At 32.8% G+C, this 144179-nt stretch overlaps 3 protein-coding genes across 12 annotated transcripts in view; all 3 read right to left on the bottom strand.

Annotated features, from left to right (window-relative positions):
- LOC143047056 (inward rectifier potassium channel 2-like) overlaps positions 1-135 on the bottom strand; it is a 1222-nt gene extending 1087 nt beyond the window's left edge. Inside the window, exon 1 of the mRNA XM_076220036.1 lies at positions 1-135. This exon is cut by the window's left edge and continues 1087 nt beyond it. Coding sequence (XP_076076151.1) covers positions 1-82 — 82 coding nt within the window. The 5' untranslated portion in view covers positions 83-135.
- Positions 136-29468: 29333 nt separating this feature from the next.
- LOC143046023 (G protein-activated inward rectifier potassium channel 3-like) lies at positions 29469-116768 on the bottom strand. Of its 9 annotated transcripts, none has more exons than XM_076218966.1 (7): positions 116597-116768; positions 107346-107397; positions 104961-105047; positions 82172-82256; positions 61986-62087; positions 34087-35634; positions 29469-33306 (listed from the first exon to the last, which is right to left on the bottom strand). In XM_076218966.1, exons 5-6 carry the CDS (start codon positions 62031-62033, stop codon positions 34102-34104), a joined length of 1581 nt encoding a protein of 526 aa, XP_076075081.1. In that variant the 5' UTR covers positions 62034-62087; positions 82172-82256; positions 104961-105047; positions 107346-107397; positions 116597-116768; the 3' UTR covers positions 29469-33306; positions 34087-34101. The 9 variants fall into 9 exon arrangements, with proteins under 9 accessions (XP_076075081.1, XP_076075082.1, XP_076075085.1 ...); XM_076218967.1 differs by having other exon boundaries at positions 104961-105044; XM_076218970.1 differs by lacking the exons at positions 82172-82256; positions 104961-105047; positions 107346-107397; positions 116597-116768 and adding exons at positions 49463-49606; positions 49943-50027.
- A 6484-nt stretch (positions 116769-123252) lies between these two features.
- On the bottom strand, positions 123253-139025 carry LOC143046022 (dual oxidase maturation factor 1-like). 2 transcript variants are annotated; one of them, XM_076218964.1, is made up of 11 exons: positions 138929-139025; positions 136864-137061; positions 135961-136018; positions 135184-135321; positions 128777-128869; positions 128041-128194; positions 126212-126426; positions 125841-125963; positions 125204-125349; positions 124591-124730; positions 123253-123794 (listed from the first exon to the last, which is right to left on the bottom strand). In XM_076218964.1, exons 2-11 carry the CDS (start codon positions 137041-137043, stop codon positions 123755-123757), a joined length of 1287 nt encoding a protein of 428 aa, XP_076075079.1. In that variant the 5' UTR covers positions 137044-137061; positions 138929-139025; the 3' UTR covers positions 123253-123754. The 2 variants fall into 2 exon arrangements, with proteins under 2 accessions (XP_076075079.1, XP_076075078.1); XM_076218963.1 differs by lacking the exon at positions 138929-139025 and adding an exon at positions 138430-138572.
- Positions 139026-144179: the final 5154 nt, after the last annotated feature.

Below are 144179 nucleotides of genomic sequence, written 5' to 3'. Positions count from 1 at the left end.
TTTCACTAACTACAGTCATAATTTCAAATTTTCTCGGTGTTTTTCTTCCAGGTATAGTGCGACAAGGAGTAGACGTGCGCATCACAACAGTATAATACACGCACTTTGACTTGTAGTGTCATTTATTTTATGATTAATTACTATCCATGTATGTACTTGTATACAATTTACCTTAGACAGACAAACATGTTAGTTGGTCATCATTGGTTTTATCGAACAGTGTTACAATGAAACGTTTTATTGTATATTTTTATGAGTACTGTCAAATTGCAATCAAAAGAAGATTAGAAAATAATTAAATTCCAATACAACCTTTATAATAAAAACATTTTGGTAAACATTTTGGGAGGACTCCTTACATATTTGTTAATCATTATTTTCATTATTGTGATCATTATCATTACCACCATCATCATTGTTTTAATTATTCCGATTAGATTCTACTCAAATCATTTGTATTTGAAGCACCTAAACAAAATTAATAATAATTTAAATTACATGTTCATGTTTGTATCGTGCTTTAATTACTTGTTCTTGTATACAAGACATATGCAGTCTGTTCCTATTGTATCCTACAGTTACACCAAAACCATTGCACCCAAAATATTTAACTATAAACAAGCATTACAGGACTTTGATTTAGAACAATACCTAACTAAACCTCTGACATGTGACTGTTCCAACTCGCCTTACAATTACAGCCCCTCTGGCCATGTTATTACTGGGGATCTAAACATAATTCAACATGAAAATCTCCGAAAGGTGATTTCTCGTGGTCCTAAGTTTAGAGAACCCCAACACATCAATTGGAACCATAACTTCAAAATAATTATGGATTCCATTGAGAACTACGCCAGAGCATGGGCTAAGCGAGAAGAAGTTCAACTGGACACTTTGTCAGAATGGGTCAAAACAATCAGGTCTCTGATAAAACGTCGCATTCATAAGTTGAAAAACTGTGTGAATGATCGACCTAAGTCCATTTTCAGTGACAAAGAGGCTGTGAAATGTCTATCATCTCTTCAAGATAAGTATGTTGTTGTGCCTGCGGACAAAGCTTCAAATAATATTGTCTTTGTATGTAAATCGTATAACTACGAGTGTCTTATAAAAGAATTAGGAATAAATGAACACTCAGGTAATCCCACATACAAAAACATATCATTTGACAAGGATGAGATTTTGGCGAATCATAAGTCCTTCATGGCTTCTATGAACATTGCATTGAACAACAAATCGGAGGACTTACCTTGTTTGTATTGGATACCTAAACTTCACAAAATTCCGTACAAACAACGGTACATTGCCGGCTCATCTGCTTGTTCTACTAAAGAATTGTCCATTACATTGACTAAAATTCTGTCCGCAGTTAAAGAGGGTCTTCAGATATACTGTGAAACTGTTTACTCACGTAGTGGTATTAACCATATGTGGATTCTGAAAAACTTTAAAGAACTTCTGGATAATTTTAAATCTCGGTCTTTTTCTGAAATTAGTTCTATTAAAACTTTTGATTTTTCAACCTTGTATACAACCATTCCCCATGTGAAATTGAAAACCCGTCTAAAAGAAATAATTCACAATGCTTTTCATCATAAAAATGGTAGTATACGCTATAAATTTATCACTTTGGGATACCACAAGGCATATTTTGTTAATAAGGAACAAAAGGGTAAAACATACTACACAGAGGAACAAGTGATCAGTATGCTGGAGTTTCTTATTGACAACATATTTGTTGAATTTGGAGGTAGACTTTTTCAACAAATTGTCGGCATTCCTATGGGAACGAACTGTGCGCCTCTCCTTGCCGACCTCTTCTTATTTTCATATGAATCGGAGTTCCTTCAGACACTTGTCAAAAACAAGAAGATCAAAGAAGCCAGGTTATTTAATTTCACTTTCAGATATATTGATGATGTTCTTTCCATTAACAATCCGAACTTTTCTGATTGGATTCCATTAATATACCCACCAGAACTAGAAATTAAAGAGACCACAGACACGGCTTCCTCTGCCTCATTTTTAGACTTATACCTCGAATTTGACATACACAGTCATCTCAGTACCAGAATCTATGACAAACGAGACGATTTTAATTTTGAAATTAACAATTTCCCCCACCTTAGTAGTAATATACCAACTTCACCTGCATATGGAATATACATTTCCCAACTTATAAGGTATTCAAGAGCTTGCAGCTCCTATTCAGACTTTGTAAAACGTCTCCAGTGTCTGAGCAGAAAATTGATGAACCAGGGATATGTCAAAGAACGTCTCGTCCTTTTTCTAAAAAAGTTCATCGGAAGATACCCAGAACTTGTTGATAAATATTCCGTATCAACTTCACAAATAATACAAGATGGTCTTGAAGTATAGATTTTGCGTACTGACGTTTGTTATCATCTTAATTACGTATTATAGTATTCTTTTATATGTCTTTTTTAGATATTCATTTGAAGTGACTCTGTGGTTATGTAAAACCACATACTTTGAACGGCAAAATTATTTCATTTATTGATATTACTTTTACTTAAGGATCTTGACATACTATGAATGACAAAACTATTTTATTCAATAAGACTACTTTTTCTGTTTAGTCTGTTTTTTATGATATACATTTGACGTGAAACTGTACTTATGTATCCCGTCATACTTTGAACCACACCAATGTTTTATTTATTATTATTACTTTTACTGTTAAATCTGGTTTTTGTTATATCTACTTTACGTGAGTCTGCATTTATGTATGCCGTCATACGACAAAATTATTTTTATGTCTACCTGTGCGAATTTCAAACGCGCAATTTTACACCAGTAATGAAAACCTTCTATCATTTATGGGTAGACTTTACATAGATAAATTCAGCCGTATTTGACGTGAAACTGTACTTATGTATCCCGTCATACTTTGAACCACACCATTATTTTATTTATTATTTTTACTGTAAGTCTGTTTTTTGTTATATCTACTTTACGTGAGTCTGCATTTATGTATGCCGTCATACGACAAAATTATTTTTATGTCTACCTGTGCAAATTTCAAACGCGCAATTTTACACCAGTAATGAAAACCTTCTTTCATTTATGGGTAGACTTTACATAGATAAATTCAGCCGTATAGGAAAAGCAAAATGAGAATGTTGAATTTGATGTATGCCTTTTTGTGCTACTTTGTTACATTTGTTGTTTATGTAGTGATATTAAGATGATAACACAATATTGACTGTTGTACCCCTATTTTTGACATTTTTACTCTTTGAGTATGTTTGTTTTGTTCATGCATCGTTGACAATGTAATGGAATTTGATGCGACTGTCATACAAGTGAGAGGTTTAGCTAGCTATAAAACCAGGTTCAATCCACCATTTTCTACATTAGAAAATGCCTGTACCAAGTCAGGAATATGACAGTTGTTATCCATTCGTTTGATGTGCTTGGACTTTTGATTTTTGATTTTCCTTTTTGAATTTTCCTCGGAGTTCAGTATTTTTGTGTTTTTACTTTTTTTTATGCACAGAATTTTAAACAACGTTTGTATTTTCGGATTGATCAATAATATGATAACTCAACGCTGTAAACAAATTATAGAAATAACTATTAAATATTAACGTCGTATCTTTAGTTTTATTCGTGATAATTTGTGGACTCACTGTTGTATGCCTTTTCGTCTTCTTTTCTTTTGGTCATGGTTTCCTATCATTTTGACATCTTGGATTTCTATTGTCCCCATGGTGGGTTTTTCTTTGTGTATTAATCTATACATCTGTCAAAAAGTAAACAAAAGTTCAAAAGTCTACTGACAAATGGGTGTCAATGATTATGTTGGAATTATTGAGTTTGAAAATGTTGTTATTGCCTCGCCGGATGAATCTATCGTGCCATCATTGTTGTCAATGTGTATCATTGGAAAACAACGGTTACGAAAGGGGTGACGTTGGCTCACCCTGTTAAATCACCCCATGCATCTCTTATTTGATTACAATTAAATTGCATGGACAGCTTTGAAAATTTTATCAAGGTCGTTAAAAACTTCAATCATCAAAATTTTGTATTTTTTTTTTGCTTGCGTCACATCGTTACACATATGAATGACTTTATCGAGATGGACAAAATGAACATCGGGAAACGTTAAAATTCGACCCTTAAGAATGATAAGGACTATGGGTAATCTCATTGTTCGAACACCGGAAATAACGTTACGTCTGATATTGGTGAACATGGGTGAACGTTTTTTACTGTCACAAGGTTTTGATGTACGCTTTTGATAATATTACATATAATGCATTAGATTCTGAAAAGGCGAAATTCGTATATACAACAAAGATAAAATAATAGTCGAAATCCAAATTGAATATCAATGATTAATGTTTGTTTTTTTCGGTACATTTTAGAGTACATGAGCTAAAATCAGGAATTCTTGGAATATGATATGTACGATGTACAATTTGTTTACTTGTAAACGCTCTTTCAGAATACATAAATATTGTAAAACATTATCGTTGATAATTTTTTTATACATTTGAACATCAACCTCAAGTTAGGGGACGACCATTTGATATTCTGGGGGGGGAGGGGGGGGGGCAGGAGGATTTGTTTTTGATCGGTTATTTATTTTTGTAAACTAAGAGGACAGGTTATTCATTTTCTGCACTATTGAAGCAAGATTTTTCATTTTCATTAAAGCAAGGGACTGATTATTCATTTTCACAACCATATTTTTGATATTCGAAAACATGCAATTTTTTAAATGATTTGTTTATTATAAATAATACATATAGTATAGTCAAGTCATTATGTACCATTTAATTAGATTAAACATCCCCCTCTGCAGAAATGAATCTTTTAAATTCCCAACTGCATATACATGTATTACATAGGCCTACATACATAGTATTGAAGTTTAGTGATAAGTAGGAACTTTTAAATGTATTGGCAAACATACTACGCCGAGCGGAGCGAGGCAAAATTTTTTTTGAAGGGTTTTGGAGCCACTGAAGGCCCAAGAAGCTATAGAACAAATGATGCAAAATCATGCTTTCTGGGTGTTCCGAAGACTCTTTCATAATCTGAAAATGAAGTTTTGTTTTAATAATTTTTTGACAATATTTTGGTCTCAAAGCAAAATGTATAAATTCAGTGCAAGACTGAAGTTTCTAGGGACAACATCAAAAGATCAATGTGCATGATAAAGCAAAAATGGAATTCACATAGTTAGGCCTGTGGCTGCTGTTTTTTTTAAACTCATGATCAAGTTCATAACAAAATTACTGGATTACAAAAGGAATGCAACACTAACAGAATACAGAAGGGCAATCAATGAACAAAAGACAAATAAATAAGAAACATTGATCCCGAAAAATCAGGGCTATAAGTCTGAGGGAAAACAGAACTTTCTTCTTGTAAGGCCGTGAACACAATTTGATATAGAGACAAGCGTTTGGTTTTGAAATTTCCTACATGTAGTTACGGCCCTGTTAAAATAAAGGTGAGGTAAGGTTTCCTGAGACAATATACCTCAAGTTAAATGAAACCAATTTTCAGACATTTCAAGTATATTTAAATAATATTTATACTTTTGTTATTAAAAAATTTGGGAAGTGTTTCCCGATTTTTTTTGGGAAAAAAGATGAATTTATGAAGAATCTGGTGCCATCTCATACTTTCGATTAGACCTGCTGAGTTATTTATTTTCTATACATTGCAAGTCAGGTAATTTATTTTCAAACTACCACAGAACAAACCATTTATTTTTGTGATTATCGAGGCTGAGTTATCTATTTTTAAAATCCTCCTGCCCCCCCCCCCCCCAGAATATCAAATGGTCGTCCCCTTATCACAGTATAGTCTTAGATAATCCTCTCCCAACTATAAATAAATATGTTTAAACTAAATAAGCTTTATGTATAAATATATAAAGACATGCAACAACGAAATTTAATAATTATAAATTTATACTGAAAAAAGTACACACAATTTCCCAAAACAGTACAGCCCTACGTTACAATGTTAATTCACCGAACACTAAACTATACAAATCCATAAGGAAGAAATTAATAGTATTGTTAGCTTAAATTAAGTGTCATATATCAACGATATCCACATATATAAACAAGAATAAACTTGATAAATGAAAATAATTGTTTAGCCTAACTTTGATAAATGAACACCATATAATGACACAGCCATAAATTTGAATAAAAACTCCTTATTATGATTACTGCTTGATAGGTCATTAAAGTCATGAGAACATCATGAGAAGACATGGTATAGGAAGAAGGGATGGAAATGGAGAAAAACCTCCATGCTAATTGTCAAAGGAACAACTTAGTCATTACTGGCACACTCTTTCCACATAAAGACAAGCACAAAATAACATGGATATCATCAAACAAACAAAAACAAAAAATCAAATAGACCAAATCCTGGTTACTAGACAACACAGAACTTCAATACTAGAATCAAAGGCAATAAAAGGAACAGACATTAGCAGCGATCACGAACTCCTCAAATGCAAATTAAGAAAATAACTTAAGCAATACAAAATAGTATCAGTAAGAGATTCGATACCACCGAACAACAACGTCAAGAAGAAAGAAATGCATTTTCAATTGAGCCAAAGAACAAGCTCCAACTCTTAGACGAACTATAGAAACATTCTTAGAAGGAATAACAAAATACTATAAATAAACAGCAATTAATACCTTAGGTTTCAAAGAACGTGGACATAAGCCCTAGATCTCAAATGAGTCATGGACACTTGTAGATGAGAGAAGACAACTAAAGGAAAAAACTAAACAGTAGATCAGAACGAGTCAAGAACAGTTTAAATGCCATGTATAGTGACAAAGACAAGGAGGTGAAGAAAAGTATGAGAAATGACAAAAGGCAATGGACAAACAACTTAATTGAAGAAGCAGGAAAAGCAGCAAGCAATGGTATGAAGAAAACAGTATATAAAGTTATAAGAACAATTTGCATCATTCAAAGAATACAATAAGGAATAGATGAAGAGATAAGACAAGAACCATTTGGCTTCAGAAGGGGAAAAACTACCGAACAACGTTTCACTTTAAGAAACATCATAGAAAAATGTTCTGAATAAAAAACTCCCTTGTATATCAACTTTGTAGACTTTGAAAAGGCATGTGTCATGATTCCACTCACAGGGAAAGCTATGGTCCATCTTAAAAGCTTACTACATGCCAGACAAACTCATCACAGTTATAAAACTCTTTTATGATTCATTTGAGTGTGCAGTCATAGACAAAGGAATACAATCGTAATGGTTTAAAGTAGTGTTGTCAACGGTTAACCGTTTGAACAACCGAATACCAAAAACGCTAACCGGTTAACCGGACTTTTTAAAAAATTCTAACTGATTTGATAAAAATGTATATCAAAATCATTGAATATAAAAAAGAAGATGTGGTATGATTGCCAATGAGACAACTGTCCACAAGAGACCAAAATGACGTACGGCCTTCAACAATGAGCAAAGCCCGCTATAAAAGGCCCCGATAGGACAATGTAAAACAATTTAAACGAGAAAACTGACGGCCTTCTTTATATAAAACAAAATAATGAAGAAAAAAAATATGTAACACATAAACAAACGGTAACCACTGAATTACAGGCTCCTGACTTGGGACAGACACATACATAAATAATGTGGCGGAGTTAAACATGTTAGCGGGATCCCAACCCTCCCCTTAACCTATGACAGTGGTATAACAGTACAACATGAGAACGAACTATACAAATCAGTTGAAAAAGGCTTAACTCATCAGATGGACAAAATGTAATTGGACGTGGCCGGGTACTTGTACATCCCGACAACAAAAAGACACTAGGAACAGATCTGAGAGTACTCGCAGTTATCTGACAGCTAGTTCAAAGCCACTAACAACGTATAAAAAAATCATGCATCTAAGACTAAAATAGTTATGTTTTATTTAAAAATTGTCGTCGTGGTAATTAATTTGACAGATCAATTGTCCAGTATATTGATTGCTATTTTTAATCCAAAAAACATTATATTAATTAGAATTTGTCTCTCAGCTCGGGGAAAGATCTTAAGGAAACATAATTAGTATATATGTTTTTTTAACAGTAACTTTAAATAAGTAAAACGATTAAATTTTACGATTTACTTCATTAGTTCATTTTTGATTTAATATTGTGTTGACCTATATCTGAATGTGCAATCTTCGTCGTGTTGGTGTTCGAACAATGAGATTATCCATAGTCCTTATCATTCTAAAGAGGCTTTGTCTTACTTTAAACGAATGCTAACTCAAAAATGCAAACCAATGTGAATGGAATCAATGTATACTTGACAGTACTAGTAACATGCTTAACCATTTCAAATTGAAACACTCCACATTATTTTCGGAGAATATGAGAATAAGAGAAAATGTAAGAATCATTGGTTTCAGACATATTCAATTCTACTAGATCAAGAAGATTTTTTTTTTGATTTTTTAATCTGAAGTTAGTGAAAACGCCGTAGTATCCTCACAGACAATACTCATAATGTCAAAGGACAAACTTCAATTCATAGTATTATAAAAACGTAAATTTTTGACTTGGATGGAAAGTTGTCTCATTGACACTCATAACACATCTTCTTAAATCTATGTGTATGATACTATAAATAAGGCCTTCAAACATTAAACTACCGGTTAACCGGCTAATCGGTCGAACGATTATCAAAGTAACTGGTTAGGCCAAAGTGTACGATTTGACAAAACTATAGTTTAAAGTAAATACAGGAGTAAAACAAGATGTCTGGTTTCTTATTTCTGTTAGCCATTGCCTATGTCATGAAGCAAACAATTAAAGATAACAAAACAGGAATTAGAAGGAAATTTACCACCAAACTAGAAGACCTAAATTTTGCTGACGACCTAGCACGTCTATTTTCCAAATTACAACATATACAACTGGAAACAAGTAAACTTCAAGAAAGTGCAGGCAAAATAGGACTAAATATATAAAACACCTCTCAGACAAAAGTAATGCAGATGAGCACCACAGATAAAAACCCGGTGAAGTTAAACGAGAAAAATTTAGAGGATGTTGACACCTTCACTTACCTAGGAGGAAAAGTTACAATAGAAGGTGATTGTGACAATGACATGCACAACAGGGTGAAGAACACTAAAGGCCAATTCATCAGGTTAAGAAAAATATGGAGACCATCAGTACTTTCATTTAAAACATAGTTCAGATTATTCAACAGCTTAGTTGTATCAGTCCTACTGTATGGATGTGAAACTTGGAAAACAACTGAACAAGACAAGAAGAAATTCAACACCTTCCGAAATAGATGTCGGAGGCAGATACTGAAAAAAGATGGCCCGATACTATATCAAACAAAAACCTCCACATAAGAGCTGGTACAAAGACGCTAAGTGATGACATAGAAGACGGCGTTGGAGATGGATGGGCCATTTCTTAGGATGGATACCAACAGTATATGTTTAGTTTCATGGAAACCAGAGGGAAAAGGAAAAATTGGACGTCCCAAAACCACATAGAGACGAACTGCAGAGACAGAACGAACAACACTTAGATTGATCAGCTGGGCTACAGCAAGAACAGCAACTAAAGACCGTGTGAAATGAAAAAAATGTATCAGGGCCTTAAATGCCGACTAACATGAAGATGATAGGTGAGGTGAGGTGAGGTGATAGTAATTTATGACAGCATAAATAATTGAAATATTTAAGCAAACCATTTGAACGGAAACTAATCCCGTGGTCATTTCGAATAGTAAAAGTCCATATTTACAAAGAGAAACAACATCTTACTTTAAAACCCAAATTCAATGGTGGTGTGCAAAATCACTAACTTCTACACAAGGGTTAAGATGGCTTCAGAAAAATCTTAAAGAGACAATACAGCGTTTACATAACGTCTCAGCATACATCTGGCTAGGGATCCGTGATCTAACCCACTAGAACAAGTCTTTAGGATCAATGACAAAATCAGAGAATTGAATACACTTCTTAATAGTAGACCAAACCTCAATGCCGATTTACAATGCTCAACTGTTAAAAGCTTTTAAAAATGATTTAGGATTAGAGACCAATATAACTGAACGCTACATTAGGACGATTTTTATGTAGGGTTTGGCTGCGAAAATGTACCACAGGAATGAAAGCTGACTGCTGGTAAACTATTTGATCGTTTTCAGTGCGATTGTGAGATTTCCCACTACGACCATGAAAATAGAACTATTTTGTGAATATCCTGGCTCATTTTTAAATTAGGTATCACGATGTCACGTTCTATGACGACTAGGGAGCTCTCCAAAGCACTTTTTTGTCTTTTGTCTACAAACTCTATAGCAGATTGTATCACTAATAGACAAATAGCTCTAGATAAATAGCATGCCAACTGTCACCGTGAACAAATTAAATATGAAATGAAAGCCAGTAAAATTTGTGTGATAATATATAGTACGGCGGCAGATAAGATAGCAAAATTATCAATTCTAGACAAAGGAATTTAGTGATCCTTATATTATCAAAGCACAAACTGGGATAGACAAAATAGATCATTGCTACAAAGTCTTCCATTAAATAAACGATGGTATTCATGGTAATCAGTTTAATTTCCCTGCAAACTGCTTCACATTTACAAATGGAAATCGTGTATATATATTTTCCAATGAAATACCAAGAGAACTATGCAATATTCTTGAATTAAATCTCAAAACATAAGATGTGATCAATCAAAATAATTCAACTCAGTTGAGCAAAACACATGAAAACAGAGAATAATAATTCAAGAACAAGCACACGTGAACAACAAGCTCTAACTGATAATGACTCGCACGTGTAGCAGTCAGAAGCAACAATTGCAAAATCTGGGCATCCATTTGAATACAATGATAACAACACAAACTGCATAATAGATACTAATATAACATTAAACGTGAACATTTACAATTCATGAATATGCCCTATACGAGAAGCAGATGTAACCGTTGAATGTATTGCATTTGACTCTTTGGTTCCATTTCAAATGTGCCAATAAACTTTCATCAGCCATTGACAATATATACAAAAAAATATTTCCACAGCGCACAGTGTAATGAAAAATGACATTTTAACAATAGCCCTAATGACACTACACCAAAGCATGTAGACAACAATGTGCTAAACTATTATATCCAAGATTATGATAGATAAAACGAAATATCAATAAAAAAGTATATCAAAGAGAGAACTGAGACAATTCTTAGTCTAGAAAATAAAAGTCTATAACTAAATAAAGGCAACAGTAATCGATTGAGAGCAAACAAACTAAAAAGAGTGATTGAAACTATGCAGAACACGTCACTAATTATGAACAACAATACAGAAACTCCAAACAAAATATAAGGGGAAGCAACTCTAGCAAGTACAATTGACAAATCAATATACCTAATCAGCAAAGCAGCAACTGTGGTACTTGTCACATTCACACGTGCAACGTTCGACTAGACAACAATCTTGCAACCACCAACAAGAGCTAATGGAACAATGTATACGCTCTCTTGGAAATCATATAAGCCTTAGCATTCTTTAAATCTACATATCTCAGTACAATCGAGAATAACAAATCATCAGCCAATCCCGATACCTTTTACTCAATTTCCATTATTTCATGGACAATATGCATATATAAATCAAATGGGATACGCTACTCATTTTTCGAATAATTTCTATGGAGGACATATGTATCAACAAGGTATTCCGCAAGATTGCTGTTCAATGCAAAACAACCGTTACTATCTAAATACTGGAGGAATGCCACATTTTAGAACATGGCCAAATCATGGTATAATTGTATCAAGACATCATATAACTCCACAAATGCCAACAACATTATCCACCTATATATCAATATGAACAACCGCCTTCACAACAAACAAGGTCTAGCCATTCAAGCAATCAACAAAGGCAATCTACATCAACTTTGCAACAAACACGACATTGTGGTTAACCTCTCCTATAAACAAAACAGTCATCCTATGAACAATAGGACCAGTACCACCAATATAAATCAAGTAAGAACTACTGGACAAGATGGTAGAACATTACAAGTATATAACAACACAAGCAACAACAAACTACTAATATAAACCATACAATTAGTACAAATGAGCCAAACATACAGCATTGTATTCAAACTGGTTAATTTGAAATATTAGACCATATTTCATACACACAACCAAAAGGCCCGGATATACAGGAAGAACAAATTGAAAACACATTAGTTCAAATGCTTCATTTACGGCAAGTCGGTCTCAAGTAAAAAAACTACCAACCATTACGACCCGACACGAAGAAATGATATACTTGTAGTCGGGATTAGACGAGCGATCATATAAGTTTGAAATTTTTGGCTTCTTTTTCATCCGATTACAAAATTCTATGCATTCAAGACAACTTTTTATTGGAATCCGTTAAACACTTTTTCTCTGAAATATTACCAAATTTTGACAACTTCACACGCTGCCACGACTCTAACGACCCATTAGACGGACCAACATTTCCAAAGGGCCGATCAGTAGTCTCTATTTCAGAACAATCTCATGGAGTGGGAATGTTAAGAAATTAGAAGATGGAAAATAACTGTAGCATTTACTCTATCCCAAACTACAATCGTGCATACTTACCATCAAACGGCAAAAACTCGTCATATGAATACTCTAAATATCTAGAAATAGTCTATGATATAATACAAAACTATCAGCATATCTATGAAATAATTGTCGGCGGGGATCTCGATTGGTCCTTATTACAATCAAGATTAAACAAGCATGATAAACTATTGAAAAACTTAATGATAGGTTACGAATAAACAATGACCTTCTTTCACCATTCTGAATCATCCTCCAAAATCTACTTCAATCTACTTAGTAATTTATCAATATACAAATAATACAAAGTTTGGAACCGTACAGCTACAAATAGTTCAGCTCATGTGCCAGTAGAAACAAACACTACAGTAAAAATCCGAAATGGAGAAAACATCGGAAGAAACTACTATGGGATTAAATAGACACTCAAAGTTATCAGAAGGACTCCTTATATGTTTATCATGTAATATTGTAGGCATTATGACTGGCTTAGAAGGTAAATCTCGCGGTCAGAATTTTGTGATACCTGACTAGTTGTCTGTCTTAGTTCATACCCGTAGCCAGGGGGGTTCGGACGACCCCCCCCCCCTTGAAATCAAATAAGCACTGTTAAAGTCAACGTTTTGTTCAAATTGTGACTGTTAAAGTCGAGTTCATGAGTCCAACGACCCCCCCCCCCCCCCCTGGAAATTCCTGGCTACGTGCCTGTAGTTTATTAAGTAAATATATTGAATAAACTTAAGTAAATATATTGAATAAACTTCATTAACCAAACCTTATATAGAATATGATCCAATGAAGTTACAAGGGAAAATGGAAAGCAACACCAACTTTTCGAAAAAGAGAGATGAAAGATACTAACGGGTTATTTAAACTTATAAGTCGAAAATAAACTGCCAACGCCATGGCTAAAAAGGAAAAGTCCAACAGACAAATAATAGTACACTAACACACAACATAGAAAAAAAAAGCTGGAGGTGCTCCCGAAATGTAAACAGATCAAGAAAAAGAGGAAGATATGTATTACGAAATAAAAACTGTGTAACGGATATTCCTTAACAGTTAACAGACTTGTGATGGCGTTTGTTATACCTTCGAAGGGATTATTGCAACCACTTGGAAGTTCCGAACTCTTTTTTTTTTTTTTTTAATTTATCATATTTTATTGAAATCTGTACATTTGTTAGTTTAAAAACATCAAGTACCGGTACCTTATCCCGGCCTCTTTAACATTAGTAAATAGCATATTTATACAGCTGTTAGTTTTTGTTAGTATTTATAGTCGCCGTCACTTAAAATTGGCACCATGTTTTTTGCTAAATTTTTCTTAAATATCGACCGCGTTTACTAAAGATCATGTTTTTCAATTAGCGGAATAAAAATCCTGTCCAAATATCCACTACTGTCCTACCTTTTATTGTGTTTGCACTGTATAATCCTGACCTTCACATAATCCAAGATAATTTTGTATGGTGGAATCCGACATTGTTATTATCGGAAGTGTTGCCGTGGAGTTCCACGTGCTCTCCATTTTCTTGTGTCTCTCGGAGCTTTTCGTCATCTTTACGTAAAAAAGCGCGGGAAATTGTATCATCAATGACAATGATATTACTGGAGAGTAACGAATGTTATGGAATAAGGGATCCTCATAGAAACCAAGATGGCGGTTTTACAATGTAAATAATCTTGAAAAATGTGAAGGTCAGGATTATACAGTGCAAACACAATAAAAGGTAGGACAGTAGTGGATATTTGGACAGGATTTTTATTCCACTAATTGAAAAACATGATCTTTAGTAAACGCGGTCGATATTTAAGAAAATTTTGACAAAAAACATGGTGCCAATTTTACGTGACGGCGACTATACATACAATTTTCCATACTTGAAAAAATTATATACCATATCAGTAATATCAAAAAATGAAGTTTACCATTAAGAATTTCAAACATAATTATCTAATATAACAAATGCACAGGTTATGAAAATATATAATGTGGGTAGTTAAAGTAGTAAAATTTAAAGATATATAAGATATATATTTTAAGTATGTCTGTAGATTATTTTGAATTCAAAATTATGAAAAGAAGAAAAAATAACCAAAAAACAAAAAGAAAGAAAGAAAAAAAGAAAAAACCCAACAAAAACAACAAAAGAAAGAAAGAAAAAAAGGAAAAAAACCAACAAAAACAACAAAAGAAAGAATCAAAATTATAGATAATTGAAAGATAAATATTAAATTTAAAGGAAGTTAAAAGTTTTTTGTTTGTTTTTGGTTCTTTATTTGCAGAGATGAATTATGTAGTTCTTTCTCATGTAATAGACAATATATCATAATATGACAATTTTCTTTCTACTAATTTATGTACACATATACTATGTAAAAAAAATATCTGATCATTTATCGAAAAGAATAGCAAAAGCATTCCAACTTTTGTAAAAATATCTACTCTTTTATTTTTAACGGCAATTATTTTTTCAGTGCTGTATAAAGATTTTAATTTACTTTGCACTGCCTGCATTGTCAAAGCTTTCTTAAAATATTTGCAGTTGAAAATATATAGTTTTATCTGCATGTATATCAAATTTGCAGCATTCCCCCTAAATGATTTTGTAATATCCCCAAATAAAAAATATTTTAAGGTAAATGGAACACTTATACCATTTGACAAAAACAATGAGTCAATTTCATCAATGAATGTTTGAACAATCTCACAATTCCAAAATAAATGTACAATAGTTTCTACTTCTTCTTGACAAAAAATACAATTTGGGTTGTCAATGACATTAATTTTATTCAAAAACTTATTTGTACCTAAAATATGCTGATTTATTCTATATTGCAACCACTGTAGTTTGGTATTTTTTGTGACTTTAAAAGGTAATTTGAAAATTAATTTCCATTCATCTTCATCTACTTTTACAATTTGATCCCATTTTTTCTGACCCGTTGAAACTATATTATTTTTAATTAATAGTGAATACATGTCTTTTGTTCCCCTTGAGCTTTTAAAAAAAATCTTGGCAAATGAAGGAATAAAAGGGGCGACTAGTTTATAATTATCAAAAACATAGCCTTTTCTTGCATTCTTTACAGCCGAAATTATGCTGTTATATTTCATAACATTTCTATCAATTTGAAATGTTTCTTCTAACTGTTCCAAACTGAGAATATTTCCAGCATCTGATACAATGTCATTAATGAAAAATATACCTTTATTAAACCAGTTTTTTAAAATACAGGTTTATTTTCTATTTTTATACAAGTATTCATCCACAGTGGGCTTGACAAAAAATATTCCCACATATTCTTTTCTTCTTTATCAACAATAATGTCCCATGCATGGAATACGTCCTGCCAAAATTTATTTTTCATCTTTACTTTAATGTTTGACAAATAACCATTTCCAAACTTAAATAATTTTTCTTGATTTATTATGGAAAATAAAACATTTTTCCATTTATTATTAGATTGAAAAAGTTTTCTAACCCATGTAGATTTCAGTACTATGATGAAGGAATTAAGATTGGTCATTTTCAATCCACCTTCACTGTAATCCTTTTGTAACAGCTCCTTCTTGACTCTATGAACAGGTGAATTCCATATAAATGTAAAAATAAGCTCATTAATCTTTTTCACAATTTCTTGATTTGGGTTTGGCAATGTAATTATGAGGTGATTAAGGACAGGTAAAATCAGAGTTTTTACAACTGTAATTTTCCCAATTACTGTAAGATTTCTTTTTGACCATATTTTGATTAGATTTTTTATCTGCAAAACTCTCTCATTATAATTGATGTTAATAATTTTATCAAGATCTACGTCAAAATTAATACCCAATAACTTAAAAGATGTTGCACCCCAGGATAAATTTCTGTTTGGACAAAGTTTGTCACTACAGTATCTTTTACTCCCAATCCAAACTACCTGTGTTTTAGAAAAGTTTATATTTAGCCCCGAGAGGTTTGCATACCAATCTAATTCATTTAAAGTTTGATTTAAGGACTGTTCACTTCCATCTAAAATAAGTGAAGTATCATCTGCAAACTGTGATAACTTATGTTCTATCCTAGTCACAGTTATGCCAGTAATATTTTTATTCCCCCGTATTCTAATTGCCAAAATTTCTGCACAAAGTATAAAAAGGTAGGGTGATAAGGGATCCCCTTGTCTACAGCCACGTCCTATTTGAAAAAAGTCTGAACGATTTCCTCCCTGAATGACTGCAGATGAGATATTATTATAAAATACTTTAACCCAGTTGATAATAGATTCACCAAAATTAAAAAATTGCAATACTGACAACAAAAAGTCCCAAGATAGAGAATCAAATGCTTTTTCAAAATCAATTAAAAGCAATAAACCTGGAATGTTATGTTCTTCTGTATATTGTAAAAGATCATAAATCAATCTGATGTTATCCCCAATAAAACGCCCACTAATAAAGCCAGTTTGATCTAAATCAATCAGTTTGTCTAAAACTTTTTTAAATCTACTAGCAACAACCCCTGAACCAATTTTGTATACAGTATTAAGCAAGGAGATAGGTCTCCAATTTTTTAGTAAATGCCTTGGTTTATTGTCTTTTGGTAAGCATGTAATGATTCCCTGTCTTTGAGTCACTGATAAATGTCCCAAATTTGACCCATAATTTAAAGATTTAACAACAAAAGATTTCAAATCCTTCCAGAAAAACTTTTAAAAATCTGTTGAAAAACCATCTGACCCTGGTGATTTATTATTATTCATTTTCTGTAAAGTAATGCTAGCTTCATTAATAGTTATCTCCCCTTCTAAATTCAACTGTTCATCCACAGATAATTTATTAAAATTTAAATCTTTCAAATCTCTTTCTAAATCACTCAGTTTACACCCATTGCCAATAGTATCCTTATTTTTGTATAAATTTTCATAAAAGTATTTTGTCTCCTTTAAAATATCAAATTGGTTTGTAATAATTTTCCCATCATCTTTTTCGACTTTGGGAATTATTTTGCTTGTAAAATTTTTTGATTCAAGACCGCAAAAATACTTTGTAGGTTTTTCACCTTCTTCAATCCACTGCACTCTAGAGCGTATAAATTTACCTCTAATCTTTTCTTTTCTTATACTTTCTAATTCTTGTTTTTTAATTTCTAAGCTATGTAATAAATTTTCTTCCAGTTTAGCTTCTAATATTTCAATATCACATAATAGATCTTTTTCCTTTTTATCCCTTTGTTTTTTTTTATAGCTTGAATAAGATATGGTTTTACCTCTAATTTCTAACAACAAAGTTTCAAGAAACAACTGACTATTTACTGTAAAATGGAGATCATCATTACTAATCTCATGTATATTATCAAAATTATAAACCAATGCACCATACTGTTTTTTAACATCTAAAATCTTATCTTTAACAATATTTATGTATTCAATATCATAAAGTAATGAATTATTGAATTTCCATAGTCCTTTACCTCGAACAAAAGGATTAAATTCGAATTCTAAAACTACCATGGAATGATCTGAACGATAACTAAGTTCAATTTTACAGTTTCTTAAATTTGTCACCTTACAGTCTGGAATAAGAAAAAAATCAAGACGTGCTTGTTTGAATGGTGATTTTTTTCTCCAAGTGTATCTGTTAAGATCAGGAAACAGTTCCCTGAAGGGGTCCACAAGGGACCAGTGATCTATAATTTCTAGAACTTTATCTCTGGCATTGGGATTATTAACATGTAAATAATTACAGTAATCAATACATGGATCTAATACTAAATTAAAGTCACCACAAAGTATGTAACTTTCATTTCCAAAATCTTCAATAACATTCATAATCTGATCATAAAAACCAGGACTGTCTACATTAGGTCCATATAATGACACAAGTGTAAGTTTCTGTTTATCTATTATAACATCTAATGCTAAGTAATTGCCATTCAAGTCTTTTTTTTCTTTAAGCACTTTAAATTCAAAATTATTATTAAACATGATTGATACTCCTCGTGAATTTGAGGAAAAAGAAGAGAAAAACAATCAAAACCCCACATGGATCTGACAGCATTCTCAATTTCAGTAGTAAAATGCGTATCTTTTAAGCAGTAAATATTAAAAATTTTTGTTTTCAGTAAATTAAACACTTCTTTTCTTTTTGCACTATCTCGCAAACCCTGACAATTTACTGTTAAAAGTTTCAGAGACCCATATTGAGGTAAATACATTTACACTATACATGTACATACATGTATCGATATTCACATAATATTGAGAACACATATTCATCAGGCAAACAAACAAATGTTTTTGAAAACTATTATCTTTAAGTAATTGTTGAAAAACTGAATAAAAACATAAATATAAAACTAAGATAACTCGCATCGTTTTATACTTGAAGTATAGTACAATTTTTGCAAATTCTAGAGTTCTTATTTCCTTTTTTTGTTAAATTTATCCAATTTTTCTCATATTACAACTGAAAATTGTCAGAAATATTTTTTCCACAAATGTTAACGCCCATCGTCATACATCCCAAACTTTATCTGTTCCCCACATTCTGTTCTACCATACACACCACAATTAAAGTACCAAACCTGTTCAAAATGATTGCTCTTCTCTAGCCTATGAATAAGCTCCATATTTCTTTGTGTGACATCATCAACAAATTTCACTTTCCCATTCAATTGCTTCCTAACACGCATCACACTTCTCTTCACATCACTATTAAAGAAGCGAACAATAAGTGGACTTGGCTCATGTACAGCTGGTAACCTATGTATTGCCACAACATCCCTCTCTTCTAAACTAACATCCAGATCCTTTTTTACCATTTCAATGAAATCCTTGCGAAGGTTTTGTCTCTCTCTCCTTGGAAAGTTAAACACCTTGATATTGTTTTTTCTGGAATATTGTTCGTTATAGTTGCTGCTCAAATTGGCTATCTTGGCAACTTTTGCTGTTTCTGCTAGGTCTGTCTTAATAGGGGTTATATGAGAGGACATTGCATCAAGTCTCTTTTTCAGGTGCTCATTTTCAATAGATAAGGCCTCTGCTTTCTCTTCCATCTCTTTTTCAATTTTAGTAATTTTATCATTTAACTTTTTTTCCAGTGATGACTCAAACTTACTGAACAATTTCTTTACAATTCCAGTAACAAGATTTTCTAAGTCTGAAATCTTGACAAGATCTTTTGTGACGTCAATCAAGTGCTCTTTTGTAGTTACATCCCTCAAGCTAAATTTTATTTCATCAAGGTCTTTTTGAAAGTTAATAAGACCTGATAAATCCAGACTAGTGTTTGAGTCATTAGAAACTTCAGAGTGAGTTCTTTTTGCTTTAGGTTCTTTTTCATCTTTGTTGTCCTTTTTAGCTGCCAATAAAGTCTGAACACTCCTTACTGTTTTACTATGTGTAGGTTTAGTGGAAGTTTTATTTAAAGTATTACTGCCTCCAGGCATAATGACCAATAGGTGTGAGTATTAATCTAAAGTTGAAATTCTTTTTCCTTTATATATATAATATATAATAAAGTCTTTAAGGAAAAGTCATTAATTTCACAATTTTAACATGTATAAATCCATCTTCAGATAAATCATTCCAATATGAATCACAAAATCACAAAAATTTGTACATCCACACTTGATTAACAAAGAATTTTGCAAAAATTGCAAGAGCTGTCTTTTACAGTGTTAACAGCTCGGCGGCCATCTTAATCTTTTCCGAACTCTTGGTTTAATAACCTCGTTGTCAGAAGCAATCATCTATCAAGGAAAAAATTATAGGAAATACAAGACCTTGAAAATCGTATAAACTTGGAGATATATACTCCGTATGTATTCGCTGCTGGCATTACGCTTTATAGAAATGGAAAGTTCACAATTGGGAAGATGAAATAATATCTTTTGTCGAAAAGTCTTGTATTCAACCGACTCTCATTGTCAATTTCTAGATGTAAATCTAGATACGAGACAGACTTAACTGTATCTATTGTATACCTTATCTAAGGTTCTATGGTATACCCAATTTTGAATTATTCAGTAGAGAACATCATTCATATTGCGGAAAGTAAACAAAGCTGGACCAACTCTTTCAATCTGTCTTTTAGTTTGGAATGATGAATACTTGTGTAAAGTGTAATAGGTCAAGTTTGTACATTTCAATTAGCCTGACCATTCTATTGTTTCAATGAAATGAAAGTCCGGATTATAGAGAAAATATATAATTCAACAAATGACCCCATATTGAGTACACCATATGGTTTACAAAGAGAAAACTTTTGAATAAGAGAGCTGGGAACAGCCATTCCCTATGGATGCAATGACAAGATGGTGTAGGTATTTTGTTTAGTCCCAGGTGTAGTACTGTCAATACATTACAATTATTTAATATTTCTGCTCGACGAAATAGAAGTCATGGTCACAGAAAATATATACCACCCACTATGCACACCGTGACAATTGATAGTCTGTTAACGTATGTTCAAAAACCTTTAGGAATCCATCATATCAGAACTAAATTATACTCCATTCCATTGTCAAAACTTTTTTTTACTATTCCAAGAGGCCCAAATACTTTCGTTACTGATTCTCGTTCTGTTTTGTATAGATTAGTTGCAATAACCATGGACATTGCCAACCATAGACTATTCAAACCAGTATCGACTACATCCAAAACTTAGGAAAAACGTATTTTTTTTTAAGGTAGAATTTGCCAATAAAGGTTTAGATGCTGTAAATATTAGCAATATTTTCCATCAGAAATCTGTACAAAAAAATGTACCTAATTACTTCAAAAATAAAGCTACGACTGTTATTTCTTATACTTACACCAAGTCTATTGCATCCAAGATTTTCAACGACAAGAGGGTTTTAGAGGCCTTAACCCTCAAAGATGTGAAATCCAAGCCTCCGGATTGCTCATGTGCATCGTCACAATACAATTATAGTCCAGCTGGTCATGTTATTACTGGTGACCTTGGCATCGTTACCAATGAACAACTAAAAGAGCCAAGGGATCAAAATATAGAATTCCCCAGCCTTACATCTGCATACTACTGTTGCCTTTATTTGTATCCTGTCCTGTAGACAACACATATAACCAAGGATTTATCAAAAAAAGCAAAATCACAAAAATACTGAACTCCGTTCAAAATGGTAAATACCTAATCAAATGGCAGAATCAAAAGCTCAAACACACCAAACGAATGGATAACAACTGTCATATTCCTGACTTGGTACAGGCATTTTCTTATGTAGAAAATGGTGGATTTAACTTGGTTTTAAAGCTAGCTACACCTCTCACTTTTATGACTGTCGCATCAAATTCGAATATATTGACAACGATGTGATAACAAAACAATCAGACACAATAGGCATAAATGTCACATTTAGGGGTAAAACAGCAACACGAACCCCGCCAAAAACTTGGAGTGATCTCATGTGCTCTGGAAGGGTAAGCAGATTCTGCTGCTCCACATGTGGCACCCGTCGCGTTGCTCGTGTTATTTCAATGCCGGTAAATAGTCCGATATCATCTGTGAAACGGATATTCCACAAAGGTCAACCAACTCGTGATGGTGTCTTTTTTTTTAACTAATATTTCCAAACTAAAATACAAATTGAAAGAGTTGGTATTGCTTTGTTTCATAAAAAAGAATGGCCAACGTAGATACAAGTTTCTTGTCTTAGGGAGGGATAAATCCTACTTTGTAAAGGGCCACTCTGATTCAAACAAAAAATTCTCTGAAACTGATATTATCAAGATACTTGATTTCTTGATTGACAACATATTTGTTACGTTCGGAGGACGTGTTTTTCAACAGACTGTCGGCATTCCAATGGGAACAAACTGTGCCCCTCTACTTGCCGACTTTTTCTTTATCATTATGAGGCTGACTTCATACAGGAGCTTCTTTGGAAGAAAGATATGAAGTTAGCAATATCCTTTAACTCTACATTCCGCGTTATAGATGATGTTCTTTCACTAAATAATTCAAAATTTGGTGACTATGTGGAACGCATCTATCATATCGAGCTAGAGATAAAGGATACTACAGATACAGTTAAGTCGGCCTCATATCTTGACTTACATCTAGAAATTGACAATGAGAGTCGGTTGAAAACAAAACTTTACGACAAAAGAGATGATTTCAGCTTTCCAATTGTGAACTTTCCATTTCTAAGTAGCAACATTCCAGCAGCACCTGCATACGGGGTGTATATCTCCCAATTAATACGATATTCCCGTGCTTGCATTTTCTATCATGATTTTCTTGATAGAGGGTTGCTGCTCACGAGGAAGCTATTAAACCAAGAGTTCCAAATGGTGAAGTTGAAATCATCCCTTCGTAAATTTTACGGACGCCATCACGAGTTGGTTGGCCGTTATGGAATAACCGTTTTACAAATGATATCGGATATGTTCCTTACGTCGTAACTACAATCCCCTTTCCTTTCATGAATGTGACCCACCGAATTAGACTATTTACCGGATTTGTTATCAAATAAGCATAACGACGGGTGCCACATGTGGAGCCTGATCTGCTTACTCTTCCAGAGCACCTGAGATCAACCCTAGTTTTTTGGTGGGGTTCGTGTTATTTATTCCTTAGTTATCTATGTTGTGTCATGTGTGTTGTTGTTAGTTTGTCTTTCTCATTTTTAGCCATGGCGATGTCAGTTTGTTTTAGATTTATGAGTTTGACTGTCCCTTTGGTATCTTTCGTCCCTCTTGTCTAATGCAACTAAAATTTTCAATTACGTTTTGCAAGATCTTAATATTGACGACTTCAAGTCTAAACCTCCTGATGGCACTTGTGCTCGTTCCCAATTCACATATAATCCGACTGGCCGCGTTATTACCAGTGATTGCAACATTATCAATAACACTTCCCTGCGAAATGTGTTATCGAAAGGACCGAAATATCGTGAGCATAAATCCATCAATTGAAAATACAACTTCAAAATATTGATGGATTCAGTCGAGGATTATGCCAGGCAACGGGCTAGGAACGAGAAGGGAGACGTAGACACTCTTTCCGAATGGATTAAGGCTGTGAGGTCGTTGATACAAATCAGAATTAAGAAACTGAATGAGTCTATCAATGCCCATGCTACGTCAATCGTTAAATACCCAAATAATTCAAAACACTTATCCTACTTCCATGACAAATATGTTGTTGTCCCCGCAGATAAAGCCCCAAACAATATTGTTTTTGTATGTAAAACTTATTAACAGCTTGATAAACGAATTAGGTATTGACAATTCACTTGGAAACTCAACATATACCCTGACGACATTTACTAAAGAGGAAATCCTGAATAATCATGGATCTGATCTATGTTCCTTTGGAATTTCAACCAAAGATGAAGAACTGGATCTTCCATCACTGTATTGGATACCTAAACTACATAAGTGTCCTTACAAACAACGGTATATTGCTGTGTCTTCCAAGTGTTCCATGAAACCTCTTTCTAAATTATTAACATCTGTTTTATCAGAGTCAAAGCCGGGCTTCAAAGTTATTGTGAAACTGCCTATTCTAGAGGTGGCGTGAATCAGATGTGAATACTAAAAAATTCCAAAGATCTTTTAGAGTACATACAATCTAACTCTCTTTCAACTTGCAATAGTATTAAAACATTTGACTTTTCTACACTTTACATAAGTATTCAACATTCCAAACTAAAAGACAAATTGAAAGAGTTGGTATTGTTTTGTTTTATAAAAAATATGACCAACGTAGATACAAGTATCTTGTCTTAGGGAGGGATAAATCCTGCTTTGTAAAGGATCACTCTGATTACAACAAAAAATTCTCTATAACTGACATTATCAAGAGGATTGATTTATTGATTGACAACATATTTGTTACGTTCGGAGGACAGGGTTTTCAACAGACTATCGGCATTCCAATGGGAACCAATTGTGACCCTCTTCTTGCCGACTTGATTCTTTATTATCATGAGGCTGACCATACAGAACTAGGGCCTCGGTTGTGAGTTCGAACCCCGCTCGTGCGGGTGCACTCGACTCCAATCTTAATTGACTAGGATTGTCAGTTTTCCTATCGAAGGTCGGTGGTTTTCTCCTGGCACTCTGGCTTCCTCCACCAATAAAAACTGGCCGCCACGAAATAGCCTAAATGCAGTGCTTAAAAGTGGCGTTAAAACACCAAAAATCAAAATCATACAGGAATTTCTTAGGAAAAAAGATAAAAGGTTAGCAATATCCATGAACTTTACTTTCCGCTATATAGATGATGTTCTCTCACTAAATAATTCAAAATTTGGTGACTATGTTGAACGCATTTATCCTATCGAACTATAGATAAAGGATACAACGGATACAGTTATGTCGGTCTCATACTTGACTTACATCTAGAAATTGATAAGAAGGGTCGGTTGAAAACAACACTTTACGACAAAAGAGATGATTTCAGCTTTCAAATTGTGAACTTTCCATTTCTTAGTAGCAACATGCCAGCAGCACCTACGTACGGAGTATATATCTCGCAATTGATACGATTTTTCCGTGCTTGATTTCAACTTTACCATTTGGAACTCTTGGTTTTATAGCTTTCTATAGTGAGCAGCGACCCTCTATCAAGGAAATCATGATAGGAAATACAAGCACGGGAATATCGTATCAATTGGGAGATTTATACTCCGTACGCAGGAGCTGCTGGAATGTTACTACATAAAAATGGAAAGGTCACAATTGGGAAGCTAAAATCATCTCTCTCTTTTGTCTTAAAGTGTTTTTTCAACCAACTCTCATTGTCAATTTCTAGATGCAAGTCAAGATATGAGGCAGACTTAACAGTATCTGTTGTATTCTTTATCTCTCTAAATAAAGGCAACAGTCGTACAAGTAAAATCACAAAAATACTCCGAGAAAAATTCAAAACGGAAAGTACCCAACTCAAATTGCAAAATCAAAAGATAAAACACATCAAACGAAAGGATAACAACTGTAATATTCCTACCCTGGTATATGCATTCCTTATGTAGAAAATGGTGGATTGAACCTGTTTTACTCCAAGCAGGTTTATTTTTTAAAATAGCTGAATTCAAAACTTATTTCGTTACTTGACTGTTCTTTATGTTCACTCATTCAATTGTCATAGCTAGACTGGTCAACAGGGTCATGTGAACTGTTGCCATCGCCTTGCGTCTGTTTTGTTTTCCGTAAAATTTATTTAAAAATCTTCACCTCTGACATTGCTCAATTTGTTGTTCTGTTGAATTCCTCTTATATTTGAATTGTTTCCCTCGGTTTTAGTTTGTAACTCGTCAGGTTGCTCATATTAGTATCTAGTGATAAGTCAATTCTGTAGATCACAATCGGGAAAAGAGGACTAGATTATGGTACAACAATCGGAACATCTAGTCGGTCATCTGTGAAACAGATATCCATAACCCATGATGGTGTCCGTGAAATTTTCAATTTACCCACCTGTAACTCTTGGCTTAATAGCTTCCTCGTTATCAAGGAAATCATGACAGAAAATGCAAACATTGTGATACGTTTCAACTGGGAGACATATACTCCATATGCAGTCACTGATGGAATGATGCTACATAGAAATGGAAAGTTCACAATAAGGGAAGCTCAAATCATCTCTTTTGTAGTAGTCTTGTTCTCAACCGACCCTCATGATCAATTTTTTAGATCTAGTCAAGATTTGAGTCTGGATCGGATGAATTCAGTCACTTAACATTTTGTAGATCTTGTACCAGTGGTGTTAACCCGATGTGGATTCTCAAAAATTCGAAATATCTACTGCTTAATCTTCGATCACAATCTAAAGACTTTTGATGTTTCTACGCTATACACTACTATTCCCCATGCTCAGTTGAAAGATCGACTTCACCATCTCATAAAACAGAGCTTTTTCTATAAAAATGGGAATCGTAGATACAAATTTCTGGTTTTGGGTTACATTAATTCATATTTTGTGAAGAATCACACTGAATCTTCAAGAAAATATACTGAAGATGATATTATCAAAATGTTGGACTTTTTGATCGACAATATATTTGTTGAGTTTGGAGGATTTATATTTCAACAGACAGTCGGTATTCCAATGGGTACTAATTGTGCACCCCTACTGGCCGATTTGTTTTTGTACTCGTATGAAGCAGAATTCATTCAGAACCTTCTAAAAGACAAAAAGAAAAAACACCTTGCGAAATTCTTTAATTTTACTTTCTGATATATTGATGATGTTCTATCATTGAATAACCCATATTTCAGCCAATACTTACATCTCATATATCCCAGCGAACTTGAAATTAAGGATACTACTGATACTAGAAGGACTGCTTCATACCTTGATCTTTTCCTCAATATTGACGCAGATGGACGACTCCACACGAAAATCTATGATAAACGGGACGATTTCAACTTCCCAATTATCAATTTCCCATTTCTCAGCAGTAACATCCCCTCTGACCCTTCCTATGGTGTTTACATATCACAATTGATACGTTATTCTCGTGCATGTTCACACTATACGGACTTCATATACAGAAGTGTGCTCCTTACACAGAAACTGCTTCAACAAAGTTATGAGGAGGACAGATTAAAATTGACACTCCGTAAATTTTATGGACACCATCACGAATTAGTTGATCCATATGATGTGTCTTTGACCAAACTAGCTAAGGACATTTTTACCACATGGTAGATTGTGGTTTGTCATTACGTCGTCTTATCTTTTAATTACCGAACGTGACTTATTCCCGATTGTGACTGTTTTGCTGTGTGAATTCGCATTACTATAAGACGTGTTACGGTACTTATCTATCCCAAATTCGTGTATTTAGTTTGATGTTACATTTGTAATTTTCATCGGATTTTGTCAAATTGGTTGACATCTTTTCTATTAAATTCATGTATTATGGTAAAGAAAATTAATCACCGCCTTCATTTATTAGTTTTGATTTTGTTCAACGTAATCTGTACGATTTTTATGTTTGAAGTTAGATTCAAAACAAACCGGACATATATATAACATAGTTAATTGCTATTGATTAGTATTGCAATGTGCATTGTGTTTAAATGTATTATCAGTATTTAGTTATATTATAATCTTAATTCAATCCTATTTCTATCTTATTTTTTAGAAATAATTTTTCAAATATGACGTCATATTTGTGCTGTTTCAGAAATTCAAATGTCTGCATGACGTAATATTGTACCTTTTCAACACTTAGTATGTGACGACATGGTTATGACTTTTTGGTTCAGGCCTGGTTTGTCACTGAGTCGTTGTGTCTATTTTCTGTGTTGGTCTTCAATGCATTATGCATTATGGTTTTGTTTTCTGTAATTAATAACGTCAGTTTGATCATGTAAATCTTTTATATTCATTTGATAAAATTTACTGTTTGCAATAGCATAAATTGTTCTATATAATAAGGATGTTCTTATCGCAAGCAAAAAACCCTTGCCGTATTTGGCACAACCTTTTTCAACTTTTGATCCTCAGAGCTGTACAACTTTGTCCCCCCCTTTTTTTGACTTTCGAACTTTTATATCTGGGCGTCACTGGTAAGTCTTGTTTGGACGAGGCACGTTTTTGACGTAATGAATTTTAAACCTGATGCCTTTTGTTATCTATTATTCATGTGTTTCTATGCCTAATACGTTCTGCTATTTATTTGTATTGTAGTCCTGTATTATTATGTTGTCATTTTAATGTTATATTTAACAATGCCATCAAAGTGCGAGGTTTGGCATGCCACAAAACCAGGTTCAACCCACCATTTTTTTCTTTAAAAATGTCCTGTACCAAGTCAGGAAAATGGCCATTGTTATATCATAGTTCGTTTCTGTGTGTGTAACATTTTTACGTTGTGTTTCCGTTGTGTCGTTTGTTTTCTCCTATATTTGAGTGTGAATTCACATTACTATAAAACGTGTCACGGTACTTTTCTATCCCAAATTCATGTATTTGGTTTTGATGTTATCTTGGTTATTCTCATCGGATGTTGTCTAATGCTTAGTCCGTTGCTGTGTGTGTTACTTTTTAATGTTGTGTCATTGTTCTCCTCTAATATTTAATGCGGTTCCCTCAGTTTTAGTTTGTTACCCTGATTTTGTTTTTTGTCCATAGATTTATGAGTTTTGAACAGCGGTATACTACTGTTGCCTTTATTTGTATTGCTAACCATTGCTGTTTACGTTACTGTCCGTCAATGTTAGCTTTCAGCAATCATCATTTACATGTATGGCCAATAATTCTTAATACTGACGATTTCCATCATGTTGACATTTTTATAGACCATGTATTGCTTATGATTTTGTTGACTGCATATTTAATTCTATTTAGTATAGTGTTCAGGTTCATAAAAAAATACGCTAAATGGTTGTTTTCATTTCTGTATATGCTTTCAAGAAAATAGGCAAAGGGCAATTTTTCTTACAAGGAGTCAATTGATGAGTTCAGTCATCTTGTCATTTTAAATCTAGACATTCTTTTTAGCCTTGTCAATATAATTAAAAATATATAAGACAATTATTTGCATTTTACCCTTATGGTCTATATCTAGCCATGATTGTCGTGTTGGTTGACAGATGCAATCATCAGTCACAATTAAATTAAGATTCTCAAAAGATGATTGAGGATAACTTTGGTTCCCAAGGATTATAGAGGATAGATAAGCCTGGTTCTAAATAATGGTAGAGGATCAGTTTGGTTCCAATTAGATGAGTGGTTTAAGAGAGGTTTTTTTTTTTAATTTTACCGACACCAGAATTTAAGTATTTGCAAAGGACCAGTGAAGATGAAAAGTAGTTTCACCCATAAATCAGTCTTTTTGAAACATATTGGACAATAAATAACAAGTTTCTTTTGGTAAAAAATGATTTTATTTACTCAAAATAATATATAATATTAATGAAACTTAACACACAAATTATGCATGATAGTGAAAAGATGCAAAAATTAAATATGTAAATGGTAAAAATAGTAAACAGTATAAAATGTTCATAACTGTAGCAACATCATGTAGCACCATTCCCAAATCATCACAAAATGTTACATTCATACAGAAAAATGGTGTCATGATCAACACAATATAATGTATAAATTATGAATGATATGGACTGCCTACTAAATCATCTAAGGTTTTGTTTCTATCTATCTTATTCAACACTATTGAATGAAGTGCAATCTCGATTTTAAATATGTGCAATTTCAAATTTTATCTCAGACAAAAGTAATTCAATGGCCCCTGAATTCCAATTAACTATTTAGCATTGCGAACAAATTTTGATACAAAAAATGCCCCTTCTTCAAATACAATATTTAACCTCTGAGTTAAAAAAAAATCAATTGTTAATTTCTGAATTGAACTGCTGTTTCCAATTAAAACTAATATTTTTAATGAAAGACACAATTCAGCATCTCAATCAATATACATAGTTAATATCCTAATATGTTTAAGTAAATACATTTAATGACATTAAAGTAAACATGAATTCAACTAGAAGGATCTGCCGAACTACATACAAAGTGAAATTAAATATATCTGTCATTTTTATCACATAATGAGAGCCTTTTTATGTTCTCCTCTTTAAAATACCTCCTTTTTCCTATAAAAATAGTTGCTTTAATCTATGGGAAAAGGCTTAAAGAAGTTTTTCTCCAGTGAAATCAAATTATAAAAGACATTAGCTACAATGAAGGTATTATATAAATATTACTAAGAAAATAAATTGTCTTTCAACAATCTTTAGACAGTAATCCCGTTCTATTTACTTTTACAGTTAAAACAGGATTTATCTTGTGTCCACAAACTTCCATGCAAAGTTGCATTCAAATTGAAATTATGTGTCAAAACAGTATATTAATGAATAACTTTTTTATCTTCAGCTTGAAAAATGTGTTTCAAATTAGGGAATAAGTAACATCTATCAGTATTTTTGTTATGTTTCAAGATAACCCCTAAATAGTTTGCAAAATTTCACAGTGCTTGTATTTGAACATAATTACTAGACCATTATTAGAAACAGCTATATAAATATCAATATGCTACTATTATCACCCATCCTCCTGGTAATAACCTTTTCTGTTGACCTTTTTTTTGTATAATTCACTTGAAGATTCAAAGAGTGAGGTTGTCAAAACAATACCCGAAGTCTCAGTCATCCTTTTCTGAGACCTTAAAAATCCTCAACTAAGATCTCTCACACTTTTAGTGCAGACAATTTTCTAGTCCTACAATCTCTTTAAAATCTGTGTACCTTCAATAACTAAAACCTCCCTACCTTCTATAAGTAAATCTCTCTACCTTCTATAACTAAAATATTTTACATATCACATTTCATTCTGAGATTCATAGACAGACATTGAGATTCAGAACTTTTCATACAAGTATCAAACTCAGTAAAATTATGTACAAATTTCACATATTTAGCAAAATTTAACAATAAACCAAAAAGCTATACAGCAATTCAACCTTTGACATATGTAAAGGCAATGAACAATGAATAGGCAATTGATCACTTAGACCATAGTGACCTGTTGCTCCTTTAATTTACCCAATTCAGTTAAACAATCTTAAAGAACAATCTTGTGTGTCGACATACATGTACTTAAAGCTTACAATTTTATAAAATAAATCACCACCTTTTCCAGCCAGTTTTCAATATTTCAAATATGACTGGGGGTATTATTTTATATTTTCAACCAAAAATTTAATTACAAATTTACTAATATATGTCCCATATTTATAAAATGAACTATCAATTTTATACCAAGTAGTGGTTAAGGGGAAATAACTCTATAATCATTACAATACGCAGTTTTAGTCTTGATAAACAAGTGAATCCATTTACAGATGCTGTTTGTCATACAGATTGTGCAAAATAACAGCACACTTCATAAATTTGAAAATCTTTAATATACTAAATTCAATAAGTAGTTAACAAAGTTTTCAAATATATATAATTCATAAATAAATGTGTTTGTAAATTGTTATGCATACCTACTAAAAAAAACAAACAAGAATTTTCATTCCTGTTCTTTTTTTAAATCATTTATGTGTCTGACATATAAAACCTTGCATTATATTGAAAGGCATGAAAAATTAAATGTAAGCTATAGCTTCTCCTTAAAATTCCTTTCCACAAAGAAATGAATAACATGCAAATAGATGGTTTACAAACATGTCAACTAGCCTGGGTTGTATAATAACATTACATACCATTCATATCAAATCTGACATATTCATTTCAACCCTTTATAACATAAACAATATTTTATAGTGTTATTTAAAGAATGGTGTGACAGGTCTTATTTTATGTATCAATGAGGATATGAGACGTCTATAAAAAAAACCTCTAAATATCTGATGGTCTTGTAAACACTTTTTATGACCATTTTCAATGTGTATTTTTAAAAAATAAATAGTAGTTATAAGAACCAACTTTTTTCAGTATAGTGTTGCTTTAAAAAATTATCATACTTTCAATACTTTTTAGCAGGAATTACATTGTTGATGATTTAATTTATTTATTTTCACGGAACATTTAAAAATAAGTTTGGGATACATGTACTAACAGCATAAAACATTCAAATGAAATCATATCACAGCAATGCTATGTACAATGTGTAAATATGTCATATTACAATGTACAATGAGTTAATATGTCAACATATAGTAGGCCAATCATTTAACCACTTTAAATTTCAGGTCATTAAAATAAAATATTCAGTTTAAAATCATTTTAAATAATTGTGTTTCAGAACATTCATGCAACTCAATAATATGTATCTGCAATTTGGCTAAATAAAATTATATTTTAAAATCTATAAAGTATAGCTTGGTTATCTACCCCTTTCCAAAAACAAAAGGGCTTTTTCAATTAATTTTCTTAAAGGCTTCAGATTTGCTTTATTTTGAAGAATATAATCAAATATAAGCTTTATTGATATGATCTCTTTTAACTTTTGGAATTTAATTATCTTCATTGCTTTTCTCTTTAGTAGTATTAGCCGAAAGAAGAGACAAAGTAATGGATATTAGCCCCATCAGCTTCAAACTTTAACAATTGTTATCCAATACAGTTTTCCTATTCTGTGAGTTACAAATATAAAAAGTATACAGAAGCCTTGGATGATTTGCAACAGACAAATAATATGTAATGAACAGCCTGAGATTATGTAGTCTTGTTTGTACTGAGGTAGAACTGACCATCAGTAAATGTCTTTATTGTAATATCAGTAATCATTATAGCCTTGGCAAATATTACTTTTTATTTGGGGGAAAGGGACTATAAAAGTAACCTTTGTATGGTCAGTAGTTTGAACTAATTTGCCTATTGTAATTTATGAGGCTGTAATAATATACCCTGGTAATGATATTTAAAGAATTCAGATCATTTTTATTTTATATTGAAAATTTTTTTTTATTTTATATTGAAAAAAAGACCTGTGTATAGCCAACAAAATTGTTGAGGCTGTAAAGGTTCAACATTAACACTGAAATACTAATACTGACGAAAAAGAAATGATGACAAAAGTCTTCCATCAAAATTTGTACAATAATTTACAGTTAAAAAAATCACTAGTAATATAATACAAATTACAATTAAAAAGGTTTTGTTCTGGAAAATCACAAACAACTGACAACTGTTTAAAAATTTTCAGCAACCCTGGAATGATGTTCTGTTTTGGATGTCTGAAAAGAAAAAAAGAAATATTGGATTACCTCCCTTTAGATGTAAAACATATTTAAAAGTATACATCACAATACTAACTTAGAATGCTACTTAGTTCAATAGTCAGTAATATCAATGATCAGGACATAGAAAAATAATTGATGGTTTCCCCTAACCCAACCGGGTCATTTCTTTACATCCAAGTCATTTAATTTTCTGTAAAAAAAAAAAAAAAAAAAATTAAAAAAAATGGTTTTTTTTTGTGTTTTTTTTAAAATGATTAATGCATGTACCCTAACTCAGAAGTAAAGATTTAAAATTCTTTTTAAAGAATGTTTGTTTAAATTAAAAAAAAATTTTGACTCACTTTCAGGTTCATAGAAAAATAAAACTTTCATTTTAAAAGTAGACTTTTCTCTACTTTATGAATTATTCTCTATAGGAACTCATTGTCCAACTGAGATATAATATCAAACTTATGAAAATAGATGACAAAAGTTGTATGACTGTTTAACATCCAGTGGTAAATTTAATGTATACATGTAGAGTTTGTACTCGAAGACTTTTAAATGTTAATACAACAGGAATATAAACTCTGCTTTGTACTTAACCAATATACTGAGCCACATTTTTAATGTGCTAGTTCACAGACTGAAGGAAGATATTATAAATGTAATCTTTTTGCCACTTTAAAATATTTATGTAGTAGAACACTTTCTGATTGATAATAGGTGCAATAAGTTGCCCTGGTATTTGTTTACTAATCAGACCACTTGACTTTCATACCTAATATAACATACCTAATGTATAATGTTTCATAATAATGTTTCTGATTCATTGGTTTGTCGACTTTGAACAGAACTTTCTTGTGAAATCAAATCATCTTCATCATAATCAAAGTCAGTTTGTGCATAACCATGTCTTTTTATCACATAGGGACTTGGAAACTTATCATGTTTTGTTGATCCCACAGAGGTCACCTCTTCATCATCATCAATGGCCAGATTCTGATGACCTCTATCACTCATTTCTGATAATTCCTTTGCACTATACTGTGGAGTGTCCATTGGCAAGGTATTGTGAAATCTTGAAAAGTCTATTTGATATTGACCATTCTCCTTTTGAAAGGTTACTAATCTTTCAAACCTATGTCCCCATAAAATTTCTCCAGGGAGATAAGAACTCCTTGCTTGTGTTGTCATTCCAGTAGATTCCACAATCCCCTCGAGTATTACAATAAGCTCAAACTGTTCTCTATGTAAATCCTCTGGGGCCATCTCCCAAAAAGGACTTTGTTCATTGATTTTATGGACAAGAATAACTGGCCATACAAGAAAGAGTCGGTCTCTCCCCTCATCATATCCTAAATCAACATCAAACTGGTATAATGGTAAAACTTCACCTTCTTTAGTTATTTTTCTTTTTATCACAACTGCTCTGACATGAGCTTCAACTAAATGAGATTTTCTCATATCACCGACACGTATCAATAAACAAAGATCTCCATCTTGTTTGCATATACAAGCATTTTTACTAAACATTAATGTTTCAGCACGCTTTTTAGGCCGTGATAGTTTAGCGAAAACAATTCCTGTCATCATTGCCTGACAAATAACACCGAAACACGATTGAATCATCATGACTGTAATGGCTTCTGGACATTCTTCTGTTGTGTGACGAGCACCATATCCAATAGTATGTTGGGTTTCTATAGAGAACAGTAATGCAGACGTAAATGAATACATTTCCTTGACACAAGGTTTCCAGTTTTTATTGCTACTGTTTTCTAAATCCCCATGTGAAAAACTTATAAGCCACCATATGACAGCAAACATTAACCAACTAAGTATGAAAGCTAGAGCAAACAACAGCAAGTTATATCTCCATTTAATGTCGACTAGCGTTGTGAAAATATCAGCTAAATATCGCCGTCTACGTTTTCTTATATTTGTTTGTGTAATATTTACTTCACCATTTTTGTAAACAAGTCTTCGACGCATTCGTTTAGAATAATGACGATCAGCCCTCCTATGAATCACTGGGCCTGGTTTTTGTGGCAAGCTCTGAGCCATAAACTCTGTAAATGATTCCTGAGAGCCTATTTTTGTCTCCATGTTTTCATTTTCCATCATATCAGCATCATCTGAAGTAGACGGTAGCCGCCCGTTAGGTGGCCCCTCTGCAAAAGGAGTATCCATGATCACGGTTTCAATCAACTTAAGAATGCTGGCCAAAGCCTTAGCTATGCCAAAATCTTCTTTTCTTGTAATTTGATCCACTTTGATAGGTATCCACACACTTCGGTTGTGGAACGGGGTTACAGCAGGGTGGGAGAAGGAACATATAAGCTGAAAAAAGAAAAAAAAGTCAATTAAAATACATGAAATTCATGAAAATTCATTTAGGTAATACCATACAAAATTATTGATTTTGCATATACAAATATAAACTGCAGTATTAAAAGTGCACCATTAAAATTCTCTTGACTAATTTACATATTAGTATACAATCTTATGACAATGACACTCACTTAATCTTATGGAAAATTTCCAAAGTATCACACTTAAATTCTCTGCACGACAACCGTTCTTTCCCTAATAATTGATAGCATGAAGATGCTTAACTATTTTAAAATCTCAAGCTGATTGTATAATATTTGTTTTGTAATCATTTCGCAATAGCTTGTAGGTGTTTGAAAACAGCATCTCGTACATCATGAGTAGCAATTTAATGGATACAACAGTTATGTGGATAAACTGAAATGCAGTTTAAAGCTTCATATTTATTGGGATGAAATACTTCATTAGAATATAACAACTTCATAACTAACTAGCCTTAGGATGCAATATCTAATGTTTTCCAAATTGGATTTACTTTACCAGTGTCAGTGCAATTATATCAATATTGATAAATTATGGAGACACTGAGAATCAGAATTGCACAATTATAAAAGCATAACTTGACACACTTAAATTTCAGGTCTACGCCATGCAAAACTTGAATAGTAAAAGAAGTTAAAGTATTGAACTTGGGTCAAAAATAATGAAAAATTTATGTGTTAAATTTGGGTCCAGGTCTAATGAAACATGTCAGAAGAAGCTGTACTTCTGTTAATTAATACATATACAAATTGTGTCAGCGGATCAAGTATTATTTTAAGGTACAGAAAGGTGCTGTTGACTGATTTATCACTGAAAACGTCTGGACTACCAATAGTTCTACTCAAGGACAAAAGCATCTCTCATATGATATGTATATCAAGGAGAACCCCATTCCTATCCAAGATAAGTCCCTTGACAAGTGACATAATTTCATTCATCTAGGAATTCTGCTCACAATTCCTTAGATCTGTTTATCACTGCAGAACTTAACCAGAATGACAAGCAGTTAGTCATACTACCTCAACATTTGTAGGCTAAAGGAACTTTAATTTTGGTTTTCAAATTTAGACATCATAGTTGATCATAGTTATAAGGTTTCTTGGTTTTTATAAATAACAATTTCAAGCCAGTGAATAAAAATCTAGACCTTGTGTACAATGGTAAAACGTTCTATAATATAAACTATACAATGGTAAAACGTTCTACAATATAAACTATAACTTTTTGCAAAGATTTTTAAATACTTTAAAATATATTGAACAGATTTTCCAAATGACTAGGAATGAGTGTGAATTTAAATTTCAATATCTGTATCTAGATCTGAAGACATGACAATTTCTATTAGTCTCAAGTATACCTTTGGCAATATGACATTAATATTCCATTGTTTCAAATGGATTCTGGTTAACCAAACAAATATTACATTTCCATAGGTTCAAGATAGCACTTCTTTTTGGAAATCAGTTAATGAGGGTGATCAATGCCTTATTGAGGTTTTCAAACACTTTGTATTAAGGTTTTCAAACACGTCCCCCCCCCCCCCCCCCCAATATATATATATTATATCAATATGGCTATTTAACAGGAAATGTTAATACAAACAGTTATAGTCATGGAGGACTATAGAACAAAGAACATAGAATACATAGTCTTGACAGGTTTAATGACTTGATGACCATTCAAATATTCTGGGACAGATTACAACAAACACAGGGAGATTTTTAACATCAGAATTGAGTAAAATACTACTCAGAGATAAACAATTAAACTATTTCATCCTATAGATATAGAAAGATGTGGTATGAGTGCCAATGAGACAACTCTCCATCCAAGTAACAATTTATAAAAGTAAACCATTTAAGGTCAAGATAGCCTTCAAAACAGAGCCTTGGCTCACACTGAACAGCAAGCTATAAAAGGTCCCAAAAATTAATAGCATAAAAAGATTATGGTAAGCATAAAATCAACAGTATTCATGAGAAGAAAATCAACCTTTTTGGTTGTTTAGAGGTACGTGACCGAAATGATAGTTACATTCCCTCTTTTTCCCATCCTTGTCCTCAGGGGGGTTAAATCCCAATTTAAAATTTCAAAACAATCATTTAGCTAAAAAGTCATTATAACATTAATGAAATAACCAATCCCATGACAATCTGTCAGGATGGGCAAGGTTAAACATCGTGGTCGATAATGATAACAGGAAAAAACAGACACTATTTAACTATGATAACAGTTATTATCTGGTTTTGAAACACATATTTTTTTTTACTGATAAAATTTTAAATCACCATTTAATTACTACCTATACCCCCAGGGATCCCTCTGGAAGTTTATTACAAATGGTGGTAAGATTTGAATTTGTTTAATTTGAAACACTATATTTCTTACTCCCTTTAATACATATAATTCATCAATTACTAACCCTATAAAAAATCATATAATGTCCAAAACTAGTCCATTGATCGATTGATTGTTGGTTGCTTAATGTCCAGTGGCAAATATTTCATGCATGTTCAGGACAAGAACAAGTTTGCTCCCCCCCCCCCCCCCCCCCCCCCACAAAAAAAAAAATAAAATCCTTGCCTACCTACCCAACCCTACAAGGCATGGCTAGACAACATCAAACAAGGATTTGGTTAACTGTGGCTTTAGTATATCATTAGTTATTGCCCTTATGAAGCATCTATTTAGTATACCAATGGTAATTGCCCTCTAAGAAAATAACTAGTATATTAATGGTTATTATCTTTATGAACCACGTAACCTGTATACCAAATTTTATTTAATGAATGGCTATTATTTAATTTGATTTTATTGAACCATAAAACTAATTTTTGACTCTTCACATTGAATAATCCGCGAAGCGAAGCGGATTATGTAAAATGTGAAGAGTCAAAAATTAGTTTTATGATTCAATAAAATCAAAATAAATTATTGCCATTCATTATGAATAAATTTCTATCAAAAATAAGGCTCAAAGAACTTTTTATATTATTTATATCAACAATAACAACGTACACACATGTTGGCGTATGAATACACAACGTCAGAGTGGGCGTGTCGCCATCAAAATTGACAACATTGAAAATAAAACTAATAATTTTAACCAATCAGAAGACAGTAAAAACACCAAATTTATTTATTGCCTTTAAGAAGCAAGTAATAAGTATACCAATGGTTATTGCCCTTTTGAAGCCTATTTTGAATTGTCAGTTTGAGTTATTAGAAACCAAAATCTATTGTCCTCATGAACCAAATAATGTTATAAGTCGGTGTATTATAGACAATAATATTGTCCTATTAAAGTTGTTTGTGAATCAGATAATTAGTATACTAGGTAACCAAAAAATAAAATTCTTTAACATCCTCATAAAATAGGTTAATTTTGGGTATAACAGGTAACCAGTATACTTAGGTCTCTTTTATCTCTGTGAATCAGGCTAATGGTATAATTTTTGTTTGCTTACTGTCCAGTGGCAAATATTCTATGCTTATTTAGGAAACAACTTATTAAACCATCAATCAACAAAGCAACAAATTTACAAAGATGGTGGTTCTTTGAAAACCATGAGAGTAATATATCATATTATTTTAGGTCTTCTAATAGTACAAATTTGTGTATGGGCCTTATAATGGTAGAACCTGGTGAATACAACACAGATCATATCCATATGAACAAGGTAAACAATCAGAGAATAGATCAGTGTCCTAATGAATTCAGTAAATATCAGAATACAGATCCTTTCCTTATGAACCAGGTAAATATCAGATTGCAGATCCTGTCCATATGAATCAGGTATATATCAGAGTACATATCATGTCCTTATGAACCAGGTAAATATCAGAATACAGATCCTGTCCTTATGAACCAGGTAAATATCAGATTACAGATCCTGTTCTTATGAACTAGGTAAATATCAGATAACAGATCATGTCCATATGAACCAGGTAAATATCAGATAACTGATCTTGTCCATATGAACCAGGTAAATATCAGATTACAGAGTCTGTCCTTATGAACCAGGTAAATATCAGAGTACAGATCTTGTTTTATGAACCAGGTAAATATCAGAGTACAGATCCTGTTCTTATGAACCAGAAAAATATCAGAGTACAGATTCTGTCCTTATGAACCAGGTATATATCAGAGTACAGATCCTGTTCTTATGAACCAGGTAAATATCAGATTACAGATCCTTTCCTTATGAACCAGGTAAATATCAGAATACAGATCCTGTCCATATGAATCAGGTATATATCAGAGTACATATCATGTCCATATGAACCAGGTAAATATCGATCAGATTACAGAGTCTGTCCTTATGAACCAGGTAAATATCAAAGTACAGATCCTGTTTTTATGAACCAGGTAAATAACAGAGTACAGATCCTGTTCTTATGAACCAGGTAAATATCAGAGTACAGATCCTGTTTTTATGAACCAGGTAAATAACAGAGTACAGATCCTGTTCTTATGAACAAGGTAAATATCAGAGTTGAGATCCTGTCCTTAAGAAACGGATAAATGTCAGAGAACAGATCCTGTCATTATGAATCAGGTAATTATCAGAGTTCAGATCCCGACCTTATGAACCAGGTAAATATCAGAGTTCAGATCCCGACCTTATGAATCAGGTAAATATCAGAGTTCAGATCCTGACCTTATGAACCAGGTAAATATCAGATTTTCTAATCAACCAACATCAAACATCATTTAACTGGATCAACATTATATTAGTCTCTAAAGGGTAGTAATTTGCTTTGGGATTCAGTGATAATTATTAATAATTATAGCATATAGAAAGCAAACATTGTGACAAAAAAAATACAACTATATAGTTGTTTACTCTTTTTTCTTCTCTTGTTTAGTTAGACATGTTTTTTAGTTAATCATATTTAACCCATTAATTGCAAATTTTATAAAGGAAGTGATCAATCATCAGACAGTTCATATTTTACACTATGCCTTTAATAATTACAATTTCTTTCAGTACAAATCAACAATTAACAATAATCAAGATATAATCAGCCCTGTGATGAATGGAGTTACACTGGGTAAATCTTTATTTACCACATTGGCACATAAAAATATCATTTGATTAAAAGCATAACTTCCTAGGTTGTACGAAAAAGTTCAAGGGTATGAGTCAAAAAGGAATAGAAAACTTCACTTTTTACTCAAGAGATTAGCACTGAATAACATGTAAACATGTATTTTAACCCCAACAAGTTGGTAGTAACTAAAAATAGCAATTTTTAATCAAATTTCATAATTTGTTACTCCTACATCAAAGATAAAATATTTATAAAATAAATAACAATTCTGAAGTAGTGAAAAGCATGAAATTGTCTCCTTTCTTCTCTTTATTAACATAGTTAATTCCTACTACAAAATATGCATTAAACTTTTGTGTAGAAATTGTTATCACTATCATCATTGTTTGATATCATACTAATGATACTTGTAGTTCTCCTTATTTACTTATCTAATGAACATCAGTTGATCAATATAGACAAGGACCGTGGGCTGATCATTATATTGTATTATCAAGTCATCAATATAAAAGCAGATAATTTTGAAAAAGATTTAAATATTTTTCAATATAAAATGGCTTCGAAATCATAATTTTAGTCATAAATATTAAATTTTTTTTTATTTTACTCTCAATAGAATAGATTAGACCAAATGCCTGAACTGTTTGAGAAGTGTTTTTATGTTTTTTGCATATAACTCTGTACACACACCAGAAATCTTGTTTTAAACTTGTTTGTAAGTTATACTTAAATATTAAAAATTTCCATGTAGTTTCCTATTTGTCGTTGAAGAGTCCCTGTATCATCAATACGATTCACAGAATCTTTGTAAAACTAAACCCTGTTGTTATGTTTGAAAACAGTTTTTAATTTTTTTTTGCCACATACTGCAATATTATCTCCCCTTTAACATGTACGACCTGCATTATATCCCTCTAAGCACCTCCTCAGTAAGTGTTCTGCAAAGGTGTTAATTTTCAAAAATATTCAACCAAATGTTTAGTTGGACTTATGTTTGAAAACAGTTTTTAATTTTTTTTGCCACATACAGCAATATTATCTCCCCTTTAACATGTAGGACCTGCATTATATTACTCTAAGCACCTCCTCAGGAAGTGTTCTGCAAAGGTGTCAATTTTCAAAAATATTCAACCAAATGTTTAGTTGGACTTATGCCTTGACAGAAAGAGACAGACATTTGGACAGGACTATTTCATAATTAAACCCAAAACACTAAAGTTTGCAGGGGTTTTAAAAACTGTTCTTGAAATTCACCTGAATGGTTGTTTTTTTTTTATATATAAATGATACAATGCAGAATGAACATTAAATCAATAAAAAACTTAAACAAATAAAAATAAAATTATCGGGTGGGAGGTTGAGATGTGTGAGTGAAATGGTAGGGGGTGAGGATTATTATGGTTATCAATTTCATGCAGCATTATCATCTGGATTTTTTTTACAAAAAATTGCCCACGCATCAGGTGTATGGACACCTCCTAGGTTGATAAATGTTAACAACACAAGAATATGTTTTGTACAAACAGACAAAGCTCTTTCTTAGTGATTTCTTCTGCAAACATATGTATTTAAACATAGTGAAATGTCAACCTTATATTATCCCTGAGTAGGTGTTCTACACAAAGAAATAAATCTATAGTCTGTAACACTAAGGCGTACAACTGGTGACAGCTGGTATATGGAAAATAAGTCAGCAGATGTAATATGGAGAAGAAAAAAAATATTCATAAAATTCTCATTAAGTTTTGGAAATTATCAAAAATTTCATTTGTACCATAATAACTTAAAACATATTTTCTTACAAAAAAAAACCAAATTTTATAGTCACACTTAACTGATCTTTTTTATTTTATTTTTCAGTTGACTGCAGCTCAAAGGGTATATGTATGGTTAAACTTTTAAAATCAATTAGCCCACTGAAATCTTTAACTCTAATAACATTTAATGTTTGCAAAAAAAGAATTATGTGTTACATTCAAATTAATTTATATTTGGTCAATAACTAATAAATAGACTGTGTGCTTCCCATCCAGATCAAATCACAGATAGGTACTGCCTCTCCACTAAGCTTGCACCATAAACCCAGTAAGAGCAAAGTCTGGTCATTAAGTAATGAAATAATGTAAAACTAGATGTGTCAAAGCGACACGAATGGCCCCGTCCCAATATCTGAAAGCGTTCAGAAAAAAAGTCTGTATAACTGTGATTTTCAACAATTTATCAAAGTCCAAAGCCCCTAATTTCAGCAAAAATTAGTGGAAACCAGATTGCATTAAAATAGATCATAGATTCAAATTGCTAGGTTGGGCAGAATGTTTCTTATACAATACTATATCACAAACATTTAAATATTTAAAATTTTGTTCAGCCTGGCCAAAATTGTTTCCATTACCGCAAATGCACATGACTTGTAATAGAATGCATGCATTTTGATTTTCATATTTTAATAAGATAAAGGAATAATAATTAACACATGTCTTTAAGTAAGCTGGTTAGTGCTATTTTCCTTAGCTCTGAGAGTGATAGAACTCTGAGCAAATGTTTGCATATGTATTTACTTAAACTTCCGTATCAACGCAAATTAAATATTTACATGTTTACTTCAAAAGACAACTTATAATATACTCACTATGCATTATGCAGATTAACATCTTTTTAAAATTCAGCAGAACAACATGATGAAGTTCTCAATCACAACATACAATTTGATACCGCCTGTCCTTCACATTTATTTAACCCACATAAAAGAATTTTTATTTACCTTCCACAACCTATTATAAAATCATTTAAATCTAAATATGTACTGGTTTAATACACATAAAAAACAGGAACTGAGTAAAATCGTAGTGAATTATTATTGATCTGAATAAACATGTCTTACCATGTGATTACCAAATATTATCCCCCCTTTCCTGATCCTAATCCCTTTTGATATGTAATTAACAGAAAGTAACAGTATATGTAATTAGTCTATTACTGAAAAGTTTATTTAACCTGACACCACTATAGTAGCTTCAGAATTAACTAAGGATTTATATGATAGTTGTATACATGTTTTCAATCAGTTTTTAAGAAGATTTCAAATCTTTACAAAATTTAAGCTACATATACATCATTCATATTTATAAATACCATACATATAACAATAACAACAATACATAATTTCAAGTGGGTTACACAATAACAATAATACATAATTTCAAGAGGGTTACACAATAACAATAATACTTAATTTCAAGAGGGTTACACAGATTGTGATACAACTTCTCTTCCCTGATGACCCCAAATAAGAACATATATGAAATGTATACATGAACATGGCATACGATTGTGGGAAAAAAAGTATAATATTTATAATCTTCATCTGTACTACAAGATTTTGTTTATTGAAGAAAGCATTAGATTAGACATTATTTTTGAGACAAATATATGTAAAAAAAAAATGTGATAGTTTATCATGCAGTTTAATTGCTTAAATAATATATTTTAGTGGGTTGAAGAATAATGTTGAGGATACTTGATGTCATGTATTTGCCAAAGTTTCCACTCAAGTATATTATATGTACCTTGTTGAAAATTTAAATTCATGGTTTGCCTCATCCACAAAAAATGGAACGATGTACCCAACAAATAATAATGAATCCCCAATAAGGACTGATATCATTACAGTAGATATCTTTTGTAATTATCAGATTCTGTTTAAAGCCTCTAACTTTTACAACCCGTACAGAAATTGCTAACAAAAGCACATAAGTTTCACATGTGAAGCACACGAGATGCAAGTAAGAATTGTATGCAAATCAGGTTGCTCATATGTGCAGTTTGGTAGTTCATATGTGTCTACAAAAATCTAACATAATGCTCACATGTGCAATTCAAACCTCAGGTGAGTTTTTATCATCCATGTTAGTTTTATGTTAGTTTTGTACTTTGAAAAGTTTTTCCATTCTTCTAACCATTCAAAACTAACCTACATCATTGCTCATATGAGCTTTTTCAAAATGACATGCCCAGTCATGTACTTCCTGTAAATTCAAATTCATGAAAAGCATGCAATAAATGGAGGTAGATGGATATGGAAAATGTTAAGTCCTATATTGTGCTATTTGAAGAAAGGCATTGTTGAAATCTGATAAAACCAGTGTGGCTGTGGTTAATTATTTGTAAGTTATATCATTTCTATTTCATTATTTTCATTTTTGTGTCAGATTTTGAAATATATTACAATTCTAAGTCCTTTATGGGAATATATATCCAGGTTGCTTCAAAATAAGTACTACATGTATAAAGATTTTTCCTTTTAAAACTTTTTGAAATACAGTACTTATTAATCAAAGACATTCATTGTGTACTAAACTTGCAAGTCCCTCTATTAGTTTTATAATGTCAGTATCAGTCAGAATTGGTAGCTACGACGTAACCATACAGATACAGAATGTATATGTTATGTTTTTAGTCATGATCATGATTATTGTTTAAATAAAAAAAGAAAGAAAATCATATGAAAATCATAATTAACTGACAATAATTAAAGAATAACTCTTTTAACATGATGTATCAGTTATTTTATTTTCAACTGAATTATTTAAGATTTTCATTTAAATTTATAAAAATATTCCTTTTTTAAAGCAGCCATTTTGTTTTGGTCAACTATAATATTCACATGTGCAATATGTGAGCAACTGCTCATATGAGCAATCTAATAAAATGCACATGTGAAACAAAAGCCTATATGAGCAGTTGCACGTGAGGTTTTTAGCATGCAAATTAGGTTAGTTTCATATGTGCAATTTTTTTGCTCACAAAATGCTCACCTAATTTGCATGTTAAAAAACTTGTGTGCAATCATGTTAGTTTCTAACGTGAGCATCTTATGTGCAACTTATGTGCAACATGTTAGCACTTTTTGGTAAGGGAACTACTGAATACTATACAACAATAAGTAATTAGAGATATAATATAACCATTATTGAACAATTTTCTGCAGTCTAGATTTAGAAATTTCTTAATTTTCAATAGTTGATGAAGCCCAGAGCAAAATCAATTTGGTTTGTCAAGGTAAGGGGAAGGAAAATTTAAATGGCTAAGAGACATGTAGTAGCAAGGGGAAACAAAACTGGGTCAATCTCCATACTTAATTAGGTAAACACAAAAATACCTATTATTTAAATGTTGGAGATCCTATTCCATATTTGGGTGTTTACAAATAACGTAATATATATATTTTAAGCAGGTATGTTGTGCAGGTATGTTGTGCAGGCATTGTCGCTATACATCACATTATATGAATAACTTATTAATTTAAATTCATTGAAAATAGATTGATTGTTTGGTTAATGCTTTATGCTGCATCAGCACAAAAATAAATATAGAAATAGATGCTCAATAGAACATGTGTTGCTCACCTAATTAAAGGTGCCAAAAAGTTTTTGTTTTACTCCTGAATACTACATATGTACTAGAGAAGCAGTAAATACAACCTTCAATCTTTTATGGTAATATTCTTTACAAAGCACAAACATGTCAGTATTCACCTCAAAAGCTAACAAAACCTTTAAACAGACTTATTACGAAGGGATATAGTTACGAAACTGTTGTCAGGTCATTAAAGATTGCATCTTTTGGCTTTAATATTGATTCACTTATAGGGTCTTTGCATCAGAATCAAACACATTTATTCTAAAACCAGTTGTTGGCATGACACGGGTTATGTTCTTCTCATATATTTCATAATGGTATTATACTAAACCCCTAACAGGAGGGATTGTTTCCTGATATTCAAATGATGAAGACATAATCTTTCAATCAGTTTAATTGAGGGATGGAGCTCACATGTCAGTAACTGCTAGTAATCTGTTGTTATATATGTATTATTATCAATTTGTTTATTTCTTTTTTGTTTCATATTCTGACATCTGACTCGGACTTCTTTTAAACTGAGTTTTGTTGTGTGTTTGTTTTATCTGCATTGGCTAGAGGTATAGGGGAGGGTTAAGATCTCAAAAAACATGTTTAACCCGCCACAATTTTGCACCTGTCCCAAGTCAGGAGCCTCTGGCCTTTGTTATATTCTTGTATGATTTTTAATTTTAGTTTCTTGTGTATTATTCGGAGTTTAGTATGACGTTTATTATCACTGAATAAGTATACATATTTGTTTAGGGGCAAGCTGAAGGACGCCTACACTGTAGACCCATGAGTGGCCTTCGGCTGTTGTCTGGTCTATGATCAGTTTGTTGTTGGTTTGACACATTCCCAGCTATTTCCATTCTCAATTGTTTCAAGTCTGTGGTCGACCAAGCTGACCATGGAACCAAGGACCTTGCACACTGGAGGTGAGCATGCTTCCACAAGATCACTAAGGCAGTTGAATGTAATTGACACCAGGGCAACATGCCCTAAGGAATTGTAAATATTTTTATTTTTTTATTTCTGTGAAGGCGTAGTATGGATGATAACAAAAACCACTAATGTTACAATAGATTTTTTATCTTCATATTTTTAGCACATTACATTGGATAATATGATCTAATATTGGACAACTACAATCAGATTACAATGCATAAACATAATAAAAGTTGTGAAAATGTTATTGGATCAATAAAATCACAATGATCCAACAATTTAGTCTTATCTGTAATTAAACAGAAACTGTCTGGTCACTTTGATGTAATGTCATTGATTTTGACGCCAATCACTGTACTATTGTACCAATACCAATTATAGGTTCTGCTGAGCTAACAATACTGTTTTACAAAACAGGAAATAAAACTGATGATTTGTTAATCAACGCTAGAAACGAAGGACTTCCATAGAATGTAATTTCATATCTTAGAGTTTTTCTCTCCTTCACATACCAATAGTAAGACTTTTTATAAGTGTGATCAGAAGAATTCAAAATATCTATGGTCATAAGTGATTACATTCCACCTTATGTTGTCAACATATATTTGTCCCAACTTACAAAAGAGCCCCACAGATTCTATACCCTTTAAGTTGTAAGGAACAAATACTGTGGACACTTAAATAAGATTGCTGATCAAATGACATAACTCACAGTCATGACAACTAATAGCATGGATCAGTGAACTATCAAATGAGGTCATGGTCAGATAAACAATGTCAAACTCAAACATCAAGTAATAACATGGATCAGTGAACATTAATGTCAGAAACACATATCAAATGATTCTATGTCAGAAACATATAAATATCCTCAAATTATTCTGTACACCAAAAAATTCGACATGCTTCTGTTAATCATTGAGAAAACTGGCCTAATCACTTTAACTGAACCATCACAATCAGGTCATGGACAATTGAACCCTATCAGAGAGACACCTTACAATACAATGAACCCTGGTTTGGATGGATCAAATATAGAAAACCTATAACTTCTAATAAATAAGAACTTTACAGTATATATGAACCATGAGATGAGATCAAAGTCAATTCATGTTAACCCGTTATGACAATATTTACACCTTCCAACAGTTGTATAGACAAAATATGGTTGACCTGTAAACAAAGTAACTGAAAAGTTCACATCATAATTGAGGTTAGGAACAACTTACAAACGCCAGTTGGAAACTTAAGACCAGACCATAAGGCATCTGTTTACAAGATATGGGTTAATCTGCTCCGCTCACTTCTCATATGTATATACATTTTTAGCTTTTTTCCCACTTTAATAGCATGTTTAGAATAAGTCACAATTTCATATTATTGAAATGTTAATATTTTTTCACATGCAAGATGTTTCCAGAGTAACAGAAATATACTTGGTACCAATTTACAGTGAAAAAAAAACTCTCTATGGAACATGACAAATACTCAGAACTGGTCCCAAATCTATTGTTTATTTACTTTTTACATCAATGATGTTTATGAAGATTACTTTTCTATAAGACACAATCAAGTCATCATAACTATTATGAACATGTTTTTGGTTTAATAGATAAGAAAACAAATGTTCTATTTGAGTGAAAAGTTTAATAAAGGTTTAGGTAGTGAATACATGTTATATAATTAAAAAAAAATGTAAGTGCAAAGTGGCAAAAAAAGACCAGGAAATCCTAAATATGAATATTTTCATTTGCCTGACAATGTAACAGAGTCATGAAGCGGACTGACATCCACAAAGTGCATAAAAAAAATTCTTAGTGCAAAGGGCGATCACTCTGGAAATTGTCACCTGACCAGTATGCCCTAGGTACTACATGTATTTGGCATATTTTCACGGAAGGATCTTTACAAAGTACTTATTTTCAAGAATATATCTGATGAAAAGAGCTTAACCATTATGTCAGATTGTCCACAAGTATATCAAATTGTATCGAATTTGATAAACTCAAGGGGCATAATTTGAGAAATACTCTAATGGTGAAGAAAAATCTTATTGCTGTTGTGTTGAATAGTTATCATAATGATAAGTTTTCAAATTCTGGACCTAATTGGATAAAAAAACTTATGACAGACTACAAGAATAACACTGCAACTTTATTTGCAGGGATTTAAAAAATTGCAAATCTGTTGAATGATGTCAAAAATAAATCTTTTTTTGTGTTTTCCTTGACATATGAATGCTTACCTGGGACAGCAGAGGAATCTGTGTTTTCTTGGACAGCTAGGTCAAATGTCAAGATCAAACTAAATCATGACCTCTACCCAAATCTCATTATGCTAGAACATGTATTTGCATTGCTTAATTTTGTGTTTTCTTTGACATACAAATGCTTACCTGGGGCAGCGTTGGAATCTATTTTTGTATTGTCTTGGACAGCCAGGCCAAGAGTTCATAGACCAGGACTTCGACCCAAATCTCTTTTTGCCAGTCCCTGTGTTTGTATTGCCTAATATTGGTTAAGATGAGCTTATCTAGTAGCTGCAATATCAAGATGAAACTTCATCAATGAATACATCAACATGTCCCTAATACTATTACTCATCAATGAATACATCAACATGTCCCTAATACTATTACTCATCAATGAATACATCAACATGTCCCTAATACTATTACTCATCAATGAATACATCAACATGTCCCTAATACTATTACTCATCAAATCTATTTTATGAATTTTATGTTTTTTGCAATACATAATGCATATGGGAAATTGTTCCAAAAATATGAGATACAAACATTAAAAAACCATTGGGGAAGTGCTTAAAACTGCTTCAAGTAATTAGAAAATAACAAAATTAGCAACAAGGATACCTGTTCTGTATAAGCCGTTAATTGGATAATACACTAACAACTTTTAATCAATAGTGAACTGAACTCTCTCATAATTAAATGTCCCCTGCAAAGATATTAAATAACTTAATTACTCCTTAGATGTTCACAACAAAAAGGTGTGCCATTCTCATGAATTTGTATACAAAAATAAGGGACAAACAAGCAATTTCAGAGAATTGATGTGTGATTTATTCAAGATTAAAAGGCAGTGGAATGTATTAATAAAAGATCTAAAAAGCCACAAGTCAGTCAGTGTTCAACTAATGGAAATTATTTTAAAATACTTTATAGCTGTCTTCATGATCAGACATATTAAGATGACTCAGCAATAAAAACGAGGTCCACAGAGATTGTTGTCTTCACTTAACAAAACAAAAAGAGTATTTGATAAAAAAAATTATTACAGCCGATTGCAATGAATGTGTTGCTAAAGTTAATATGTTTAGTTGGCTTGCTTGCTAGCTGAACAGTGAAGTCATTATTAGGTAAGGTATACTACCCTCCTTTGAAGAAGCCTAGTCCTACAGACAGATAGATTGATTATCTGTCGGACTAGTCTGCTCTTAAAGGAGGGTAGTTTACCTAACCTAACAATGACTTCACAATTCAGCTAGCAAGGAAGCTAACCAAAGATATTACCTTTGCCTACACACTCACTGAAATCGACTGTAAAAGAATATAACTTGTATCCAAAGAGTATGAATTTTATGACAAAAATGTTTGTCTCCAGCTGGACTTGAACCCAGGACCTCTGAGTTACAAGGTAGTGTGTATACCGACTGAGCTAAAGAAGTACTTCATTAGCTCAACCTCTTATGGCTGACTAAGTATCTACCACATTAACTAAGCGAAACAATCCCTTCACACAATACATCTGTTGACCTATTTTGGTTATTAAAAAAATCGCTATGCAAGGTCTGCAACTGTTTGAAAATTGAGTTGATATAACTCTTCACAATAGACCAATATTCATCTTTAATTTTCTCATCCACATATACCGATAATACCCAACAAATTCTTTTCATACATGTGGATTAATATTCATAAGAAAATCCATAAAAATTAGATTTCTTGTATATTCTATGGATCCTGTATGTTATATATAATAACTTACATAAAATCAATTTCTTTTGTATAAAACCTCCTCAAATGATTCTAATGGATTTTCTTTACAACTAGCACAGTGTTTTAGTTAGAGGAGTCAACTTTTGAAAAATGAGAACAATTGATAGAAATGACCCTTTAGGTCAGGTAATCTGATGATAAATAACATTATACCAACTGATGACATTGGCTTAACTGGCCTAGGGGTCAATTGTGTTATAAACTGTTCAATAATTGGTTTATCAAAAAGAGACATATTTATTCTAAGTGAAAATATCAGATCATTATTAATTCCCTGAAGAAATTCAGAACATTTAACTTTACTGGCATCAGCAATATCAAAGTCAGATACATTGATCTGCAAACATGTTATCAGTAATCCTCTTTGGTTGGGCAACACATAAATATTCTAAGGATGAGAAAATTCAACTGTCACTTATTCTAAATGGAAAAGACTCATTTTTTAAGTGTGGCCATGTACAGGGAGATTAATCAGACATGCAAAGAGACTTGCCTAATATCAAGCTTCAAATATTTCAGTCATATTCAGGACCAAAACAAATTAAATAAATGAAGAAAGACCCACTTGTAAATTTACATCAAATCCTAAATATTTTCAAACAAAAAGAAGTTTGTAGGGTAGGCCAAGGGAAGTAATATCACCCACGAAAGGTTCACCTGTAGACTTCACACTATTATAGCGAAAGTCCTCATAAATTTCTTGAATGCAGAAAGAACTCTTTATACAGTGTACGTTAGAAATAATGTCACCTTTCAAACTGGAAAGGCCTTGGTATTTATACAACCCAGACAGCACCTCAGCTTAGGTCTAACTCAGTTGGACAGAAAAGGTTCAGGTGACACTATTTCTATATTCTATTGGTGCAAAAAATAAATAGCTGATAGTCAAAGAAATGGAAAAAAGTACCAAATTATATTCTTTTCTCAGCTTAGAATTGGCAAAAAGTACCAAATTATGTTCTTTTCTTAGCTAAGAAATGGCAAAAAGTACCAAATTATGTTCTTTTCTCAGATTTACAACAAACTCTTGCAACAATGAGTAGACATGTGTCTCTAATTTTGTCAGTAATTATAAGACAATTAGCAACAGTTAAGCTCATCATCATTTACTAAGGAAAGCAAATCATAACATGGGTAATATCTGGCATCTACCATAATTTTTTGAATGAGTTTCAGTTTTCTTCCTTCCTGCTTTTTCATTGATACCTACCTTCATTCACATCTATATAATGTTTTGAGTACCAGTAGATGTTTTTCCAGATCATAATCCAAAACATTTAAAACAAACAATATTGCACCCTGTCCATAAACTGAAATGTTTCTTTTTATCAATACAGGTATACCCAAGGAGCACAACTACGATTACAAAAATCTATTTGCACAGATTTTCAAATATATCTGCAATAATTTGCTGATATAAATACAAAAATTTCATTACACTCCAATTCAGAGATGGAAGAGATCTTACATAGATGACTTTTTATATTATTTTAATTTCTTTTGCATACAAATCTCCCAAAATATTAGTAAGTCCTTATTTTTCAAACACATAAGCAAATTTGACATAAATTCCATTGAACATTTTGCTAGAAATGTTGGCACAAATACTCACTATGTAGATTTATATTCATTGCTATCTAAGGGCATAACTCTCCCCAAATTAATTTTGATCAGCAGCCATATCTAGTCTGAGATTGAGATGATGGTTGATAACCCAAGTTTTATCACAAGAGTGCACACGCTGAAATGTCTCGCCTTCTATACTAATCATTGATATTATGTTGATAGTCCTAAGTATAAAGCTAAGCTTTAATACAACTGTCACATAAACTTATAGTCGCCGTCAGCTGAAATTCGTAGCGGTTATCGGTAAAAATAATCTAAACTATCAATCGCGTTCACTCGAGATATAATTTTTCACATTCCATTCATAAATCGCAAAAAGAAAAACCACTACTGACCTACCTTTTAAGTGATCTCACTGTAATAATCCTGACCTTCACTTTTTCATAGACAATTTTGAATGGTGGAATCAGCCATTGTTTTTTACTGGAAGTGTTTCCGTTGAGTTCAATTTCATAAAATTTGCATAAAGCGCGGGAAACCTTATATCTATATCTCGAGTGAACGCGATTGATAGTTTAAATTATTTTTACCGATAACCGCTACGAATTTCAGCAGACGGCGACTATAACATTAACCAGATAACTAAACAAAGACCAATGAACCTTGAAAATGAGGTCAAGGTCAGATGAACCATGCCAGGCAGACATGTACAGCTAACAATGCTTCTATACAACATATATAGTTGACCTATTACTTATAGTTTAAGAAAAATAGACCAAAACACAAAAACTTAACACTGTGCAATGAACCGTGAAAATGAGGTCACGGTCAAATAAAACCTGCGCGACTAACATAAAGATCATAAAATATATCCATACACCAAATATAGATGACCTATGGCATATAGTATAAGATAAAAAGACCAAAACTCAAAAACTTAACTTTGACCACTGAACCATAAAAATGAGGTCAAGGTCACATGACATCTGCCCGCTAGATAGGTACACCTTACAATCATTCCATACAACAAATATAGTAGACCTATTGCATATAGTATGAGAAAAACAGACCAAAACACAAAAATTTAACTATAACCACTGAACCATAAAAATGAGGTCAAGGTCAGATGACACCTGCCAGTTGGACATGTACACCTTACAGTCCTTCCATACACAGAATATACTTGCCCTATTGCTTGTAGTATCTGAGATATGGACTTGACCACCAAAACTTAACCTTGTTCACTGATCCATGAAATGAGGTCGAGGTCAAGTGAAAACTGTCTGACAGACATGAGGACCTTTCAAGGTACGCACATATCAAATATAGTTATCCTATTACTTATAATAAGAGAGAATTCAACATTACAAAAAATCTGAACTTTTTTTTCAAGTGGTCACTGAACCATGAAAATGAGGTCAAGGACATTGGACATGTGAGTGACGGAAACTTCTTAACATGAGGCATCTATATACAAAGTATGAAGCATCCAGGTCTTCCACCTTCTAAAATATAAAGCTTTTAAGAAGTTAGCTAACACCGCCGCCGCCGGATCACAATCCCTATGTCGAGCTTTCTGCAACAAAAGTTGCAGGCTCGACAAAAATCTGGCATTAGAGCACTTACAGGACTGACATACATCTTTTTCATAACTGTTGTCCATGGAGCACCCAGGAACAATACATTACTTATTGTACCACATAGCTCCATTTGTTGAAACATTTTGCCTAAATATCTGGTTGTGGTCAGCAGCTGTTGACACAAAATTTCAATAATAACTCTCTGCTATTGGTTCAGGAGTTTCAGAAAAAAAAACGTACTTTCCAAAAAGATTATGAAGTAGTTCTCACAAGAGAGTCTTTTGTATTTGGTTAAAATTAGAAAAAAATGTAACAAGTTAGAAGCTTTTAAAATGGAAAAATAAACTTGTAATCATCTTGTAAATTTAAGCTCCAAAAGAGGTTATCCCTCTGAAATCATACTATTTATGAGAAAAGTTAATCTTCTTGTATCCAGCCAACAAGTCGACAAAAGAGGTTCGATGCACTCACCAAGTTTGGATTCTTCTACAAGTCCATCAAACTGAATTCCTTTTTGCCAAAAAAAAAAAAATCAAACCTCCAATCATGTCAGAAAATCACTAATCCTTGTCAATTAATTAATATCTCCTTTATGAAAAGTTAATTAATTTCTACAGTAACACCATAATTTAGTTTTAGTTACAGTATCAATGTCATAGCCAATCAATAATAAAAAACATATGGTGACCAACTTATAACCTACTGGTACCTCATTCGTTTGCTGGCAAGGTAACAGCTTTGGATAAACAATTATACAATAAAGAAATCACCTCTCTTGTTACAGCTGATGGTAGAAGTGACATATAGCTTATATGAATGTAAGCTATGTGCCAATATGTAACAAGAAATAGTACTAACATCAACAACAGCAAAATATACACAAGATTGGCACCATATAACAACTTCCTTGTTATCTTTCAGTAATTTTCTAAATAGGTTGTATGAACCAATAATTTTGATCACAGATATTTCTGATCTATCTGAGGCTAATGCACAGAAACAAATTGATAGAAATGGAACAGAATGAGAATTACTTTTGATTTTGGAGAAAAAATGCATAACCACAATATAACAAGACATTTTTGGTAAAGTCACAAAAACTGACCTAATCCATAAAAAAACTTAAATTGCTTTTCTGAAAGTGTACTAAGTTTCTAGTTGATTAGACTTCAACTTTTTCAGCAACTACCTTGACCAAAAACTTTAACCTGATGAATGACAGACGGAAGAACAAGTGAACAAACAGACAGACGAAAGATCAGATGCACAGACCAGAAAACATAATGCCCCTCTATTATCTTAGGTGGGGCATAAAAATATAGGCTTCTCACCTCCATCCTTTTAGTACATTAGTTCTTCCATCTTTGATCATTGACCTCATACTGATGTAAACCAAATTATTTATTACATTTATACTATGAAGAAATCCTGATCTTTGGATTTGCTGGATCATTGTCATAGCTTTTCTATAAATATATCACTTAACTGTAATGGAACATATCAACTGGGTATTAAAAGCTTTTTGGCTTAATATCAATTCATTTTATTAGCCTGTTATCAATTCATAAATCCAAGAAAAATCTAAATTCCCAGAAGAGAGACAAAGACAATCCATTATCAACTATGAAGTTTTCTGGGAAATTTTCCTATAAACTAACAATTGTTTGTCTTGTATTGTTTCCCTGATAGATAAATGGTTTAGGGAAATGCTGATTTAAGTTCTGATTGACATAAATACCTGAATAATCATTTAATTTCAGAACTTTATTTGTTCAGAATACATTTCCCATTCTTAAAAAAAAATGAAATTTTTTTTTTTATATCATCTCCCTTGAAAAGATTGCATAATTTTAACTGCAATACTATATAAATATGCCATATATTCCAATAAAGTGTTGTACTATTAAGAATTTATTTTTTTTATACTTGCACATTAATAGTACATTACAATTCTAAGGAAAAGTATTGATTTTAATATTTCTGTGGTTAAAGAACTGAAATAAATCCTTTGCTCCATACTGAAATCGCATGAATCACGGTGCAATTCATTTGAAATGCACATGAAATTTTTCTTTTGCATTAATGAACGAAACTTAGAGTTGTAATATTATTAATTTCTTTCCTCTTCAATCAATTTTTCTCGAGAATGCAGACTAAAACATTGATTATGTCTCATCTGAGGTGATCCACAGATACTTTAAGGATGGAATATATACTTAATAACTTCAAAAACATTGTCCAAGGACAGGTTGAATTACTTAATACTAAATCAAATGTCAAATATCAACACATTACAAGGCCTCGTTGGATGAGTGGTCTAAGTTAATCTCTTAATAACTCCAAAAACATTGTCCAAGGACCGGTTGAATTACTTTATACAAAATCAAATGTCAAAACACAATACAGGGCGGTCAGGGCCTCGTTGGCAGATTGGTCTACTTTATTTAGTTTTAACTTCTATATCGCTAGCCTATCAACACATTACATGGCTTCATTGGCAGAGTGGTCTACTTTAAGTTATTCAATTTCTGTATCACAAGCATGTCAAGACTGAGGTTGTGAGTTCAAACCCTGCACAAGACAGGTGCGTTTGACTCCAATGACTTATTGACAAGGATGGCCAGTTTTCCTTTCAAAGGCCTTGGATCTCTCTAGGCAATTTGGCTTCAACCACCAATAAAAATTAGCTACGACAAAATAGACAATAGTGCTGAAAAAGTGTTAAAACACCTAATATCAATCTATCACTCAAGCAAATTCGATCAGCACATTACCTTTAAAACATGCAGCTGGGAAAAAAAACCCAGCATGAGACTGGAAAAGAACAGTTGAAGGTGAAATGAAAACCCAAAGGAATCATCTGGGGCTAGATAGAAAAGACAACACAGGAAAGAGAGGAGTGGTAAGATCTATTTGCCTCAAGGCATAACAAGGAAATATATGGTTGGTAAGCAGTGAAGGACCCATAACAAGGAATATATGGTTGGTAAGCAGTGAAGGACCCACAACAAGGAATATATGGTTGGTAAGCAGTGAAGGACCCACAACAAGGAATATATGGTTGGTAAGCAGTGAAGGACCCATAACAAGGAATATATGGTTGGTAAGCAGTGAAGGACCCATAACAAGGAATATATGGTTGGAAGCAGTGAAGGACCCATAACAAGGAATATATGGTTGGTAAGCAGTAAAGGACCCATAACAAGGAATATATGGTTGGTAAGCAGTGAAGGACCCATAACAAAGAATATATGGTTGGTAAGCAGTGAAGGACCCATTAATTTAATAAGGCAGGGCCAAATGACTGTCTAAGAGGGGGCCTGCTCCAGTAATGCTTCAGTGATTCCTTAAATTATCAACCAAATTTGTCCCACAAAAGAGAGGGCCTGGGTTCTCTGGATAATCCTCTGAATCTGCCTATGGTAAGGTATTTATAAGACTGATTATGTCAACTAGTGCCAATACAGTGGATGTTTGAAAATGGTTTCAACTTCTAATGTAAATTAATTTTTGTTTTCTATTTAGCTATCTTTCTGTCCTCTCAGTATAACAAACAAACTGATTTCAATAAAGTTGAACATCAATGCTGTCAACCCTTCAGCTGTAAACCAAGTTGTAAAGAAAACTTGAAAACAACCTTCTTTTTGATGTTAACCTCATATGAAGGCAATAATTGTACAAGGTCTCAATCAAACTGATATTGCTGAAAGTTATTGAAGGCTTAAATCTAAAAATTGTTCCTGATTTATCTCTATCTACTTAAAAGATATTGTAGATTAATCCGTTAATGCATGTACCATCTGTTGGCTGTTATACATTCTCAAACCATTTCATAATGTGTCTTGATCAGGTTTTACTACATGTAATAAGAAATAAAGTAATAGATGAATAAAATATCAATTATTATAATTGGAAAAGTTACATATTATATTAACACAAATCTAGTTATCTGAGAAAAACTGTGGGCTTCAGTCATTATGCGACAGGTTTTCAATTGTTTTATATTATATATAGTCAGGGAAGTTGAATAGGTTTGCAAAAGTAATCATTACAACAATGTCCATAGCTCAACTTTTTTTATCCAATGAAACATTGACCTTTACAGTACAAACTGATTGACCTTGACAATAGCCTTGAGAATTACAGCACTGTAGATTCCTGGCTGGAGTACTCAATTAATATAACAGAAACAAACACATTGTTACCAAAGAAACACTACAAAATGAATCACAAGATGTAAACACAAAAAATGCTACATATTTTGATTTGTTCTTTTCTTTCATTTTAAATATGTAGCATTTTTTTTTGGTTTATGTTGGAATACCTGATGTATTCAGATATATCCTTAAACTCATATCTACTCAGCCTTACACTAAAATCCCTTTGCTTGACTTTTTTTCAGGAATTTAAATAACAAGCAGATAATTATAATCTTCAATATTCTTTGAAACAACTTTTCCTATAAATACTAATTACGTCTTAAATAAACAAGTGTTATTATATGTATATTTCCTTACATAATTCATGCTACTGAAATTGAACAGGCCATTTAGTGATTGAAATTTAAAGTCACCTATATGAATTCAAAATGCTGTATGTATATAAAGATTCACTTTCTATTTGTCAAAACCAAGGCACAGACACTGAAACATACTATCTATTCAAGAGAACCAAAGATTTTTTGATAATTTGTATTGAATGGATTGTAGCTACTATTTTCAGTAAAAGATATTTTCGATAGATGTATGCCAATTGTTTGCATTTATTCCTACCCACTATCCATGTGAAATTTTCTACAATATGTGGGTCTCAAAACTTATATGAAAAAAATGCGATTGATTGTTGGTTGCTTTCCGCCGCATTAGCACAACAAAGCTATATCGCGGAGAGAGCTAATTCGTGAAAAATACGAAATTTAAAAACAAAAACAAAAACATAAACATAAAATGTGTTTCCTTGGACCATATGAATTTGGGAATTTTGAAATCTTATAATAGAGGATCCTGTCTAATTAATATCTAAGTATATTAGTATCTAAATCTTTTAGAATTTAAGAGATAAAATTGACATGTTTTGTTTTTATTATACAAAAAATTTATTATCATATTGAATTTCAGCAAAAGGGTAAACTGGAAGTAACTTTTCACCATATTCGACAGAACCCATTGGACATTCAATGTCATGAACTTAATAATTAAGTATACAAGAGTGCACACGCTGAAATGTCTCGCCTTCTTTACTAATCATTGATATTATGTTGATAGTCCTAAATATAAAGCTTTATTTCAACTGTCACATAAGCTTAACATTAACCAAGAAAACTAAACATTGATTAATGAACAATATTAAAATGAGGTTAAAGTCAGATGGACCATGCCAGACAGACATGAATAGCTAACAATTCTTCCATACAACAAATGTACTGCTTATAGATTAAAAAACCCAGATCAAAACACAAAAAGTTAACACTGAGCAATGAACCGTGGAAAGGAGGTCAAGGTCAAATAAAACTTGTGCGAATGACATATAGATCATAAAATATCTCCATACATCAAATATAGTTGACCTATTGCTTATAGAATTAGAAAAAAAGACCAAAACTCAAAAACTTATAATATGGCTTTGACCACTGAACCATGAAAATGAGGTCAAGGTCAGATGACATCTGCCAGTTGGACAGGTACACCTTACAATCATTCCATACACCACATATAGTAAACTATTGGATACAGTATAAGAAAAACTGACCAAAACACAAAAACTTAACTATAACCACTGAACCATAAAAATGAGGTCAAGGTCTGATGACATCTGCCAGTTGGACAGGTACACCTTACAATCATTCCATACATCACATTTAGTAAACCTATTGGATACAGTATAAGAAAAAAAGACCAAAACACAAAAACTTAACTATAACCACTGAACCATGAAAATGAGGTCAAGGTCAGATGACACCTGCCAGTTGGACATGTACACCTTACAGTCCTTCCATACACCGAATATACAAGACCTTTTGCTTATAGTATCTGAGTTATGGACTTGACCACCAAAACTTAACCTTGTTCACTGATCCATGAAATGAGGTCGAGGTCAAGTGAAAACTGTCTGACGTGCATGAGGACCTTGCAAGGTACGCACATACCAAATATAGTTATTCTATTACTTATAATAAGAGAGAATTTAACATTACAAAAAATCGTAACTTTTTTTTCAAGTAGTCACTGAACCATGAAAATGAGGTCAAGGTCATTGGACATGTGACTGACGGAAACTTCGTAACATGAGGTATCTATATACAAAGTATGAAGCATCAAGGTCCTACACCTTCTAAAATATGAAGCTTTTAAGAAGTGAGCTAACGCCGCCGCCGCCACTGCCGCCGCCGGATCACTATCCCTATGTCCAGCTTTCTGCAACTAAAGTTGCAGGTTCCACAATAAAACCAGGTTTAACCCATTATTTCTTCCCAAAATGACGGCTCCAAGTCAGGAATATGGTAGTTGTTCTTCACTTGCTCTGTTGATTGATAGCATTTAATTTTGTCATTTTTACAGACTTTCTATTTTTGAATTTCCTTGGAGTTTGTCATTTTTACTATACTTCTTTATTGATTGATGTTCTAGAGTGAATGTTATACTCCACATTGGTGTTTCAAAGGACTTACGTAATAATATGCTGATATCAGTCGATATCGGTAGACTTTTTTTTACATAACCACGGAAATTTTCCATATCAAATATTCAATGTAAATTGCACTGATGCATTATTGAAAAGTTAATGTAGCTTCATACTATATTGTCAAATCAAATACTGGAATAATGAACTCAAAAGACGGATCACAAAATTGTCCTGATAGGATGAAAATAATTCAATCCTCCAAAAACTTATACAACTGAAACAATAAACAACTTGAGCACATTCTGGTACTTAATAACAAAAATCTTTACCTCAGGTAAAAATAAGGCAATGGCCGCTGTAAAAGGATTATGAACTTAAAATAAGATACAAATAAGCAGTAAATTCATGAATAAAAATATGTCACAGAAGTTGGAAAAATCACACTATTGATTGGGCTTATATTTGTCCAAATTGGACGAGAACCAAAATTCTATGCACCATGCTATAAAAGTCCATTTGACACATTATAGATTAGCTATAAAATGCAACTACAAATCTGAGGATAAAAGAGTGACAGCCATATAAAAAAAACTAGTTTGCATTTTTTTTTCTGAAAAAAAAGTCTAATAACAATCTTCAATGTCTATAACATTGTGTAAGAGATAAACAAGGCTTGAGTATTTAAAAAAAAGGCAATCATGTCATCAGAATGGAGAATATCATTTCAGCTTTTTGCCTGCTGTTAAATTGTATTATTTTTTAATTTTTTTATTTTAACACAATTAAATCTGACATTTCAAAATCAACACAATAATATCAATTATTCTTTTTTTACAAAAAATCGTAATGAACTTCAGTTCACCTTTTTACAGTATTTTGTTGCTCTCTTATTTTAAAGCTAAAATAATATAAAATACATTAAGCATCACTTAACCTTATAGATAATTACATTGTTATTCTAATCTGACATTTATACAGCATTATGCTAAGGTACTTACATACTCATCAAAGATTGTTTCAAATCCAATTATTACAAATTACATGGAAACATTTCCAGCATTTAAATAACAGATATATTGAAAATATTCCAAGGAATATTCCAAGTACCTGCTGATATAATTAAAATTTACCTGATTTTCGATGCAACAATTATGAATTAAATAATCCTCATTTTTCATGTGGTCAGCAAAAGCTCCTTAATTTCACCTGCTTCATAGTTTTCAAAAAGATCACTGAAATATAAAAGCATGTTGACAATAGAACATGTGTTGAGAATCAATATATGGAAGAAACATGACAAATCCTGGCTACTGATGCTACTACTGTGTTACACACGGCATAGTGGAAATTATTGGCTTGTTACATCAGCGATGGTTTAAATTCACTCATAATTTGTGTCAATTAATAACAATTATAGATTTTGGTTGTGAGTAGCCAACTTGTTCAATTATTAAAATAATATTTCCACCAATTACCAATTTTACCTGACAGGTATTATACAATTTAATTGTTCTTTTGATTCTAATTACTCAAGATCTGTTGAAAGTTGTTACATCTATCATATATTCTTATTTAAGCATAATAATTATAACCATGATTTTTTGTGTTAATTCAGAATGTATATATTTCTTGTAATTTTCCAGAATGCAAGTTGTTTTGCAACCAGAAGATATTTTACCTTATAACACGTACTGTTAAGTTGTTATACAAACCATACATCACAGGAGATATAAAGAAAATCAATGACATATGATGTACAGGGTCTTAGAAGTACGATTGGGGGCACAGAGGTGAACATCCACCTGTATCCAGCTTTAACCAGTTAGTGGCAAAATTTAGATTTAATATTTTGTCTGTACATTTCCGATTCAAATATTATATAAATAAACTATTAAAGGTTGCAACTCCCTCAAACAGAAGTTTAGATGACATTTTTTGACTACCCAGTTTTTGGTAGGATTCATGTTGCTCAGTCTTTGGTTTTCTATGTTGTGTTTGTGTGCTGTTGTTGGTCTTTTTCTTTATTGGCTATTGGTCAGTTTATTTTTGAGTTGTGAGTTTGAATGTCCCTTTGGTATCCTTCACCTCTTTCCTAAGTTTTATTTTTTTTTTTTTTTTATATTTCTACCTTTTTAATATTTTGTCTTGATTGTACCGGATGCGACTTATTCTATAAACAACAGTTAAAAAGCCAGTGAAACAGGTACTAAAACATTTTTTCAACTACCGTTTGGTTGAAGTACTGCTGGTGGTGGACTGAGAGCACCATTTACCTGGTAGCCAGTGCTTCCAAACTGGCATGGCTGTATTATTACATATTTTGTCATGTAACAAATGGTATAGTCACTTTTTTCTGATGGTATACAAGAATGCTGACCATGCAAGACCCAGTGGCAATTCCTGAACTTTTCATGGGGGAGGGGGGGGCTGACTGACCCCCCCCTCTGAATCCACCTATGAGACTCTCTTGGTACTTTAGGTCTTTAAACCCCACTCTCCGATTGTCGTAGTATATTTCATTTTTAACCTGAACCTTTGGAATCTGGACCTTAATGAGGTCACACAAAGGCCTGAAACATTAAAATATTGTGGATTCATTTACACTGTATTATCCTGGGTACCAAATTTTCCACATGGAATTTTAATGGTTAATTGTTCAATTTTGCCAAGTAAGGACTTAATTTACATCCTACAGAAAAGTGATCAATGCTAATGTTAACTGGAATTTAAAAAAAAAAAAAAAACTACTAGTAAGAATTAATTGGAGAAAGTTGTCTTTGTTATGAGTACAAGAACATGAGCAAAGGGCAACTAGTTCAGCGAACTATAAGACAAAGAATAAAAGAATGATTAGTATTCCTGCTGATCAACAAGTGCTGATGAACAGGAAGCTAGTAATTTCTAGTTTTTACCGTGACAATATCTTTGATGTCTCTCCTGTAATGAGGGGCTAACATGCAAATGTTAACCAATTATATCAGGTAACGTCAAGTGGCAAAAAGTCAAATGGAACTGTATTAATTTCTTAATTATAAGAGAAAAGAAAACTTGCGATTTTTTTTAATGTCAAGTAATGATTATTTTTGCATGCAGCAAACTAACAGCAATAAATTTTAATAGTATTATTCCCTTTGTTATTTAGAGAAGACTCAAGGAGCATCTAAAATAGAAAGCATTATTGACTTTTAAGTGAGAGTCAGACACTTGGTATAAAAGCTATTATGTCTCACAATATTACATATGTGTATAAAATTGCTGATTTTGCAATTAAACTATAGACATTTTCTAATAATAGGAAAATGAAGTCTTCTTCTTGAAGTCTGTTCAATATATTATAGCTTTTAATTTACTTTTGAATTGTCTATTATTCGTGCATTTTATTACATTGATTTTAATATATCTCTTTATACCAATGTTATTAGGTTTGCTGAGAAATGAGATATATATTCAACATTGTTGACATAATTTATAAACACATTAATATATGCCATAAATATAGTGATCTTCAAAGTTATACATTTCTTTCAAATAATACTCTCAATTCATTTGGGAATCTAAAAAAAAGAGGATTTAAGGAGTGTGAATCGCTCATCTGGTAGAAATAAGCCATGTAGATATTAACATAAAAATCAGAGGACAAAATATTTATAAAATTTTCCATCAGTTTTATAGATTTTTTATTGATGATTATATATGCTGTTTAGTTTGTCTGTACCTAATAATTTTCAAAATGAAAGACAATTAAAAAGGCTATGATTTGTCAAAAATAATCCTTTAATAAAAATATCCTCCTATAAGGAAGTGAAATTTGAAGTCATGACATTTTTTTATTGATTGCATGATCATATTTATAGTTTAAATATTATTCCTGTCTAACATTTCAAGGTAGAAAGGCAAAAAACACTAATTGGAATCAAACAGTCTTAATTTAAGGGCAACATATTCTTATAAGGGGTAAAATAGTTTCAGTCATATCAGCATTTTAAATCTTTTAGTCATGCTGATCATTTTTAAAGTTTACAGTTTTTGTCTGTATATTCTTGTTTTCAAAGTAGAAATGCAAAATGTAAAATGTGTCAAACAATGTGTCAAACAATCTTCATTTATGGACAATCATTCCTGTAAGGATTAATTTATGGTTTCAAACATATACATGTAAAGATGTAAAGATAAAGATAACTTGCCGAATGAAAGTATAACAAATAATATTTCAGATGATTTTTTAGATTGTGAAATTACTATTGATGAAGTTTTAAATGTATTGATTAAAGCAAAAAATGGCAAAGCGCCGGGTATTGATTTGATACCTATAGAATTATATAGAAATGATATACTTTTATATGTTTTACATAATTTATTTAATAAGTGTTTTAAATTTGGTAAAATCCCATCCATGTGGAGTAAAGGGATAATAACACCTATACCTAAGTGTTCTACAGCAGACACAAGGGATCCTTTGTCATATCGGGGCATTACATTGGCACCATGTAGTTATAAATTATTTTGTAGCATTTTAAATAATAGACTAGTATCTTGGTTAGAAACTAAAAATATTTTACACGATGAGCAAAACGGCTTTCGTGGTGGTAGAAGTACTATTGATCATTTGAGTACGCTAACATCGATTATTGAAACCAGAAAATTACGAAAATTATCTACGTTTGCAGTGTTTGTAGATTTTAAAAAGGCATATGACACGGTTAATAGAAATTTATTGTTTAACGATCTTAATGATCTTGGTATAAGTAAACATTTTTTGTGTGTTATTAAAGCTATTTATTCTCAAGTTGAATGTGCTATTAAATTAAATGGGCATATGACTGAATGGTTTAGTGTAAATTCAGGCCTAAAACAAGGCTGTGTTTTGTCGCCAATTTTATTCAATATTTTTATAAACAGCTTAGTTACAAATATTAAAGCATTAGATATTGGTATTGATATTGATGGTGAAAAAGTTGGCATTTTGTTATATGCAGACGACATTGTATTGATTGCAGAGAATGAAAGCGATTTGCAATTACTCTTAGATGTTTTAAATATATGGTGTAAAAATAAGTTATTAAATGTTAATCATGAGAAAACTAAAATTGTACATTTTAGAAATCCTTCTGTACAGCAGACAACAACATTGTTTTTATTCAATGATAAGCAGATATGTATTGTACAAAGCTATCAATATCTGGGTTTACTACTAACTGAATTTTTAAATTATGATGTAATGGCTAAAGCTGTAGCCAAATCAGCGAACAGGGCATTAAGTTTGATTATTGTAAAGAGTAAGGCCCATGGAGGTTTCCAGTACAGTACATTTACTAAATTATTTGATAGCCTGGTCTGGCCAGTAATAAGTTATGGTGCAGCCATTTGGGGCACCAGAGATTTTTCATGTATAAATGCTGTCCAGAACAGAGCTATCAGGTCTTTTATGGGTGTGGGTAAATATACCCCAAACGATGCAATTCAAGGGGATATGGGCTGGAGACCTCCAAGTGTTAAGCAGTGGACTTGTGTTTTTCGACACTGGGCTAGGTGTAACATAATGTGCACAGATAGATTAAATTATAGAATATTTAAATGGTGTTATAGAAATGCTCTTAATAAGAGAAGAAATTGGTGTTTTAGGATTATGTCTAAGTTTAAAGAATGTAATTTAGATTTGTATACTGATTTAAATAATGTACTGTGTAAACAAAGTATTATGCAGATAGAAGAATTTTTACTTGATAAGTATATAGAAAACTGGCAAAATAGAATATTAACACAAGATGTTGGTAAAAAATTGCGGACTTATAAATTGTTTAAAGACAGTTATGGAAGTGAATTATATTTATCAAAAAAATTATCATATAGATATAGAAGTGCTTTTGCTAAATTTAGATGCGGAGTAGCTCCGTTGAGAATTGAAACAGGGCGGTATGAAAATAAAAATGTAGACGAAAGAGTGTGTTTTATGTGTAATGATAACATAGAAGACGAAAAACATGTAATACTATCATGTCCTTTATATGCAGATTTGCGCTTTTGTTTATATAGCGAAGCTATGAAATATAATGTAGATTTTAATGATTTGTCTGATGATGATAAATTTGTTTATTTATTTAAAAACATTAATTGTTATGATATGGTTGCCAAAACCTGCTTTGATATTTTAAGTAGAAGAAATACCTTTTTATATTCTTAAAATGAAATTATTTTAATAATCGTATGTATTTTAACTAGTTTTATATAGAAATTGTTTTATAGTCTCTCATAATTCTTAATAGAATGGTACTTGTAATTTATATTTGTGTATTGTCTGTTTTATAGTGTGTATATACTCTGTATGTACTGTATATTTATGTATTGCAAGTAGTGAGACTTTTAATAAAATATTGAATCTGAATCTGTATAAGCATTTTAGATCTGGTCATGACTAATATCTGGATTACAAACTTATGGTGTTTGGTGAATACTATCATATGAACAAGTTTACAATGCCATTTACCCTTCAGGCCTGTAGCCAGGAATTTCCAAGGGGGGGGGGGGGTATTTGGACTCGCAAACTCAACTTTAACAGTCACAATTCGAACAAAATGTTGACTTTAACAGTGCTTATTTGTTATATTGTATGCCCTTAACATTGAAAGGGGGGCTTAAATAATACTTTCATTTCAAAGATCTAATATTTCAGCAAAGTATAAGCTAAACATCAAGACTGCACAACTACCAAGTAAGATAAAATAAATGAAGTCTAAATATTTGGTAAGTTGTTTAACTAATTCATTCTATATCATCAGGATAAGTATTTACCATATCATTCAATATCAGTGGAATAAAGTTGAAGGCTAAAATAATGCTTCGATTTACAAGACTATCTTTAAATTTGGTAAAACATCAGGACTGCATTACTACCATGTATGACAATTTAAAATAAAGTCATGATAGGAGCTCATCTTTGTTAACTTTACTTTTTTGAAAAATAAATACACAATTTATACCTATAAGATTTATTTCTATGTCAAACTTATCTCAAATTGAATTTTCAACAGGAATATAATAGCTGTTGGTTTCATAAATTTCTGATTCGTTTTACAGAAAGCAGATGAAGTATTATACTTGCACCTGTTGACCCTTGACTGTAGATTGACCTTTAACCCCTTCATATTGAAATTTAGTGGGGTTGTAATAAGGATCAAAACTTGGGGATGCAAAAGAAATGGAAGCAGTTTGTCAAGTTTCATCTATCTTTTGTATAAATAGACACAATCTCTATTTTTCTAGGACTGAAGTCAAGGTCATAAGATTGAAATATATAGTGCAACTAAGAAAATCAGAAAATTAGTTAGATACTCTAAAATATATCAAAATTATCTCCCCTTGACCACTGATCCTTTCTTCATGCATTTGAATTTCAATTATTATTTTATGTTTCTTTAATCACTCTGTAATGTTTATGTCATGTTGTAATTAATGTTATGCTCTTAATGGGCCCTTTAATTTGGAAAATAAAAATATTGTATTGTATTGTATTGTATTGTATAGTGTAGCAGGAGGATTTACTGTTCTTGTTAAAAAATTGTGATGAATATTTTCATTGCATTTACATTAAAGCAAACATACATTTTCTGAAAGAATAAGTTTTATTGAAACTAAGAAAGGTCTTCATACTGTGCACAGGTGTAATTGCACAGGCATAAGCATCAAATTGGTAGAAACAAAATTGTTAGAATAGTATAAATACAGTATCTGTGAATCGGTTCCCCATCTGTCCGTCATTTTTTTAAAGTTGTTAATTTTTACAATGAGATATTCATACCATAAGAAATTTAACAACAGGTATACATATGGTATCCAAACACTGTACTGTGATGAAGTTATATTATTCTGGTTTGATTACTTAAGCTATCATCAGAGTTTATTCATACTGTATACATTAAAGCAAACAAAACTTAAATTTGTTACTATAATAGAAGTTATATTGTAAACACTCACCCATTGTATGTTTTTATTATGTACAAATGCTTTATATTGAGGGTAATAATAGTATCATTATTTCAACATTCAGCTTTTACAATGCAGCAGAAATTACCTTAGAAATTGAGACATTGCATAAAAATGTAAACAGAAATGAGGTGGTACCTTAATGATCTAACGTTGTAGAATAAATACAAATTAAAGATCTTTAGTGAGTGCGCTCACATACCCCACACCCCCACATTGTCACAAATGGCAAACAAAATCTCACTAGATAATTTCCTGACTATATGCACATTTCCATTGTATGTTCTTATTATCTATAAAGTTTCATGAAATTCTGTTGTGTGGTTTCAGAGGAGTTGGGATGAAAAATGCAGGACTGAAGGACTACAGGACAGACAGACAAATGGGTCAAAAACATTATACATATAAGACACAAAAAAAATTTGTGGGTTATAATATGAAAAAATGTGTCTATGGACAAAAGATTTGGATGAGACAAACTTAAGTTAGAGTACGGTAGCGAAAAAGAATTGTGACATTCCAAGTTATAAAGGGGCATTACTCTAGTACAACTAATGGCAAAAATTATTGCCAAAATTTAAACTCTGTGTGCAAGTTGTCTTCTAAGCATTTTGTATGAGTTTCATAAAGGTGGACGAGAAATATTACAGTAAGGGTTTAAAAAAAAAATCCAATTTGTATGTTATAAAGGGGCATAACTCTAGAACCATGAGTAACTCACTATGCAAATTCCAACTCTGTCTGCAGGTTGAGCTTCATAGAATTTTGAGAAGGAAACATTAAGTTAGAATACAGAAACAAAAATGGAACAGGCAAATCCTCAGAAACACAGAAAAAAACACAGATGGAATGACAGATAGTCAAGTGAATCACTTACAGCAGTGGCATAAATATTGCTATATATCAAGGTGTTTCAAAATGACTAAAATGCATCAAAGTTGTTGAACTTTTCTTTCAACATCTAAAGATTTCACAATTCAATGATGGTGATTGTGATTGTACCTTGTGTCAAAATACACTCATGAAATAATCTTTCAATTATTTTTTTTTATCAATTTTCCAGACATCAAAATTATTCCAGATTAAAACAATTTTTAATAGAATTTCACTGTTCTTCAATACTGGCAGTTCTGACAGTCCAAATCTTCTTATTTTTATACACACTACCAATAATTAGGTAGCGGCCAATTTTCCGCTGTGGTGCTTTTGATGTAAAGCTAAATGTTTGTGGTGGACTCATTCTTTTAACAGCTGTCTGATTTTAGTAAAGATCCTAATTACAATGTATGTACTGATATATGAGGAAATTTGCCAATTAAATTTATACATAAATGTATGTATATAATTGGAAGCAAACATTACGTTTACTTTTCTACATTGGTTAGAGGTATAGGGGGAGGGTTGAGATCTCACAAACATGTTTAACCCTGCCGCATTTTTGCGCCTGTCCCAAGTCAGGAGCCTCTGGCCTTTGTTAGTCTTGTATTATTTTAATTTTAGTTTCTTGTGTACAATTTGGAAATTAGTATGGCGTTCATTATCACTGGACTAGTATATATTTGTTCAGGGGCCAGCTGAAGGACGCCTCCGGGTGCGGGAATTTCTCACTACATTGAAGACCTGTTGGTGACCCTCTGCTGTTGTTTTTTATTTGGTCGGGTTGTTGTCTCTTTGACACATTCCCCATTTCCATTCTCAATTTTATTTTATTCTCTGTAAAATTAGTATCACTGGGACTGCCAGATTCATTGTTTTGTACGGACCCCAAAAATAACAAAAAACATTTCAAAACTCCAAAACAATATGAAAATTGGATTATTCCAATTTGAGGATGTTAACTGGAAAATGGAAATTATGGTTAGAAAAGATTGATTGGTGTTTAAAACCACTTTCAGTATTGTTATGTTATTTCGTGGAAATCAGTTTTTATTGGGGGATGAACAAAGAGTGCTCAGAGGGAACCACTAATCAGAAGGAACAGGGGCAGATCCAGCCATTTTAAAAAAGGGGGTGGTTCCAACCCAGGATAAGGGGGGCAGTTCCAACCACATGTTCACATTCAAATGCAGTGATTGTCCCAAAAAAAGGGGGGAGTTCAAACCCCGAACCCCCACCCCCCAATCTGCCACTGAGGAATACAGACAATCCTTATCAATTAAGATTGGAGTCAAGCTGATGTGTGCCATGTGCACATTTCCATGTAACCTTAGAGATAAAGTAGTGGGACTACTTTGATCATGTGGCCCCCACTGTCTCTGGTAAGTTTATACAAATAGATATATGTTTTGGAACAGATCATCAATGGACCACTCAAGGTGTTGCTAAATAGGTTCTTCAACATGTATTTATTTGAAAGCTATACAAAAGGCATTAGATACAGAAAAACAGCTTCTATACTTAATCTATAGATATGATAAATACGGTCATTTATATGTAGTTCAAAGAAAATCCAGAAATTTTCTCCACAAATCAAATAAACAAAAAGATTAAATCTGGTGTTGACATTATTATTCCCTTTTCAGTACTAAAACTTACAAAAATACACTAATTGGACAGGCAAGAAATTGATTAAAGGCATTAGTCTTTTACTTAATAATATTTATGCTTATTTTTGAGATACAGTATACCATGTTCTATTGTGGAGTAAGCTAATGACCTTTCAGTTTCTTGATAAAAATAAAAATTGTGGTATTATTGCTGATGAAACAACTATTATCCAGAGACCAGACATTGCAGATGTAAGCAAATTTACTGTTTAGAAACACAAGAGATCATAAACCTTATAAAAATCTATCAGAACACCATTTTATGGCTATCATTAAAAAGATTGATATACACTATATTCTCTATAAGCAATCCAGATTTTTTTAATATACGAATGCCATTTAACCCTTATCGCATCTAACATTTATAGTGACTGGTGAACTTTAAGGATATCTTATGGTCTATTCATACCAAAATCTATGATGGACAATTTTACTTTTCCTATTGTAATATTTCCTTTCCGCGATAGCTACATAACAGTTATGATGACACCAACAGCAATCCATAATTAATACTACAACTATTTTTTGGGGATCTACATGTATAAAGGTAGGGTATAATTTGTATCGCTTTATAAATACCTGTCAAGTGGCTGTTTTGATAATATTAGTAAGAATTAACACCTTATGATTGTTTTATCAGTATTTTCTGCCACTGCTGTTTGACAGAACTATATCAAAAATAGTCTAAATCTATATACTGTTAACAAAAGTAGCACTCTAAAATAAAAAAAAAATGTTTTTAGCAATGAATGAATAAATTGATTTCATATTAAACTTGCAATTTACCTAGGTACAAATTATCTATTGCAGGAGGGTTGGTTATATTCAAAACTTTCAACATCCCATATTTAAATTATTAATCTTAGTACAAATGTATAAAACCTCTGCCATGTAACCCATTGCTCTGTCATTAGGCGAGACAAAATATAGTCTTAACAAGAATGAGTCCATAGTACACAGATGCCCCACTTGCACTATCATTTTCTATGTTTAGTGGACCGTAAAATTGAGGTAAAAACTCTAATTTGGTATTAAAATTAGAAAAATCATATCATAGTATAGGGAACATGTATACTAAGTTTCAAGTTGATTGGACTTCAACTTCATCAAAAACTACCTTGACCAATATCTTTAACCTGCAGCAGGACAGACAGACGAATAAACGGACGGACAGATGAATGAATGAACAGACACACAGACCAGAAAACATAATGCCCTTCTACTATCGTAGGTGGGATAGTAGGGCATAAAAAACTATCCAATTTCAATTCTTTTTGAGTTTCTAATGATTGCATCACATCTTTTCTCAAGACTTTCCAGAATCTAAGCTGGTTGTGTTTGTACACCACAGGAAACCAAACAGAATAGAACATGAGATTCCTGTATAGCTTAGTTAAACTCCCCATTCTTATGCTGTGCTTTTCAAATATTCTCTTTTACAAATAGTTTCACTAACAGTCAAAATAGTCTATATGCATGACAAAAATGCTTCAGAAGGAACAGTTCAAGGTTTCATAGGCCACATCTCCTGTAATGGCATGATCTTAAATTAGAAGTTTTCCAAGATAATACAAACCAGATGCTCCGCAGGGTGCAGCTTTATACGACCGCAGAGGTTGAACACTGAACAGTTGGGGCAAGTATGGACACAACATTCAAGCTGGATTCAGCTCTAAATTTGGATTGTGATTAAATAGTTGACACAGCATAGGTTTCTGACACAGAATGAATGTGGAAAATATTTTGCCTTTAAGCAATTCACTATGCTGTTGAATATTAATCCTCTCAAAAAAATGTTTGAAGAAATTTTCTTTTTATTTATGAAATCTGAAATGAGAAAAATTGAATCCCCCTTTTTTTCACATCCCCTTTTCCCTTTTTCCAAAACTGATCTCTATTCAAATTTCTAATGGAGTTTGCAACAATAACTACTCATTTAAATACATCATAAAATAATAAATATGTTGAAAAGTGCTTATAATCACTGAATGGTAAAGATTGTTTTAATTTATTAGTTGGTAGTAAAAGTGAATATACATTGTATATTGTATAAAACAATGATTTAAGTTGATTCAACTACTATTCTGGACAAACAAAGATAACTCCAATTTTCAAAGAATATTTCATAAAAACTGTGCAATTGAAAATTTCTTGCTATTGCGCAATATTGTGCAGTTAGATATTTCTTGCTATTGTACAATACGGTGCAATTGAAGATTTCTTGCTATTGTGCAATACTGTGTATTTGAAAGTTTCTTGCTATTGCACAATACTGTGCAATTGAAAATTTCATGCTATTGCACAATACTTAATTAATAAAATAATTTTGGACCCCGATTTGGACCAACTTGAAAACTGGGCCTATAATCAAAAATCTAAGTACATGTTTAGATTCAGCATATCAAAGAACCCCAAGAATTCAATTTGTGTTAAAATCAAGCTAAGTTTAATTTTGTACCCTTTGGACCTTAATGTAGACCAATTTGAAAACAGGACCAAAAATTAAGAATCTGAATACACGGTTAGATTTGGCATATCAATTTTTAGAACCTCAATAATTCATTTTTTGATGAAGTCAAACAAAGTTTAATTTTGGCCCCTTTTGGCCCCTAATTCATTGGGACCAAAACTCCCAAAATCAATCCAAACCTTCCTTTTGTGGTCATAAATTTTGTGTTAAAATTTCATAGATTCCTATTAACTTATACTAAAGTTATTGTGCAAAAACCAAGAAAAATGCTTATTTGGGACCTGTTTTTGGCCCCTAATTCCTAAACTGTTGGGACTTAAACTCCCAAAATCAATCCCAACCTTCTTTTGGTGGTCATAGACCTTATGTTAAAATTTCATAGATTTCTGTTCACTTTTACTTAAGTTATTGTGCGAAAACCAAGAACAAGAGTGCACACGCTGAAATGTCTCGCCTTCTATACTTATCATTGATATTATGTTGATAGTACTAAGTATAAAGCTAAGCTTTATCACAACTGTCACATAAACTTAACATTAACCAAGATAATTAAACAAAGACCAATGAACCTTGAAAATGAGGCCAAGGTCAGATGAACCATGCCAGGCAGACATGTAGTGTACAGCTAACAATGCTTCTATACAACATATATAGTTGACCCATTACTTATAGTTTAAGAAAAATAGCCCAAAACACAAAAACTTAACACTGTGCAATGAACCATGAAAATGAGGTCAAGGTCATATAAAACCTGGGCGACTAACATAAAAATCATAAAATTTTTCCATACACCAAATATAGTTGACCTAGCTATGGCATATAGTATTAGATAAAAAGACCAAAACTCAAAAACTTAACTTTGACCACTGAACCATGAAAATGAGGTCAAGGTCACATGACATTTGCCCGCTAGACATGTACACCTTACAATCATTCCATACAACAAATATAGTAGACCTATTGCATATAGTATGAGAAAAACAGACCAAAACACAAAAATTCAACTATAACCACTGAACCATGAAAATGAGGTCAAGATCAGATGACACCTGCCAGTTGGACATGTACACCTTACAGTCCTTCCATACACCGAATATACTAGCCCTATTGCTTATAGTATCTGAGATATGGACTTGACCACCAAAACATAACCTTGTTCACTGATCCATGAAATGAGGTTGAGGTCAAGTGAAAACTGTCTGACAGACATAAGGACCTTTCAAGGTACGCACATATCAAATATAGTTATCCTATTACTTATAATCAGAGAGAATTCAACATTACAAAAAATTTGAACTTTTTTTTCAAGTGGTCACTGAACCATAAAAATGAGGTCAAGGACATTGGACATGTGACTGACGGAAACTTCGTAACATGAGGCATCTATATACAAAGTATGAAGCATCCAGGTCTTCCACCTTATAAAAAATGAAGCTTTTAAGAAGTGAGCTAACGCCGCCGCCGCCAGATCACTATCCCTATGTTGAGCTTTCTGCAACAAAAATTGCAGGCTCGACAAAAATGCTTATTTGGGCCCATTTTGGCCCCTAATTCCTAAACTGTTGGGACCAAAACACCCAAAATCAATCCCAAACTTCCTTTTATGGTCATAAACCTTGTGTTTAAATTTCATAGATTTCTATTTACTTTTACTAAAGTGTGAGTGCAAACAACAATAGTCTTCGGACGAGGATGACGACGATGTCGCCAACATGGTACCAAAAAATTTTCAATTTTTGGGGTCGTATAAAAATATTGCTACAAGATGAAGGATTTGTTGCATGGTCAATTTGAGGAACCGCTATTGTTTCTTGTGTTGGCAAAATCTGCCAAAATGGAAACAATTAACTCCAATAATTCAAGCCCTGTAACCACCTTTGATTCACTCCTTCTAGAATGGAGCTATTATACTGGGATGAATACAACCAAACAAATTACTAGATTTTATTCATTTATTATCATATTTGAGTAACCAATCAAAATAAATCTAATAAAAAGCGAAAATTTAGCTCAATCCCGTTTTTTCCATTAGTTAAAACTCCTGAATTATAAACTCTGTTCTGGACAATTAAACATAATATATCTGACAGCATTTTCTGAAATGTAAATGGCTTTTTGTAAATTTACATAAAAGTAATCATGCCAAATACTATATGATCCTATTATTTTATAATTTTGCTGAATCATAGTGTTTCAATGAGTACATTGCCTCATTAATCTTTAGTTTCCTTTATAACTTTAATTCCAAAAATATCAATACTTGTCAGGAAACCATAAGTTTTGATGATATTCCTTTTTCCAATAGATACCACTCCTGAACCAAACAGTGACCATGGAGAAATTCACAATAAACCTAATTTTCCTTTTCTCAATTGGTTCAAACAGCTTATATAATTTTGAATTTTTCTATTTAATACATAAGTAAATTTTGAATACATGAGGGGCCTGATTGGTTATTTTCATTCTTTGTGATTGGCGCATTTTCGCTATTGTAATCTGTTTTTCAACAGGTTTTTTTTTTATATATATATTTTTGTGTTCCTGTGTTACATGGCGATCATGTAAATTTATTTTCTGTGAATCGTAATTGACAAAAAAATCAACTCGTGAATTGTGATGAGACCCCCACCCCACCCCCCATCAGGCCCCTCATTCATTACTTGAAACTTTACCAATTTTACTGAAACATAAAATGCAGGTGATTGTAATGACCAGTATTCATATTGCTACACAGCATTATAAGAGTACCTTAAAAAGACAAATATAGACAGTTTTGTTATATTTGGATTCTGAAAAAATGGAGCATAATTTAAAGCTAAAGGTTGTTTGCTGGTTTTTGTTTCTAACTTTTTTTTTAAATATTATGAATCCTCTGGTTTTTATTCCATGTAGTGCTATTAAAAAGTTTGCCTGCTTATCTGTATTCTTCTTTTCATATTTTTATTACATACAGTTTAAAAACCAATTTTTGAAAACCTTATAAAATTCTTGATAAATTATTTCTTAATTTTGGGCCAAAGTATGAAAAATCTAGAGATGATCATTTCCTGCCAAATTTTCAATGGCTTATTAGTTATATCTCAAAAACAAAATATCACACAGTCTTTCTGCTTTCTATTCTCTTATTTTAATACAATCAGTATATTGTTGGCTTTTTTCAAAACTACCTCTACCTTTTTTTATTGGGAAAATATGCATCATTTTCATCAAATTGGGAAATTTAAAATAAACCATGAATTTGACTGAAACTTCAATTTACAGACCCATTTTCAAGAGTCAAACCCTGCTTTAAAATAAGACCCATTTTATTAGTGATGATATATAATAGACCCTCAAATGTGCACATATAGTCATTTTAGGCATGAAAATTGTTTAAATGAGAGTTTTTCAGTTTGTATTCATGCACAATTACTACTGAGACTGTACTGTTTGGGAAAAAAAGTTGTCTTTTTTGGAATAATTTTATGCCATTTTTTTTCAAATTGGGATTCTTCTCCAGGGGAAAAAGCCTTTATTCTCCACTAATTTAAGGCAAACAATATCACTGACAATCAATTGACTTTTTGTCTTTTGAAAAGATCAGCAACCATCCAAAGACAATACAAAGCCTGGGGAAAATATAGTATTTGACACAAAGTTAAAGACAATGGTAAATTTGATCAACAGACATGAGAATAACAGGTGCATATTGACCAGACTTTTTGACTATATAATCTTTAAAATATTTATTTTTTAAACAGCAAGCCCAAGTCTCACTTCTGTGACAAAAAATCAAGTTAAACAGTAAAGATTGCAAAATAGTCTTTCTCTATCAAGTTAAAAAAAAAAAGACTTAAGAGCATGCTTAACCAAGTTCTATAGTACTGTGACGTGCTATTAAAGGAAAAATTAACAGATAAATCATTGAAAAAAGTTCCCATAAAACTTATTCTTTGTCTTAGTATTGTTTTTTCTTTGATTTGTTTGTGGACTGTCTGAGTTAACGTCATCTGAATTCAGATACTACGTTATTCATTGTAAATCTATTTTGTATCAGGAAGCTTTCTGTTTAAACTCGTTAAATTCCATGTTAATGATTTAATCCTATTGGAATAAATCAATAAGAATATTTTCTTCCTCAAAAGTGCATAATATGCAAACCTTGACATCAATTTTAACCTTAGATAAAAAGATTGTTGACCATTTTTAAATCAACCTAGAATAATTAAACTGTATTGACTATCGATAAAGCACTGGATAAACAACAAATCGTAGATGTCATATTCCCGTTGAGTGCATGCGGCTGACACATATTCAACTGTAAAATAGGTTATTTCTCTAACTGTTTTAACAATCGCTTTACATCACAAAACTGTATGTTTAATTGAACATAACATTTATACCAATCAACTAAATGACTTCTGATCAAACACTAATCCTTGAAGAAGCAGATAACACCTACAGACCTTGGAATCATTTAATTAAATCAATATAAAGTTTAATAATTCTTAATTTTCCATCATCAGAAACAGAGCCATGTGATAGTATGATGGCCTTTGATGGCCTTTCGTCTCTATCGAAAAAAAAAAATTATATCGCTTGGTCAAAATTTTTAATGTGAAAACGGTTATGCTTACATTGTATGAACTTTGATGGAATAAAATCTAAGCCTTTTTATTGCTCTTGCAACTAATCTTTGACCATAATCAACAAATCAGAATTAACTTTAGGAATGATGCAGTTTTGTTAAGAAAACAATAAGCACATGGTAAAAACAATGAATTAGGAAGAACTGAATAAGGACAACTTAAGTAATACTTATAAACAAGAATGTGTCCCAAGTACACGGATGCCTCATCCGCATTATCAATTTCTATGTTCAGTGGACCTTGAAAATGGAATAAAATCTCTACTTTGGCATTAAAATTAGAAAGATTATATCATAGGTAACATGTTTACTAAGTTTCAAGTTGATCAAACTTCAACTTCATAAAAAACTACCTCGACCAAAAACTTTAACCTGAAAGGGGACGGACGAACAGACTGACGGACGAACAAACAGATGGACGCACAGACCAGAAAACATAATGCCCATAAATGGGGCATAAAAAGAAGATGTTATATGATTGCCAATGAGACATCTCGCCACAAGAGACCAAGTGACACAGAAATTAACAGCTATAGGTCACATACTGCCTTCAACAATTAAAATGGTAATACACAGAAGACATAGTGGGAGCCTTGAATTCCAACCTTTTCTTTGGCCAATAAAAAGAAAAAGATAGTGATACAATACATGATTTTGATTTGATCAAGTTTTTCTTGTTAAAAGTTTTCTTTTACCAAGTTTAAACTTAAATAATGATAACAGGGCTGAAGATAAGGATGAATGCCCTAAAGGGCACACTTAAAAGCTTATCCCATGGGTTTTTAAGAAATTTAGCATGCTACTGTAAGGAATAAGTGTATATATATATATATGGCTAGTGTAGATTTCACCTGCCACATTAGGTTATTGAAAATATTTCTGATAGTCTGTTGTCAACTAATGTACTGTAATGATTGGGAGACAAATAATACAAATAATCAATGAGATCCACAAGAGACCCAAGAACAAGGATGTAAACACCCATAGGTCATCGTACAGCCTTCAACCATGAGCAAAAACTATACCATATAATGAGCTATAAATTGCCCAATGACAGAACAAAATGTGAAACAATTCAATAGAGAAAACTAACCATGCTACTTGAGTCTGATCTAATTAGTTATCAAAGGTACCAGGATTATAAACCAGTCTTATTAAATAATAGTTAAGCAGGTTGACTTTCTGAGAGTTATGCATGTTAGTCCCCTAACATGTAAAAATTCATTGTGTTGGAACAAAATGCTAACTTAACCAGTAATTTGTAAAGTTTTCTATAACCAAATCTTAATGCATGATCAAATAAAGTGGGAAGACTGACTCTGTGCATAAATATTTAAAGTCTGAGGACTATAACTGCAAAAAATCGTCCAAACTAAAACAAAATTCAAAATTGACCTATAACTTGTCATGGTAAAACTATATACTGAATATCAAATCAATATCTTCAAGCATGCTGAAAAAAGTGTGGAAAACTAATTACTTGCATGAATTTTATAAGTACAAGGACCATTACTCTGCTTAAAATCATCGGACTGGAACAAAATTCAAACTTGATTTGTAACTGGTCATGATAAAACTATATACCAAATTCAATCAATATCTTCAAGAATGATGAACAAGAGTGTATTGCACACACTAAAATGTCTCGCCTTCTTTACTAATCATTGATATTATGTTATAAAGCTTTACTAAATGTACAACTATCACACAAACTTAACAGGATCCAAGAAAATAAGGTCAAGGTCATATAAACCAAGCAAGAAATACATGTTCTCTTGAACTAAACTTTAATGTGCGTATTGTTATGCGTTTACTTTTCTGCATTGGCTAGAGGTATAGGGGGAGGGTTGAGATCTCACAAACATGTTTAACCCCGCCACATTTTTGCGCCTGTCCCAAGTCAGGAGCCTCTGGCCTTTGTTAGTCTTGTATTATTTTAACTTTTAGTTTCTTGTGTACAATTTGGAGTTTAGTATGGTGTTCATTATCACTGAACCAGTATATATTTGTTTAGGGGCCAGCTGAAGGACGACTCCGGGTGCGAGAATTTCTCGTTGCATTGAAGACCTTTGGTGACTTCTGCTGTTGTCTGCTCTATGGTTGGGTTGTTGTCTCTTTGGCACATTCCCTATTTCCATTCTCAATTTTATGTACATATCACAATCATTCAATACACTAATCATAGTTGACTGTTGACCGATTGCTTAGTTTCTAAGAAGCAGACTGAACCAAGAAAACTAAACATTGACCAATGAACCATGAAAATGTTTCAGGTCATGGTCAGATGAACTATGCCAGACAGACATGTACATCATAAAATATTTCTATACACCAAAAACAGTTGACCTTTTGCATATAGAATAAGAAAAGAGACCAAACTCAAAAAAATTACTTTTGACCACTGAACCATGAAAATGATGTCAAGGTCAGACGACACCTGTCAGGCAGACATGTACACCTTACAATCATTCTATACAAAAAACATAGTAGACCTATTGCATTCAGTATAAGAAAAACAAACCAAAACACACAAACTTAACTATAACCACTGGACCATGAAAATGAGGTCAAGGTCAGATGACACCTGCCAGTTGGACATGTACATCTTACAGTCCTTTCATACACTGAATATGCTAGATTTTTTGCTTATAGTATCTGAGGTATGGACTTTACCACCAAAACTTAACCTTGTTCACTGATCCATGAAATGAGGTTGAGGTCAAGTGAAAACTATCTGACCCTTATGAGGACGTTGCAAGATACACACATACCAAATATAGGTACCCAGTATCCTATTACTTATAAATAAGACTGAGAAATCAACATTACATTTTTTTTAAAGTAGTCACTGAACCATGAAAATGAGGTCAAGGACAATGGACATGTGACAGACGGAAACTTCGTATCATGAGGCATCTAAATACAAAGTATGAAGCATCCAGGTCTTCCACCTTCTAAAATATAAAGCTTTTAAGTAGTAAGCTAACGCTGCTGTCGCCAGATCAATATTCCTATGTCGAGCTTTCTGCAACAAAAGTTACAGGCTCGACAAAACACTGGAAAGCTTATTTGTTGGACTGTCAGAGCGACACACTGAAGGAGTGCAAACTTAATTTGCCTTTGGCTTTGCTGTAGGAGACCAAATTTATAAAAGACATTTTCTTCAAGGTTTATCACTTTATGTCAGTTCATTTGTAAAACAACAATTAAAATGTTTATATCTTCAATGAATGTTTAAAATATACCAAAGATGATATATTGTGGGGATTATCTGATTTACTACATATTGATTTTGTAAAATATCAGCTGCAGTAGGAACTTTTTGTTAATTAAGAGCAGCAAACAAGTTAATAAAGACTGCAGCTGATACCTTAAATATTAAAATATCAGGTCAAACTTATCAATATAAGTAGCATTTGTGACAGGTCAGAGTCAAGGTTGTTAAGACCTTGTCAAACATATTTGATGTCACAAAGCCATGACAGGCAAGAGACAGACTCAAGGACAAGAGATAAAAATATGTCTCATTCAAGAGGTCTTTTTCTAAATTGTAGTTTCAGAGAAAACTGTAGTGGGAATTTCATGGGACCAACAGACAGACAGATTTTTAAAAAAGTAAACTCACCCTTCATTTGGAGGAGTATAATTATTCATGTATATACAAATAAATTAAGATGATATTCTAAAACCTACCTCAATGTATTGGCCATATGGTGTCACATTATTTTAATTTTGTCAAATCAAATGGATGTCTTCTCTAATAATTCTTGTTTGTTCTCTGTAAAAAAATTCGTAAGGGTTCAGCGGAACCCAGTGTCTCGCCTACTTTTGCTGTTAATCGCAGACTCAACAAAATGAGGAAAAACATCAATAAAAATTTCCCTCTCGATACTGTCTTTTGATTGAAAGAAGCTTCCAAGTTTGGTAAAAAATCCAGGATAGTTTATGAATCTAATAAATGTTGTATAAACTTTAACTGCAGACTGTATGTAATGTTAACTGGAAGAAAAACTAAGTCCATTGATAAGTAAAATACGGAAAAAGTGAATTTTTATTTTACAAAATTTACTTCTGAATAATATCTTATGATCAGAAACAAGCTTCTGTCTAAGTTTGGTAGAAATCCAGGATAGTTTAAGAACATTATAAAAATTTTAAAAGCTTAAACGACAGAGTGAATGTTTTGTTTCTGGCAAAAAAACTAAGTCCATTTATAAGTAAAATACGGAAAAGTGGAAATTTATTTTTACAAAATTTTCTTCTTGATACTATCTTATGATTATAAACAAGCTTCTGTCCAAGTTTGGTACAAATCAAGGATAGTTTATGAAAGTAATTAAAATTTTAAAAACTTTAACCACAGAGTGAATGTAATGTTTCCTCGCAGAAAAACTAAGTCCATTTATAAGTAAAATACGGAAAAGTGGAAATTTATTTTTACAAAATATTCTTCTTGATACTATCTTATGATCATAAACAAGCTTCTGTCCAAGTTTGGTACAAATCAAGGATAGTTTATGAAAGTTATTAAAATTTTTAAAACTTTAACCACAGAGTGAATGTAATGTTTCCTCGCAGAAAAACAAAGTCCATTTATAAGTAAAATACGGAAAAAATGGAATTTTATTTTTACAAAATTTACTTCTGGATACTTTCTTATGATCATAAACAAGCTTCTGTCCAAGTTTGGTAGAAATTCAGTATAGTTTAAGAAAGTTATTAAAATTTCAAAAACTTTAACCACAGAGTGAATATTTGTGGACGCCGCCGACGACGACGACACCGACGACGACGGAATGTAGGACCGCTTAGTCTCGCTTTTTCGACTAAAGTCGAAGGCTCGACAATAAAACATAAAAGAATCTGATTTAAAATTCTGAAATAACATATATGGAGTTTATATCAATGAAACATTACAAATACAATAAGTTCCTAAAATGGCCTAAAATATTGAACTAGTTACTCACCAAGTTACCAGTCTTTGTAAAATTTTCTTAAAGCTGATTCTCTTTGATAAGACAATATCATACTTTTGTGATATTATAGTAAAATGGTATTTTAGGTAAGGATATTAAAAAATAATAGATTTTTTATTAAAGAAGCACCATAAGCTTCCACTTACAATATATTCTAATATGCAAAGTGTCATCAAGCTGTGGCCTAATTCTAAATTTATAAACTCTAAATTATAAAAAGAATTTTTCGCTTTTTTAGCAGAACAGATCAATTATTACCGTATATATCTTCATATGAAATTAGAGATGCTAAATTGCATGAAACAATTATTCCTTAAATTTTTAGGTCACCTTAACCCTTTCCTCCATAATGACGCCACCCCTTTACTACATAATGACGCCTTTTGACGCTTTTGTAGAACCTCAAGTGAAACGCTTTGACTACAAAATGTCTGCATCAGACCTAATAAAATTTGTATCCAATATGAAAAGGATATTCATAAGAATATCTGACTTCAATTTATTTGATGAAATATTTGTTTTTTGCAATGTATGAATTCTTTAAACCTGAGGATTTTATTTATAGAAAAAAATCCTATGCGAATCAAGCATGTAAAAAAAATATTCCATGGAGGAAAGGGTTAACTAAGCCAAAAGAAAGGGCAAGCTATGTTTTAAAAATCTAGCTCCTTTTTAATGTATTCACTACTAATTCTGGTGATTTATATTAATTGAAGACTGCTGAATGATGTTTCATCATCCTGGTGATAGAGTGCCCTAGTCCAATGTTGAAGACTTTATTTTGTTTAACCTGTGTTGTTAAGTTGCTGCCTCATTAGTGTTTACCCCACTTATCCTTTTTTAGGCAATCCTTTCATGGGTGCCACATGTTGAGCAGAATTGGCTTCTCCTTCCCAAGCACCTGAGATCACCCCTAGTTTTTGGTGGGGTTCGTGTTGCTCATTCTTAAGTTTACTGTGTTGTGTTATGTGTACTGTTGTTTGTCTGTTGGTCTTTTTCTTCTTTTTTTAAGGCTATGGTGTTGTTAGTTGAATTGACTTATAAGTTAGAATGTTTGTTTGGTATCTTTGTCTTCTCTTTATAGCAGCATGAGACGAAAAAGAAAGAAATTTTGCAAAATTGTATATTTTTTCTAACCACCAGACCTCCCAAAAGGGTGACATGTAATGTCTGACATTAGAAACATTCAAAATATCCTTTAATACTAAAATTCATAAGACTAAAGCCCAGTCCAAGTAGACCACGATCGCACCACGCTCACCACGTTCTTAAATTTATTCAGATCGTGGTGAGGTCGCGGTATGAGCAGCAAATTTTCGTTGTTTTCACGATGATACAACGTCCTTACTGCAATCTGCACGATCTCATTACGATCGTCTAAATTTTTACTTTTTTCGCAGATTGTAGTGCGATCATGGCCTAGTGGGACTGCGGTATAAGGTAATTCGCATTTATTTGTCAGGAGCAATCTTATCAACTTAAAACAAAAATTTTTAATTCTAATTTATAATATCAGCTTTTGAAATTAGAAATCATCTAAATGTATTTAGCAATATACTTCAAAAAATAAACCTATTAAATAGTTCACCTTGAACGAAAAAGAAAGATTATTTTAAAGACATCTGGAAAATTGATTTATAGTAAAATCATGACAACAAATGAACATAAGTATAAAAACAGGCAGATTGTAACAAATAAACTCAAAGATTTAGATTACTACACTAAAACCTCTCAGACAAGTTTTCTACGATTCATTTAAAATTGATTGGCACATCCAGGAAGCAAACTAACAGGTGCCCTTGAAAATACAGGTGTTTTATAAATACTTCACACAGCGTTGTCACTAAAAAGACTTGTTATCACAGACGTTATCTTATCAGATGATTTCAATAGCATTAACTTCACACAACTTTCAACACAATCACAAAATACAAAGTTAATTCTAATAGATATTTTCAAATTTTAACATTCATTCTTCCGATTATGTGAGACTACTGTCAGAAAAATATGTGATGCAGTCTTTTACAACTTTTATCAGTTTTTCTTAACCTTTATGCACCAAATTCCTGGTTTGAATCTGTTTTAACTTATATGAGCAAAATGACGGTACCACTATTGGAGCAGGATCTGATTACACTTCCAGGCACCTGAGATTACCACCAGATTTTGGTGAAGTTCATGTTGCTCAGTCTTTATATGTTGTCTTTTGATAGTTGTTTCACTTTTTACCATGACATTGTCAGTTGTTTTCAGTGATGAGATTGATTATCCCTTTTGTCATGACATTGTCAGTTGTTTTCAGTAATGAGATTGATTATCCCTTTTCACTTTTTACCATGACATTGTCAGTTGTTTTCAGTAATGAGATTGATTATCCCTTTTCACTTTTTACCATGACATTGTCAGTTGTTTTCAGTAATGAGATTGATTATCTCTTTTACCATGACATTGTCAGTTGTTTTCAGTGATGAGATTGATTATCTCTTTTACCATGACATTATCAGTTGTTTTCAGTAATGAGATTGATTATCCCTTTTCACTTTTTACCATGACATTGTCAGTTGTTTTCAGTAATGAGATTGATTATCTCTTTTACCATGACATTGTCAGTTGTTTTCAGTGATGAGATTGATTATCCCTTTTCACTTTTTACCATGACATTGTCAGTTGTTTTCAGTAATGAGATTGATTATCTCTTTTACCATGACATTGTCAGTTGCTTTCAGTGATGAGATTGATTATCCCTTTTCACTTTTTACCATGACATTGTCAGTTGTTTTCAGTGATGAGATTGATTATCCCTTTTGTCATGACATTGTCAGTTGTTTTCATTACCCTTTTCACTTTTTACCATGACATTGTCAGTTGTTTTCAGTAATGAGATTGATTATCCCTTTTGTCATGACATTGTCAGTTGTTTTCAGTGATGAGATTGATTATCCCTTTTGCCATGACATGGTCAGTTGTTTTCAGTGATGAGATTGATTATCTCTTTTACCATGACATTATCAGTTGTTTTCAGTAATGAGATTGATTATCCCTTTTCACTTTTTACCATGACATTGTCAGTTGTTTTCAGTAATGAGATTGATTATCTCTTTTACCATGACATTGTCAGTTGTTTTCAGTGATGAGATTGATTATCCCTTTTCACTTTTTACCATGACATTGTCAGTTGTTTTCAGTAATGAGATTGATTATCTCTTTTACCATGACATTGTCAGTTGTTTTCAGTGATGAGATTGATTATCCCTTTTCACTTTTTACCATGACATTGTCAGTTGTTTTCAGTGATGAGATTGATTATCCCTTTTGTCATGACATTGTCAGTTGTTTTCATTACCCTTTTCACTTTTTACCATGACATTGTCAGTTGTTTTCAGTAATGAGATTGATTATCCCTTTTGTCATGACATGGTCAGTTGTTTTCAGTGATGAGATTGATTATCTCTTTTGTCATGACATTGTCAGTTGTTTTCAGTAATGAGATTGATTATCCCTTTTGTCATGACATTGTCAGTTGTTTTCAGTAATGAGATTGATTATCCCTTTTGTCATGACATTGTCAGTTGTTTTCAGTGATGAGATTGATTAACTCCTTTGCCATGACATAGTCAGTTGTTTTCAGTGAGGAGATTGATTATCCCTTTTGCCATGACATTGTCAGTTGTTTTCAGTGATGAGATTGATTATCCCTTTTGTCATGACATTGTCAGTTGTTTTCAGTAATGAGATTGATTATCCCTTTTGTCATGACATTGTCTGTTGTTTTCAGTAATGAGATTGATTATCCCTTTTGTCATGACATTGTCAGTTGTTTTCAGTGAGGAGATTGATTATCCCTTTTGCCATGACATTGTCAGTTGTTTTCAGTGATGAGATTGATTATCCCTTTTGTCATGACATTGTCAGTTGTTTTCAGTAATGAGATTGATTATCCCTTTTCACTTTTTACCATGACATTGTCAGTTGTTTTCAGTGATGAGATTAATTATCCCTTTTCACGTTTTACCATGACATTGTCAGTTGTTTTCAGTAATGAGATTGATTATCCCTTTTGTCATGACATTGTCAGTTGTTTTCAGTAATGAGATTGATTATCCTTTTCACGTTTTACCATGACATTGTCAGTTGTTTTCAGTAATGAGATTGATTATCCCTTTTCACGTTTTACCATGACATTGTCAGTTGTTTTCAGTGATGAGATTGATTATCCCTTTTGTCATGACATTGTCAGTTGTTTTCAGTGATGAGATTGATTATCCCTTTTGTCATGACATTGTCAGTTGTTTTCAGTAATGAGATTGATTATCCCTTTTCACGTTTTACCATGACATTGTCAGTTGTTTTCAGTAATGAGATTGATTATCCCTTTTCATGTTTTACCATGACATTGTCAGTTGTTTTCAGTGATGAAATTGATTATCCCTTCTCACGTTTTACCATGACATTGTCAATTGTTTTCAGTAATGAGATTGATTATCCCCCAGGTATCTTTTGCCACTTTGAATTTAGGTTTAATTAATCAATAATTATTTAGAAATAGTTTCATATTTAATTAACTTTGAAAATAAACCTAATTTAGTATATACACTTTGAAACATAAACTGTAAGTAAAATTCAATACAAGCTTTGTATTTTACTGTATGTAACTTTCTACATAGATTTTAATGAGGAAGCTTTTTCTGCCTACATACAAATTAGACAATACATCAATATGAGGCAAAGTATCTTTGATGTTTTGTAATATTTCATGCACACACAGAGCTCTATTCTCATTTAAAGTCACCCACTGGTATCTTTATTCATTAGTACACCCTGATTGGTTTCAAACTATTGGTAATTAGTACATTTGTACCACACAAAAATCCTCTTTGTCTTATATATGAGCAGATTCAGGAAGTAAATTTTCCTTTTTGCTCAAATGTAAAACTCATTATTGCCCCTGCAGGCAGTCGTAATGGTGGGTGGTATAGTTCTAATATTTCACCATCAATTTCAATCAGTTCTCAAAACTAGAGGCTCTAAAGAGCCTGTGTCGCTCACCTTGATCTATGTGAATATTAAACAAAGGACACAGATGGATTCATGACAAAATTGTGTTTTGGTGATGGTGATGCGTTTGTAGATCTTACTTTACTAAACATTCTTGCTGCTTACAATTATCTCTATCTATAATGAACTTGGCCCAGTAGTTTCAGTGGAAAATGTTAGTGAAAATATACAAATTTTATGAAAATTGTTAAAAATTGACTATGGAGGGCAATAACTCCTTAGGGGGTCAATTTACCATTTTGGTCATGTTGACTTATTTTTAGGTCTTACTTTGCTGAACATTATTGCTGTTTACAGTTTATCTCTATCTATAATGATATTCAAGATAATAACCAAAAACAGCAAAATTTCCTTAAAATTACCAATTCAGGGGCAGCAACCTAACAGCGTATTGTCCGATTCATCTGAAAATTTCCAGGGAGATAGATCTTGACCTGATAAATAATTTTACACCTGTAAGATTTGCTCTAAATGCTTTGGTTTTTGAGTTATAAGCCAAAAACTGCATTTTACCCTTATGTTCTATTTTTAGCCATGGCGGCCATTTTGGTTGGTTGGGCCGGTCACTGGACACATTTTTAAAACTAGATACCCCAATGATGATTGTGGCCAAGTTTGGTTAAATTTGGCTCAGTAGTTTCAGAGGAGAAGATTTTTGTAAAAGTTAACGATGGACGACGGACCATGACAGACGCCAAGTGATGAGAAAAGCTCACTTGGCCATTCGGGCCATGTGAGCTAAAAAGGAAGTGGGAGAATGATCAGAAGCACTAAAAAAGACATTTCCCGCACCATTTTTTTTTTGTAAATATCATAAACAGATATTTGCACTTGTTTTTATAATCACAATCTAACATGTATTTATAACGATTTTAAACATATAAGCACCCAAGTACACTGTGTCAATGTCTGTGATAATATTTGATTCAGCATGAAACCCATTTATCCCAAATGGGAGTGCTCCAATATAAATAGAAAACAGAAGAAAATACCTGTACAGAACAAAACATTGGTTTCCTTCCCCCTTACTTAGATTCCCTATCAAAATATGTTCGTTGTTAGAAATATACTTCAAAGAACTTCGGAAAGAAATGCCTTCAACTGCAATATGTTGGCGATACAAAACTATCCATACCCCCTGCATGTTTATGCACCTGTCCTGATTGATTCAGGGGCCTGTCGTTCAGCAGTTAGATATCGTTCGTTGATGTTCATAAATATTATTTGGTATTTTCCTGTTTGTATATATATATAAATTAGATCGTTGGTTTTCCTGTTCGAATTGTGTACACTTATAATTTTGGGGTCCCTTATAGCTTGCTGTTTGGTCTGGGTCAAAGCTCTGCCGTACGTACTATGACCTGTATTTGCTATTATCCCTCAGAAGGGCACATATGGGGTCATTTTACTGTTGTAAAAAAGAAACTTGAAGAAATACCAAGGATTTGCATAGTGTTACTATACACATCCTTTGAAGAACTTAAAAAAATTAACTAAAAGAGAGGAGAAATACATCATATTTAAATAATTTTAAACAACATTACATGTACTATATTCTTAAAGAGAATTATTTATGATATTATTTATTTTGAATAATATTATAGTAAATGTGTTAACATGGCCTAAGTCCAGGAATATTACAAAATTCTTGGGCATGTTTTGACCATTTAATACCAGATAGATATATAGTTCTTTGGGAATATATGAGCTCTTTTGTACTAAAAAGTTTTATTTACAAAAAAATATATTGTAACTTATATTGACCCCTCATAAAAAGGATATTTATAAAATTGAGGGGTTGTTCCCAACCTGATTATGACTTGGATGGAGAATTGTCTCATTAATTGGCACACATACATATACCAAATCTAATTATTTAATTCTTTATTTGGTGAACAGGGAAAAATACTTCATAAATTAAAAAATGTCAAAGTACAAGTGATAAATCAAGTTTTAATATAGTCAAAACCTACTATTTTATGTTTACAAAAAAAAATATAATCGCTCGCCTTTACTTTTCAAGCTTCGCCTCAAAAATTTGCAAAAAAATATTTTTTTATTAAAATTTTCAAATCGCTCGCTCGCCCCAATTTTTGGAGTCCAAAAATCCGTAAAACAAGAAATTAAATTGGTGTGGCCTAAATATAGTTATCCTCTTACTTACAGTAAGAGAGAATTTAACATTACAAAAAATCTGAACTTTTTTTTCAAGTGGTCACTGAACCATGAAAATGAGGTCAAGGACAATGGACATGTGACTGACAGAAACTTCGTAACATGAGGCATCTATATACAAAATATGAAGCATCCAGGTCTTCCACCTTCTAAAATATATAGCTTTTAAGAAATGAGTTAACACCGCCGCCGGATCACTATCCCTATGTCGAGCTTTCTGCAACAAAAGTTGCAGGCTCGACAAAAAGTGGGACATTTGGCCAAGTGATGAAAAAGTGGGACTTTTGGCCTAGTGATGAAAAAGTGGGACATTTGGGTCTAGTGAAGAAAAAGTGAGACATTTGGTCTAGTGATGAAAAAGTGGGACATTTGGCCTAGTGATGAAAAGTGGGACATTTGGCCAAGTGATTGAAAATTGGGACACTTGGCCAAGTGTTGAAAAAGTGGGACAGTTGGCCAAGTGATGAAAAAGTGGGACTTTTGGCCTAGCGATGAAAAAGTGGGACATTTGGTCTAGTGAAGAAAAAGTGGGACATTTGGCCAAGTGATGAAAAAGTGGGACTTCTGGTCTAGTGATGAAAAAGTGGGACATTTGGTCTAGTGAAGAAAAAGTGAAACATTTGGCCTAGTGATGAAAAAGTGGGACATTTGGCCTAGTGATCAAAAGGTGGGATATTTGGCCAAGTGATGGAAAATTGGGACACTTGGCCAAGTGATGAAAAAGTGGGACATTTGGCCTAGTGATTATAAAGTGGGACATTTGGCTTAGTGATGGAAGAGTGAGACATTTGGCCAAGTAATGTAAGAGTTAAACATTTGGCCAAGTGATGAAAGAGTGATACATTTGGCCAAGTGTTGAACAAGTGGGACACTTGGCCAAGTAATGAAAAAGAGGAACCTTTGGCCAAGTGTTGAAAAGGTGGGACATTTGGCCAAGTGTTGAAAAAGTGGGACATTTGGCCAAGTGATTAAAAAGTTGGACATTTGGCTTAGTGATGGAAGAGTGAGACATTTGGCCAAGTAATGTAAGAGTTAAACATTTGGCCAAGTGATGAAAGAGTGATACATTTGGCCAAGTGTTGAAAAAATGGGACATTTGGCCTAGTGATTAAAAAGTTGGACATTTGGCTTAGTGATGCAAGAGTGAGACATTTGGCAAAGTAATGTAAGAGTTAAACATTTGGCCAAGTGATGAAAGAGTGATACATTTGGCCAAGTGTTGAAAAAATGGGACATTTGGCCTAGTGATTAAAAAGTTGGACATTTGGCTTAGTGATGCAAGAGTGAAACATTTGGCAAAGTAATGTAAGAGTTAAACATTTGGCCAAGTGATGAAAGAGTGATACATTTGGCCAAGTGTTGAAAAAATGGGACATTTGGCCAAGTGTTGAAAAAGTGGGACCTTTGGCCAAGTGATGAAAGAGTGAGACATTTGGCCAAGTGATGAAAGAGTAGGTCATAAGTTCAATTTATTAAAAGAAGGGGACATTTGGACAAGTGATGGTAAAGTTCATGTTGGTCTATAAAATGTGTATACCTAGTACAGACAAGCATAAAATACAGATTTTATTATCAGTTCACAAAAAGTGTGGCACCAGAAATTCAAACTTTTAATCCCATGAGTACTCATTTTCAGTTGATACATAGTGCAAAATTATACAATACCTTTTCTTTTTTTTTCTGTAACATAAAAAAAGGAAAGAGTACTCCTAACAGACTGTTCAATTAGAACAAGAAGTATGTAATATGGCAGACAGACAGATTAAATCATACCAGTTAGCTAGATGATATTGTTACATAAGAGGGTAAAAAACAGTGATCATAACTTCACTTTCAATAAGATATAGTAATACATCAGTTGTCTACCAGATAAACCTTGCTCTGTATATAGGATAATCTAAGGCAGTATGTTCAAAAATTGACCATTTTTCTATTTCATGTTATACGTGCTAGGGATAAAATGACAATGATACAGGTTTTATTTCCTAAAACACAGGTACCATTAAATTCTTTAAAAAAAAAACGTTTTGTTTTATGTCTTAGTGTTGTTATCGGAAAGGGAATTTCTATTCAGATCATATATGAAACAATATTTTGAATTGAATCACACAGTTAGTTTTTATCAAATTTCAGTTTTTGGCGTTTGGTTGAGTGGGTGGTATCAAATATGGATTTTTCACATTAACTTAAGTAACAGATATAGTAGAACGCAATCTCTGTACCCATAATTTAAGATAACTACATTCATTTGCACAATTTTTCAAAATTAGTTGATTTTTCATGATATTCAGAAAAAAATTCTGAATTGTCTGAGTAAAACAAGATTGCTACATCATAGAGATATGTCCCCTACAGATGTAATAATAATAATATAATAATAATTCTTTATTTAAAGAGGGTTACACAGTTAGCTATAAAGCTAATCTTCCCTGAGGCCCTCATGAAATACAATGAAATATAACAAACAATTACAAAATATCAAACAGACACACATACATGAATAATGAAATAAAAAATTGTTATGAAATATACAATTTTCAAAACAGGTAAAAGTAACAAATTCATATATGACATGTATAGTATTGGCATCAACAATATCATAAGTTTGAGTACTAAGTGTATGAAAATTATTATGCAAATAAAAAACGCACAGCTTCTTAATGTTCCATCAAGTAATTTTTTAAATCTTTTTTGAATGAGCTTGTACTTGAGGTTGATTTTTTCAGGGATATTGGTAAGTTATTCCATAAAATAGATCCTGAATATATAAAAGATTTCTTATAAAGCTCTGTTTTGGCTTTTGGAACTTGTAAATTTTTACAAGAGGCATTTCTCAAACGATATTGGTTTATTTCTGGCATTTCTTTAAATTTTTCAGTGAGATATACAGGGGCTTCATTCTTAAGGCATTTATGCATCAAAACTGATTTGTGGTACGAGATTCTGTTCTCTACTGTATCCATCCAAGCTGTTTAAACAGTGGAGTTGATGATGAAAGTGGATCAGCATCTAAAATAAGTCTTGCAGCCCTTTTCTGCAATTTTATTATTCTAACTAGCTCATTTTTAGCACAACCACTCCAAATAATACAACAATAATCTATCAGTGGGAGAATATAACCATTATAAAATAATTTTCTTAGATCAATATTTAGAAATTTCTTGATTTTAGAGAGTAAAAAAAGTCTAGATGAAATTGATGAACATAAGTAATTAATATGGCCTGTCCAGGACAGATTAGAGTCAATTCTAACACCTAAAAGTTTTTCAATTGATGATTTTTGAAGAATATTATTCTCAATAGTTAGAACTGGTTCTGCTTGATTTAAACGCAGCCTTTGTCTTGTACCTATAACCATACATTTTGTCTTATCCGAATTTATGAACATGCTATTTTCATGACACCATTTTTCGACACATTGGAGATCATCTTGTACTTTTAATTGCATATCACCAATAGTCTTTCCTGATGTATGCATAGTTGTGTCATCAGCATACAAGTCTGTATGGCAGTTTTTGATGTGTAATGGAAGGTCATTTATGAACAAAACAAACAAAATGGGACCAAGTATTGAGACCTGTGGAACACCAAAATTTATAAATTTTTTATCAGAAAACTGATTATTTATATGGACTTGCTGTGTTCTTTCACTCAAATATGATTTTAAAAAATCAACAGTATCTTCATGGAAGCCATAAATTAGAAGTTTTTTACATAGAATTTCATGATCAACAACATCGAAAGCTTTCTTAAAATCCAAGAGGACGGCCAAATTGATATTTCCATTATCAGTGATATTGTTTGCCTTAAATTAGTGGAGAATAAAGGCTTTTTCCCCTGGAAAAGAATCCCAATTTGAAAAAAAATGGCTTAAAATTATTCCCAAAAAGACAACTTCTTTCCCAAACAGTGCAGTCTCAGTAGTAATTGTGCATGAATACAAACTGAAAGACACTCATTTATACATTTTTCATGCCTAAAATGACTATATGTGCAGATTTGAGGATCTATTTATGTATCATCACTGAAAAAAGGGGTCTTATTTCAAAACAGGATTTGACTCTTGAAAGGGGGTCTGTAAATTGAAGTTTCAGTCAAATTCATGGTTTATTCTAAATTTCCCAATTTGAATAAAATTGCGCATATTTTCCCAATAAAAAAGGGTAGAGGTAGTTTTGAAAAAAGCCAACAATATCACTGATTATTCATTTCATGTAGCCATTTATCAATAATATTAATGAGGGCAGTTTGACATGAATGGTTGGGTCTAAAACCAGACTGGGAAGGGTGTAAAATATCAAACTTTGTCAAATATTTATACAGATGTTTAGATACATGTCTCTCAATTAATTTTGATAATGTTGGCAAAACAGATAATGGTCTGTAATTGCTAGCTACATTTTTTTCACCAGATTTGAAAATTGGAGCCACTTTGGCATTTTTTAAAACAGATGGATAAATACCAGTATCAATCATTCGATTAAAAATGTATGTTAAGGAAGATGCTATGAAAGGAGCACTAAGTTTTAAAATCTTTGGACCTATATTGTCAGAACCAGAAGATGTCTTAACATCTAGTTTGGTTATTTCAGCAAATAGATCTGAAACTTTTACTGGAGGAATGATGAATTTATTATGCCTTTTTTTCAAGAATTTCATTTGTACATAGTTTGTCAGAGTATTAAAATTTGAGTTGCTTGGTGCCCTACTATGCCTTAATTTTTCAACACATGAGGTGAAATAATTATTGAACGTATTAGCAATTTCTTTATGATCGGTTGTTTTATGGTCTCCAGTTGTAATAAGTTCATGTGGTTTTGATGGATTAGATGGATTTAGACTGTGAATACATTTCCATAGTGTTTTAGAATCTTTTGAGTCTTGATGTGTATGGAATACTGTCACAAGGTGCAAGAATGTTGTCATAGGCTGAGAAAAGTCAAAGTTCAGTTTCCTCCAGCGCAAAATATCAAATGAAAATAACTGTATGGTTGACTAAACATGTGCACCAACAATCCTACTGAGTATAAACATTTAAAGCCTCAAAGGATTTGCCTAGGCTTCCACAAGGTTGCATTGAGTTCACAAGGTGTTATTTCCATCACACAGTGTCAATACCATGGTGTCATTGCCATCACAATGTGCAATTGCCATCTAATGTGTCATTGTCATCAAAAGTGTCATTGTGTTACGATAAGGTAAACAAATAGAGAATGTGTCCAGGGACACGGATGATGCCCTAGCTAGCATATAACATTTCAAAGAGGCATAACTCCAGATTGGTAAAAGTAAAGCCACCAAAATTCTAATTTGATATGAATTTTGTGGTAATAAGCAGTTTGTAAAAGTTTCAAAACATTTTGTAGAGGCAAATTAAAAGTAGAGAACAGAAACCAATTTCAGAATGTACTGATGGACAAGGGTAAACCTTAATGCCTACACATGACAATAAAGTATGGTCAGTAACATCTGTTGACAAACAATCCTAACAATTAGGAGTCACAGCTTTCTGTCAAATTATCTCAGAGTTGTTGTGTTCACAAGTATCATTGTGTGAGAATATGATGAAAATCAATTATTCCATATTTAGTTGGACAGCTTTCTGTCCAATGGTCTGAGTATTATTGAACAGATAGTGACTGTACTATGTCCCATGTGGTGAACAATTCAGGGGAAAACTAAGAATCCAACAAGGCCCTTGCTAATGTTTCTGTAAAGTTATCTACTGAAAGTTGTGTAAAGACATAATGAAGTTTCCTCTAGAATAGCCTTATTGGGTTTTAATTGTACAATGTAATAGATGAGGAAATGAGATGAGTGAATAATGAAAAAATATGGTGAATTTATTGTATTTATGTCTCGACTTTTAACAGCATCTTCGCTGGTTGTCTGGAATCTTTGACCAGCAAATGTAGTCGGTGAAGTGTAAAATGTATGTCAATAACGAACTCTGGAAGCAAACTTATTTCACAGGTAACCAGATGTATTAGATAAAACCATGAGTAAGGTCTGAGAATTAACCAATTATAGTTAGTCTGTTGTAAAAAGTTTGATTCATGTTATCACAAGGTTGTTTGAAGGAATGTTATATAAGGAGCAATCAGTACATTGCATTTTCTTTTTGTTTTAAGAAGTTTTGAAATAGAAAGAATAATAATGGTTATGCTTTTGCTCAGTGGCTCAATCAGCAATCATTTATTTATTAACAGATGACATCCGTTGGGGATGTATCTTGATTTATGACAACCTTTTAAAACACATAACAAAAATTGCTTTCAAACAGATCCCAAACAGGAAGTACTGTGGATTAATTATTTTTCTTTGGAGACAAATTTTCGTGGATTTTATGGGTATAGACTAACCACGAATTTAAATATTTAACTATGTACAAAATTTCTATTGGTTTGTACGCAGACTTTGGGAAAACCATGAAATTAGATATTTACGAAAATGAAGAATTTCTTCAATCCATGAAAATTGATACCCACGAAAATAAATGAATCCACAGTAGCATGGTTGTACAAAAAATTTATTAAATAAGTCCCACTTTATCTCAAAACTTATTAAATAAGTCCCACTTTATCTCAAAACTTATTAAATAAGTCCCACTTTATCTCAAAACTTATTAAACAAGTGAAACTGCGAGCTACTGCTCACTGATGATACCCCCGCCGCAAATGGATAATATTAATAGTGTAAAAATCAGACAAGTGTTAGGTAAACAGGAAGTTGTCGAGTGATGAATCTGAAAACGCATCACACGGTATGGCTGACATATATAAATGTTGATACCAAATTACAGAAAGGGTGGATGTGTAGTTCCTGAGAAAAATGTGACGAAAGTTTCATGGGACGGACTGACTGACGGACGGACGGACTGACAGACAGAGGTAAAACAGTATACCCCCCCTTTTTTAAAGCGGGGGTATAATAAGTCCCACTTTATCTCAAAACTTATTAAATAAGTTCCACTTTATCTCAAAACTTATTAAATAAGTCCCACTTTATCTCAAAACTTATTTAATAAGTCCCACTTTATCTCAAAACTTACTAAATTCCCACTTTATCTCAAAACTTATTAAATAAGTCCTACTTTATCTCAAAACTTATTAAATAAGTCCTACTTTATCTCAAAACTTAAGTTTAAATGACACAAAAAACTTACGAAATCAATGCTTTATCCCAGCCATATAGCATGTATAGTTCATATTTCTAATAGCTAATAAACAACTGAACTGACTTGAACAAAAGCAATACAAAAAGTTTCTTTCTGAGGTTACTGCTCTAATAAATCTTATTTCATAAACATATGGTAGATCTAATCTAGTGCACTGACCACTAGAGTTTGGTAAACAAATGTCAGATCATCATAATTTACACCAAAGAAAGTCAAATAATCTGTCTTATGTTTCTTTTAAACATATATCTACTGAAAACAAATATCTGAGTAAGGTACTTCACAGAATTTATAATAGTCTTAATTTTCATATTGTCTACAAATCTGGCTTATTTTATATATATCTGGCCTATTTCTCATTTTGTTTATAAAAATAGAATCAAATTATTATTTTCATATAGATCCCTCACAATATTTAAAATAGACATCCTATATAATAGCTATTTCCAGTCTTCTTAAAATAAATGTCTCTATTCAGTGGTTTGTTTCAAATTAACTATGATACAAAATGTAATATCACAGATCAAATCAAATCAAATATGCTAACAATCAGAGTAATATAAAGTGCATGTACATATATAGAAATATATGATAAACAGTCTGCTATCCATTGGAGAAAGGAGAAAATAGAAAGTTGATTCTCTAATTTTTGTGCTATTTTCACATTTCCTGACCGGTGTGAGAAAAATATTTCTCCTCACTAGTGAAAAATCTGTTCTCGGCAAATGATTAGTCGAAATTTGATTATGACGTCAAAATGTTTTGTTTTCTTCTCAATTTTCCTATTGTGACGTCATGAAAAAAGGCAACCTTGCCTGATGACGTCGCATATAAAGAGCACAATTTTCTGAAAATCTTTGAAACAGAACGATAAAAAGCATTAGAGAAACAGATTCCGACACTATAACTCATGTATTACGATATTTCTCCACTCTCGACAGTTAAATTTTATTATTTAAAGGTCTCGGCAAGCCTCGCGCTTTAAATAATAAAATTTAACTGTCTCGAGTGGAGAAATATCGTAATACACTTGTTGCAGTGTAAGAATCTATATGTAACTACCAGTAAAGAGGTATGTATGAAAATTAAAAACAATTGTGACTATGACAATGTCATTCTTTTCCATGGTATCTCCATTAGCCACTATAATATATCATGTTCTAATATAGTCTTGATTAAAAAAAAACTTTGAGAAAGAAAACAGGGAATCTGTAAAGGAAACCAAAGAGCAGAAAACAGCCGAGGGCCATTAATGATTCATCTACCCAGAGAGAAAATCCTGTACTGAGAGTCAAGACTTCAGATGTCCCGAGTCTAAACAATAATAAAAGGCAACATAAAACTAACAAAAGTCATATTTGGTAGAATAGTCTATGGCACTGGATATTGCTCAAGTGAAGTGGACATCGATCTATGATCCTGCTGAGAGAACCATATTTCTTTCCAGAGCAAAACTTCAGTTCTAACATTGTTTGGATAATACTTGATGTAAAATAATATATTATAATATTTTGTATGGCACTCTTTTGGGCCTTTTGATAAACTGCTTCAGACTTACATTTTTCAATGTAAAACTTATGATACATTTATTAATTTCCCTAAATTTTAACAAATTTATATACAAATGGAAATTATTTTCAATGAAATATTGGTCAAAACGGAGTACTTGTGGTACTTAATATCATATATGTAATACCCATATCTATGTCTATATATATCTATGGGTACTACATCCAGGTTAGTTGTTATCTTTATTTTGACTCTACAGTAGCCAGGAGCATAGCTAAATCAAATTCTGGTATAAATAGTCCTTCTGAGATGAAATAATTCTACTTTTATGCCGTTTTTTAGAAATAATGTATAACCTATATCAAGTAGAAAACAATTCTGATAATTAAATGTGGAGAAAAATAAAATTTTATCTACTACCATAATTTATGGATACCCTCCATTAAAATTATGTTTTTTTATATTAATTAGTTTTGAGACTAAGTGGAGAAATATTGTGGATACAAGTAGATTCATTTAATGATGATAACCTTCTGTTGTAATTTCTAAGTGCTGATGAAACATGACAGACTTATACTAATCCTTGACGAGGATAAGCCAGCGCTTGGTTAACCAGCAACAGTTTAATGAGACTGACTAACAACTCTACATACTGATTATTACTCTGTTCTTACAATCACCAGGATTAATGTATCGTAGCAGTTCACTCAAGTGTTCAGTTCTCTTAACATTTTGAACCTTCCTCTAGTTATTTTGTTTTCAATAAAGTGCAGATGTAATTCAATTAAGAGGACATTTGTTTATAATTAAGTAAAGTATCACCTACTGTTAACTCAAAATATTTCAACACACAACAAACAAAGAACAGAAGCTGAGAACATAAAATTTCATATATTAAAATAGAATATTCGCACAAATTTTAATAATTTTACTTAAATGTACCTTTTGGGACTTATATTATAGAGGAACTTCTATTCCGTGACATGGGGACACATTATTATTAATAGAAAGATACTTCTTTTCATGTATTAGTGCAAATGCACCACAAACTTAAATGTTATAGGAAGTCAACATTTTCAACAGGCTTCAAATGCACTTTTGTAAACCTTAAAATCAAATACAGATATTCCTTAATCCACCAGTACCCATGAAAATAAAATCAACAGTATATTACATATATAAATTTTACTTTTCTACATTTGAGGTTTTTAGACGAATTTATCTGCTTTTTCATGATGCCAACAAGGGGTCCATCCAAAAATACACTTATGTTCTTCTTTCTTTTTAATAATATCTTGATGATCATGTTTGCTGTTCAAAAGTTTTTCAAGGGCAATAACTCCTATACACAATTGATAATATCCATCATGTGTATTTTTTTATTATTATCATTTTGCTAAAAAAAAATCTCTATCAATTAGAGCTTTCAAGATGATTGCCAAAAAAAGCAAACAATTAAGTGAAAATTGTCATTCAAGTCACAACAATCTTCTTTTTTTTGTGTTAATTTTAAATTTTCTATATAGACTACTTAGACGTCCCATCATTTACTCTATCAAAACATTAAACAACTTAAATCTTCAAAACAATTTAATTTTACATGTACTTTTGTTGGTCATTTTCAGGATTGAAATGTTAAACTTGTATAATATATTGACTCAAATCAAACAAAAAATTCTTTAAAACCAATCATTCATTTGAAAATGTTAAAACTCAAAGGTTACCACAGCAATAAAGCTATAACAAGGATTTACTATTAATAATCCTAGCAATTTTACATGATTTTATTGATGTAGTTTCTGTGTTAATGTCCTTTTTACTACTTAAAAGATTAAATTTCTTAGAGAAATTCAATAGGTCCTGAGTATTTAGTAGGTTTTAAAGATAAAAGATCCTTATTTGAAAGCACATGTCATATGAAATGCTTTAATCTTCTTTCATAACTTGGTCATCTAACAACTTTAAAAGGAAACATTTTCAGGCAGTATTTTTTTCTTACCATTAAGAATATTTTCATCATATTTAATTTTCTGGCCTGGCTGACATAGCCATTAGTTACCACTCTTTTTCATATTTATTACCCTCTTAATAAAAATCTGCATCTTTGTTTTGATCATTATTGAATACAGATATGTCAAATATCAGCCGTAAACTGTAAGCTGTTCTCTTTTTTATCGTTTGTACCCATTTTTGAGCAATAGTCTAATTTAAAACTGAAATTAGAAAAACAATAAGGTCTTTCCTCACGTAGGGGAAAGACCTTAAAAAGTAAAGAAAAGGCAATTTGAACACAGAAATATCTCAATCACTGCATAAATGAAAAATAAATCACAATGTCTCAAGTGAATATGACACAAGTCCCATAACTCTTGTAAAACGGTAGAATCAAAATGAGGGTATAATTTGGTCAAATGTATAATATTGTTTGCTATACCACGTGTAGGTGACCAAATAGTGGGCCTTGCTTGAGGTAGATATGAAGATTTGTTCTCCAAAGAAAATTCAAACAGCAAATGAAGTGACCTTTTTATTCGTCCATTTTGATGTTTACAATTTTTCTCTCTGAAAATTCTTAAAATTTATAAATATCACAGGTAATAAAATATACTGTAAATTTTGAATGTTAAACTTTAATAAATATTGATTTTTTGAGCATTGCCTTGTCAAATTTTTTTCTTTGTATTATTAACAACAGTTTTTCAGAATATCATATAATTTTTTACCCCTATGATCTTATTTCAGACTTTGGTGCAATGTGTAAAAACAGTATAAGATACAGAATGAAATCTATACACACTCGAAAATTATAGGTGTCAACAAAAGTTAAAATCAGTTTAGTTGTTTAAGAGATCAAGAATTTGAAACAAACAAGAATGTGTCCCAAGTACACGGATGCCCATGCAATCTGCACTATCATTTTTTATGTTCAGTGGACCATGAAAATTGAATAAAATCTCTAATTTGGCATTAAAATTAGAAAGATCCCATTATAAGGAACATGTTTACTAAGTTTCAAGTTGAGTGGACTTCAACTTCATCAAAAACTACCTGGACCAAAAACTTGAACCTGAAGTGGGACAGACGTACGGACGGATGAACAGATGAACAGACACACAGACCAGAAAACATAATGCCCATAAATCAATGGGGCATTAAAAATAAGGATTAAATGGGTTAAAAGTCCTTATAAGAGGCAATACATTTAACTCCATTAAACAATCAACTGACAGTTTCATCTTTGTCACATATTTATATATCTCGCATTGATGTTAAAGTCTGTTTATATGATTCTCCCAATCATAAATTTATTTAAATAATATGAAAAAACAATCTTGAAGACAATAACACCTTTCATATTGTCTTCAAGATTGTTATTCATATTGGGAAACATGGAATATAGGTAGATAGTGACATCTATCCTTATGTTTTATCCTATGGGTACCCCAATCTAATCAAGAGGGTATCTAATACAGAGGAGAAATATACTCTGTGGGTAATGGCATCATACCAGAATGTACTTCCAAAATTGCACCAAACAAAGAGCTATTGCTCCTCTGCTGACAAAAACTTCATGCACAAAACTGAAACTTGAAGTCTGGAGGATGATTGTGACTAAATATTGTTTCAATGGCTTAGTAAGTGGTTTAAGAGTACAGTTTTTAGAAAGTTTAGAGTTTTCAAATTGCAAAGTGATAAGAACATGTCATGTTTGCCCTTAGAGACAGATGAGCTAAAGACATGCAATCCTTTTTCTCTTTCGAAAAAGCGTAACACATTATTCTAATCTCCACTATGCACCAAAATACCTCAACTATCTACTTGTTTCCCGCTAAAAATACTTGATCAACTTGTTCCTGTTTAGCCGAGTGACTTGAATGAACCCTGAGTACTGTAATTTTTCAAACACAATGTCAAGAGGTATCTACAATCCTAATAATGTTCTCCATTCATTCCACTTTAAACTATCTTGCTAAAGTATTAATATAATAAATTAACAAACAAGTTACAAGTGCAGTGCAATAAAACAATGGTTCTAATTATACTAATCCATAACATCATACAAAGATAATCCATCTTCTATAACTTTTTATTTGGGAATAATCCATCTTCTACATGGAAGTCTTAATGCTTCTGTGTGGTATACTGCATTGTAATTTGTATGCGTAAAACTTTTTTCAACATGAAAAACTTTCATAAACAAGATGTTCTGTGAACTATAGTCCACTTACCGGTATTATCCAACGTTCAAGATATAAATTTTCAGCAAATAAGAAGCAGAATATTGAAGAAACTAAAAAGGTGTCACATATTGTGGCAGATGAAGGTCAGTGCTATATATTCCAAAACCAGACAAATGTCGTTGCTAAGAAAATGAGACAGAAATGTGTTAGGTACATACTAGACAGAGGTAAACATGTTCATTTCAGGGTCTTTTATAGCTGACTATGCGGGGTCAGTGTGGCAGATGTAGCTTGGTGCTATGTATCCCAAACCGTACACTTGTCGTTCGTCAGAAAATGAGACAGAAATGTGTTAGGTACATACTAGATAGAGGTAAACATGTTCATTTCAGGGTCTTTTATAGCTGACTATGCGGGGTCAGTGTAGCAGATGTAGCTTGGTGCTATGTATCCCAAACCATACACTTGTCGTTAGTCAGAAAATGAGACAGAAATATGTTATGGACATGCTGATGGACAGGGTTAAACTTGTGTACCCAGTATAATTATTCAGTTTTACCATCAATGAAACATATACTGAGGCAATAGGAGATAGGCAATGGACTTTACCATCAAGCAAGCAAAAAATAACTATTTGAAGCAACAAGTCATGGGTACTTACTGGCCATTACCATAACACTCCTAGCAATATACTTTGTGCAATTACTAAAGAAATGCAACTTCAGACACATTAACTATGAGTATACAAATAAGTATTCCACTTCAAAAACAAATGCAGGTCTCATTAATTATAAATATCAAATTTCATAACACTAGTTCATTAAAGATTAATGAATATATAGAAGCTAGGATAACAATCCAATCATAGTTTCTTTCATAGTATAATTGGAATATTCATTTTCCTTTTATCAGTAAAAACAATTTATCATGAACAAAATCAGAAACTAGATATATTGACATTAAATGTGAAACAGAAGTAGACCCATACATTAACTTTTGAAAAACTGAGATATTAAACTTTTTTTATGTTTTTGTATTTTTGAAAGCTTCACTGAAAGGTTTAATCCCAAAAAAGACAGAGTTTGAAGAAGATACAATATTTCCCTATGAATTAAAGATAAAGTTTTGCTTTTCAACTATCAATGCAGATTGAACTTGTTTACGCTTAGCTTAGAGCTACTTCATGTCTAAATACTGGACTTGATGGTCATGTTTTTCCTGTTATTCTAGAAGAATTAATCCTTAATGTCATTAAACCCAGTATGTTTTTGTTTCTTTCATAGTATGATTGTTCTGTTATTGTGAAGTCAATAATATATTGTTGAGTGTGAATGTGACAGAATTATATACTACAAATGTACTAGGGGCATTTGTGAATCAATAAATAAATAGAACCATAGAAATCTTACCTTTAATCCAAATTCAACTTGGAATTGATGCTTTATCTAAACTGCTTTAATGACCATAGATAAGAAATCTGCTACTGTCATTACCTGCTGGAAAATGTGGACTTGTTTAATACATATGGATCTGATTATTAAGTGAGTCCTGTTTCCAGAAGAAAAAAAAACAAATTCTTGTTTCTCCTTTTGATATAAATTAGACTGTTGGTTTTCCTGTTTGAATAGTTTTACACAAGTAATTTTTTGGGGCTATATAGCTTGCTGTTCAGTGTGAGCCCGGGCTCTGGGTTGAAGGCTGTACTTTGACCTATAATGGTTTACTTTAATAAATTGTTACTTGGATTGAGAATTGTCTCATTGGCACTCATACCACATCTTCATATATCTAAGTTTACACTAGGTTAGCTATTTGCTGGACTTTTAAATAATCAGTCAGATGTAAAGTTGTTTTAATAGTTTCAATTACATGTACAATGAACAAAAATGCATCCATAGTACATGGATGCCCCAATGGCACTATCATTTTCTATGTTCAGTGGATCATGAAAATGGGGTCAAAACTCTAATTTAGAATTAAAATTAGAAAGATCATCTCATACGGAACATGACATGAACTCAGTTTTAAGTTGATTGGACTTCAACTGCATCAAAAATTACCTTGACCAAAAACTTAAACCAAAAACTTTTAATATCCTGAAGCAATCCAGATGGACAGACATGGACAAATGGACCCACAGATCGAAAAACATATTGCCTCTAAGTGTGTCATAATAAAATAAAGGTGTGCAAGTTGGGTAAATGTCAATAATAATGTGTTCACACTATATTTTTCATCAAGCAATTGTCACATGCTCATCTTAGAACAGCCCATAATTGTTTGCACCTCAAGCAATTGACACATACTTACCTTATAAGTATTCTCGTTTTGTGTACATGAAGCAATTTAACCAACCTATGATTTGGATTTATAATACTGTATATTGATGTCATTGTGAATATGAACCTCAAGGTGTGAAACAATGATCTTTATACAAATGAACAAGCAACAAAAACAAGAATGTTTCCAAGGTCCAACCCCTCCAACCAACTAGCAATTTTTCAAATATACATGTTCAGTGAACCTTGAAATCTAGGTTAAAACCAAATTTTGGAATGTTAGCATGTAACTTTAAGTTTTTGGTGAAAAGGCCTACTAAAAAAACATTTTGGGGCAACCCAAACCCAAAACTTTAATCTGCCTTAAACTAAACTTTAACATCAGTAAAGCAGAGAATCTAAATCAAAACCTCATTTGAAGTATATTTCAATGAGTTTGAATCATTATGAACATGTTTACATGGAGTATATTTCAATGAGTTTGAATCATTATGAACATGTTTACATGGAGTATATTTCAATGAGTTTGAATCATTATGAACATGTTTACATGGAGTATATTTCAATGAGTTTGAATCATTATGAACATGTTTACATGGAGTATATTTCAATGAGTTTGAATCATTATGAACATGTTTACATGGAGTATATTTCAATGAGTTTGAATCATTATGAACATGTTAACATGGAGTATATTTCAATGAGTTTGAATCATTATGAACGTGTTTTCATGGAGTATATTTCAATGAGTTTGAATCATTATGAACGTGTTTACATGGAGTATATTTCAATGAGTTTGAACCATTATGAACGTGTTTACATGGAGTATATTTCACTGAGTTTGAATCATTATGAACATGTTTACATGGAGTATATTTCAATGAGTTTGAATCATTATGAACGAGTTTTGAATCATTATGAACATGTTCATGGACTATATTTTTTTTCTACGCATTCACAATTTGTTTTGATACGCCGTTATCGACGTCTTGACAACGCATATTGTTGTATGACGTCAGAGAGTGAAATAACCACGTTTATTTCACATGTGATATTATCGGTTTTTATTTAACTGGGAAATCAAGGTAATTCATGGCAACCAATATAATAAATGGAGTTTATTTCAACGAGTTTGAATCATTATGAACATGTTTACATGGAGTATATTTCAATGAGTTTGAATCATTATGAACATGTTTACATGGCGTATATTTCACCGAGTTTGAATCATTATGAACATGTTTACAAAGTTCAAGTCCACCTGATATCAACTTTATTGAAACTGAAGAAAAAAAATCCAGGTTTTAAATTTTCTTCACAATTTAGTTGGTATACATGTACAGAATAAACTCCATCCAAATTTGTTCTTACATGGTTGAAAAATGAATGACAAAACGTTAATGTTTGTCTTTTTAATATATGAATATTTCAAGTGACCAACTATGAATATAGTAAGTTAAAGTAACTTTGTTGATTGAAGGCTTTGATAGAGATCAATGGTACATGAATACTCACAAAATCTTGTTTTCTGCATTTGTTGACAGTTTCTATATCTTTTTCATTATATCTGAAAAACCAAACAATTTTTTTAACACATTACATACAATTTACAACCTTTATTTCTATGGAAATGTCAAGGTCAGTTGTCTTCTCAACAGACAATCTAAATATCATAAAGTGCTGCACAGGAGTCGAGATTAGACAAATTAGCCTAACAGGTGCTTATTTACTACCAGACACAAAAAGATTTCAAGCTCTGATAACATTAGTATTGCATCATACATCCCAACATGAAACATAACCAGAAACAAGAAGGCGGGGAAACACAGTGTGTTACATTTGATTAGGAAATCATAGTAATACAGTCGATATTAGGCTTTCTATTATGTAAGTGCGTGCTATGATACAAACTTTTTATTATGTTTGCTTTGTATAGTCTAGGACAAAACATCATGGTTCCAAGGTTTTTTCTTGTAGTTTATTTAGACCTGTAGTCTTTATGTAGATTTTATAAAGATAATAAAAAGAAATATATGTTATATACATGTACTTCAAAAGTATGTATCAAAGGATAAAATATTAGAAAAAAAATCTGGTACTTATCACTGCTTATGTACGTCAATGCAATTGGCCACCATTGATTCTAATGCAAAAATATTTAGATTATGGCTAAGACCTTCCAGTAAGATAGAGTAAAACAATAAAATCTTTACTGATCCTTTGATATAATGATTAATTCTCAATACGTCATGATTGTCTTCTCATGTACACCTACATCCATCCTTCATTTCTTAATAAACAAATTCTTAATTGTTGCACTTACAGAAAAATACAATGTTTGCAACACGTCAGAACTGATGGAAGTGTACTTTAAAATCTGATTAAGCAAGCTGGTATGAATGATAAATTATTACCCCCAACAGTCCTGCTCTACAACACTAAATAACATCAATTCCGATGAAACATAATAGACATTTTAATCAAGAAAATATGGTAAATATTAGAAGTATCAATAGCTGCTACCAGAAGTACCTGTTTCTTTGTCTGAACTAGTGTCAATCATTTCCATATACATGACATTACACTTCCCTTGGAACATTTCTAATGTAATTTATAAATCAGATAGAATCTCCCTTATACAATGTAACTGATTCCCTGCCAGGACAAAGTACCAAAGCACTTCTGTAATGTTTGGTTCGCATGAAAATGACACTTTTTAGTAACATGATTTATTTCTACTTTGATAATACCACTATATAAGGTTCTGTTTTCATCAAGGAAACTGTAAACAAAAATATATTGCAAATGCAATTTTAGAAGAAATTTGTTAAAAATGATAATGAGGGTATGAAATTGATTTTAGCATTAACTTGTCTTGTTTTAGTAATATAAAACTTATAAATATGACAAAATAACCATCAAAGGTATCACATCCATATCAGATTACTGGAAGCAATTAAATAATAGAACAGACAATACTGTCTCAAATTAATCATTATCAGATATTGATCTAAAATTAAACTTCAATACAGACAAAGGGAGACTATTCAAATATGTTTTGTGGAATTTATTTACTAGAGCTGTAATATAACTAGATTTTGCAAAAATAATTTTTTGGGGTTTACAGATACAAATGTTATTTAATTACGTCCAATGAATGAAATTTTATGTAAATCTAAAAGTACTGTTACAGCTGGAATACATTATTAATTCATCAATTTTGTGTACATCATATTTTAATACAATTAAATATAATATTTAACCATTAAATATAATATTTAAAGCAGATGTTATCAATTGTTATACGAAATACACATTTGTTAAAGTTTTTTAAAATGTTTACTATCAGTCAGGGGTACTACTTAAACAAGTTAATTTTATTTACTTGAACAAGTACACATATAAGTAAATTTGTAGGATACTTATACAAGTGAATTAATTTTATTTACTTGTATAGGTAAAAAAAATTGGCTTAGTTATGTCCCTTAGACATTCAGAATTTTTTTACTTGTATAGGTAAACAAGAGGATCTCAAGAGCCTGAATCGCTCACCTGGTAAACAATGCCTTATTAACTAAATTAAATAAATTAATGTTTGTTGTAAATTAAACAGCGTAACAAAGGCCATGTACTATCCTGGAAATACCTTTTAAAGCCTCTTAGGAACCTCTGGAAAGAAATGGGCATGAGTTCGCCCTACACTTGATTAAGATACAGTCTAGGTCAATCTGATGATTCACAATACAAACAGATGAGTGTTGAAAATGCTTAGTACATAAGCAGTTATAAAAAGAGTTTTAAACAACAATATATACTCATGAAAAATTATAGAAACAAATAACAAACTAAGATTTAAATCAGATTGATACAGCAGTTTCAAAGGAGAAGATTTTTTAAAGTAAGTCAACATGATGAACAAATTGTGAAAAAAGTCTTTAAAGGGCAATAACTCCTTAAGGGGTCAATTGACAATTTTGGTCAAATTGACTTATTTGTAGATCTTACTTTGCTTAACATTTTTGCTATTAACAGTTTATCTGTATCTATAATAATATTCAAGATAATAACCAAACACTGCAAAATTTCTTTAAAGTCATCAATTCAGGGGCATTATACCTGAAAAACAAGTTACCCAATTCGGCTGAAAATTTCAGGACAGGTAGACCTTGACCTAATAAATACTTTAACTTCTTGTCTTATTTGCTCTAAATGCTGGAGTTTTTGAGATATAAGCCAAAAACTGCATTTTACCCTGTGTTCTATTTTTAGCCATGACGGCCATGTTTTTTGACGAAATAGAAAATAAAACACAAACTTTATTTTATACACCCTACTGATCATTCAAATGAAGTTTGGTTGAATTTGGTTGAGTAGTTTTAGAGGAGAAGATTTTTTAAAAGTTAGCAAATATGATGAACAAATTGTGAAAAATTGTCATTAAAGGACAATAACCCCTTAAGGGGTCAATTGACAATTTTGGTCATAATAACTTATTTGTAGATCTTACTTTGCTGATCATTTTTGCTGTTTACAGTTTATCTTTATCTATAATAATAATCAAGATAATGACCAAAAACTGCAAAATTTCCTTAAAATTACCAATTAAGTGGCAGCAACCCAACAATGGGTTGTTTGATTCATCTGGAAATTTCAGGGCTGATAGACCTTGACCTAATGAACATTTTTACCCCATGTCAGATTTGCTCTAAATGCTTTCGTTTTTGAGATGTAAGCCAAAAACTGCATTTGACCCCTATGTTCTATTTTTAGCAATGGCGACCATGTTTGTTGATAGATCAAAACTTCAGATACAAGTTATAAACTAGATACCCTAAAGAACATTCAGTTTAAGTTTTGGAAGTATTTGGCCTAGTAGTTTCAGAGGAGAAGATTCTTGAAATAGTTCACGATGTCAGACGACGACAGACGATGACAAGACGAACGCCAAGTGATGGCATAAGCTGACTTAGCCCTTCGGGCCAGGTGAGCTAAAAAGTCATCCTTTCTTCTTTTCTTGAATTTTTAAGATTTCTTTGCTCTAATAGAATTTTAATTTGTGTACCCTTTGCAGATGTCTTTACTAATCATTAAAGTGTAATTTTATGGACAATGAAAATCCCATTTGTCTGTTATCTTCATAACACTGCTTATTCACAAGCCCCAAAGGAGTAATTTTTGAAGGCCTTGCCCAAATATACAAAATCTTTGCTCAATTAGTTTCTTTGATGAATTAATGAGATGAAACATTGAACTTTAATGAAAAATTTGAGCAAACCTGGCAAAAATCATTAAAGACATGATTTTACATCTCAAAACTTGAGGATTTTTGTGGGAATGTAAGAAAAATTTACTTATACAAGTAAATTTTTGAGAAAATTAAGGGGAGATTATTCAAACATTATCTATTTACTTATACATGTATGTGTATATTTTTTTTTCACTTGTTCAAGTAAAGAAAATGAACTTGTTTAAGTAGTACCCCTGACTGACTATGCTCCATTTCCTTCTAAGTTTGGTGCTATGAATGACTTTTCCTTCAACTTTGAACATTTCCTAATACATAGGCCTATATAAGGGTTAAAAAGACCTTTTATTTTTAAGGATTATGAACCCTTTCATTGTTTCATTTCTAAATATATGGAATTTATAGAAAATCTACAGGCCAGAGTTCTTGAAAAGTGGTGGTCCGAAGGTTTTGAATGAGCATGCCAACACAATGGTCCCAAAATCCTGAACTTTTTCAATCTGAAAAACTTTTAAATCATAAAATGATAATCATGGCCTTTAACACTCAGATAATATAACAAAGAAGATTTGGCATGATTGCCAATGAGACAACTATCCACAAAAGACCAAAATGACACAGACATTAACAACTATAGATATAGGTCACCGTACGGCCTTCTGACAACAATGAGCAAAGCCCATACCGCATAGTGAGCCATAAAAGGCCCCGATAAGATAATGTAAAACAATTCAAACGAGAAAACTAACGGTCTCATTAAGCAGGTCAATCAAGCTTTTTCCATGGAATTACATGTCTTCTGAATATCTATTGCTATAAAATTGCAAGTTAGCTACGCATTGTGACCATCTTGGAGAAACTGGATGACCTTTGAAGCATGTGTGTAAAGAATGAAATCTTAATGGATAAAGCACATATAATAAATATGACATAGTCTAATCCAAGTCCAAGCGTACAAGTACAATATACTAGTCCGAGATTACTTAGTCCTATAATATAAGACTCTGCAGGTTCATATCATTTACATTCAACGTTTTTTATCGGAAATTTTTTTTTTACTATCAATGTTGAACCGAGATTCAACATTGATAGTAAAAAAAAAATATCCGATATAAAAAAACGTTGAATGTAAATGATATGAATCTGCAGAGTCTTATATTATAGGACTAGAGATTACTCTGACGTCTAACAGCTGTTTTGCCAAACAAGCTGGGGCCCGTCTGGCAATACAGCCATTGGACATCAGAGTAATCTCGTACTAACAATATACAGGACATTTACAACTCAACAATTTTGAAAACATAATACATCATTCTTGGGCGTACTAGGCATGCTAGGTGAACTTGACTTCAGAGACTCATCACCCAAGTACTTTTGAATTGTTAAGGTTATTCAAGACTTTTGTAAACAAATATAAAAGGTAGCATAGCTCAAGCCATATCATGGAAAAACATGTCAAAAATGATTAAACTCTGTGTGTTTAAAATGTTAATACAACAAGAGTGCACACGCAGAAATGTCTCGCCTTATTTACTAATCATTGATATTATGTTGATAGTCCTAAATATAAAGTTTTATTACCATGATTACAACTGTCACATAAACTTAACATTAATCAAGACAAGAGTGCACACCCTGAAATGTCTCGCCTTCTATACTAATCATTGATATTATGTTGATAGTCCTAAGTATAAAGCTAAGCTTTATTACAACTGTCACATAAACTTAACATTAACCAAGATAACTAAACAAAGACCAATGAACCTTGAAAAAGAGGTCCAGGTCAGATGAACCATGCCAGGCAGACAGGTACAGCTAACAATGCTTCTATACAACATATATAGTTGACACATTACTTATAGTTTAAGAAAAATAGACCAAAACACAAAAACTTAACACTGTGCAATGAACCGTGAAAATGAGGTCACGGTTAAATAAAACCTGCTCGACTGACATAAAGATCATAAAATATTTCCATACACCAAATATAGTTGACCTATGGCATATAGCATTAGATAAAAAGACCAAAACTCAAAAACTTTGACCACTGAACCATGAAAATGAGGTCAAGGTCACATGACATCTGCCCGCTAGACATGTACACTTAACAATCATTCCATACAACAAATATAGTAGACCTATTGCATATGGTATGAGAAAAACAGACCAAAACACAAAAATTTAACTATAACCACTGAACCATGAAAATGAGGTCAAGGTCAGATGACACCTGCCAGTTGGACATGTACACCTTACAGTCCTTCCATACACCGAATATACTAGCCCTATTGCTTATAGTATCTGAGATATGGACTTGACCACCAAAACTTAACCTTGTTTACTGATCCATGAAATGAGGTCGAGGTCAAGTGAAAACTGTCTGACAGACACGAGGACCTTGCAAGGTACACACATATCAAATATAGTTATCCTATTACTTATAATAAGAGAGAATTCAACATTACAAAAAATTTGAACTTTTTTTTCAAGTGGTCACTGAACCATGAAAATGAGGTCAAGGACATTGAACATGTGACTGACGGAAACTTCGTAACATGAAGCATCTATATATAAAGTATGAAGCATTCAGGTCTTCCACCTTCTAAAATATAAGGCTTTTAAGAAGTGAGCTAACGCCGCCATCAACACCGCCGAATCACTATCCCTATGTCGAGCTTTCTGCAACAAAAGTTTCAGGATCGACAAAACCTAAACATTGAGCAATGAACCATATGAAAATGAGGTCAAGGTAAGATGAATGATGCCAGACAGACATGCACAGCTAACAATTCTTCTATACAACAAATATAGTTGACCCTTTTCTTGTAGTTTAAAAAAACAGACCAAAACACAAAAAGTTAATACTGAGCAATGAACCCTAATAAAGGAGGTAAAGGTCAAATAAAGCCTGCGGGGCTGACATAGATCATAAAATATTTCCATACATCAAATATAGTTGACCTTTTGCATATAGTATTAGAAAAAAAGACTAAGACTAAAAAACTTAACTTTGACCACTGAACCATGAAAATGAGGTCAAGGTCAGATGACACCTGCCAGCTTGACATGTACACCTTACAATCATTCCATACATCAAATATAGTAGACCTATTGCATACAGTATGAGAAAAACAAACCAAAACACAAAAACTTAACTATAACCACTGAACCATGAAAATGAGGTCATGGTCAGATGACACCTGCCAGTTGGACATGTACACCTTACAGTCCTTCCATACACCAAATATACAAGACCTATTGCTTATAGTATCTGAGATATGGACTTGACCAACAAAACTTAACCTTGTTCCCTGATTCATGAAATGAGGTCAAGTGAAAACTGTTGGACAGGCATGAAGACCTTGCAAGGTACGCACATACCAAATATAGTTATCCTATTACTTATACATGTAATAAGAGAGAATTAAACATTACGAAAAATCTTAACTTTTTTTCAGGTAGTCACTGAACCATGAAAATGAGGCCAAGGACATTGGACATGTGACTGACGTAAACTTCGTAACATGAGACAGCTATATACAAAGTATGAAGCATCCATATCTTCCACTTTCTAAATTTTATGTATAAAGCTTTTTAAGAAGTTAGCTAACGCCGCCATCAACACCGCCAAATCACTATCCAAGGGCGGATTTAGGCGGGGGCGTGGCGGGCGTGCGCCCCTCCTAAAATTTGCAAAGCATGGGTTGTCCTCAGCTCAATAAAGTATCTGAACAGACAACGAATATTAATCTCGTCGCATTGCATCTGTTTTAACATTCAAAGAAGTATATAAAACAGTAAGTTTAACAGAATCAACGTGATTACTAATAAACTGACCTACGGTTTATTTATAAGTTCTATAAATATATTATACTTCATCACGGTAATGCTTTTGGTGAAAAAATATCATAGGCTTTTAGCAGTTCAAGTAAAACAATGTGACATGGTAGTTGCGGATTTTATAAACAATTGCTTTGATAAGTTCAAAAACAACCCTACCTCACTTTCCCACGAAGTAGGCGAAAGTGTCCTACCTGCGGTTGGGTTGGTTATTTCATTATGGCACGGCCAAGAAAACAGTCCTGTTTAAATTCTTTCTTAATGAAAGATAGGAATACTGGTTCAGGCGAAAGGTTCGTTTATTAATTTGTATCATTGTTTAACATCTCTGTATGATATCAATATATGTTTCTCACTTTCAACCTGTAAAGTTTGCCGAAGCATGCATAAACGGTGAAGGCCCCCAACCCGTACTACCGTATTACATAGGATCCCACGAAAATAAACATATCTTCGCAAGGACCTCATTCTGATTTTACTGGTTTCCGGTAGAAATGTATATAAAAAGTTTGACATGACCTCCGGAAGTAGAAGAATAGAAAAACTAAGAAAAGACAATTAAAAATCGCTGGCAAAAGTAGAAATTCTTGTTTTCAAAATCTTATATTGGTCGGTGCGCTAATATTGAGTCAATGAATAGAAGCTCGCAGATTTCTTGTTAATTATAGATTACAACTTGTCAAATTGTCAGGGGTGGATTTATGCGGGTTTAGCTTCAAACTTAAGGTTCATCATAACAAATGGCCAAATATGGCCGTATTTTCACCTCAAAAACTACTCTGTGTACAGACTTACCTGTGCTGTTTGGAAAGTTTTAATGCCTAGCATCCACTAGATATATAAAAGTTAAATGCATTTTGTGTTTAAGAAAGATAAAATCTTTCTTGGTTTTTGATGGGCATTTTTTTTCCTTTCTGCTGAAGGTGCAAAAATAAACAAACACCTGAATTACTTTGATACTGTCCACTCACTGACTCAGATAAACTCTTTAACTCACCTATAGTTGTGAAGATACCTGGTGTCCATGTCAATTAAGGACAGTGAAAACAATACAAACCGGTTTTTTACCTGAGGGAGTATCTCATAGTTGTACCACAACTTAGTCAATTTTCACACCTTTTGCATGAAGGAAAAAAAATGCCCATCAAAATCCAAAAGAGATTTTATCTTTCTGAAACACAAAATGCATTTAACTTTATTATATCTAGTGGATGCTAGGCATTAAAACTTTTCAAACTTTACAGGTAAGTCTGTACTCAGAGTAATTTTTGGAATGTAAATAAAGCCATATTTGTCCGTTTGTTATGATGAACCTTAAATTTCTTGCTAATTTTACCACAAAATATTTATTTCTCGACACGCTTGGCAAGATATCTACATTGCACCCTCTCTAGAAGAATATTTCAATAATTTCGATAATAATACCTCCAAAAAAAATTCGCCTAGCTCCGCTCGGCGGAAATTTAAGTTTGCGCCCCCCCTAACCGAAAATCCTGAATCCGCCCCTGCTATCCCTTTGTCGAGCTTATTGCAACTTTACTAAAGTTACAGTAAAGTTGCAGGCTCGACAAAATTCTCTTTAAAGGGATCATCAACTTGGTCTTGGGACTTAATTTCTCTGACTGAATGGAACTCGGAATGGAAACTAAAATCCTTGTATTACATCTTGTGTTATGCTTACCCTTTTGGTATTTAAACACTAGAAATTTCAGATTGGACCCACACTTCTGTTTAACAACAACATGATCCCAGTGTCTGTGACTGTCTGTGTAAGAAAGTTGTGACTGTCTGTGTAAAACAGTAACAGTTTGTTCTTTTCAAGATTGGCGCGGTTTTATCTGGATCCCTGTTATTGAGGGTACCAGCTTAAGATTCTACCTAGACCCACTAATTCAATTAAAGGTTTGCAGGCAAGAACGGACATAAATTTAGTCTTTTAATCTTTGACTAGTGAGTATATTTGAAAAATCTCTCACCAAATACTCATTTCTTGCATTCATACCAATTGCCATACCATACTATTTGATTAAATTACAGTAACACTAAAAAGAAATTAGGTAATATTCAATTTTTCTAAATAAATAAGGCCGTTAGTTTTCTCGTTTGAATTGTTTTACATTGTCATTTCGGGGCCTTTAATAGCTGACTATGCGGTAGGGGCTTTGCTCATTGTTGAAGGCCGTACGGTGACCTATAGTTGTTAATTTCTGTGTCATGTTGGTCTCTTGTGGAGAGTTGTCTCATTGGCAATCATACCACATCTTTTTTTTTTATATGAATAAGAGTGAATAGTTCGGGTTTCTTTTAATATTATTGTAAATATTAGGTAGCTGCAAGATAAGATCCATTACGGGTAATTTTACATTAATCTAATTGCACCAATTTACTTAATTATCAGGAAAAATCTTTTCAGTCTGTCAACTTTTAGACCAACCTCATCTTTGGCCGGATCCCAGAGCCACTGAGTCATAATAAATTAATAATTAAAAAAAAACACACGGTCCTGCAACGGATAGAATATTTCAAGCAGTAAAACACTATTAAAAAGTAAGTATAATCCAGAGGTAGATTTAAGGGGGGGGGGGCATAATTAAGCCCTCACGAAGGCATTCGATAAAGTAAGCCACAGTCTCTTAATCCACTAACTTAGCCATTATGGAATTAAAGGGTTAACAAATGCTTTGATAAAAGCGCGTTGAAGGCGGGAGAAGTTTGACATCATAAATGTAGAGTCCATAGTTCAACAGGGATCAGTACTGGGACATAGCCTCTTCCTTTTCATTGACATTGGCGGCCGGACAACATTTCATTAACTGTGAAGCTATTAGAAATGACACTATTGCATGTCGCACTGTATCATTAGGAAGCAACATCCTACACGGTGGGTCTCATTGGGGTCTAAGCGTGACGCGGGATTGCCGATTTTTTGTAAGAGTGACACGTGAAAGTCAAATTATTGTGCCGTGAAAACGGGAAATGAAGCCTTAGCGTGACACGGGAAATTACAAAACAAAATGAGAATTGTTTACGTGCATAGTGTTAATAAACTCCTCATAGATACCAGGACTAAATTTTGTATATACGCCAGACGTGCGTTTCGTCTACAAGAGACTCATCAGTGACGCTCGAATCCAAAAAAAGTACGAAGTTGAAGAGCATTGAGTACCAAAATTCCTAAAAGTTTTGCCAGATCCAGCTAAGGTAATCTATGCCTGAGGTAGAAAAGCCTTAGTATTTCAAAAGTTCTAAATTTTGTAAACAGTTAATTTATAAATATAACCATATCAATGATAATTCATGTCAGCACAAAAAGTGATACCCTCGGGGAAATAAATCTCCTACAGCAGTGTAAGCGGGATACGGGAATCTGACAAAACAGTAAGCGGGATCTTAGATCAGAACCCCCCCCCTCCCCCCCCAATAAGATCCCCTACAGGAAGACCTCAACAAGCTAGAAACGTTGAATAACAAAGGATGATGCAGTTCCATCCTGACAAATGTGTTGTTCTACCAATAACCAATAAGAAAGAACCAGTACACAATAAGTAAACCCTCCATTGCCACAACTTAGAACATACACCATCAACCAAATATCTGGAATCACTATAACATCTGATTTAAAGTGGGGTGCTCACGCAAATAACATTTGTCAGAAATCTAATAGGACAAAAGGTTCCTTAAACGAAACTTAAATTTTGGAAACAGTGAGATCAAGGAAAGGCATATACAGCTTTAGTAGAACCATCATTTGAAAATGCATGTTCAGTTAGGGATCCTTAACTACAAAAAGACAAGCATAAACTAGAAAGAATATCAACAAGATATGTAACAAACAGATACCACAACACACCATCAGTTGAATCTATAATACACAAACTTAAATGGCCAACACTAGAGGAGAGAAGAAAGAATGCTAGACTAACTCTCTAATATAAATTTCGAATGAGGAGTAAAGATTGATGCTGACGACATACTGATACCACCAGACAGATTTTCAAGACATATACACGCTTACTCTTTTCAAATAACATCCTACAAGAACAGCATCAGGAAAAACTCCTTCTATCCACGTACAATAAAAGAGTAGTCCTATAACATATGACTTGGCACTCGTATTCAATTTTTAATGTTTTTATACTGATATTTACATTTTTTTTAATGCTCGGGTGGCACATTGATAGTAAAAACAAATCAGAAATATAAAATAGAAATAGTAAATAATGCCCCCGAGGTCATACGTTGTGGGACTAGAGAAAAGATTGGAACACCTTACCAGCCTCGGTGACAGCTGCAGATATTCTTGACTCGTTCAAGAGGCTTTGTGGGACTAGAGAAAAGATTGGAACACCTTACCAGCCTCGGTGACAGCTGCAGATATTCTTGACTGAATGCACATTAAATTTCAAGTCCCATATTTTAATTTGCAACATGTATAAATGCTATGTACAGCAAAACATTTTCATTTCCGTTAAAATTCTTTTTGTACTTGTTAAGTATGCAAGTGTAAACTAAATAGTGGCATGATAGTCAACATAATGACGGTGGTCACTTAGTGGTAGAAGTAGAAGTACTATTTAAGAAAAATATTACCGAAGACAGATGGTTGAATGGAATCGCACAAATCCAAAGATAGTGTTTACTCTACCAACGAGTAAGCAGTAACGTAGTTTCCATTGAAGCAATAAGGCAACTGTAACGGTTTATTTCTTCCTCTGTGATATTTTATCCTGAGGATAATTTGTCCCGGTAATTTTTTTCCAGGCATGGTATTTCACAGGTTGATTTTTTCCAGAGGAGTGAAAATCTATCTGTGTTATGCGGATAGTATGTACCGGTATATATTTGCCGTACTATATTTCACAGAACCGTGTGAAATAGAGTCCCATTAACTACTATGTAAGTTACTCACAATCAATATATACCTGACTATAATTATAAAATGTTTCACAAAGGTAGACCAAATTTGCATAATTTATCAAAGGGAGGTAATTATGAGCAATTTATATTTTAAAGACATTAATATAATATATTTCTGAGTCTATTTTATAGTGAAACTTTTCCTTGAATCTTAATTTTTATATATTCATTTATATAAAAAGATGACTTACAACTTGATTTAATAAGACAGATAACATTTCACAGGTAAAAACTATCCAGCTGTTAAACATGCTTTTGTTCCAATATATTGTTATGCTATGATTTATCTGATTTCCATATAATCAATAACTACATCTCTGTCCCCAGACGAAACTATTTATATAGTTAAAAATATCATCATAATCAAATTCTTCTATTACTGTTAACAGTAGTAATGCAACTAATCTTACTTTTAAAATTTATATTTGTACTGAGATCTAAAAACAACTCACTTTTACATGTATTTCACTAACCTTATTTAATCATGATATTATTTTCACAATTACGATCTTTGAAATTATTTCTGGTTTTCTTCCCTATGTTTCATGATAATTTTCTTTTTAAAAGGATGATATTGACTTGAATATTTCAGGAAATTTTTTCAAGGATAATTTGTGAAATTATTTCCCATTATAATACATTTATTTACAATTTCGCTTTATTTCAAAAACACTTTTATTATTTCATAGCATTTTTAAAGGATAAGTTTTTTCTAATAACTATTCAATAAGTTAACTACCCAGATAGAATTTCACGGCAAAGGAAAAAATATCCCAGTGAAATATTTCCCTCCGGATAAAAAAATAACAACAACTACTGTGACATTTTTTCCTCCGGATCAAATTTCACCCGGATATAATTTTGCTTTACACAACTACCTCGACAAACGGTGTTGACCATGAAAATAAAGAGAAGGATAGATAAGTTAAGATCTTTGAAAGCTTCGTTCTTGTCCCTTTATACACGTATTTCTAATCAATAACTTAAAGACAAGGTGAAAGAATACCGCTAACTCCATCGTTTCCTATAAAAAAAAAAAAAAAAAAAAATCCCAATGTTATTTAAAATATCTCGTTTAATGGAACGGACCAGTTATTTCTAGGGGGAAACTGGATAGAGACAAGGGATCAGAACTGTGAACTAACTTAAAACTTGATGTTTTATTGACACCATGTGCATGAGTTATGTTGACGATAATTTTGAGACAATATGTGGAAAATAAAAGTACAAGCCCCAAACAAAAAGAAAGACGAGAGAGAGAGAGAGAAAACCCAACATGTGTGCACATATAGTACATTTATTGTTTATATTGTTGAATTTGGTATCAGTTTGGTCATTTAAGGACTCGCATATTCTTGAGAGGGAATACGTTTGGATGTGAGGGATGTATAAATACACAGCCACAAGTAATCGGAATAAGGACTTTCAATCCATCACCTTGTGTGGGAATATTGCTATACTTTCTTGACGGTCAGAATCCTTGCAACAGGTGTTCACGGGTCTGTTATTGAACCTGCTGCAATGACCTTCTTTCCTTTTTCATTAAAGATTCAAACCCTTCGTCCTTGTCACCCTACTATGCATAATCTATCTATAGTAATTGTGTTATTGTCAATATATGTAATCGTCCTAAATATGCATGAACTATTTGCCACTTGACGTTAAACAAACAACAATTATCAACCAAACTTGGCGGCGTGGTAAAACATGTTTGTGAAAACTCAACCTTTTCCATAATTTCGGATAATGAGGTAACGGCACTCCAATAGAACAAACAATTCAAAGGCTTGATTCAGTTCACACACACAAAAAAAATAACACATAACAGCGATAAAAAATTACTCACAGTTACTAAAGGCTATATCAAAAGTTTATTTCAACTAATAAATAAACCATGTGTGTTACCAGAGACATATAATGTATTATATGTCTCTGGTGTTACGTACATGTTAATCCGCATTTCTTTCCTTGTCCTGAATATGCATTAAATATTTGCAATTGGAAGTAAATCACAATTAATCAATCAATCATTTCACTGTCCTTCATTTGTAAAAATCCTTGTTTTTTGGACTTAGGTCGTTAGTTGCCCGTTGACAACCGTAGTACATCTCCGTATTTTTCTTTCTACGATGTTTATCCACACCATGGTAAATACCCATTGAAAAATAATATTCGCAAAATTTCAAGTCGACCTACCTCCTCTTTCAAAAAGATGAATACAAGACGCTGTCAAATTGGTTTTAATCACCACTTCCACTCATAGCACAATTGCATTAATATATATATATTGCCATTTTCTTGCAAGGACAAGCTTAGATAGGTTAGACATCGAAGAATTCTACTGGAGAATATGAAGACATGAAGATATGTTGTATCTTTATTTTCTTTGAGCTAAAAGAAAAATGTGTTTGTGTGTGTGTTTCCTTGATTTGTTTTTTCTTCATATATTTATTTATTTAACAAACTGATCCTTTCTTTTTTTTTATTTTGTAAGGTTGGTCTTGCATCTTCTTAATTAAACCAAGTTAAAGTTTATCGAGTAATAGAAATATGGTCTATTTGGTCTTCACCAGATCGGCAGTAAAACCCTTGCAAAGGTGAGGCGTCCGTTTGGGGTTCGGGATGTATAAATACACAGCAACGTCATGGCAGAATGGGACATTAATTCCCATGCATTGTTTAGAGAGAGTCCAACCCTCTTGAAGAACTCTTATACAACAACACCTTTGCGGGTCCGTAGGTGGCAAGTTCTGTCCATCCAATATAATCTCATTTAGTAGTGTCAATCCAAATAATCCTCCATTCATCCTGGTAGATCCGTTATACAGGACCAACCTATCGTATCTATTGTATTTATATTTAATTTTCGTCCTGAAAATGCATGTGCTATTTGCCACTGGACACTAAGCAACCAACAATCAGTCAAATATTCTTTCATTTATTTACCTCATGTTTATAGGTGTTGTACTGTATTTCTTGGTTTTTTTTTATGTTATTCAGTTTCTTCTTTCTTTTTCCATTCCATCTACCTACTCTTATGTTATTGTTTTTTGTAAGACATGTTTGGGTGTTGGAAGAAAGAAAAGTTAAGACGAATAATACTGATAGTTTGTTATGGTGAATTGTTGACCACTCCTCGCGCAGTCTGTTATTGTAATTCATATTAAAAGTGAATTCATTGTGGTTATATGAAGTATGTAGGAACGACAAAGAAAAAGATTTGTGTTGTAAAAAACATACAGCTGGTTCAATGGTAAGATGACAATATACGAGCCTGTTATAGTTACCAATCTTGTTAAAATATATTGTAACTTTTGTCTCAATTGCTCTTTTTCTTTTATAAGAGTATAACGAAATCAGAGATCTATATTTTGATTAGAAAAGATGCGTGTGCTTTGTAAACTGCATTAAACATAAAAAAAAATTATATATTTTTTATTGATGACATTGTAGTATAAAAATAAACATGAGTTACTAAGCTAGATGAACAATATAGTACAAACTATAAAAGCTATATAACAAAATCTATTCACTTTTTCCCCCAGACGGTTAACATTTTAGGTAATGATATAATCAAAGCCAAAAAGCCAAGTTAAAAGAAAAATATCTGGTTTTCAGTTAGAAACTATATAAAATGGTTGTATTTTTTTTTATAATATTTCAATCAATTTCTCTTCAGATCCCAAACAATTTCCATAATATAGTCATTGGCTTTATGAGTTATACAAAAGTTATAACCAAATATAATATCATTCTTTATATTGTTGCGGAATCAGAAAGTACAAAATATAACATAATATATACAAAGGCATAATATTCATATCCATTGTTTTTTTTAAATATCGCATATAAGTAAGTTTTTTTTTGGCGGTGATCTCAAAACAACTTAACCCCTATAATATCAACGTTCTATGTTTGTCTTCTAGTGATATCCCATATTGAGTCGAACTTGATCTGGTCGGCTACAAAAAAAGTAGAACATAGTAAATTCTAAAGTTAAGTGTTACAAAATAACATTCCAACAAGTACATTAGTCCATTTGTATATCAAATTCTAAACACATACGTATATATAGTTGTAACTGAAATATAGGCTATACAGTTACCTATATAACAATAAGGAGATGCAACATGATTGCTATCCACCTAAGTTCAAATGAAGTGGATGTAATCAATTATAGGCTATCGTACTAGTACGATTAAAGTTTATTAGCTGAAAGCTGAAGTTTAGGACATGAACTAGACAAATAAAATAAAAAACGAAGGCATGTACACATATGTGCAGACAACACAATACAAAACAGTTACGTAACATCTCGTCGTCTGTACATTGACCTTACCTTCCCTTCCAATTTCTGGAATTGGCTTTTCCCCAAATCCTATTACAAATATAGAGATCATTTCAAATGTTCATCTGTAGTAATTTGATAAATTATGATGGTATTTCACACATTTATTTACGGTAATACGTTGTATCATTTGTGTCAAACAATTGGACACCCAATATGTCATCAATTTTTATCATAAGATTATTTCGTTTGTGCATCACATTAATTTTTTTATAATGTGTACGTGGTTAAAATAAAATGCACTGGATCATGGGAGGCCACGTTGGGAATCTTAAGTCTCTGTCATTAATGTACGAGGGTTTTGATGTGGTTTACAGAATAAACGGTATAATGGATAAACGTTTTCAAATAGAGAATGTATGTTACAAAAATTTTTATTTAAAGTAGATATTTATCTTTAGTTTTGTTACCTGACATTTTCATAATCTTCATCTGGATCTTCCCCCGGTATAGGTGGTGGAGGACGTCTCCTCGGTGCCTGTAGTCCAACACGTTTAGTGAACCTCTGCTTCTTTATTGAAGTCATCATTGCTGGTTGCTGAGCAAACGTCTGTTAAAAAATAACAATTTTTGCAAAAGGAAAACCCCACATTTTAAACAGAAACAGAAACTCGTAGTTTTAGCAATGAACATATAGATTAGACTGTTATCATAGTTAATGAGCTAACAGCAGAAGTTTAGGACATGAACTAGAAAATAAAAGATTAGCAAAGACATGTAAACAGACAACACAAAACAAAAAAGTGACGAAACTTCTTGTCTGTACATAGACCATGCCTTCCCTTCAAATTATGGGAAAAGGTTTTTTTGCTAAATCCTATTACTAATTCAGGGATCACTTAATAATGATCATATCTGCAAGAATTTGATAAATAATGGTATTTCTCTGTTTACGGTAATACACTGTGGTATTTTACATAGCTATTTACGACTGGTATTTTACATAGCGTTTAACTTCATTGTAGCTATAAGATATTTATCAAGAGGGTTCTTCATTCCGTACTAGTCGTTACAATCACTTACTGGAGCCTCATAAATTTCATCATCACTCTCTTCTTCCTCGTCATCGGCAGTTGCTCCCTGTGATTTATTTTTGGATGACATTCCCCTCATTTCCATTCCATTCTGGTCTGGCTCATCTTTCACGCTCTTTGATGTGCTTGTATCTTCTACAAATCAGATAAGAAAATGTTTTCAAGTTGTGACCATTTGAAATTCACCTTAGACTTCTATGATAAACCTCTATGTTCTATTTTTAGCCATGGCGGCCATGTTGGTTGGATGACAGGGTCATGAGGCGGGTCATGATACGTTTTTAAACAAGAAATGAATTGACAATAAGATGTAATTAAGGAAATAAGTAACATGTATCATAGAGACATGTGTAGTAAGAGTACATGACCGGATGTCGATCAAGAATTTTGAAAAGTGTGGTGGGGGCACCAGCAAAGCAGTGGAAGTTGTTAAAAGTCTATGCATTATCAGATATCCATATTAGTAGCTATAAAAGGGGAACGCCCCAGCCTCCTAAATCAGCCACTGGTGAGGTTTTTTTATTAATAGAAAAGCACGTACACGATAATTTACAATCATGATATATCTGACTTGGACAAGTTTCTATGCTAATGATTAGCTAACTGCAGTTTTTGGAAATAATTACCTTCAACAGTAGCATCATCGAACTCATCCTGAAGTACATCAACACCAAAGAAAGATGCAATAACTGACGGAAATCGTAGGTCCATTAACCAAATAATAGCTCCAATCAATACACATAAAACTCCTGTAAAAAAATAATTAACTATACCAAATATTTTTTCACAAGAGAAGACAACGACCCACAAAAGTTAAACTGAAGTTGAAGTAAACTTTTATAGGCAACCGTAAGGCCTTCAACAAAGATAAAAAAAAAAAAACATACGAAAATCGACTATCAATTCATTTACTCTTTATCATATGTTGTAACGTACATAATCAAACTTAAGTTATTAAAGCGTATACATTCCTCAAATGATATGTCTCTTCACTGACCTGTTATGAGATTCACATAGTAGGCACCACCATACTTGAACTTCAATACGTGATCAGAGGCCAATGGTATCTCGAGTTCATTGAAATTCCTTATGGTAGACCATAAAATGTTCGCAATCACCATCACTCCTCCGGTCAACATTAAGAAGTAGGCTCCATACTTTAACAGTACGAAGAACAGTATGATAGTTAAAAACCATAATGGAAGAGCCAACCTACAAAGGAAACACAAACCAGTTTTAAATACATGTACACAAAATTGCATATTTAAAAATGTTTGCATTATTGATGTACAACTTTATACTAGCAAAATGTAATCAAGTAGTCACCAACTATCATATTGTCTGGATGGCATGCAATCAAGCAGTCACCAACTATCATATTGTCTAGGTGGCGTTACGAGGAGTATACACTCAGTGAGTAAAGGGATCCGTCAAATAAATATCACTAAAGCATTAGAACGGTAATAACAGATGACGCATAATTATGTCTCTGACAAGACTTTTAAAGTGATGAGAAAGGTTTCCCCAATGAGAAAGGGTTGTACCAAGCTGTTGAGTATATCTAATCTAATATCACTAAATTTTCGGAACACACAAAGAACAGATGCATAAAGAAGAGGTAGATAAGATGCTTATTTCAAATCAAAACTGACTTGTTTTTCTAAAAAAATTATACATAGTTTCACAATATTTGATTGAGAAGTGAAAATGGTGCATTTTGGATACCTATTCTTAGTTTTACTCACCACATCATGATGTTAGAATACCATCATGCTTGTCGGTAATGACGACCCCATCGTATACCTTCACCATCAAATGTAAAATAAGACTAAGTGCTACTCACCACATCATGATATGAGAATACCATCCTGCTTGTCGGTAATGACGACCCCATCGTATACTTTCACCATCAAATGTAAAATAAGACTAAGTGCTACTCACCACATCATGATATGAGAATACCATCCTGCTTTTCGGTAATGACGACCCCATCGTATACCTTCACTATCAAATGTAAAATAAGACTAGGTGTTACTAACCACATCATGATATGAGAATACCATCCTGCGTGTCGGCAATGACGACCCCATCGTATACCTTCACCATCAAATGTAAAATAAGACTAAGTGCTACTCACCACATCATGATATGAGAATACCATCCTGCTTGTCGGTAATGACGACCCCATCGTATACTTTCACCATCAAATGTAAAATAAGACTAAGTGCTACTAACCACATCATGATATGAGAATACCATCCTGCTTTTCGGTAATGACGACCCCATCGTATACTTTCACCATCAAATGTAAAATAAGACTAAGTGCTACTCACCACATCATGATATGAGAATACCATCCTGCTTTTCGGTAATGACGACCCCATCGTATACCTTCACTATCAAATGTAAAATAAGACTAGGTGTTACTAACCACATCATGATATGAGAATACCATCCTGCGTGTCGGCAATGACGACCCCATCGTATACCTTCAACATCAAATGTATTATAAGACTAAGTGCTACTCACCACATCATGATATGAGAATACCATCCTGCTTGTCGGTAATGACGACCCCATCGTATACCTTCACAATCAAATGTATAATAAGACTAAGTGTTACTCACCACATCATGATATGAGAATACCATCCTGCTTGTCGGTAATGACGACCCCACCGTATACCTTCACCATCAAATCATGTATAGTAAGACAAAGTGCTACTCACCACATCATGATAAGAGAATACCATCCTGTATGTCGGTAATGACGACCCAATCGTATACCTTCACAATCAAATGTATAATAAGACTAAGTGTTACTCACCACATCATGATATGAGAATACCATCCTGCTTGTCGGTAATGACGACCCCATCGTATACCTTCACCATCAAATGTAAAATATTCGGCTATCCACAGAATTGGCAGCGGCAACCCACGGAACTGTGCTTCTCTGTACTCACGGTTAAAACGACCAGCTACAAACGAGAAAGCATTGTGTCCATGGATTTATTTTGCGATGTGAATCAAGTTTGCAAATTCTCATTCCTCCTGTCACCAAATACCATGGTTCATTTCAATTCCTTTGAACCGTTAATTCAGTCATATTTAGACTAGTTTTAACATAACTTTATTAAATGATAAACAAAAAACCAATTACCGACATTACAGCATTAAACTTTTAAAAAATGCATGTCTGTTGTTAGATTAGTCGTATGTTATAAAAAAGATGATCAGAGGTCCATGTTTTACGTCATCCTTTGCATATTCTTTTTAGAAAGTTAATTTTAAATTATTTTGAAGTAAGTGCTTTGTTTCTCAAAGTCTATCATTGACATATTTGGAGATATAAGTATAAATGACATTTAATTAGTTGTTTCATTGCTAACAATATGTTTTTATTCTATATTTTATTTTATAAAGTAGAATGTATATCATCAAATACAATATAAATTTTCGATTTTACAATCACTTCTATAAGCTTGAATTATCATACTTTGCTTTTCAGATGATTTCAGGCTTTATAAGTTAAGCAAATTTTTAATCTATACAATAAATACCAAAAATTCCAAATCCAAATCTGCCTTGTTCCCATCTCCAGTCAAAATGTTCGTTATAATTTATGGTCTCGTTTAATTGTATTTCTGGTTCGCCTGAAAAAAGAAAAGGAAACATTTTTGCACTTAACCTGAAACTGATTAATTTGTATCAAGGGGTAGCATCTGTCAATCGCTAGTCTTTTAATCCGTTAGTCTAGTTGGTAAGGTATCAAGGGGTAGCAGCTGTCAATCGCTAGTCTTTTAATCCATTAGTCTAGTTGGTCAGGTATCAAGGGGTAGCATCTGTCAATCGTTAGTCTTTTAATCCGTTAGTCTAGTTGGTAAGGTATCAAGGGGCAGCAGTTGTCAATCGCTAGTCTTTTAATCCGTTAGTCTAGTTGTTAAGGTATCAAGGGGTGGCAGTTGTCAATCGTTAGTCTTTTAATCCGTTAGTCTAGTTGGTAAGGTATCAAGGGGTGGCAGTTGTCAATCGTCAGTCTTTTAATCCGTTAGTCTAGTTGGTAAGGTATCAAGGGGTGGCAGTTGTCAATCGCTAGTCTTTTAATCCGTTAGTCTAGTTGGTAAGGTATCAAGGGGTAGCAGCTGTCAATCGCTAGTCTTTTAATCCGTTAGTCTAGTTGGTTAGGTATCAAGGGGTAGCAGCTGTCAATTGCTAGTCTTTTAATCCGTTAGTCTAGTTGGTAAGGTATCAAGGGGCAGCAGCTGTCAATTGCTAGTCTTTTAATCCGTTAGTCTAGTTGGTAAGGTATCAAGGAGTAGCAGCTGTCAATTGCTAGTCTTTTAATCCGTTAGTCTAGTTGGTAAGGTATCAAGGGCTAGCAGCTGTCAATCGCTAGTCTTTTAATCCGTTAGTCTAGTTGGTAAGGTATCAAGGGGCAGAAGCTGTCAATTGCTAGTCTTTTAATCCGTTAGTCTAGTTGGTAAGGTATCAAGGGGTAGCAGCTGTCAATCGCTAGTCTTTTAATCCGTTAGTCTAGTTGGTAAGGTATCAAGGGCTAGCAGCTGTCAATCGCTAGTCTTTTAATCCGTTAGTCTAGTTGGTAAGGTATCAAGGGGCAGCAGCTGTCAATCGCTAGTCTTTTAATCCGTTAGTCTAGTTGGTCAGGTATCAAGGGGTAGCAGTTGTCAATTGCTAGTCTTTTAATCCGTTAGTCTAGCTGGTAAGGTTTCAAGGGGCATCAGCTGTCAATCGTTAGTCTTTTAATCAGTTAGTCTAGTTGGTAAGGTATCAAGGGCTAGCAGCTGTCAATCGCTAGTCTTTTAATCCGTTAGTCTAGTTGGTAAGGTATCAAGGGCTAGAAGCTGTCAATCGATAGTCTTTTAATCCGTTAGTCTAGTTGGTAAGGTATCAAGGGGTAGCAGCTGTCAATTGCTAGTCTTTTAATCCGTTAGTCTAGTTGGTAAGGTATCAAGTGGCAGCAGCTGTCAATCGCTAGTCTTTTAATCCGTTAGACTAGTTGGTAAGGTATCAAGGGGCAGCAGCTGTCAATCGCTAGTCTTTTAATCCGTTGGTCTAGTTGGTAAGGTATCAAGGGGCAGCAGCTGTCAATCGCTAGACTTTTAATCCGTTAGTCTAGTTGGTAAGGTATCAAGGGGTAGCAGCTGTCAATCGCTAGTCTTTTAATCCGTTAGTCTAGTTGATAAGGTATCAAGGGGCAGCAGCTGTCAATTGCTAGTCTTTTAATCCGTTAGTCTAGTTGGTAAGGTATCGAGGGGTAGCAGCTGTCAATTGCTAGTCTTTTAATCCGTTAGTCTAGTTGATAAGGTATCAAGGGGCAGAAGCTGTCAATTGCTAGTCTTTTAATCCGTTAGTCTAGTTGGTAAGGTATCAAGGGGCAGCAGCTGTCAATTGCTAGTCTTTTAATCCGTTAGTCTAGTTGGTAAGGTATCAAGGGGCAGCAGCTGTCAATTGCTAGTCTTTTAATCCGTTAGTCTAGTTGGTAATGTAGCAAGGGGCGGCAGTTGTCAATCGCTAGTCTTTTAATCTGTTAGTCTAGTTGTTAAGGTATCAAGGGGTGGCAGTTGTCAATCGTTAGTCTTTTAATCCGTTAGTCTAGTTGTTAAGGTATCAAGGGGTGGCAGCTGCCAATCGCTAGTCTTTTAATCCGTTAGTCTAGTTGGTAAGGTATCAAGGGGCAGAAGCTGTCAATCGCTAGTCTTTTAATCCATTAGTCTAGCTGGTAAGGTATCGAGGGGTAGCAGCTGTCAATCGTTAGTCTTTTAATCCGTTAGTCTAGTTGGTAAGGTATCAAGGGGTAGCAGCTGTCAATCGCTAGTCTTTTAATCCGTTAGTCTAGTTGGTAAGGTATCAAGGGGTAGCAGCTGTCAATCGCTAGTCTTTTAATCCGTTAGTCTAGTTGGTAAGGTATCAAGGGGTAGAAGCTGTCAATTGCTAGTCTTTTAATCCGTTAGTCTAGTTGGTAAGGTATCAAGGGGCAGCAGCTGTCAATTGCTAGTCTTTTAATCCGTTAGTCTAGTTGGTAAGGTATCAAGGGGTGGCAGTTGTCAATCGCTAGTCTTTTAATCCGTTAGTCTAGTTTGTAAGGTATCAAGGGGTAGCAGCTGTCAATCGCTAGTCTTTTAATCTGTTAGTCTAGTTAGTCAGATATCAAGTGGCAGCAGCTGTCAATTGCTAGTCTTTTAATCCGTTAGTCTAGTTGGTAAGGTATCAAGGGGCAGAAGCTGTCAATTGCTAGTCTTTTAATCCGTTAGTCTAGTTGGTAAGGTATCAAGGGGTAGAAGCTGTCAATTGCTAGTCTTTTAATCCGTTAGTCTAGTTGGTAAGGTATCAAGGGGCAGCAGCTGTCAATTGCTAGTCTTTTAATCCGTTGGTCTAGTTGGTAAGGTATCAAGGGGCAGCAGCTGTCAATCGCTAGACTTTTAATCCGTTAGTCTAGTTGGTAAGGTATCAAGGGGCAGAAGCTGTCAATTGCTAGTCTTTTAATCCGTTAGTCTAGTTGGTCAGGTATCAAGGGGTAGCATCTATCAATCGCTAGTCTTTTAATCCGTTAGTCTAGTTGGTAAGGTATCAAGTGGCAGCAGCTGTCAATTGCTTGTCTTTTAATCCGTTAGTCTAGTTGGTAAGGTATCAAGGGGCAGCAGCTGTCAATCGCTAGTCTTTTAATCCGTTAGTCTAGTTGGTAAGGTATCAAGGGCCAGCAGCTGTCAATCGCTAGTCTTTTAATCCGTTAGTCTAGTTGGTAAGGTATCAAGGGGTAGCAGCTGTCAATCGCTAGTCTTTTAATCCGTTAGTCTAGTTGATAAGGTATCAAGGGGCAGCAGCTGTCAATTGCTAGTCTTTTAATCCGTTAGTCTAGTTGGTAAGGTATCGAGGGGTAGCAGCTGTCAATTGCTAGTCTTTTAATCCGTTAGTCTAGTTGATAAGGTATCAAGGGGCAGAAGCTGTCAATTGCTAGTCTTTTAAAACCGTTGGTCTAGTTGGTAAGGTATCAAGGGGCAGCAGCTGTCAATTGCTAGTCTTTTAATCCGTTAGTCTAGTTGGTAAGGTATCAAGGGGCAGCAGCTGTCAATTGCTAGTCTTTTAATCCGTTAGTCTAGTTGGTAATGTAGCAAGGGGCGGCAGTTGTCAATCGCTAGTCTTTTAATCTGTTAGTCTAGTTGTTAAGGTATCAAGGGGTGGCAGTTGTCAATCGTTAGTCTTTTAATCCGTTAGTCTAGTTGTTAAGGTATCAAGGGGTGGCAGCTGTCAATCGCTAGTGTTTTAATCCGTTAGTCTAGTTGGTAAGGTATCAAGGGGCAGCAGCTGTCAATCGCTAGTCTTTTAATCCATTAGTCTAGCTGGTAAGGTATCGAGGGGTAGCAGCTGTCAATCGTTAGTCTTTTAATCCGTTAGTCTAGTTGGTAAGGTATCAAGGGGTAGCAGCTGTCAATCGCTAGTCTTTTAATCCGTTAGTCTAGTTCGTAAGGTATCAAGGGGTAGCAGCTGTCAATCGCTAGTCTTTTAATCCGTTAGTCTAGTTGGTAAGGTATCAAGGGGTAGAAGCTGTCAATTGCTAGTCTTTTAATCCGTTAGTCTAGTTGGTAAGGTATCAAGGGGCAGCAGCTGTCAATTGCTAGTCTTTTAATCCGTTAGTCTAGTTGGTAAGGTATCAAGGGGTGGCAGTTGTCAATCGCTAGTCTTTTAATCCGTTAGTCTAGTTTGTAAGGTATCAAGGGGTAGCAGCTGTCAATCGCTAGTCTTTTAATCCGTTAGTCTAGTTAGTCAGATATCAAGTGGCAGCAGCTGTCAATTGCTAGTCTTTTAATCCGTTAGTCTAGTTGGTAAGGTATCAAGGGGCAGAAGCTGTCAATTGCTAGTCTTTTAATCCGTTAGTCTAGTTGGTCAGGTATCAAGGAGTAGCATCTATCAATCGCTAGTCTTTTAATCCGTTAGTCTAGTTGGTAAGGTATCAAGTGGCAGCAGCTGTCAATTGCTTGTCTTTTAATCCGTTAGTCTAGTTGGTAAGGTATCAACGGGCAGCAGCTGTCAATCGCTAGTCTTTTAATCCGTTGGTCTAGTTGGTAAGGTATCAAGGGCTAGCAGCTGTCAATCGCTAGTCTTTTAATCCGTTAGTCTAGTTGGTAAGGTATCAAGGGGTAGCAGCTGTCAATCGCTAGTCTTTTAATCCGTTAGTCTAGTTGATAAGGTATCAAGGGGCAGCAGCTGTCAATTGCTAGTCTTTTAATCCGTTAGTCTAGTTGGTAAGGTATCGAGGGGTAGCAGCTGTCAATTGCTAGTCTTTTAATCCGTTAGTCTAGTTGATAAGGTATCAAGGGGCAGAAGCTGTCAATTGCTAGTCTTTTAATCCGTTAGTCTAGTTGGTAAGGTATCAAGGGGCAGCAGCTGTCAATTGCTAGTCTTTTAATCCGTTAGTCTAGTTGGTAAGGTATCAAGGGGCAGCAGCTGTCAATTGCTAGTCTTTTAATCCGTTAGTCTAGTTGGTAATGTAGCAAGGGGCGGCAGTTGTCAATCGCTAGTCTTTTAATCTGTTAGTCTAGTTGTTAAGGTATCAAGGGGTGGCAATTGTCAATCGTTAGTCTTTTAATCCGTTAGTCTAGTTGTTAAGGTATCAAGGGGTGGCAGCTGTCAATCGCTAGTGTTTTAATCCGTTAGTCTAGTTGGTAAGGTATCAAGGGGCAGCAGCTGTCAATCGCTAGTCTTTTAATCCATTAGTCTAGCTGGTAAGGTATCGAGGGGTAGCAGCTGTCAATCGTTAGTCTTTTAATCCGTTAGTCTAGTTGGTAAGGTATCAAGGGGTAGCAGCTGTCAATCGCTAGTCTTTTAATCCGTTAGTCTAGTTGGTAAGGTATCAAGGGGTAGCAGCTGTCAATCGCTAGTCTTTTAATCCGTTAGTCTAGTTGGTAAGGTTTCAAGGGGTAGAAGCTGTCAATTGCTAGTCTTTTAATCCGTTAGTCTAGTTGGTAAGGTATCAAGGGGCAGCAGCTGTCAATTGCTAGTCTTTTAATCCGTTAGTCTAGTTGGTAAGGTATCAAGGGGCGGCAGTTGTCAATCGCTAGTCTTTTAATCCGTTAGTCTAGTTTGTAAGGTATCAAGGGGTAGCAGCTGTCAATCGCTAGTCTTTTAATCCGTTAGTCTAGTTAGTCAGATATCAAGTGGCAGCAGCTGTCAATTGCTAGTCTTTTAATCCGTTAGTCTAGTTGGTAAGGTATCAAGGGGCAGAAGCTGTCAATTGCTAGTCTTTTAATCCGTTAGTCTAGTTGGTAAGGTATCAAGGGGTAGAAGCTGTCAATTGCTAGTCTTTTAATCCGTTAGTCTAGTTGGTAAGGTATCAAGGGGCGGCAGTTGTCAATCGCTAGTCTTTTAATCCGTTGGTCTAGTTGGTAAGGTATCAAGGGACAGCAGCTGTCAATCGCTAGTCTTTTAATCCGTTAGTCTAGTTGGTAAGGTATCAAGGGGCAGAAGCTGTCAATTGCTAGTCTTTTAATCCGTTAGTCTAGTTGGTAAGGTATCAAGGGGCGGCAGTTGTCAATCGCTAGTCTTTTAATCCGTTGGTCTAGTTGGTAAGGTATCAAGGGACAGCAGCTGTCAATCGCTAGTCTTTTAATCTGTTAGTCTAGTTGGTAAGGTATCAAGGGGTAGCGTAGCAGCTGTCAATCGCTTGTCTTTTAATCCGTTAGTCTAGTTGGTAAGGTATCAAGGGGTAGCAGCTGTTAATCGTTAGTCTTTTGGAGTTAAACACATTTATTACAACCAGTTGTGAATATATAAAGTTTTATTTGTTCGACCACTGGAATGTAATTGGAAACGAATTATTGTTTACGTTCCCTTTCTAAACAATTTTTAAGGCAATTTAGTTTCCCTTTTTGCAAGTTGAAAACATTTTGTATCGTTAGTAACCATGCACTTACATGATGTGATGATTAATGAAATGTTTTGCAATACTGACCTTTCATAGTTATATTAATTCCTCTAAAACCAATGTGTACTTTTATATCAGCGTGTATTTCTCTGTTTTCTCCTGCTTTATATTTAGTTGGCACATTTTTTAGCTCAGCAGTTTCCCACTCCATACTTAGATTTGCGACTGGAAGTATACGTACACGTTAAAATAATGTGACCATTTTAAGTGCTTGACTGTCAACTATATGTAGCCTTCGTTTTTTTAATCCGTTTATAGGCAGTTTACTCGATATACCATGTTTTTTCCCCAAATATAATAAAGTGTATTTTCAAGCTACAGGCTGTGCAAAGTTATCAGATTTAGTATAGATTATATATGGAAAACCCCATTTAATATGAATGAGGTATCAAGAACATACCAAGTATAAACCTGTCGTATGGAAGTAATTTGCATATATAATTCTAATTAGATTGCGATTTCGGCAGATTCGTAATATGGAGCCTTTGAAATTGTGTACTGACAAACATTATCTTTTCTTGAGATAGATTGTTTTCGTTGTACTCAAATTTGTGTATAAGCAACCGCTGTGCAGTCCCTATCCGAGTCAATCTTCTTTACCCTCGATTTAAAATCTTTGGTATTGCTTGTGAATTGTTATTATGCTTGAAGCTGTATATGTTTATTTCAGTTGTGGTTTTTCCCCCAGTTTGTCTAATACTTCTAACAGGTTTTTTTTTATTTTCAGTTCTTGCTTTCTCATCCTATTGTATTGATATGTATATTAAGAGCGGATTTTTAAAAATTACGTTAATAAATACATACGCATTATAACTCCTCCTATAAACAATGTCACTGTAACCCGTATGAATACAAATAATCTCTATAATAAAAATAAAAAGGAGATTCGATCATGTTTTCAAAGAAAACGGAAATTTATAATATTTTATACATGAAGTGTTATAGGTTATGATAGTTCTCTCCTAATGTCTGATTGTGAAATACTTTGAAACACGTATAGTAAACTACTTTATATGAGTCTTATATAATATGTATATTCACACACAGAAACGCGATAAAAAAAATCATGAGCCTTTTCTGAAAAGTAGGGAATACTGGTATACTGGTGTTTTAGCAACAACATCCAGTGCGTTATAAACCCAGCGTAGATGATTATAACATAGTTGACATATCTAACTGAAACGTATAGTATACGAAAAAACAATCCAATTAAATCTGCAAGATAGATTTTAATAGCGAAACATGTCTCCCTCGACAATTTTTCCTTCTGGAAATTGAGATTCAGCAGTCAGCATGGTTTATTAATTTATGCCATTTGGGTTTCTTTGCGGTTGACATTTAGTCCAAAATCTCCTTTTACTCGTATATATATATTGAGAAAAACATTAAACTTGGAATACCGAAATGAGAATATGCGAATAGCACAAAACAAAAATTGCAAACACTCTCAACAACGATTTGAAAAATAATTTCAAAACCTGATGTTCCACATGGCTGTTAGCAAGAAGGATCTATATAGCAGTGTAAACAATGTGTGCCTTTATACTGGATAAAATGACTTAACATGTATACTAGTACTCTTGCATTGAGTCTGTCGAAAGACTATTAACAAACTGAACCTTGTCAATTCAAAATCATTGGTCTCAGCAATTAAGTTTTAGTTTTACTTTTATTAAACAGTGATTTATATTTATAATTCTTATTTACCTCTTTCCCTCGTATTCCTGGTAAAACTACAAAGAAAGATATCGCTAATATCACAAAGGCAAATATGAAGCCTGACTCGAGAATATCTGCTTCAAATGGTGTTTGGTTAGGACCATAATAGGTAGGTGCTCCATTCGTCCGGAAGGCATTAAATATCCCTGCTGGTATCACTCCATCCATGATGACTGTAGGTTAGTTCTGGAAAAATGGAGTCGAGTCAATACCTAGCCTTTTGTACAAGTAAGTATGGCCTATGACCTTTTGGTATCTTGTGGAGAGTCGTCTCATTTGCAATTATACCACATTTTCTTTTTTTTTTTATATATACATACAATCCTCGATAGAAACTATATCCTATAGCAGGTATATTGGTTAATTTAAGTGTCCAGGTTATGGCTTTTTATCTTCAAATATACACGTACTGGATACTGTTATTTCCTATGAGATTATCAACTGTAAATGGATTTTTTTGTTGTTACAATATCTCTAAAGAAAGTATTTACTATACATGCATGCTTATAACGTCCAGTGGCATATATGTCATACTGACTTTACAAATTAATTAACAGAACACTAGTTTACAAAGACTTTTTCCAGTGTCCATTTGCTATACTTATATATGTAGATTGCAGTATGATACTCAATTAATATTGACTTGAAGTTCTCAGTTATTCATACAATATGTATCACGGTATAAACATTGCTTTGGGGAAGGAAATGAACTCTCTCTCTCTCTCTTTGGCTGTTGGAGGAAGCAAATTTTATCAATATTAAAAAAATATATATATAAAAAAAAACCAGTCCGTCTGCATTTTTGAAAGGTATCTTGCTACTATTAACTGTAGATAAAAGAGAGATAGGACAGTTAAAATGAAAATCTTCAATTTCAGGGATGAGAAGATTTCAACATTTTATACGATGTCTATATGAGTGTATCCGGATACAGGAGCAATTGTGTGTACACTATATATTGAAACAATCATCAAAGTTTTAGCTAAACCTCTTATGAAATATTTACAATGTAAAACATAATAAATATACCAAGAGATAAGAAAGGCTATATATTTATATGTATATATATGTGTGTATTTTTAAAAAAAAACATACAGTAATGGATTCGGGTGGGCGTAGAGAGAGTGTTTTTGGTTTTAAAAAATGTTTAATGTATTTTTGTCAAGATCTTACTGTCTTTCATCACATCCAGTGAACGTATAATAAATTGGACGACCAGTTGATATTCCGGGGGGGGGGGGGGGGTATTCCGGGAAAATTTCTGGATCCGCCACTGGCATAAATAATCATTTTCATTTTTCATGATGAATTATTTTCAAAATTTTTGTGGGCCAGGATATATATCTTTCGACCTGTCTATTGAAAGATTATTAAATTCGACAGTTGCCATGTCAGGTCATTAATTTTCCCAATTTCTAAATCTTAAAGTGAGGTTCTATTAGTATTGTTAATTTATTTGACCGGTAAGGAAAGATCTGAGTAGGCTAGAGTTCAACTTGAACATTACAAATGTCAGAAACATCAAATTTAACTTAAGACAACAGAGTACGTTACCTTGGATTGTCGAGCAGTTTTCACACCATTTAAATTCCACTGTACCATATAATAGTATCTGTTTTGTCTCATGTAAATGATATCAAGATCGGAAATATGACACAACTAGATAGAGGAGGAAAGGGACAAATACTTCCGTTCGATCTTAAGTATTTAGTGTAGACCTTAGGAAGATTATTTCACACTTTATGTTGTTATCATTTGACAAAACATGCGCGTATAATGTTCATTCTGAATAAGCTTTTTTAAATGTATACTAGAGCCTCATAGTCAAGGTCGCCTTCTGTTTTAAAAGGACAATGTTTAAACATATTGTAGTCTCCTCTTTTGATTGATTTTTCTTTCTGAACTAATCAATCTTCAAGGAAGAGCTAGGTCAGTCGTAAAGATACAAAAACAGACAAATTTATTAGTCATGTAGAAACGAAAATAGCTAAAATTTTCTTAATTTAGGTTAATTGATTGACCTTTCAATTATAATAGTGAAAATAAAACTTACTTGTTGTCCACTTCCCTGTATATCAAATATTTTAAACAAGGATGTTAATTAGTTTTAAGTTTGTGTAAACTTCCTGGTGATTTAATCATTTTATGTATACTCTCAGTGCATAGTGTTATTTTTAAACCGGATTGTAAATTTATTTTATTATTTTTTAAATTCAACTAGTTATCTGATGGTCACGATAACATAAGAATTTGATGATGAGAGTATTATGCGATTGAAAGCCGTGTCTTTTAACTTAATGTCAGTGGCCTGTGAGTGGACTGGGGAAAAGGAGGGCTAGCTACTTCTAAAAGTGGAGACAATAAAAAGAAGCTTTCCATAGTCTATCAGTTTATAGTTTGCCTTTATTTACTTTCAGTTTCCAGTTTTTTTAAAAGATATTACTTTTGCCAAAAAAATGGGTGGGAGGGGAGGGCAAACACTTTGATCATAGCAGCTTACTGCGCCTGTTACGCTAAAATACCACTCGCCAGTCGGGCACCTATGCCAGTGTATTTATTTGCCATAGGCTACATAATATGCATACCATTCATTCTTGGCTCATAAATATACTTAATTATATAACATATATCTGTTCAACGACAATATTCAGATAAGAATTGGAGGTAAAATAGTTTAAAGACATCCCTTTCTCAGACATATAATATAAAAAAAGAAGATGTGGTATGATTGCTAATGCGACAACTCTCCACAAGAGACCAAAGTGACACAGATATTAACAACTATAGGTCACTGTACGGACTTCAACAATGCCCATACCACATAATCAGCTACGAGCAGGATTTCGAATCTAAGACTTCACTCACTAGAGGCGAGAACAATGCCACAAGAACACAAGCAGTTGTCCTCTTCTTACTGTAAACTACTGCGGCTAAACAGGTGTTTGTGTATACAATACTCTCCCCCTTTATTTATAGCAATGGTGTGGAGCGTCATTTGGATACACAGTACGTTCAATATATAGTCTAGTGTAAAAAAAAAAAATTGTTGGTACTGCAAGACATTTTGTTGGCATATGTTAAGATTGCAACCCGTGACTTTGCATTTCCTGTCATTTATTGAAGCTTTTGCAGCTGCTCAAAGTATTGTCAATTGCAAATAGGAATTATTTAGCTTTTCTTTAAAAGGAAGATATTGTTTGAAACAAAAACAAAGACTAAATGAAGTATGTGAACAATTGTAGGTTTGCGTGTATGTTTAGACGAAACGTTGATTGTTACAGTTAAGTTAAGAATGGATTCATTTCCGCTAAACATAAAAAAAAATTAGTGCGTGGGAAAGGGGAAAATGCAACCAAAAACGAACACATTTTTTTGAAGTATTTTCAGTTGGTGGTTATATTTCAAGCGTCGCAAATGCTTACAATGCTCCTAAATTCAAAGGTTATATTGAAACCAGATATTTGCGTTTACAAGGACTTAAAAATACATTGCTGTTTACAAATATATTTACAAGCTACACTGTTTAGATCTGTTTATAACGCTAAACTATTGTGGAGCAACAGTGTATGGCATGACAAGCTTAATGATATGTATGTATATAGCGGGAATACTAGTAAAACGTCTGCATGTATGTGGTTTTTTGAAAGAACTAACTTCATTAAAATAAAATAAATGTAATTTTACTTTACTAAAACTAGTCTTTTTAGTTATTGTATCACTGTAGAGACCGAGCCTGTAACTCTGTCTAAAACCAAGTAACTAGTTATCGGCTTTTGAAAGTGTAAGCCCCTTCTGGTTGCTTTCATGCAACAATGAACTAATTGGAAAAAGCATCTAGACTAAACGATTCCTTCGCTATATTTTGACATAAACGGTCAAACAGTGCAAGGATACGTACTGAACGTGGCATTAATGTTTGGCCTATATCGATTTCACTGACACGTACAGCACTTGTTCCTTTACCATTGCCATCAAATTATTTGAGGTCTTTTTATAAGGCGACCTATAGTTGTTAATTTCTGTGTCATTTTGGTCTCTTGTTGATAGTTGTCTAATTGCCATGGCAATAATACCACATTTTCCTTTTTTTTATATGAAAGAATGTATTTTGTCTGTTTTAAATGTTTCTGTGAAAACTGTACTTTTCTTATATATATAAAAAAATATTGACACCGTATGTTTGTGGCATAAAATCGTGGCCACAAGTTAAAAAAAATTTCTGTTTAGTATTAAATTTATATTAAGATCAATTTTATTTGGCAATCGCCAATGGCAGTCAGCAGGGTTAAAGAACATCAGTTGTTCGACCTGTTAGTCAAATGCGTTTTGTTTAAATATACTTTTTCACTTTTTTGGTCTTTTGGAAAATGTTGTTTGTGCTGTTTTAGACCCTTCTACAACGAAATTTGTTTTACATGCACACGTATAAAAATTGCGGTTTTTATCCAACGCAATCATAGGTTTGAACGTAGTTTTCAATTTAGACTCGTACAAATATATATATATATATATACATGTATATGTGTGTATGATTCATTGGGAGGTGCTCAAGATAACAGTATCAATAGTAAAAATTAAAAGTAAAGAGAAATTTGTCCTGTTTAAAGGAAGTTGAATGAAAGTTCTATTGTAGATAAGATAATGTTGCCCTACATCCGCTTTCTTCCATCAGGTTAACTAGTTGTTGAAGGTACCAGACTTATAATTCAATACGCCAGACGCGCGTTTCGTCTGTACAAGACTCATCAGTGATGATCAGATCAAAAATAGTTTGAAAGCCAAAACAAGTGCAAAGTTGAAGAGCTTTGAGGACCCAAAATTTCAAAAAGTTGTGCCAAATACGGCTGAGGTTATCTATTCCTGGGATAAGTAAATCCTTAGTATTTTGAATAATGCATACTTTTATATTTTAAATTAAAATTTCTTTTATATATTTGTTAAAAGGCTATTTTTTGTATTATTTGTGTAATAGACATTACAAGAACTTTAACTGTGACACCTGCTAACCGTTAAATAGTAATATTTTCTTAGCATCTGAATGAACTCTATAGAACTGTCGCAATTAATTAGTGCTATTTATCTATGGTCGTAAAGTCGCCACTGAAGAACACTTAAAGTTTCTGTTTATTCTAATGTGTTTAACATTCAAAGATAAAGACAGAGTTAATGTATTTTCTGGTCAGTTTTAAGGTTGTTGCTCGATGTGAAAAGTTGGTTACATGTTTGCAATGTATAAATATTGTATAAGAACTCGATGTTGTCTTTTTAATTCATATTGAGGTGTAACAATATTTCGGAGTTTTGTGTGACATCCATTATCACTGAATTGGTATTCATTTTTGTTGAGGGGCCAGTGAAGCACGTCTCCGGGTGCAGGATGTTCTCGCTGCATTGAAGACCCATTGATTGCCTTCTGCTGCTATCTGCTCTTTGTTGGGTTGTTGTCTTTTTGACACGTTCCCCATTTCCATTCTCAACTTATGTTGCAATGCCTTATCTTTCGGAATAAAATCACAGCCTATAATTTAGTTCATTCGACGAAATTGAAAGTTTGTGATTGGAATCAATATATAATGGAGGTTGGATTGATTTATTGATTGATTGTTGGTATCTTTCGCCTCTCTTTTAAAATGTATCTCTCTCCATTTAATCGGCATATTAAAGAGCCACCGTTACAAATAAAAAAGACAATGCAATTGTCCACAGTGCATATACGACAGAAAGCCAACTGTTCTGAGAGTAACAGTCTTGAATCGAAATCGACTATTATGCATGTTGCATGTTGCGTGTTGCGTGTTGCATGTTGCGTGTTGCATGTTGCATGTTGCATGTTGCATTATTTACATTTTTTGTAAAATTGGAAGAATTTTTAGTTATGATATACCAAGGAGGTTATATGACCTATGATAGACATAACAGGCTATTATTTGAACTTGGAATTATTTTTAATTGTGGAATTTGCATAATTTCTTGTGCTTAAAATATAATGTTCTGTGCTGTGCACAACACTTTCTATAATACAAAGAAGATAGTACATTTTCAATAGAATGCATTGTGCCGCGCGCAACACTATCGATACAAAATATATAGTATGGAAAGTCAGAGACATATATACACAGAGATTGGCAACTCCGTGAAATCCCGTTAAAGATCGTATATATATGTCTCTGGGAAAGTGTAATAAACCCCTCTAAACATAATAATACAAAATAAACATGGAATTTATTAAAAATTTCAAGCACAAGAAATTATGCAAATTCCATAATTAAAAATAATTCCAAGTTCAAATAATAGCCTGTTACATATACTTTTTGTAAAATTTATTATCAGTAAATGAATGTTCACCATATTTCTTTGACATACAGCATGTAGTTTGCACTTTTTTCAATATCTGTCTTTTAATTAAAGTTTAAAATATTGTCATTGAGCTTAAGTTTGTAAACTATATCTTATCTTTAAGCAGTTTTAATTTTTGACAATAATTTGCTATTTTCAGGAGTGTTGAGATTACTAATTAATTTTTTTCTGTACTTAAGCAGACTGATCATTGACTGTTAAATTTAATGTATGATTTTGTTTCAACATTTCAACTCTAATCATCTCTCATTACTACCTCTATAGATTTTTGTTATATCCTGTTCCTAAAGTTGTGTGAACTGGAACTAAATGCCTCATATTAGAAAGTATCCAAGTCCTGGTCAAAATTAAGAATGAAGGACAGAAAGTCACAATTCATTTTATCTGATTATTTAGAAAACGCTTTTTTTGCAAAACAGTAAAAAGTAATAAATGTGGAAAAGTTGAGTATGTCTAGTGATGACTTTCCAAAAAAGGGGGTGGGGATGGGACAAATAAACCGTTTCACGTGGGCGTTCCTTAATTCTAACTGTTTTTAATTGTTGTATTGGGTCACTATTAGAGACCACTTCACCTTTAGCTTGATGAATTGTTTATTTATTTTAGCCGAATATAAAAATCTGTATGTTGAGAGAAAATCTCTGTCATTGAAAATAATTAACAGGTCATACAATTCTATCAAAGTACCCATATCATCTAATTAATACTATCAGTCTCCAGAATCTAAGTTTAAATGACTTTTGTTGAAAGGTTAATTATAAATTTAAAATGAATTTAAGGATATCTACAAGCATATAAATATATTGCAGAATAAATCTGACTCATTCATTCAGTTATGACATAAACCTCAACATTGAACCTCAAGTAAACTGAAGAAATGAATATTGAAAATATTTAGCCTTTATTTGTCAGATTCTGTCACTTCAACATTAAAAAAAGTTAAATTT

The sequence above is a fragment of the Mytilus galloprovincialis genome, chromosome 9 (genome assembly GCF_965363235.1).
Source record: "Mytilus galloprovincialis chromosome 9, xbMytGall1.hap1.1, whole genome shotgun sequence".
In the NCBI taxonomy this organism is placed as follows: Eukaryota; Metazoa; Mollusca; class Bivalvia; order Mytilida; family Mytilidae; genus Mytilus; species Mytilus galloprovincialis.
This window is presented reverse-complemented; position numbering and strand designations above follow the sequence as displayed.

Bases quoted from the DNA above. Each gene is read 5' to 3' on its own strand.
- LOC143046023 (XM_076218966.1), bottom strand. From the start codon at position 62,033: ATGAAAAATGAGGATTATTTAATTCATAATTGTTGCATCGAAAATCAG. The intron at 35,635-61,985 runs GTAAATTTTAAT...TTCTTTTTTCAG, and splicing joins ATTGTTGCATCGAAAATCAG to CTTATATGTTCCTTCTCCCA.
- LOC143046022 (XM_076218964.1), bottom strand. From the start codon at position 137,043: ATGGATGGAGTGATACCAGCAGGGATATTTAATGCCTTCCGGACGAAT. The intron at 128,870-135,183 runs GTCAGTATTGCA...TTCTTTTTTCAG, and splicing joins AATTAATATAACTATGAAAG to GCGAACCAGAAATACAATTA. The intron at 123,795-124,590 runs GTAACAAAACTA...CTTTTTTTGTAG, and splicing joins GAAGATTATGAAAATGTCAG to CCGACCAGATCAAGTTCGAC.